Raw genomic sequence first — 144,179 nt, 5'->3', positions numbered from 1 at the left:
CCTCAGTTCAGATCTTTGGAGTTTGAGACATGGATAAGTCGCTGGGAATAACACATAAAAGAACCTCTCTTTTTCACCTGCAAAGAAATGGATGTGTTGAAAGGTTCAACAGGACCATTATGGATGGAGTATGAATGGCTGTCGCCAACAGTGAGAATTGGAAGTAGCAATTTGTATAGAGAGTATTTCAATACAGGGTCTCCCCTCATGGAACGATTGGGGTGACACCTTTTGAATTTTTCAGAGGTAGGAAGCCCAACACCTTTCTTACACCAGGTTGGCTGGGAAGGTCCAAGTTGGTGAGTGTGGACTCTAAGTCTGTGAGAGATTACTTATTAAGGAGTGGTGAGGCAGCCAAGGACAGATATGATCGGAAAGTGTCTGTCAGGTACATGAAGTTGGTGATAAAGTGAAGGTATTGTTGGCAAGGAGAGGGAGAAAGTGTGATGTAAGATTTTCTACTTTCAAGGTGGTGGAAGAAAGCTATTGGAATGTGATGAGAGTGTATGGTGTTGAGGTGCGAGACAAAGATAGGGTAGTGAAGTATGCATAATATGTTGATGTGAAAAAAATAAAGCTTCTAGGAGAGGAGGTGTGTTGTAAGGTTACTTACTTTTATGCAATATACTTTTATGTAATATTCACTGTACATAGTTAACATTGTTTTACCTGTATCATCATTTTTAGAATGTAATGGCATCAGCCAGTTAGAATTGTTATGGCTTGAGAGATAAGAGTTTCATGGTCAGTTATGAGAGAAGCCCTGGAAGGGTTGGGCCACAGGCTTACCTGCAAGCTTGAATACACTTCTTATTATCCTTACTGGAATCTCCTTCCATCATTTCAAACAGTATCCAACTTTACAATAATCCCCCCTTTCTTCTTCTGACTTTTTCTTTGGCTTAAGAAGTGTGGAACAGCCTGTAGACCATACAAATATTGCACTTCAACAAAAAAGTAATTAGTTGGTGAAGTAAAGGTTATTATCACTTTCCCAGTGGCTATGAAGGACATTCTGCAGATTTCTTTTTGTGCTTCTTGTTTGCAAGTTCTGGAGAATGCATTAGGCCTTTTGTCTGCAAGGACTCTGGTCTGTAAGTCACTACAAAATTGAACCATGCTCAAAACATCACTCATCTACAATGGTGTTGGTTCATGCTTCTGGCTGTTTTAAATAAGCCATATTCTTATGATGATAACTGATGTTCTGCACCATCCAAATAGTGTCACCATACCACAAAAGTAGCCTTCAGAATCAAAGATTCCTTTAAAAAAATGATGTATTGTTAATTTTCCAGAAATTACCTAAAATGGTATCTGATAGGTTGCATTACCCTTGTTCGTGGTTCCTTCTCTGAAAGTACTGCTCCGTAAGCAGAACTGGATGCACCTCCTTTCACTAGGACGGTATGTTTAGGATTAGGATGAGCCATCAATGGAACAAATTAAAGCAGTTGTTGCAACCTATGAAAGGACGCTTGCATATTTTTTGACCAATTTTTGAAATTACCCCCTTTCTTTACAAGGCCTGTTAAAGGCAAAAGAATCCCTGAATAGTTTGGAATAAAAGTCCTGTAAAAATGGACAAAACCAAAGAAACACTGCAAATCTTTAGAGTTAGAATACAACTGAAAAATTATACTGAAGACTGATGAAAATGACATTTGCTCAATTGAGCATAAAGTGTATGGGCCTCATTAGGACCCTGGCGGTAGCCGTGCCCTTATTAAGGGCCAGGCTGCCGCTGGTAATTAAATGTTACCGGGTCCATGGAATGGGCAATTATCGGGTCATGCGACCTTGGCGGACCCGGTAATTGCCCATTCCATGGACCCGGTAAAATTGAATCCCCATTCACAGTTAAGTCCCATAGGGGTCAATGGGAATGGGGAGGGAGCTAACAACGGGCCCGTTAATAGCGAGCCCATTGTTAGCTCCCTGGTCCCCTCGCGGGACCCAGAAAGGACGTCTGGTCTGACCAGGGTCCCGCGAGGGAACCTCGTAATAGGGCGGAGTGGGTTTAAGGTACCATTACCGGTGCCGTTAAACCCATTGCGCCCGCCTCATAATGAGGCCCCATGTTTCTTTACTGTGAAAGAACTTCATACACATATGTATAGGGAGTATATTGGAACAAAACCAAAATGTCATCTAGGTAGACTAGCACAAAATTATCCAAAATGTCTCTGAAAATATCATTCATGAATTATTGACAAGGGCATGACACAGCACTCAAAGTGACCATGATTTGTCTTCCATTCATCTCCCTCTTTGATTATGATTAGGGATCATGCACCTATGTGGCTGATTTCCCACATTTGTTTCTGTAACTCATCTGAATTCAAGGTACCCAAGTCCTTGTGAAGGATGTCCTACTTATTCTCCTCCATATGGGATGTGCCTACATTACTCATAAAGCTTAGGTGTCAGTAATGTATTTTCCATTGGTGCCATAAGTTTTCTTGAGTTTGCCATGCTCAGTGCTGTTAGAAATAGGTGCGCTGGTTGGTGTTCCTCCTGCTTCCTGAATTCCATCACCAATTGATGTTACAAGTACTGCAGCAAAGTATCCTTGCACATTTTTAGTGTCTACTCTTTGGGATGCTTCCTTGAGACATAGAAATTAAAAGTGGGAATTTTTTGGTTAAAATGTGGCTCCACAAAGCAAGTCAGCGGGTACTCCATGTTATCTTCAAAACCAGCAACCTGTGGATCACCACACATGGTTGAAAGCAGTCCCTCACCATCCGTGCTGCATAAGCATTAATTGCCACGGCACGGGTCCTATCCATGTTTGTGAGGTTGAACTCAAGCGGGTTCACAATTGCTGATAGAGCATATGGCCATGCAGTGAATGATATGCGCAAAGCCGGGGAGATGTTTTGTATTGATAATATGTAAGGCATCAAGGACATTTGATCCTTTGTCTACTGCAAAAGCAAATTATGACACCCCAGCCACTGTGCTCCCACCTTCTTCATCTTATCTCAGATTTCAACTCTCTTGTGGCGGCTTCTGCCTTGACACCCTTGCACGTACAACATTGTCTGGTGCCAAAATACATGCATCTGCTGCACCCTTGAATTACTCTGGGACTCCTCTTGGCTGTTTCAAAAGAAAAAGACCTCCCAATGTGCTGGGACAACCATGTAGTCTATGCTCTGACTGCTGGCCAAATTTCCCTGGTAATGTAGACTTTTTGGATCACAGACTACTGTATTGCTCGCCCAATGAAGCTATAACTTTGTTGCACAGTGATTGTTGGAGGGTAAGGAATGAGTAAGAAGGGACATATTGTTGGATTGGATAACAGGCTCTTAGTGAAAGCCTTTGAAGTGAAAATAATGCTGGGCAGAAAGTGTCTGCCATGGAAGCAGAGTAAGCAGAGGAAAACTCATTATCTTGTCTTAACAGGATAGGGCAATGTTGAAGTTGGAGTGGCCTACTACAGCCCTAAGGAATGACAGTGCTTGATATTACCATGTCTCTTTCCGTATCACCATTGGGTGGAAAGTGCTTGTTCGGAACTGCCTCTTTTGGTCCGGGCAATTAACTGTTAGGGCATAGATTGTGGTAATGAAGGAGAAGTGAGTCTCTATCATGCACACTTGTGGCGAGCTGTTGAAGAGAAAGTGCCAGATGTTTATCTTTCCCCAGAACACTAACCTAACCAAGTCACCTTGTTGAAACCTGAGCATGCCTGGTTGCACATAACAAAAATATACTGAGTGGCTGTGCCCTAGAAAAGAGCCCAAGAACCTGAAGGGGTTACTGTGCCCTGTGAAAGAGCCCAGGAACTTTAAACGGTGGCCGCACTGCGTGAAAAAACCCAGATAACCCCAAGGGGTTGATGAGCCCTGTAGGAGAACGTGAACATTTTTGACAAGTTTGTGATCAGGATTCCAAAATATTAACTGCAGTATAGTTAATGCATTGAAATATGTAAAACAACCTCTAGTCAGGACCTCTCAGTTAAAATAGAAACTATCTGGTTCCAAATCAAAAGAAAAGATAATCTAAGCTTGAGTTTAGGACAAGTCTCCCTCTTTCTATACTTTAGTGTTGGTTGGTTTTCTGACCCCCACCAAAGAGTTCTCCCAGCATCTTTCAGTTCTTGGTTCAGTATCAAAGTTCCAAAAGAAAAATGTCTCTTTGCTATCTTTCTTGGTTTCAACAAGATCCTCATCAGATAGCTCAAACAGTCTTTGCTTTATGCAGTCTCCTCTGAAATCTCCCCTGGACCTGAATGGGTCGGTATTCACAACAGTGACAAAATCCACGCTGTTTTTCCTGATTCATATGCCTTTTATTTATTCATTGGAAATGTGTAAGGCGTCTATATAACAAATGGTTTTTCAAACGCTATTGACCTTCTTAACCTCATGTAGGCTACAGGCTTAGTCAGCCCTGGTTGGTTTATCCTTTTGGTCGCCCACCCCCTCGTGGGTTAACTGGTTTCTCAGGCATGGTAGGCTACGAGCCTGTTCAGTACTACAGTGGTAGCCCTTCACTCAGCCCCTCCTGAGGTATTCCTACTCTCAGCCCACAATGGGCTACAGACTAGTTTGGCTCTGTTTGGTAGCTTGCCTCTCTCGCTACTTCCTGGGGTATTCGGGTACTCTGCCCAGCAAGGGCTAGATAATTTCTCAGCCTTTCTTTTCTCTTCTTTTCACCCCTTTTTGGTATATTTGGTCTTGCAGCAGTGTGCGTGCTTGTGCCTTGCTCAACCCATTTAACCCCCTTGTGGGCGATACAGGTTCTTATCCTGGTGTGGGCTTTGGTTAGGCCTCTCTGCAATCCGCCCGCTCTTGGTACAAGGTTGCGTCCGTCTCTTCCAGTGGTAGGGTCTGCCCAGGGCTTTGGTGTCTCTGGCCAGTACAGTTCTGCGTCTCAGACATGGCTTCCGTCTGCGCTGTGTTGTTTCTCTCGGTGGCTTCTACCTTTCGGGAACGATGAGTTCAGAACCTCGCTTCAGTGGGATGTCTCCCTACTGTTCCTGGTTTGTCTTTGCTTCCTTCTGCTTCGACTGTTCCGGCTCCCCGGGATCTCCGTGTTGCATCAAGTGGCAGCATTCCACAGGCTTTGAAAACCCTCCACCCACCACGTTAACGACATGGTCCCTCGTTCATCTCCTTTCTGCGACGGAGGGACTACCTCCTCTGTGTGGGTGCACAGGCCGTCATTTCTCGTTCTCTCGCTGCTTCTCTATACTGCTGCTGTTGTCAAGATGTATTTGGGTTCCTCCCTAGAAGGAAAGGGAAGATGCCATTAGTCCTAGTTTTCACAAGAAGGCGATAACAAATACAGATCAGAAACCAAACCATCTATTTAAAGGTGCCCTGTAACCAAGAAACATTCAGGATTTAGGGGGTAATTCATGGAATAAATGTGTGCCCAAATTTGTGCAAGCGTGAAAAAGCCAGCGCATGTGTGCGAATTGCACGCGTGCGATTCATGGAAGGCCCTGCGTGTGTTTTTCCCGGGATTTGCGCCAAATACGTGTGTGGCGCACATGGGCGCACATGTCACTGCAACATCCCGAACGCTGTGCGCAAAGCGCACAGCAAAAATGCCCAACTTTAGCGCACACTCCAAAAAGGGGGCAGAACATACGGAATGGGGAACAACGTGCGGAACGAAGGGCGTAACTGGGGAAGTACTGCTGGGAAGTACACGGAACGCTAGCACGCACACAAACTACACGTATTCATGGAATCTAATAAGGAAAACCTGCACATGTAAAAACACACGCACAATTATGTCCACCACACGAAAGCAGGCGGAAGGACCCCTGGGCAGCATAAAAGTGCGCGCAAACAACAAACAAGCATAAACAGCTACGATGAATGTCCCGTTCCTCGCAGCAGTGATCGTGCGACACCGCAGGAGGAGGAGAATAGCCAGGCCCCACATTTTTTTGCCCAGGACCAGCCTTTTTGGGATGCCTGATGACCAGGTCTATGGCAGGTATAGGTTTCCACCTCATATCATCCTAGAGCTGGTTAGGGAGTGGGAGGATGAACTCACATCACCCACCCTGTGCTCCCAAGCATTGAGCCCCTTGGAGAAGGTGCTGAATGTACTGCATTTTTGGGCCACTGGGTCATTTTAGCGGACAACTGCCATACTGGGGGACGTCTCACAGGCCACACAGTCACGTTGCCTACACCAGGTGTTGGCAATCATCACTGTGCGCTCCTCAGTCCGCAGGCACATATACATGCCCAGAACACCTGCAGAAAGGCAGGCCGTGGTCCTGGACTTCTACAGGGTGGCACACTTCCCTAACGTGCTTGGTACCATAGATTGCACCCATGTGGCCCTACGTCCACCTATGGCCACTGAGAACATCTATCGAAACTGCAAGCACTGGCATTCCATCAACATGCAGGTGGTATGTGATGTCAAGGGAATCATCACCTCTTTCTACGCAAACTATCCTGGGTCCACCCATGATAGTTTCATATTCAGAATGTCCGCCCTGAGCCGGGCCCTGGAAGCTGGGAAGCATGGCGACACATGGCTCCTAGGTGAGTACAAATGCCTGTGCACATGCATGCATGTCACACACAGACAAATACACAAGCCCAACTAATGACAACCAATATCACCTTACCAGGGCACAGTGCCTACCCTCTGACCACCTACATGATGACGCCAATACGGAACCCCACTACACCACCCCAGGTAAGATACAACGCAGCCCATATTGCAACCAGGGCCATAGTGGAGCGCACATTTGGAGTGCTCAAGTCACGCTTCCGCTCCCTTGACCGCTCTGGCGGACAGCTACTATATGCACCCCCAGTAGTGTGCAGGATCATTGTGGCAGCATGTGTCCTGCACAATCTTGTAACACGGCATGGCATACCGGTGGACATGGTGGTGCCCCCACACCCCAACCACATGCACAGCCGCTGTGCATGGGAGGGGAAAGGGCATGTGGCGAGGCAGCCCGTACCCAGCTTGTGACCACATTTTTCACCTAAACTCCAACCCCTGCGGAGTGCACACAGGCCTGGCACATACCAGGTCACAATCGATGATGAGAAAGGGACAGTTAACTGTCACAACCTTACCACCGTGTGAATGTGTCCAGGGAAGTGCCACATTGTGTGCATCCCTAACTAATTAAACACAACCAATCCCATGTGTCCAAAGGGAACACATGCAAGGTGCTTATTCTCCCCCTCCCTTGCTAAACAGGGCATAAAAGTACTGGTATGCCACCCAAACCCTCCCACCACCCATGAACCCCGTCTGCCACACCATACCATGGTATGCAACGGCAAAACATCAAACCATATGCACAACACATCACACAATAGTCATGAAGTGCCAATTGAGAAATGTAAATAGGCACCAGACAATTACACCTGACATGGAATCTGAAGAAATGACTGACCAAAAACTCACACCCTGAAAACGGTGGCACCAATGCATGCCACCAGTGCTGCAAGCAACAAAAGTCAGAATACCTGTTCCCATGCACATTGGACAATCAAAAATTAGCATTTCAAACACTGCTCACTGCACAGCACAGTGAGTGTGCATTGCAAGTGAGGAATCACCTTGAGCATCATTTGAAAAAAGGGCATTCAACCAAATAGTACCCTGTCATGCATGTACACGATCAATGACTCAAAAGTGAACATGGATTGTCGGGACACAGCATGCCTGATAAGGCAATCTGGGTGCATGTGTGTGCCTGGTGTCAATGTAGTTGGTGTGTGGGGGCCTTGCCTAAGTATTTGTGTCAGTAGGGACATGCATTGAATGAACATGTGAACATTGCACTCAAGGACCCCCGTGTGTTAAACCACACCCATCCCCTGACACCTCAAAATAAAGCACAACATAGCATCAGCCATTGACCAGCATAACATATCATGTACAGACTACCCCACATCGACAATGGCAGATAGTGACCCATCACTGAATCATAGAAATACATAATACGACCTACACACAAAGTTCAGTGAGGGAGGGAACAAGGGTGAAGAACAGTACATTCCTACAAGTCCTTCAAACAGTCCGCAATGTGAAAATGAACTATCAAATCAAAGTACATATTACAAGTGCTTGGAACAATAAGGGAGAGTCTAGGGAGGGAATGTTGGAAAACAAAACTAGCATCAACATTGCTATGCCTGACGACAATAGTTGCAGTGCAGGAGTCACATAAGGAGGGGAGTGAGGGAAGAGGAGGGAAGAGGTGAGGAAAGTAACAAAACAAGTGACAAACTGTGGAAGGTCGACAAAGAATCAAGATATTGCTGGGGAGGGGGAGAAGAAAGACAGAAGGGAATGGGGGAACAGACAGCCTGTAATCAGTGGTGGAGGGACCTATGATAAATAATAATAATAATTCTTTAATGTGATATAGTATTGAAAATAAATTCAAACTTTACACATGAAACAAATTGCATACATTAATATTAACTCATTAAAAGAAAACAAATCAGCAAATATCATATACAAAAGAGAAAATATATTGTGAAGCAAAATTTCTTTAAAAATATTTTCAAATATTTACAGCCTAAAGAACACAATACTCAGATAAAGACAATTGAGTGTAGCTTATTATCTTCACATCAGCACAGTCTTAGCCACATACGCAAGCATTAGACATCTCAACAAGAGACACCCTGTCTCAGAGTCGGATGAAGGTACAATAGGTATGAAACCTCCGCCTGATCAGAGTGTCACATGCAATCTTTAACCCACCATAATGGGATGTTTCAAATCAAGGAGCCCAGATCTTTTTCAATCAGCTGCCAAACATTATACAGTGCGATAAACAAATGCATGTTGCAGGTGTTAGTGCAATAAAGCCAGAATGAAGTTTCACAAATGGTTAGAGGATCGTGTACAAATTCCCCCAGGTATTTATAGATTGAACGACCCAAAGTTGCACACTCAGTCAACAAATGCTTGGCTGTCTCCAAACATTCAGGAGATTTGCATAAGCGACAAACTCGCTCCCTGGCAGGGATCTTTTCCCTGGCTCCTACGTTAGACAGGGTGGGTAGATGCTCCAAACGGAACAAAATAATAAAACGTCTGAGCCTTTTGGTGGGACAAAGATACAGATATGCTTGTGGTTGCATACAATTATAGAGTCTATATTTTACGAAATGAAAGGTCTTTAGGCTGCTCAGGTGTAAGAAATTCTCTAACCAGTCCCATAAATCCACCTTTTTACCAAGCGCATTTAGAACATCCTTAGAGGCAGTCACCCCTCTGTGCGTCCAGCCTATGTCCGTTAGAAATTTGGTCATGTCTTTCTGGAGGGGAGAAGTGGTGTGTTTTTTGCTCACTTCTTGATGGATCACAGCCAATAACGGATTGGGAGAGCTGTCCTTCATTCTAAGATAGAATCCTGCCCTCCTTTTGAGTACCAATGCTTTGAGTGAGAGAAGGCCCAATTCAAGCCTAATCAGGGCCACTGGGACAATTGGAGGTAATCCCAGTATCCGGCGCCAGAATTTACCCTCCATCACTTGCAGCCAGGCAAGATCAAAAGAAAGAAGAGACTCAAGGCCATAGGTAATCATGGGCACAAACACTTGGATGTATAAGTGTCTTGTCCCCTATAAGGTAAAGCCGCCCCGCTTGTTTGTGAACGAAGATATTAATGATATTACTTGCATTGCCCTGGTTATACGTCCTTGCCGGCACAAGGGATAATCTCCTAATGGCTCAATTTCCACTCCAAGATACCGATAAGATGGAGCGTAAAGTATATGGTTATTATGTACCAACAGGTTGACTCGGGATGCTCTTTTCCTGGTGAATCTGAGTACCTTTGTCTTATCTAAGTTTATAGTCAAGCCATTGTTCTTAGCGTAGTCCAATAGTGTGGCCGCAGAGCGCCTAAGTCCAGCTATGGTATCATCAAATACCACCAGATCGTCTGCATATGTTAGGACAGTGCAAGGTGCCTCACCTATTTTAGGAGGGCAGTTATTAGCCTCGGCAAGTGCTGCAGGGATGTTGTATACATAAAGATTGTAAATGAGGGGTGCAGTTACGCATCCCTGCTTTACCCCCCTATTCTGGATCACCAGTCTCGTCAGACTGCCCTCCTGGTTTAATCTGAGACACGCAGAGGTATTATGGTGCAACTGTCTTAGATAGTATAGAAGGCCAGGCGGGCAGCCCATTGTTTCCAACTTAGTCCATAGCCTTGCTCTAGGGATAGAATCAAAGGCTGCCTTGAAGTCAATATGTAGGGCATAAAGCGGGGGCTGCCCCTTGCTCAGCGCCCGTGTGCGAAGCATATTCATCACCAAAGATTGTGAGAGGTGGAAAAATCTTGCCGAAAATCACATTGGAATCTGCTAAGTATGTTGGTCTGTTCAACCCACTTCTGCAGCTCACTAAGCAGTATTGTGGCAAAGAGTTTGCCAGTGATGTCAAGCATAGAGAGGAGCCTGTAGTTTTTAGGATCTGTGCGGCTGCCTTTTTTGTACACAGGGACGAGAATAGCCGTTTGCCAGGAACGGGGAATATTCCCCTGAGCTAAAATCTTTTTGAAGAGAATAGAAAAGAGGTAAGCCCAAAATGCAGAATAGTGCTTAATTACTGCATTGGCCAGCCCGTTAGGGCCGGGGGCTCTAGAAGCCTTAAGAGTGACTATTTTGTTGTGGATGGCCTCCGCTGAAACATCAAAAGGCAGGGGGAAGGGAACCTTCACTTTAGGTATACTACGTGCCTCCGCCTCTCCAGAGTTACGACCTAATAGACATTTTACCCATACTTCTTCGTCAATAGGGTTGGCTAACGGGCTCTTTACCGTCTCTCTATTCTCATTTAAGAGTGACCATATACTACGAGAATTTCTGGAGCAGATAGTTTGTAGGAGCCTTTGGTATCTGTTGTTCCTCTCTGACATTTTTATGCTCTTAATACAGGCTCTATATCTGTATTTAGCTTTTCTGACTTTATCATAGTAGGCGGCTCCCACTAAGTTCATGTTCTTGAGACCGCGCATCTCAGCTCTGTACCCTCTCTTGGCGTCCCGGATTCCCTTGTTATAGGGGGAATTTCTGTCCCCAAGCTTTAGCATCTGCCTCATTTTTATAGTGGCATGTAGGCCAGAGAATCCCCGGATCCAATCTTCTATGTCATTTACATTCATGAGATCGAAGTGAGGAAAACCCCATGAAGCGGTGGGTTTAAGAGCTTCAGTGGCTGCTCTTATGTTCTTCTCCGACCAGACTATTCTAGTGCCGGAACAATTGGTTTGTATACTACCAATATTAGAATGAGCATATAGCGTCTCTTCCGCTATATGCACAGCGTCAGATGGTGTTGGTGTTTGTCAGAATACACCCTGACATTTGCAGAAGTATTTTAAACGCAAATTGAAGGGAGGCCACCGAAGATTGAAGCTTGGCTATAGCAGTTTGACTTGGATGCTGACCCGTTGTCATCCTCAGCCTCATTTTCAGGTCCATCCTCCATGGAAGCCATCGCTAGATTTGGAGAAGCAGACATGCGACCGCTGCTACCCTCAGGATTATGCACACCCAAAGGAGTGCTGATGTTTTCCTTAGGAGATGTTATGCTGCAAGGTACCCTCTGGGGAATCTGTGACGACATTCCTCTCTGTATGCTCTGTATGTTTAAGCAGAGGTCAAGCAATGAGTTGTTGTCTATGTCTTCAAAGTTTGTGGTACTTAAGGAAATATTACCACTAAGGCCTGGCACAGCCGTTTCCTCGTTGATGGTGGAATTTATTTCAGGGGGAGGATTCAATGCAAAGAAATCTGTGATAGCTCCTAGCTCCTTGAGCAACCGGCATAGAATTTTTAGCGTTCTTCTTGCATTTATCACCTTTCTTGTTATTCTCCTTACATTCCTTCACAGGTTTGGGCTTCATTTTCCGTAGATTGTAAATTGAATGGAGAGCTCTTTTCCCCCGCTGCATAACTGCAGAGTTGCTACACTAGCCGTTGAGAGTTAATTTATCGCGATCCTGCCTCTCTGGCAAAAGTGATAATCAGCACAGTGATTGGAGAGAAGGGGAGGTTGGCCCTAATAATCACCCCTATGAAGATTCTTTCCACTAGAGCGTCCTGGTATTACAGATACAGAGTTTAGGACCTACCAGCCTGGATCAAAGGCCAATGCCCACAGTCTCCGGGCCTATACACACTGTTTCGGTTCGCTGCTGGTGCCCCCTTAGTGCGAAGGTGTGCTGTGGGCGCCGTGCTATGAGGGGATATTCCTCTGGGTTGATTCCTGGGTAGGAACCTACGTGGTTACAGACACTTCGGCAGGTCCACCTCCAGATATGCAGCCGGAGACACTGGCAGTGTATACAGTTCTCCATCCACAACCAGTGCCTCCAGGCCCGGCCACTCAGGACCCCTCCTCTATCCTTCCCCTTGTTCCTATAGCTCAAACCCAAGGGGGAGCAAATACCAGAGAATGCAGGCCAGGCTAAACCTGCCATCTGTATTTGGAGTCTGCACTCCAGGCCCCTACTCCTAACGGGCGCTCCTAAGCACACCCACCTGTCAACCAGGGAGTAACCTCTCCCGGTAAATTCCGCGGGCAGATCGGCGGCCCCGTATGGCGAGCAAATGGGATGCAGGGTCCGGGGTCCCAGGGGCTGCTGCGGGGGGGGCGCTGTGCCAAAAGCAGGAGTAACGCGGGAATGCCGCTCTGGGTGCAAGGAGCAGGGAGCCTCCGTGCAGTGTTCGGGGGTCGCTCCTCCGCTCCTGGCTTCCCTGCTTCCTTGCTTCCTTGCTTCCCGGCAGCCCTGCTTCGCGTCGCTTCGTTCGCTTCGTATGCTTGTTCCCTCGCCTGCAACTGAACAAGGGATCAGAGGAAAGCACCTCCGTACGCGATCACACATAGGCCGACGTGTCAAGATAAAAGTAAGTGCCAAAACAATACTAAAAAAGGTGAAGGTGGGGGGAGGATGGACGGAGGCAGAACGGCAAATGTCTGCAAACACCAAGCGGCTATGTATCACCATGCCTGATGGCAATTGGGGTAGTGGTTGAAAATGACAGACAGAGGACAAGGAGGAGGGGAAAGGGTGGTGGAGAGGAAGAGGGAGGAGAGAAGGGAGGAGGGGGCCAAGGTCAAAATGCATGAAGGTGGAGATGGGGAAAGAAAGCACACACAGGGGACAGAGGGAAAGAAGACGGTGCAGAAGGGGTGGGGATGTGATGTTGAAGGGGCGAGACAGAGGGAGACATTCAGGGGCAGGGTAGACAGGGGGAAAATCAAGGGACCCAGAAGGCTGTTGGTCAGGGCTAGACAGGGCCTCCATTGTGGGCTTTTAGTAGTGGTGGCAGGCTCCAGCCTCCTCTTTGGCTGGATTGTCACAAGGGCCAAGTGCAAGCAATGGGAGGGGGGAGCATGTCCAGGACACAAACATGACAGTCAAGTCAAAAGCAATGCGGCCATACTTCAAAAGGCACATCAACGCACCAGCTAGGGCTGCAAGATGGCCAAAGTGGTGCAAGCAAGGAATGTGTGGTCGTTGAAATGCGTGGTGACATGGATAACTCAGCATGCAACCTTCATGTGCCATATCCAAATCACTGTGGGGAAAGTGTCCCAATTCAACATTTTCAGCACACGGACCCCTCCCACCATCAGTGTGTGTTACACAGCCTAAGGGTGTGTGGTACCACCTACAGCAGGAAGTGCATGAACATAGACAGTCAATACACAACAAATATAAGCAACATGATGAAATGCACAGTCAACAGAATACTCACCAAAGTGAAGTGCAGACATGCATTGGAGAATCCATCTGAAATACCCACTAGGGGTGTACACACAAGTAGGACTGCAGGCTGGCCACAGATATGACGCAAGCCCAATGCCCCTTTGTGAGATGCTGTTACACCGAGCCATCCTTGCGAGCCCATGGAAAGGGGAAGCAGGAGTAGCATAGGTGTCAGAACCCCAAGCAAAACGCATACATAAGACAAGCCTGAATGGGCCCAGCTGGAACACGCAGTGGATGCCTTCCAATGCCATAAAGCACCACACTGTCACATGTATGCACAATAGACAAAAGAAAATGCAATAAATCAAAATCTGCAGAAAATAAAAATCTAATTAAATAATTATTTGAATTAAACAAATAAAATGAATAATTAAAAAAATAAATTAAAAAAAATATAATGTCTTGTAAAAAAATGTAATAAATAAAGTAAATAAAAAAATAATTTTCAAAAAATTTGAAAAAAATAACATTCTTACCAGAAATTATACAATTTGGAGGAAAAAATGTTCATTTTTTTCATTTGTTTATTTGTATATAGTTTTAAAAAACACCTTTACAAAATTATACAAAAAAGAGAGGAAATAACAAAGAATAATAAACAATTTCACAGCTTAAAATTAGACAAAGATTTCCATACAACATTATTCTAAAATTGTATTAAAAGTTTTACAAATCTACTTAGGACAATACAACAACTAAAAAACATAATAAAATCAGCTCAATTACTACAATACATAGAGCTAAAACGTTCCATTAGCCTGATAACTGATTAAAATGGAAATTTTTAAGAAAGGCCGCACTTGCGAGCCCATGGAAAGGGGAAGCAGGAGTAGCATAGGTGTCAGGACCCCAAGCAAAACACATACACAAGACAAGCCTGAATGGGCCCAGCTGGAACACGCAATGGATGCCTTCAAATGCCACAAAGCACCACACTGTCACATGTATCCACAATAGACAAAAGCAAATGCAATAAATCAAAAATCTGCAGAAAATAAAAATCAAATTAAATAATTATTTGAATTTAAAAAATCAAATGAATAGTTAAAAAAATAAATTAAAAAATATATAATATCTTGTAAAAAAAGTAATAAAAAATAATTGAAAAAAAATGTGAAAAAAATAACATTCTTACCAGAAACTATATAATTTTGAGGAAAACAATATTCATTTTTTTTCATTTATTTATTTGTATATAGTTTTAAAAAACACCTTTACAAAATTGTACAAAAAAGAGAGGAAATAACAAAGAATAATAAACAATTTCACAGCTTAAAATTAGACAAAGATTTCCATACAACATTATTCTAAAATTGTATAACAAGTTTTACAAATCTACTTAGGACAATACAACAACTAAAAAACATAATAAAATCATCTCAAATACCACAATACATAGAGCTAAAACTGTTCCATTATCCTGATAACTGATTAAAAAGGAAATTTTTAAGAAAGGCCGCACTCTGCCTTGAGAAGTCTTACTACCGCTAGTTGCATCGAGACTTTCTTGTCAAATAACATGTGTTTCCACACTTGATCTGAATCCACATTAGACACATCAGGGACAAATCGGTAGGACAATCTCTTCGAGTTCAGAACAAGGCACTCAAGCAACAAGTGTCTCAATGTTTCTTTTACATCATGTACATTACAATATCTGCACAATATTGTGGCACATACAGATTTTGCTCTTACGGCTATTTTTTCTCCAGCGAGTAAAAGATTAAATCTAAACATCATATAGACATTTCTCCACCCTCTATTAGGAAAGATAAACATGTAAGGTTCCATTGAGCCCATATACCTATAGTGTGAAACCATATGTGCATAGAGCCTATGTTGAGACAATTGCTGAGTTGTTTTCGTCCAATCAACATTTTGTAAAAGCTGTTTCACTTTTTTAGGGTTAGCAATAAGAGTAGGCATTGGTACTCCAACACAGCCCAACAATTCTTTACACAGTTCCATTAATTTAATCAAGAAAATTGATTTGGGGACATCTTGTTTCAGCATGTCTGCCAGTTCATTATGCAGGTTATTTTCAGTTTGAGCTATGAGATTGTGAAATAACAATAAGTATTTCGATTCAACAATACTCTTAAATGATTGCAAACCAAATTCATAGCGAATAGCTGGTATTGGGACACATTTCGGTAGGCAGGAGATGGTTTTTCTAAGAATGTTTTCCTCTTATTTGTTCACATCCAGCTTACCCTATTCTTACCAGAAACTATAAAATTTGGAGGAAAAAAAATATTTTTGCAGGACAAAAAAAAACTGCTGGAAAAAAAATATTGCAGGAAAAAAAATGGCCATATATGACCCAGGGATTGGGGGGCACCAAGAAGGGGGGAGGTACAGGGTGCACCTCAAAACCCACATGTGTAGATGTTGAGATTAAAAAAAAAAACTCACTGGGCTCAGTGCCTGCACGGCCCGACCTATGTGGGAGATAGGTTGTCATCATCACCCTCTGGATAGAAATCAGAAGGTGGACGTGGCTCAGTTGACTCACCACGCCTAGCCGTGCCTTGCCCCTCAATGGCAATAAGCACGCAGGTTTGGTAAGCCAAGTCCTGGCTGGCAATGAGACTGAGGTCAGCATGCATTACCTCACGTGTCGCACATGCTTCCTCCTGCAAGGACTGATGTGTGAGGCGGAGTTCTGCCTGCATGACCTCACATGACAATGGGAGCGACTCCCAGCTTTCATGGAGTTCAGCTGAGATGGTTCCTTCAAGCTGCACCACCATGTCTTCTGCCCGCCTACTCTCGTTCATCAAGAGCGCAGCCAGAGTAGATCTGAGGGATTGGTGTTCCACCCTCAGGGCCTCATAGTGTGCCTCTGCTTGAGCATCAAGTGCTTGACGCAGTGCCACTATTTCAGCTCGGCGCGCCCTGTCAGATGCCGCCATGCCCAGCCTGGGTGAGTGGCATGTGGACTGCGTAGCCTGATGCTGGAGCACCATTTGCCTTACAGAGGGGAGGATGGAACAGGCCACACTTTCCATACCTTGAGCAATCATCTCAACTGCTCCGCCCTGTTGCTGTGCTATGGCAATCATGGAACGCTCCCACTCAGTTGACCCCGGTGGCACACGGCCACCGTGTTGCCTGACACCACACCTGCTGGGCCCAAGGAGCCATGGTCCTTGCTGGGTTGGTGCCGCCTGCGACTGCAGGACTGCATCCCTCCATCGACCTGATGCCCCAAGAAAAATGGCCAACTGGTGTTGAGTGTGACTGTGCACCCGTAACCACCACAGGCGGACATTCCAACCCTGCCTGGCTCCCTACTACAGGTGTCACGGACAGAAGATCTTCCAACACAGGATCACTTACCGGCGACGACACGTCATGATGCAGTTCTGGCTCAACATAATGGTCAGAGGATACATCAGAGCCTGACTCAGAGTCAACACTGGACACGATGGCCTGGAGCATCTGTCGGTTCTCGTGGGCTGCCTCCCCACGACCACCACTGGTGCCTGGTTGGTCATGTGAACTGACCACCATGTCTGGGATGACATCTTCATCCTCTGCCGCCAGTGCGGCATCACCTGCAACATAAAGAAAATAAACAAGGACATGCATGCCAGTAGCACATACCACACACATACAGTTCACAACATTAACAGCCAAATAATGAAACAGCCATGTCACAGGCAACTCAAACCCCAACACGCATCCAGTGGCATTGCAATGCAAGGGTATCCCAAAAGCAGAAAAGGATGTGTGCAAAATGTGAAGGCAACACATGTATTGCATTTTGCACATCACCTGCATCACACACAACCTCTAGCAGGAACATATCCAATGCAGAAATGAGAGATGGCAACAAAGAGATGGCACCTAGCATAAGCATGTGGGAACACACAAATAGCCACAGCTAGAAATCAAACCAAACACACCGTGATACATGTAACATGCATGTTCACGTGCAGCACTCAACTACCATCAACTATGCAGAGTACATGTGTCACAGGAGGCACGTACGCTAGTGCCTTTCTATACATTGAAAGGAGGGACATGGGTACATACAGGTCAGGTCACCATCACACCGCAGCATTGCGTTTGCAAGTTGAAGGGCTGAACTTGGCACAGGAGTGGGTGTGTGCGGTGCAGTGCATGTGAAGCCCCTCAAATTCCAACATCAACACATACGTATTGATGACAATCTCCAAACATGAAGGCAGAGTAAGGGCAATTGAAGCCATCATGTGCAAATGGCATGCACCATGTAGCATGGATTCCGTGAAACACCCACCCTCTGGGAAATAGCAGGGAGGCACTGCATGGCACTAAAATGTTCTCCACAGAACTGTGCATGGGCAGACAGTGTTGGCATGTGTCTATTGCATTTCATCATTCAAATGTCAATACAGCCAATGAGAAGTGGACATGATGGAGGACAGATGAGGAACCATCAACAGTACGCCCATGCATGTAGGAGACAACACCAGTTGAAAATAGGCAGTGGGCCTGTAACAGGGGGAGCCATGTGCATGATAGAGATGTGGACAGCCGGAAGTCCTGCGTGATGACACACAGACCTACAGTGAGCATGACATGGCTGTCCAAATGAGATGACACTTGGATCATCCTGGAAACATACTACAAAGAGCAGGTGGTCAAGGACACCTAGGGACATACACGGAATGCACATGGAACATGATTGTGCACAAATGTGCATGGGGAGCCACTGCCATCAGCACAGTCAGTGTGAGACACACTGCACCAAGATGAAGGATGTATATGACATGATATGACATCTCATCAAGATTGCACTCGTATACAAGTGGCTCAGAGCGCAAACAAGCTAAGGGAGTGGAACAAGGGAGAAAAGGAATTCGAAACAACTATCATACTGGGCACAGGGCCTCATTCCGAGTTTGGCGGTAAGGGATACCGGGCACCGGTAAGGAGACCGTGTCGGTAATTCCTTACCGCCCAATTCCGAGGTCCCTTAGTGGGAACCGCAAAGGACGTGTGATCGGACAACACGTTCTTTATGGGTCGCTCAGGGACCAGGGCACTAATTATGGGCCTGCTATTATCAGACACATAATTACCACCTTTCCCATTCCCATTGAGCCCAATCGGGGCTCAAATGGGAATGGGGAATGGCTGGTTGAATGGGGACTTACCGGGTCCTCCATGGTCGGAATGACCCGGTAAATCCCCATCCAACCAGACCGGACCTGGTATTGGAGTCAGCCAAGGCGCTAATAGCGCCATGGCTACCTCCAATCTCGGAATGAGGCCCACAGTCACATTGAGAACACACAAATGCATGGAGAAGGGATAAAAGGTTGAAGACCCCGGAAGGGGGAGAAGGGAAACGTGCCAAACAGAGGAGACCAAAGAAGAAAAATGTAGTACAATGATAGAATAGGCATTCAAAAGGTGGCAGTGCAGCCAGCAATTGGCAAGTTCAAGATAAGTTGGATAGGGCAAATCTGATCTAGGAGCCAAGGGCATGAGGCCAAGGACATGTCTCGCAGTCCTGTACTGGATTAGTAGTAGAGGGCGGATTGTGGAGGCAGGTCGAATTTTGGAAGAGCCTGTCACAGTACTCCAACCGTAAGTAAAACAGAGCATGAGAGACAATGAGCATGTAGGTGAACGATAGGAAAGGCACAGTACCCCTGAGGAGGTGAAGAAGTTAATCTATCTCAAGATACGTCAGAAATGTGTGTGTAAAAGGAATGTGTTGAGTCAAAGGTGACCATGAGGCTGTTGGCTCTGCAGGTGGAGGTAAGCAGAGGGCCAGGTGGGGCTGGCCAGAGAGTGAGGGGAAAGGATGGCGAAGGTGTACCGATGAGGAGGATGTCAGTCTTGCTGGCATATAGACAGAGATTGCTGGTAGTACACCAATAGCAAATGGAATTGAGGCTATCAGAAATAAGGGAGGGAGAAGAGGTGGCCAAGGGCAGCCTGGAAATAAGTTGGTTGTCATCAGCATAGCACTGGAAGTCGTAGAAGAAACTGAAAATGCAGTAGGCGAGAGCTGCCAGATGCTGTTTGTAAAATTAGGCCAAGGTGAACACCACAGGTAGAGAGGGAGATTGAAGAAAGGAAAGAGCCAACTTGTAGCCGGGCAGGTTACACATGCCAAACACACATGTCATTGAGTTACACGCATCAATACTCACCAGATGATGCATCATAATCCATCCTCTTTCCCACTCCACGGATTTGTTCTTCCGAGATGAACTCAGAAGCGATCTCCTCATGCTGAGTGAGTTCATCCTCATCTGGTGGTGGCCCACCACCAGTCACCAGAGACATGGAATAATTGGAGGCACGCTTTTGTTTTGCACTGCGTCAGAGGTCATTCCAACGCTTGTAGCATTCCTGAGCTGCGCGCACCTGGAATCCCATGGCTGTCACACCATCTGCAACATGCTGCCAGTGGACCCAATGCTGGTGATGCATTGTTTGGCACGGTGGGCCCACAAGCATATCGCGTTCGGACACGTAGTCCACAAGGAAGTCCAGTCCCTGCTTGCAGAAGGCTTCTTCCTTGATGTGCAGGAGGTTGGCGCGTGTCTTGGGTCCCAGCCTCTTGCGCAGGAGCACGCTTCCTCCTTTTGGCCGGTGGTACTGACCCTGAGTGGCCAATGTGGCCCTGATCAGTGGAGGCAGTGGCGCTGGTGGACTTGACCAAGGCAGTGGGTGTTGGTATGAGGACAGATGGTCTGGCTTGAGTCTGACTCACTGCTGGGGTGGTGTTGGCTGCATCTGCACATGCAGTTACCACCACCCGACTGCTTGGGGCAGCAGATCTCATAACTGCCCCAGATACGTGTGTCTCAGTCACAGCTACACTGGACACATGTGACCCGCACCTCCAGACAAGATGGAAATCATCCAGGGAGTCCTCATCATGCAACGCAACATGTGCTGCCTGAGCCTGTGCCCACAGCTGCACCTGCAGCTACCACCACCGGTGGGCCCGTGACGGCAGATGTAAATTGCTGTTGGGTCATATTGGCACCAGGTTGTGATGCAACAGCTGCATCACCAGGAGCCACAGGGGGTGGTGGCATATCTCCACCAGCACGTGGCTGGGCATCCTGCCCCAGTGGGTCCCCCCTGCATCTTCCCCCTCTGTAGCCACCCTGGCCACCCTGGACTCCCTGTCCCCCTTGGTCTCTGCACCCATGTGCCCGACCACGGCCAACCCTGGGAGGACGCCCAGCTTTGCCGCCCTTAGCCTTTGGCACAGATGTAAAGTAGCCGATGAGAGGGGCACTCAACAATTGTCTTGGGCAATTGGCTAGAAAGGGGCAGGGTACTGGATGGAATAGGTACCCCAGTGCTCCTGCAAGGCTGACTGTGACCCGTGGGGAAAAATGACGGGTCACGCAACGCTCAGGCACCGCCAAAAAAAACCCTAAAATTTGTAATTTCACAAAAGAAAAAAAGTGCACGCAGCCCGGTAGCCCACGTGGGTGGATTAAACCTCCAGCAGTACGGTGTGGCACCCAGGCACACAAAACACACATATGAACTACTATGACCTTGAAAACAGTGCGCGATGCACAGGGGGAACCCCAGTGGGAAAAATAGCGTGCGTGACTCACCGCCTGCCTTGCGTGAAAAAAAAAATCAAAAACACACGCACTTGTGCACGTAGCCAACACCCCACCAAAAGAAGAGGTAAGAACTTCAAACGCTGTGAAGTAATCCCGTGTGATTCCAGCAGAGTAAACACACGCGTCGGTCTCCCGAACAACACATACAGTGGACTGCTGGCCCGCGCTCACCTTTAACCCGTGCTGAGGGAAACGGCCACGCCTGTTAAGTCACATACAAACTTACACGCTAAGGGCCTTTCCTCGAATTTCATGGATTCACACGCTGACGTGCAGTTTTTGCACGTGCGGATGCACCCGTGCTGAGGGAAACGCCCGCGTGTGTTACATCACATAGGCGCTTACGCACTAAGGGCCTTTCCTCAAATTACACGCTGACGTGCTGTTATTTCATGTGCCAAATCACTCCGTATCAAGCTGTCCACGCAACAACACACGGAAGACTACGCTCCTGCCCAGAAGGCCATTTTCTTGCCCCCCAGACCACTGAGCCGACTCCCACCAGCCATCTTCTGCTACCTGCCTGCCTGCTGACCACGTGCCCTGCTATTTGGTGCCTGCATGTCAGCCATCTGCAGAGCTCCAGTTGCTGTGACCACCCCTGCTGGAGCAGAAGACTCCCGACTGCAGTTCCATCGCTCCGCAGTCCAGCACCAGGACCCAGTTGCCCACCCACACCTGCCTCAGGGGTTGCCATGTCGGGGGAAACACCATCGGAGACCACTGGGAACCCCCAGCCAGAGAGGCAGAGGGCTGCCAGCGTCACTGCAGGAGAGGTTGGCATCCTGGTGGAGCAAGTCCTGGTGCATTATGATGCCCTCTACGGAAGAAGACGCGCCAACAAGGATGGATGGGAGAGGATCTGGAAGGACATCGTGGTTGCCATCCACGTGGAGGGGGTGACAACCTGCGACCTACCACACGTCCGTAAGCGCAGGGAGTACTTCAGGTCCAGGACCCTCAGGAAGGCCTGGGGCCTCTTGGAAGCAGCGGGTACAGTAAGGCGCCGGGTCCACCTTACCACCGACGACATGAGGGTCCTGGAACGCATTAACCCGGTGCTTCACTGCCAGGTCCTCGAGAGGCAGACCGGTCCGGAGTCGAGCGATAAGTGTCCATGCGTACTTATTGTATGCAGTGCATGTTGAGGTGTGCCAGGAGTGTGCAGCTTGGACATATGTCTGAAATGGGCCATGTATGGATGTACATGTGCAGGGACATGACCGTGCTGCATGTGGGTCCAGTCATGTGTGATGCATATCAATGGTGTATGTGTTCCAAAGCATGATGCACAACTGAATGTGGAGACGCACACATGTTAGCATTTCTGTGTATGTACTATGGCATGGTTGGGGTGTGACACATGGATGCTGGTTCCACCTTCATGTACGTGCACGGCATACAGGTGCATGTGTGTTTTTGACATGTGTGCGACTGTGATACGCCATGGATGCATGTGACAGAGACATGTAGGAACCCGATTGGCAGATGTGACATAGTTGCCGATGATTGCACTGTGACAGGTGGTGGAGATGTACAGATGCATGTCTGTCTGTTGGTTTGTGTGCATGTGTTCGGCACTCCCCATGTTGCTTGTGACATCATGCCAACCTTCAGATGTTCATGCTGGTGTGTGTCTATGGATGCTGCTGCTTGCTGCACGATTCCTGTTAATTTGTGCATGTGTGTGGGTTCAAATGATATGAGTGTTGGGGAGTGTGATGCCATCTGTGAGGCTTGACACTGCCACTCATGTGCAACTGTCATGTGTGTATCAGACCAATGTACAGTGCCCTGATGCCTGTGTTCTGTCTTTCCCTGTCTGAAGCATCGACTGATGAAGAGGGCGGAGACAGTTCTGTGGAGCACAGCGGCAGGATCCCACCGCAAGCCGGAGATGCAATGCCCAGCTCCCCTCCCACGTAGTCATGTCTTCCGGGAGTGAGGAGTCTGGTGCCGCATCCATGGCCGCAGCTGCCGAGGGAAGATCCAAGAGGCAGAGGTTGGAGGTGCACTCCTCTGCAACAGTAGGAGCATCTGAGCCCACACAGGGTCCTATGGAGGAAGATGGCACAGAGTCATCCAGGTTGGTGGGGGGTTCGGTTGAGGAGGAGGCTGTGGAAGGCCCACGCATGGGGCCTGGAGGGGGGGATTCCACTGGTGCTAGTGGTGCAGTCCAGGGGCAGGGACAGGAGGCAGCACAGGTCACCGCAGAGGGGCCTGTGTGTAATCCTGTCCCCGATCCTGTGACTGCATCACCCTGCATCAGCAGGGATGCCTTCGTTCAGACCCGTTTTCAGGGAGGGGATGTGCAAACAACAACTGGCCTTTCTCTCCTTGCGGACGATGCAATCCATGACCATGTTGAGCATGTCCTACTTGGGATGGCGTTGCGTCAACGTGGTATTCGGGATGACGTGCAGGGTTCTTGTGAGGACAATGCACATCATTCCGAATATCTCATTGACCGCATCAGCATACTAGGACAGGTCACTGGCGCTGGGTTCTTCTGTGTGCTGGATCTTCTAGCGACCCCCTCCTAAACTGAACCCCAAATGCACCAGTCATCCACCGTGCCATCTTTCTGCCCAAGTATCACCTGGGCACCCTGTGTAGCTGCCCCTGAACCAGCGGCCAGGCTGGTGGAGGACACATCCCTGCCACAGTCGGCAGTCGGAGGTCCAGCAGGGGTGGCCACCCCACCAACTGGACTCCAGCAAGATGAGGACGTGCAGGCATCAACAGTCAGGGCAGATGCATGGCGGCAGCAGGCTCAAGGTGGGAGCGATGATGGCTCGGGGCCATCAACATCACAGGGGCAGGCATCGGCCGGAGGGCAGGAGGAACCTGGATAGGGACTGTCTTCCGTGTGGCAGCGGTTGGGCCAGCAGATAGATGCAGAGCGGTGGCGGGCGGAGGAGGCACGGCTCACTATGGTCATGGCGGAGAACTCCATGTGCAGGACATTGAGGCGGGCTGAGTGCCTTGAGGCAACTCGCAGGGAGTTGGAGGAGGCCATGGCTGCATGCCTGCGAGACCTCGAGGCCAGGGAAGAGGCCCGCCTCTGGAACATCGACGTGGAGTTCGATGATGCCCTGGCCCGGAACATCACAAAGTGAGCCGTAGGACTTGCCTGCTGCCTTTGTACATAGTTCTTTAGGGTTAGGTTTCCTTTGTTTTATCATTTTTTTTGGAGTTCATGGACTTTGCTCCACTTTATGTATACAGTTTTTTATTCATAGGACTTTTTTGTAGGTTTCCTTTTGTTTGGGGATCATGGACCCTTTGGACTTCCATTGTATATAGTTCGGGACTTGTACATACTTTCATTCTTTGGACATCCCATGGATCAATGTTTTTTTTAATTTTTTTATGTACTTATTTGGACATTGGCAATGGACCACTTCTCTTTTTACCTGTTGTGGATTTTTGTTTTACATTGGATTTTTATATTTTTATTTTTTTTGCTTTTATTATTTCTTAATTTGCAAGTTTGAATTTTCATTATGTTTTTTCATAACGTTTTTGAATACATTTCATATATCTTCATTATTGGTGTGTACTCTCATTGGTTTGTGCATGTCTCTATGAGCATTGCATCAGTCATGTGTTGCCACTGTGTGGCTCTGTTGTACATTTATGCATGGCTATGGTGGTTCTTTTAAGACTCTCATGGCATGGGTAATTTGGGAGTGGGTGCAGTGGATGGTTGCGTGCTTGTACTGGGTGGGCAGGGGGGATTTGGGTTGGCATTAGGGCCATGGGTATGTTTTGTTAGGACATGTTGTTTGGTGGGCCATGTGTCGGGGCCTGCTGGCAGCTGCCTGTCACTGGGGGTGGGGTGGGGGACATAAGTCGGGGCCTGCTGGCAGGTTCCTGTCTGGCAGTGGGGGACATGAGTCAGGGCCTGCTAGCAGGTGCACGTCAAATGGGGTGGGGACATGAGTCGGGGCTCCCAAGTGCATGGTGCCATGTGGCCTGCCTGCGGGGCATGGAATGGGGTGATGGGCCGCCTGCGCGGCATGCACAGGGGTGATGGGCTGCCTGCGGGGCATGGTATGGGGTGATGGGCTGTCTGCAGGGCATGCCCAGGGGTGATGGGCTGCCTGCAGGGCATGGTATGGGGTGATGGGCCTGGTATGGGGTTGGGGGCGTAACTGGCGCTGCTGCAGGGTTGCTGTGCCACCCTGCGCCACGGCTGATTTTGGATGTTGGTATCCATGAATACGCTGTGCGTCAAAATGGGTTTTGGTGCACGCGTGCGGCAGCCGCGTGCGCCACTTGTGCGCTTAATTCTATGAATTACCCCCTTAGAAGTAAAGGGAGGTGGGATGGTATCCTTACTTGGGCATTCCCTGTCCCCAGAGGGGGTCACCCCCAGTGGGATCCCACGTGCCCGGTCCCTTAGGGAGGGTATTGCATAGAAGGATCACCTCCCTAGTCCCAAAGGGGGTGGCTCCCCGATGGGGAGAAGGGATGAATTCGCTGGATTTGTCACAGTTCCTCTAATTAGCCTTTTAATATGATCCCAGTGTGCTGCCACAGTCCAAACACACATACATATATATAGATCAAATTACCAAAGAACTGGAAGGTTGAGCACCAGTCCAAGAGACAATCACAATGCTTTGAACACATAACCAATAAGTACTACAATGGAAGGGGTCAATGATGTGGACTTTCCACAAGACCACAGAAAAGTAAAACATCAAACTGTCAATGCCTGCCATGAGAAAGAGTTTGGACCGGGAAATATGTTGACATTGATTAAATAAATTCACATGTAAGGAGTGTGGTTTAGTGTCAAGCCTGCAGAGTTCCTATAACCAGTCACATCATAGTACGCAGGACCTGTTTGCAATACTCTCCCTTTACTCAATCAATCAATAACTGTTACCCCAATAAGAACAGTGGCTAAGATGGCAGTGAAGGCAGTGTGAGGGGCGTAAATAAGATATACAGAAGAAGCAACCTTTTTGGGCTGCAACACAGGCATTCATCAAGGGGGTGACAATCAAGCACATCCTACACCATCGGCCAAGTCACAGTCATAAACCTTCTCTGAGGTTTCCCCACAAATTACTTTCAACCGGATAAACAAGTCGATTTTCCCCTCAATCTGAACTCTTCATTCTTATGTATGTTTTAATGTATTGCTTTTATGCATGATCGTAAATAAGAAACAATGAGTTGTTTTATTTATTGATTGAATGAATTATGTGCATTTATGGATTGATTTTTAAAAGTTCATTTAAGAACTAAATAGAAAGAAAAAAAAAGAAAGAAAGAAAGAAAGAAAGAAAGAAAGAAAGAAAGAAAGAAAGAAAGAAAGAAAGAAAGAAAGAAAGAAAGAAAGAAAGAAAGAAAGTGTCAAAATGATGTCTCAGTGGGAACGGGGGCGGGAGTCAGAGGGGAACTGACGTGGGGAAGGGAAGTGACATGGGAGGGGGCGGGGGAGAGGAGTTCCTGTAAATTGGTGATTAAAGTTGGACATGTGTATGCAGAGGTCCGTGTCCCCATTTTCTTTACTGCGCCACAAGCAGTTTAGGCCTAGTGAGGCCCTCACAATGGCGACAAGGAGGGTGGACTAAGTCACATTCAGGGAGGCATTGAGTTAGACTTCAAAGTTTTTCCCGAAGTGTTATTCGAAACAATATTTTAACACACAAGAACACTTATTGGGGTACACCTTTTCAGTGTGGAGGCTGATCCTTATTTTGGTCCCATTTAATGGGTGACCTCAGAGGATAGGTTTCACAGAAGATTCCTCATAATATATGGGGGCTCCTGTCCTTAGGCATGAGGTGCATGGGGCTGTTGCCCATTTCAGAAACAGTTGTGTTGTTTCATAAGAACTTGGGGCCACATTTCAGTGAGGAACTATTTTTTCTTTTTATTCGACCTTCATAGGAAGTGTGTGGTCCCCGAATTATAAATCACTCGGTGAGTCTTCAAGAGTGAGGTTTTCGTAGAAAATTATTTTTAAAAAGCAATGAACTTCGTCCATAGAGTAAAATTATGTGGTGTTATTCACAGGGTATCCCGGGTTGGTTTTTGGGATATCCTTAGTTAAAAAATGGTCGACCGGTTTCGATGAATTTAATTGATCATCTTCTTCAGGACCTTGATTTTGGCTTGTCTCTATGAGATCAGGGGTATGGGAGGGGCATAGACACCATCATCCCTTTTACCTAAGAGAAATCAAACCAAAAATGGGTTTTAGATCTTGGGGTCACAGTGATTGTTAAAGTTTTTTTCTATAGTACTTTCTATTGATTTTATACAATTAAATTGATATGCTAAAATTTTTAACAGTCATTGGCAATTTGGGCTAAAGTTGACATAAAAGGCAGTTGGTGATTACCTTATATATATATAGACGCTGACAGCCGGGTCTTTTTTGTATCATGCGTGTCTCCAGTTCTGCAAGACATTAACAAGGTGTATTTTAGAAGACAAAAAAGCCTGCATGAGACCTCGTAGTGCTGTATCATAAGCGAATCGTAATACGACTATAGGGATGCCTGGTACCGTCTGTTTTGGGTTTGACAGACGGAGCGCTGGTGTGCGCTTATATCTCTATGTGTTTGCTTCCATTCGCACCTGCAGCCGTTAGTGTAGCTGTTCGCGACACAGTGCGGGGAAGCCATTTATTCTAAGGAACGCCACTTTTCATGAAGAGGGGCCATCCCAGTCACATGCGCGTGGGCCATATGGGAATGCATCTGTCCGCATTCATGCGCGGTGAACAAGTCTGCATACCTGTCCATCAGGCGTTGATGTGTGCCCGAGTGCTTGTAAAGATACCGATCGCGTGCGCGGCTGCTGTCCCAGTAACAGTTCGCGGTCGTGCACGAGGGATCTTAATTTTAAAAGGGGTCGTAGGTGTCGACGCATAAATCGCGTTCGACTAGGAGATCACTCACCGTGTGTCACGAATGCTTCCTGGTGTCTGTGAGACGCCGAAAAGCTGTTCTGTTTTTTGCAGTCGTTGCCCGGCAACGGCGGCATTTATACGTTGGCCGTTTTCGCTGTTGCTGATCCTCGTTTTTGGGGGCCATCTTAGAGTGACTAGAGTTACATTTAGGGAATATACATTTTTGCTGCAAGAATAGCTGGGGCAGCAGCCTTATTTACTTTTAACTCCTGTGTTCATTACGGCAATCCTTTTTAAGGTGCAGTGGTCTCGTTCCCTTATTTGGTTTTTGAAAAAGGGGGAAAGGGCAAAGATAATTTGTTATTCTAAGCAGTGTCCATATTTTGTTTATGCCACCTACATATGTATTCGCCTTCTGTCTTCATCGCGGGTGCTGGGCAGGGGACTTGGGCGTAATTGCGATTCCTTATTGGGGTACTTAATGATTGTGTTGTGTGTAAGGGGGTACCGGGCGGGGCCTCAGCACCGCTTGACTGCAGAGAGGAGGTTCCACATATGTAGGGGTGTACATTATCATTTTTACAGGTGTATCCCCAGTAGACGAAATCCCATGTGGAGTTTCTTGTCATGCTTCTTCATCTCTTTTTTGAACAATATCTTCATTTCATTAGAGCCAGGCTGTTCCACTGGATTTCTTCATTGAGTCCATTTTTCTCTGTATTGAGTCTAAAAATCCAGAGTTGTTCTCGTTTCAGAAGCATTTTTCCAAAATCCCCGCCCCTTCTGGGTGGGGTTAATTTTTCCAAGATGGTCCATGTGAAATCTTCTTGTTTATGACCTTTTTTCACGAAATGGTTCACAAGGGGGGCTGTCAATTTTTTTGTGCGAATACATGATTTGTGTTCAATAAGTCTTGTTTTCACTTCTCTCGTTGTCATGCCTATGTATCGTAAGGAACATGGGCACGTGATGAGATAAATTACCCCTTTGGATTTGCAATTGGTGAAACTCCTCTGTTGCCATGGTGTATGCCATCCGATCTCGATGGATGTGCTACGTGTAGTTTGGGCGCACATTGAGCACCCTCCACATGGTGTGTGTCCCGTTGGTTTGTTAGCTCCCCAGATTGTGTTCTCCGAATCATTGTTGCTTGGTTCTCTCATAGTGTGGACCAAACTATCCCTTAGGTTTCTGCGTCTTTTGATGGCAAAGGACGGTAGAGCCAAGGAGCTGGAGCCTGTGTTTAGGATGGGCCAAAGTTTTTTTATTTCTTTTTTGATGCGGTTGAACATGGGAGAATAACTCATTACTGCTGTTATTTCTTCTCTTTTTACATCTTTTTTGTGTTGTTGGAGAGTAATTTCTCTCGGTATATTTCTTGCCCTTTTGCATGTGTCATTAATGATTCTTTTTGGATAGCCTCTTTTTATCAGTTGTTTCTTGAGGGCTCCAGATTGTTCTTTGAAGTCTTCCAATCTTGTACATGTCCTGCGATATCGGAGAAATTGTCCAAATGGGAGATTGTCCCTCAGGGCTTTTGGGTGATAGCTGTTATATTGTAGTAATGAATTCCTATCAGTGTCTTTTTTATAGACCCGTGCCAACAGTTCATTTCCTTGGTTTGTGATGTGGAGGTCCAGGAAGTGTGTCTCTGTCCTGTTGGCCTCAATGGTGAATCTCAGATGCGCATTACAGTTGTTCAGCCACTGGTGGAAGGCTGTAAGTTCTTGTTCAGTCCCTTCAAATATCATAAGGACATCGTCGATGTACCTTTTCCAGACTTTTATTTTGTCCCGATAGGGGTTTGTGTCTTCATATATGAATTCCTTTTCGAAAAGATTCACCATTGAGGCCAACAGGACAGAGACACACTTCCTGGACCTCCACATCACAAACCAAGGAAATGAACTACCACCTCCTGAACACAAGGAGGGTGGTAGAGCCGCTCTCAGGAGAGAGCCGCCACAGCCTGCTCACTGCGACACGATGCAGAGGAGGAGCGGAACGCCCGAGGACGCGGGCCCGCTCAGCTGTTGGCTCACGTATTGCACAGCCCGGGCTGCAGCGGTGACTGCGCAGGAGGGGCCGCCGAGCACCCGGAAGAACGGGGTGGGGTGAGACTCCCTGGCGGCACCCAGTCCGCAGCAGTAACAAGAAGGCACAGCAAATGTGTTTGCTCACGGAAGAGAGAGCCTCCTTGTGGCACCCGGCCCACGCTTGGAGAGGGAAGCACACGGCACGTGCGCGCTGCTCGCAGGGGGGAGGCCCCCCCACTGGATACACATACACACACACGAGCTCAGAGACAAAGTGCTCCAGAACAGCTGATACCGCGAATACTCCCAGAAGGGATCTTGGACAAACTGATGGTGCTTGTGCCATTTTGGCAGCCATCCAACCCTAGTAGCAGATGAAGCCACTCCCTGCAAAAGAGGGAGAGGGATACAGAGGACCCTCATCCAAGCACCCAAAAGGAAACAAACGGATGGTGCTCGTGCCCCAGCGGCGGCCGTCAAGGAGAAGGAGAGTGCGGCAAGCATCCAGGAACGCCGGAAACCAGTAAGTGAAACCCCACTGGGCACAAATGTCGGAACAGGATGACGGTCAAGGAGCACAGGCTCAGGGTAATGGGGCCCCAGCGCCAGTGGGTCCAATACCAGATCACGTGCCTTATCACCTACCAGAAACCCTGGCAGCCCAGATGCCAGGTGCATTTGATGTGACTGACATCAGCAACATGGGTCCCAGGTGAGCCAAGTGGATCAGAGACTTTGATCTGTACATGGGAGCAACAGGGCCAATCGCTGACGCCAGGCAAATTTGCGCACTATAATTGGCCGTTGGGTCCACCACACTTGATATCATCTACAAAATGCCCCCAAACTCCATAGACTCGATCCAGGACCTCAAAGATGCGCTAGCAGCATACTTCGCTCCACACACAAATGTGGATTATGAAAGACACTTGTTCCACAGCACCAAACAAGCGAAAGGGGAAACCAGGGACGCATACGTAATGCGACTATACACCAAGCTAAAGCACTGCGACTTTGCAAATTATTCAAACACCAAAGCGCTGAGGTCACAAATCATCTCAGGATGCGAGTCCCAAGCTTTCCGCAGGAAGCTCCTTCAAAAATCCTGCACGCTGGAGGAAATACTGCCACTAGCAAGAGTCGAAAGAGCGATTGACTCCCAAATAGAGAGTTTTTGTAACACCAACCCAGTGGAAAGTGTGAACAGACTGCAATTAGATAGGGAAGCTAAAGAGCTTTTCTGCTACAAATGCGGATTTGAATATCCACACGATAGAACATGCCCCGCAATTGGACAACGATGTACCTCCTGTGGTGAAGAAAGGCACTTCAAGGCCGTATGCAGACTATTCTGAGACCGAGGGAGAGACCGACCCAGAGACAATCCTTCCCGTTCGAAAGGCCAGAACATGAGGTTGTAAAACAACATCCCAACCCCAAGCACACAAAGCACCCCGTGTAACCCCCTATTTGACCATAGGGACAGAGACTCAGGAGAAGACCAGCAGAAGAGAGAGAGGAAAGAAAGAAGAAGGTTTGTAATTCGCGCAATACCCGAGCGCAGATCGAGACGCTACATACGATATCTGGTGGAACAATCCCCCATAGACTCTGACCCCAGCTCGTCCGGGAGCGACCAGAAGAAAAAGGCCTACGTTTATGCCCTAAGAAACCCCACGTCAACGGCCCACAGCCCAACACTCATCAACAACTCAATGAGAGACCGACAGAGTTTCTCATAGACACGGAGGCCACGGTAAACGTGGTAAGTGAGAACGTCTATGCCGACTTACCTCAGAAACCCAAGCTACATGCAGCAACCATCGACATATATGCCTATGGGGTCAAGGCACCCCTAAAGTGTCTGGGACAATTCAGTGGGCTCTGCCGCTACAAGGGTCATGAAATGAAAATACCGATACATGTCCTGGCCACAGAGACAGACAGTGGTTGCGTCTTAAGCTTCAAGGTGGCCACCAACATGGGATTAATCCACATCCTCCATAACATAATGGTCCACAAATACATAGACCCGGTCGAAATGGTCAACAACCTATACCCTAGAATTTTCAAGGGAATTGGCAAACTCAAAAACAGGCAAGTCAAGCTCCACGTGGACAACTCCATACGCCCAGTCAACATCCAAAAGAAAGTCGAGGATGAGCTCCACAAACTGTTGGAACAGGACATTATTGAACATGCCACAGGCCCTACCACGTGGGTGTCCCCAATTGTCCCAGTCCCTGAAAAGGAATCCGAGGCCATAAGACTGTGCGTGGACATGCAGCGCCCGAACCAAGCCATCCGATGGGAGAGACACCCAGCGCCTGCATCACGAACATGATTCATTTTCTAAACGGGGCGAAGGTCTTTTCCAAACTTGACCTGCAGAAAGTGTATCCCCAACTGGTACTAAGCCCCGAGAGTAGGAACATCACAACATTTGTCACCCATATTGGCCTCTAATACAAGTGAAAGACGAGCTAGCGTTGTCGGAAGATCACTTACTACTGAAAGAGTGCAAATTAGTAATACCTGAAGCCATGAGAGCAAAAGTCATTGAGCTGGCACATGAGACCATAGGGGCATGGTATCCACCAAACGCATGCTCCGCCAAAAAATGTGGTTTCCCCACATGGACACCATGGTAGAGGCTGCACTGAAAACATGCCCCAAGTGCTGTCTAATCACACCCAGCCATCACCCCGAACCATTGGTCATGTCCGAGCTCCAGCAAGGAATATGGGAGGCTGTTGCAGCTGACTTCTTTGGACCTATTGAGGGAGGAAGATACGTCTTGGCCGGGATGGATGAATACTCACGGTACCCTGACGTCCAACTAATATCATCGATGGCAGCCCATCATGTCATCCCCGCTTTAGACCACATCTTCTCGGCCTATGGAGTGCCTAAGGTACTCAAGACTGACAATGGACCCCCGTTCTGTGGGCATTAGTTTGCCCAGTTCGCCAAATATCTCGGGTTTCACCATACGAAGATCACACCCTTATGGCCCCAAGCCAATGGGATGATTGAATGCTTCATGGCAAATCTCAAGAGAGCATTACAGATTGACCGGCTAACAGGACAGCCATATGAGCAGGTGCTAAACCAACTCATGAGAGACTACAGGGGTACACCCCATAGCACCACGGGAAAGACCCCGGTCGAACTAATGTTTGGACGGAATACCCAAATGCAAATTCCCCAGGCTGAGGTGATCAGCCCACCCCCTGCTATAGACCCGGAGGTGCGGGAGCGGGATGAGGCAGCGAAAGCCTGAATGAAGGAATATGCAGATGCTCGTCGGTGGACACAAGCCTCGCAAATAGAGATAGGGGATGTGGTGGCGGTCAAAAAACTTATGACGCACAAACACAAATCGCCGTTTCGCGAAGAACCTCTACTTGTTTGTTTGTTTGTTTGTTTGTTTGTTTTATTATTTGTAATGCGCGATCATACCCTCAGGTAACAGTGCGCAACATTTACATGAAATTGCGAAACTTAGATACAACAACAAAGAATATATACATATACAACGTAAAAGTAATATCAGGATTATATACATATATACAGATGGGCAGCCAAAAGTACAGGCAATAGGCAGTTCAATATGTACAGTTGGCAGGAGTATGAGAGACTAGGCGTCTGGATGTGTTTGGAGGCCTACGTTTTCAGCCATGAAATGACCTTAGCTCGGAAGTTCTGATAGGGCAGGTCCATTCTGAGAGTTGGCGGTAGAGAGTTCCACAGTTTAGCTGCTTTCACTGGGAAGCTGTTACCCCCTATAGTGGAATGTTTGAAGTTGGGGACAGAGAGACAGTCTTTGTAGGCTGTTCTTGTGGGACTCAGGGAGGTCTGTCTATGAAATCTGTTGATCAAATAGATTGGGGCAGCGTTATTGAGGGATTTGTGAGTGAGTGAGGCAGTTTTTAAGAGAATTTTGTCTTTGATAGAGAGCCAATTATTCTGTTGGCTCTATACTGTAATATGCTCTCTTCTGGATATGCCCAAAGCCGCTCTAAGAGCGTTATTCTGGAGAGTTTGAAGTTTGCTGGTGGTGGCTTTCGAGGACCCGAGATAGAGCACGTTGCAGTAGTCCAGGCGGGACAGTATGAGGGCTCTAGCAAGGGTCAAGCAGCTAGTGTCGGACAGAAAGGGTTTGGCCGCACGGACCGGTTTGCACGTGTAGGCCGTGGAAGAGGCTAGGGAGTTCACATGTCTGTTGAAGGAGAATATGGAGTCCAAGTAAAAACCTACTGTTTTGACCTCTTGTCCTACATTGATGCTATTGCCATTGATCATAAAAGAACAATAGTCAGTGCCTAATTTCTTTAAGCTGGTAGTAGTACCTAGGATAATAAATTCAGTTTTATCATCATTCAGGCATAGTCCATGTGTGGCCATCCATGCCTGGATGATGATGTACACGCTATTCACCAAGGCCAAATCCTTCCCCTAATCTCCAGAAAGCGGAGGAGGATCTGGGTATCATCTGCGTAGTTAGTGTAGGTGATACCGAGATGATCCAAATCATAGAAAAGGGGCTTGGTAAATATATTGTACAATGTGGGGGAAACACAAGGGCCTTGTAGCACACCGTAGGTGATAGGTATGGGGCCTGCTGCAGCTGCAGGTGAAAAGACCCTCATAGTTCTGCCATTGAGGAATGATCTAATCCATGTGATGGCATCAACGGAAAAGTGAGCTGATGTGTGGAGGTGTGTGCATAGGACAGAATGATCGACCAGGTTGAATGCTGCAGAGAGGTCTAGGAGGAGGAGTAAGGCAGCTTGGCCATTGTCTCTAAGCTTGTCGATCTGTGCTTTAAGGTCAATGAGAGCAGTCTCAGTCCCATGTTGAGGACGGAAGCCTGATTGTCTGGCTCCTAGAAGATGATGGTCTTCCAAGTACTTCTGTATTTGTACATATGCGACCTTATCCAAGATTTTTAGAAGGAATGGTACTGTCGTTATGGGTCGATAATTTGTAGGCGTGGCTGGGTCGAGTGTGGTTTTTTTTAGTAGTGGAAGTACCCAGGATTGTTTTAAGTTGGTGGGGATAGAACCGGTGGAGAAAGAGGCGTTGATTAATTTCGTGATGAACGGGGAGAGGTCACGGGCAGCATCTTTGATAAGTTGTGCGGGCACAGATCGTCCTGACAGTTGGACGGTTTCAGTGACAAGATGATTTTTTCTGCTTCAAGTGCTTTAAGGTTTCTGGATAATATAGTGTTAAAGTCCTCATCAAAAGTGCCTATTTGGCCTGGAGGGCGATAGATCAGGTGGATGTTGAGAGTTTGGGCATTAGTAAGAGGGAATTTGACAGAGCATAGTTCGCAAGAGAGGACGTTGGTAGTGGTTGCTAATCTCATGGTGAGACTACATTTGTGTATAATAGCAACACCCCCTCCTCTGGAGTTGGGTCGGTCTTGTCTCAAGATGGAACAATTATTTGGGACTGCAAGCATGAGCATAGGGCCTGCTGCCGGGTGTAACCAAGTCTCCGTAATAGCAAGGAGGTCAAGGTCTTCTTTGAGGATCAAGTCTGCAATTTCTGTTGCGTGAGCTACTAACGATCTGGCGTTGATCAGGGCTCCCTTGATTTGGGGGCTTGCGGTGGTTTTGGTAGTTGTAGTTTGAGGGTGGTCTTGTATTAATTCAGAATTGCCCTGTTTAGGGGGGCTATGGGGGTTCCATGGTCACCGCACAAGGGCCATATGGATCTGTCACTAGGAACTCCTCCTACTTCAAGGAACTTCCACAGACGGGGACCAGGCTCCTGAGTGGGAGGGTGCAAGCTCGTTTGGACTACAAATCGGATTATCCCTATCAGGGAGATCGGTGGGACTCTGACAAATCGGAGCAGGACGTGGTCAAGGAGAATGCCGAGAGTGGACAGTCTCCAGCGAGGAGTCACGCACGCCAGCAGAGGGCCCGAAACAGACCTTGCCGATGGATTGAGGAAATGGACTAGCGACCCACCAGACCGTCACCCGTTGCGAAGTCTGCTAACTGTTTAAAATGGGAGGAGATGTCATGTTGATGTCGCCGTGGGAACGGGGGGCGGGAGTCAGAGGGGAACTGACGTGGGGAAGGGAAGTGACGTGGGGGGGGAGTTCATATAAACTGGCGATTAAAGTTAGACGTGTGTATGCAGAGCTCCGTGTCCGCGTTTTCTTTATTGCGCCACAAGTAGAGTAGGCCTAGTGAGGGAAAGAAAGAAAGAAAGAAAGAAAGAAAGAAAGAAAGAAAGAAAGAAAGAAAGAAAGAAAGAAAGAAAGAAAGAAAGAAAGAAATCTCTTATGCTTGTGTTCAAACACAGAGCACATGATGCAATAAATATGTATCTTGTCCTTTTATTTGCAATTTTTGGTGTAATCAGTAACTTAAACATAGATCTCACATACACATCTTTATAAAAACCCTACATGCGTATGTATCATATGTACTCATTTATGCTCTCACTTCTTCCAAAACGACGCTGCTCAAGGCCGCTAATGATGAAACAGCCACCCGCAGCGCCATCACCTTGATGTTCCTCGGAGGCACTTTACCGGATTCCCGCCGCAGTGCGCCAATGGACATGTTGTCTTTAGCTTCTCTGGCGACTGCATAGATTAAATAACCCGCAGAAGTCACCTGTGGAAGGGAAGCAGCGGCCATGCTGCGTGAGTGTGGTTTGAAGTGCCTGCTTGATGCCTTGCCAGCAGCATTTGTGTTTGACTGTGCGCTGCTAATAAATGGCGCCATGCACAATTATCCGATTTCATGGCCTACACGATTGGTGCTTTGCATAATTTTACATCTTGTACATAATTTATAGTTCGGCGCATGGTGATGTTCTGCTGTTTTATCGCGCATCCATCGCAGAGCGGGCGAGGAGGAGTGAGGTGGAGAGAGGAGGACAGATGCCAGTAGCGTAATGACTGGACAAACAATCCTGGCCTAGAATTCTCTCCGGCATGGAGGAAAATGACTCTAAAGTTGCTACGTCCTAACCATACCCTACTTATTAACTATGACGCGTTCCCTTCAAATGCTGTGGATTCAATCTGTTTCAGAAAGAATGGAACTTTTTGTCTACATGTACCCAAGAGTCAATACATGCTAATGAACATTCGATTGCTTGTCAGTACACTCTCTCTTTTGCTGGAAGTATCTCTTCGGTAAATTTCAACCAGCTCACTGGGCCTGTTTCTTACAGTTTGAGAATCTCTTAATTTAATGCTCACCCTTGTCCCAGCGCTAAAGGCGAATCAAAATGATTCAGGAGGGCAGTGAGGTATGTTATATAGCCCTGTGGGAGATGGCAGCAGCCTGCCCTTCGTCGCACGGCTCTTTTCATTTACCACCGAGTGACCTTAAACTTTTGAGGAGAAATCTCCAAAAATGTTGCAAAATGTTGTGGGATCTCGAACCACCCATCACCCCTCCAATTTGTCCCAAGAACAGAAAAAGAGGGACGTGGTAGAACACAGGTTTGAATCAAAGCAAGGCTGACTTTGCACTTCATCCTACCAACGTCAGTAAATCGAGGACCATTGCATTGGGTATCTACGTCACCTACTGCCAAGCACTATAAATACCATTCAGTTTGTATTGTGCTATATATTTATTTGTTTCATTTCGTAGTGACAACAACATAAGCTGACGTGTTTCAATCATAGGGCCCTCATCAGGAACCTTTATACAATTCTATGACTATCGGATTAACATCCCGTGGCATGAACAGACTAATAGGCGGCCATTGTGCACTGAGTGGTGCATAATGCCTTTACGCATAGAATGGCAGCAAAAGGCTTGGAAGAGCACCCGGTTTTACACCTGCACGAGATGTTCATGCAGGAGTAAAAACAAAGGCTTTCTATGGAATACGCCTTGCAATTACAGCTGGAGAATAGCAGGTGGATTCTATAGGAATCCATCATAAAACGCGGCCTGCAAAGCATAACTGTGGCCAGCATTTCATTTCCCACTAAGCAGATTTACACAATTCTCACAATTACACTGCGCTTTGTGAGTGAGAAAACTGCGTGCAGGGGACGCAACAGCAAGTAAGTGCAAACTAAGATATCCCTTTGCATGTAATTTGCATCTTATTGAAAATTGCCCCACACAGTTTCTCACTGTGAATCCAGCGTCTCTCAAAAGCTGAAAAACATATTATACATTTCCCGAGATAGCCACCGTAAGCCTGTAGTTTTTGCCAATCTGTTTACCATGTATGTTTAACCACAACGCAGCTTGGCCACACACAGGGGAATATCTCATAACACCGGCGTGGGCAGCTATATCTCCTGCGCTCTTTTCAATTCAGCCATATGTGGTGTTTGTTGAGATCATTATTATTCTATGTATGCTTCTTGTCATTGTTCGTATAGTTGATCTCCAAACTGGGAAGATGTGTTCACACGTTGCTTATAATCCAGGGCGGTAGAGGGCGGTTAGAAGTTTCATAATAGCTGTGCATTGAAAAACGATTTCTGATCACTGTGGGCAAGCGCTGCGAACTTGGGCACCAAGGAAGCTCAAGGGACTCAGGCAAATAATCGGGGAGACCAGGGCAAAGGGAAGTGTAACAAATAGAAGGGCAGAAAAGCAGCCCTCCCATGAGAAACAAACAGAAGGAGGCAGCTTGATGCTGCTTCTCCTGACACCCACCCCCCCTCCCCCCAACACCTAACAAGCGGCAGGGGAGGGGAGTGCAACAATAGGTGAGCCATCAGGGCCAAGGGAAATGCAGGAAGGGAAGTAACAGGCCGCACCCACGTGTGAGGGACATCGGCGTCAGCCGGCCATGGGAGCAGGAAGCCCCCAAGAAGTAGTCATGCCTGAGGGCATGGCAAAAACATATATAAGGGAAGAACTGACCCTAGAAAATCAGTTCCCGCTGGTAATCCAAACGGAGCACCAGCTTTGCAGTCATTCTGCATACGCAGAAGATGCTCTACTTTCTTTCCCCAAAATCCCACCCATCCTAACGGAAAGAAGGAAGAGAAAAAACACAGAAGGGCAACGAACGGGGCCCACAAAGTCGTGGGAAGAAGAAGGATTGGTGGCACGGACCAGATAGATAACACTAGTCTGGTGCCCAAAAGATAACAGTTATTGTCATGATTATGATTATGTATAGTTTTGGAATATAATTGGCAAATGTGTAATGGCATGAATGTATGAAGTAGAAATCTTACAGCCTTTTTATTGCCAAACCACAAAATCCATCTCAGGTCATATTTTCAGTACACAAATAAGGTAACAGACCAGTCGGCTCTGGGCTACCCCGATTATGGATAGGGGGGAGGGGCATTGATTAGTGATGATATCATCCTGAGTGCAATTCAACAAATGTGCGGCTTGAATGTCAGGGTAAGGCAGTAGCTGTGAAAATCGAGGAAAATAAATGCTGTGAATAGAAGGTGACTGAAAGATCAAGAGTAGAAATTCTTGGCCATTCAAAGGAAAATTTGATATCAAGATCTTAAGATCGTTCACTGAATTAGCTGTGGAAGAATATTATTGCGCTTCAGTCAGAGGGGGCCTTGTGGGTCAAGAAAGAGCAATCCTGCTGAAATCAGGCATGATTTGTCATTCGTTTTTTCTAACGATGCTTGGAGCGCAGATCCCTTTATCCTGGCAAGCCCTGCATTCGCCTTGCAGCGTTCAGAGGGAGCAGACGGTAACTTGAGTCTCGACTAGAAATGTCACTTTTAAAGCATTTTGATAGTGCAATTTTTCTGTGGTATACACTAGGCTTAACACTACTCAGGCCCACCTCTCCCACTGCCCACCCACTTAGATCTGGATTGCTGCTCGGAAGAGCAGGTGACCGGAACACACCCAACTTAAGGACCATCCTTAGGGCAGTCTTGCCCAGGCAGCCAGCGAAGGGCACAGGACATGTTCAATTTTCCCTATTTGGCTATTCATCAGGTGCCTAGCCCTGTGCTACAGCCCCCCGGTCGATCCAGAGGACTGCAGACAAATAAAATAAGGAATGACGCAAAATAATCTCAAACGCTTCTATCCATCATTTGTCAACAGGTGGAAATCTACTATTTTGAATCATGCTATGTGAGATTTGCACCATGTAAGTTCTACTGTTTTGAATTTGAATTTGCCACCTTGATTTTGCTACTGCAGGGTTTCACCTACTTTGGGGTCTCACCATTTAGAATGTTGCTACTGTGGTATTTCACTGCATCTTTATTTGGTTTGCATTACATTGAGGTTTCACAACATTTCAATTTTGCTACTGCAGGGGTTCACCATATTTGAATGTTGCTGTATCAGCGTTTAATCACATTTAAACATGTTTTCTGGTTGTTTCGCTACTTTTTAAAGTTGTTGTCCGTGAGGTTTCACTGCATTTACATTTCTCTACTATGTGGTTTCACCACATATGAATCTCCTACTGTGGGGTAGCACCATTTTGAATTCCGCTACTATGGGGTTTATCAACAGCTGAATGTGATTTTTTTCACTGCATTTCAGGGCGCCTGGAGACCATGCAAATGGCAGTGGTGCGTGGCATAAATCGAAATAACTTAACATTTCAATTATTCTACTGCAGGGTTTTCACAACTTCTGAATTTTTGCTACTGAGGCACTTCACCACATTTCGAATTTAGCTTCTGGGAGGTTTCACAACATTGTAAGAGGATTCACTTCAACACTACAGCTAAGTCAATGCCTAGTCTGGGATACTGAATGGAAACCCTTCTTGATATATCTTTATGTCCAGTTCATGAGTTCTGGATGACTACCCCTATATAACACCCCTCTCTTGGAATCCCCCTGACCCCACTGAGCCAAGAAGTAGTTCTGTTTTGCAAGTTTAAAAGGTTTATTTGAGAATGTAAACAATATATATATATATATATATATATATATATATATATATATATATATATATATAATCACTTTTATAATGAATTAATAATTGAATATCACACTTAATCTGAGCAGTAATCAATAATGGATAGTCTGGCACTAGCACACTTCTTTATAATCAATGATGAGTGGGTATAGGATGGATAAGATAGCAACAATACTTTTATGGTTTCAAATAGATGCAATGTGGAATGAAAATGCAGTACAGAAAATAACTTGATAGGATTTCAGCAAAAGACAATGTAATCACTTTCTTGGACAATTCACCCCCCCTTTATGCAATGTAAGGAGATGAAGATGAGAGCACACAGTTCTTAGGAATGCAATCAAATAGAATTCAGTTCAATTCCCCCCCAGCAGCTTATACAACAGATAGGAGTTTTGAAACACTGGCAAAATGCTTTGAATATGGTGACAATGCAGTGAGAAATATGCTGAAAATGCTTTTAATTCCCTTTAGGAGGTTCAGGGGGAGTGGTAGCTACTTGGGATGAGTTCAGGCTCAATTTAGCAATGATTCAGGGATGGTTCTTAAGATGCAAACGAATTTTAGCAGTTCAGGCAAAAGCAGCTATCTTTTTACAAGTAAAGAAATCGGGCCAAATTGCAAATCTCAGCAAAATTCGTCCAAACGGTTCCAGAGATACGGACGATTAAATAAAGGTAGTTTTTCGGATTTTAAGTAAACTCAAAATTACAAGTGACAGCTATGCAGCTGCAGAATTGACAAGTGACAGTGGTGCAGCTTTACAAAAGGACAAGTGACGACTTCTAGGAGGCAGTTCTGGTTAGATTAAAATAGTTTGGATTAGATTATTTTAACTAAGAGATTGGTTCTGCACAGTTCTGCTAGGTACTCACAATATATTTTTGAAATAGGCCTCGCCACGGATCTGGTCAGGTTTTGGACTGGGCTCCAGTTGTGGTCTCGGCACTTCACAGCGATCTGGGTCAGCTCTCTGGTTCTGCTCACAGCGGTCTGGATCACTCTGGATCTCTGGCCTCTGGTTCTGGATACTGCTCTGCTTTCTCGGGGTAAAGCACTGCTTCTGGATCTTTCTGGCGCAGGGTTTCAGGCCATTATCAACAGCTCAGCCCGGCTGTGAATAGTCTGCAAATGATTTTTGGCCTGCTGACAAATACTTTTGCTTGCAGTGGGCCTTCTTTGTTAAAAGTTCTGTAGTCTCTGTTTAGCTTGGAAGTCTAAGTGTAGGATCTCTGGATGTGAAGTCGTCGGTCAGCATGCTCCGCAGCAAATGGAATTGAATGTCTCTACCTGTCCCAGCAGTCTCTTTTTTATGTGTTTTAAAAATGGGTGTGTGCCTGGGCCTACCTAAGCCTGCCCCTCTCTACTTGTCATTGGCCCAATTCTCCCCTCTCCCATGATTGGGGGAAGGAAATGTGAGTCAGAGTGATGCTGTAGGTTTTATGGGTCAGAGGATCCTCCCCTGGTCAGTTTGCCCACAAATCTATATTTGATTCAAATACATATTGCACAGATACACAGTTGTTTAAAATTACATGCACCCATCACATATCACATGAGGTATACTCTGTTCAAACTCTGCTCTTCCTGGGGGCTTGCATTCAGAAATGGCAACATTTTACACTTTTAACTGGTTTTGCAATATCGGACATTTACCCAAATTTACACACGTGTGCGCAAGGAGAATGGACATTAATTGATGAAGTATCAGATTTTTAACATGCAGACATTTGGAGTGAAACCCTATTTTCCGCCAGCAACCCCCCAGATCATACCACCGGGTCCGAAAACCTCTTAAAATGTGGGCAGAAAAATCACAAGAATTATGGTATCATTTAGATAATTTTGACAAGTCTGCACCATGAGTTATACATCTTTCTTAAAATCATATTCTGGCCAACAGAGGTGTGTCTTCCCAGGTCACATGGTGGAGAAACCAGTCTATCCACTTTCTTTAAGCTCAGCCTGTCCTCAGAGGGGGCTGCCCCTCCCCGTTTCTGCCAAGAGGAAGCCACTTTTACGACGCCCCCAATATAACTTCTGCCTGAGTCAAGGAAGGGCTTTGTTCAAAAGGAAGCCATTTCCGACCCCCCTAATAAACCATCTGCCTGGGTCAAGGAAGGGCTTTGTTCAACTCCCTGTAGCTGCTCCACCCCTAATCTAATCAGAGAGGTGACAACTCCTTTTGGCAAGGGGAAGAGTGGCTGAGCAGGTTTTAACTCCTGTGGGGGTAGATGTCAGGCAGAATTCAGTTTCATTAAGCCAGGTTTCAGCTAAATGTCACTTTTTGTCCCCCAGTTTAAGTCTATTATGATTTTTACATACACATTAAATAATTACTTCCTTCAAGTCATTTCAGAGTATAGTTTTACATTGTATCCACCTCTTAGCAAGTCTTTCCTTGGTCTGGTTTTGTTTCATTTGTTCAGTTTTACACAAAAGTCTGGTGGTTTTAAAACGCCGGCTTTCTGATAGTGGTGAGTACTGGTAATGCAACCATTTTTGGGATTTAAGAAAATGAATTCTCCACAGTTCTAGGTTGCTTTTGGCAATCAGCATTGCCATTCCCAATGGTTTCAGGCTACTGTGTGGGTAGCCCAATGGTGGTTTTAGGCAGTGCCCTCCTGTGCTCACAACCTAGGCAAAAATGGGTGGCAGCCTATTCTTCATGCATTTCCCTGTGCATTTCCTGGGAAGTTCTGGCCATCATGATGTTTTCCATGCCAGTACTGCACAGTTTTCCTATTCTGGCGTACATGTGGGCTTTTTGGCCATCTTGGATTTTCTAAGCCCACAGCACCAAATGTTGCAGCAAGATAGCTCAAACGTGGGTCAGGACACCCAACAACATCTGAATCCTGCTACTGTGGAATTTTACCACATTTTGAATTTTGCTGCAGTGGGGTTTCACCACTTTTGAACTTTGCTACAGTGAGGTTTTACCACATTTAAACTTGGCTACCATCAGGTTTCACCACTTGGAATTTTGCTGTTCAGTATATTACTGAATGCTCGCTACTGTGAGGTTTCACCACATTTCAATTTGTATTTCATTACGGTGAGGTTTCACCACATTCCAATTTGCCATTGCAGGGTTTCACCGAATTTGGACTTCCCCAAATTGTGAATTTTGCTGTGGTGGATTTTCACCACTTTCTTTTTATTGTACATGGTTAATTATTACCTTATACAGCAAGAACAAACAATTAGTAATCACTGATTAGTGATAAAGAATAAAAACATAAGTCAAAGTATTGAGACTAACAATCTAAAAAGGTTAAGGACAAAGCTAAGATTTAAATTAAAATTAAGAACAAGAGGATACAATAAACAAGACACAAAACAAAATGAGTCATTAATCACCATTTTACATTCACCACTTTTGAAGTTTATTACCATGAGGTTTCACCACATTCAGACTTTGCTACTGGGAGGTTTCACCACATTTGAGTTTCACTACTGTCAAGTTTCTCCACTTGGAAATGTGCGATTCAGAATGTTACCAGTTTGAATGTTTGCTATTGTGAGCTGTCACAACATTTGAATTGGAATTTTGTTACAGTGAGGTTTCACCACATTCCAATTTTGCCAACACAGGGTATCACCTCATTTGAATTTTGCTACTGTGGGATTTCACCATATTTGAATCTTCAGTACTGTCAAGTTTCACAACTTGGAACATGTTGCTCTGAATATTAACACTTTGACTGCTCGCTACTGTGAGATCTCACTACATTTGAATTTTTTTACTGTGTGGGGCTTCCTCACATTTGAAATTTGCCACTGTGTAGGGCTTCACCAGATTTCAATCTTGCTACTGTGAAGTGTTACCCCTTAAAATGTGGGTTTGCTGCTGCAAAGCTTCTCCACTTAGACTCTGCTACTCTGAGGGTTGCACCATTTTGAACTCTGCTGTTTAAAATCTTGCCGTTTTAAATTTTGATACTGAGAGGTTTCACCACATCAAAATGTTGCTACTCTGAGGTTTCACCACTTGGGACATTGCTGTTTGAAGTTGGCAGTGGGGGATTTGCACCACCTGGAATTTGTGCTGCCTTTGAACTATACTACAGTAAAGACCCACCACTTTGAACCTTAGTGACTTGAATTTTGCCACTTTGAATTTCACCACTGTGAGGTTTATGCAATTTTCCACACAAAAAGGAATATCAATCATGAAACAACCATCACAAGGAGGCTTCCACCCTGGGAAACCAACTTTAACCGCTACAGATTTAAATGGCATCGGACGACAGCCACCACTATGAATTTCTAAAGAATTACCACAACAAGGGCAAGTGGCTACAAGACCAGCACCATAGGGAAGCTTCCACACCTGGGAACCTAATGGTATCATAGTCATTTCAATCGCCCCAACTTGATCACTGAGAATCTCTGAAAACAAACCACGAAGGTAAGTATTTACGAGACAACCACCACAGTGAATCTTCTGGGAAGCTCAATTTATCACTGCGAGCACAGCTGCTTTGAATCCTTCCACTGAACATTTCGAAGAACTCCCCTACCATGGGGCTTGAGACCATGAAACAATGACCACAGGGAACCACCAACACCAGAGGCCTGACAATTACAGCCCCCTCCTCCCAACAGCAATCGTACAACCACAGTGAGGCATCTGCCACTGTGTAGTTTAGCTAACCTTGCATTCCACACCCCAACTACCCCAACAACCTTTCCCAACCAGAGAGGCTACCATTTGAAATAGTTTAACACACAGCGACACAATTAGAGGAATACGGACAGACAATAACAACAAAAATTCAAGTATGCCCACAATACAAAAAGGACAAAGAAACAAGAATGTAAAACAGAACAAGGAATACAAAAGAAACCACACAACGATCAAACAACAGGAGCCACCCACCAGAATTCACATCACCCCTAAATGTCCACCAATACCCACTAAACAAACTAAAGATCAGGACAAAGACAAGAACAAAGACAGCACACGTCTTGTACTACCTTTCCACCTCCAAGCAACGACACCAGAAATCAAACAATGTGCAAAAATGACCCAGAGAATAATAGACCAAACCCCCATATGACAAAATCACCCACCACAAACCACAGAACTTGGCAACAGAGAAAACAATCTTAGAAAGGTACCTATAAGAACCAGAGTCAAACTAGAATCGCCAGCTACCTACACCCCTTAGATAACCAGCGATTGGGAAAAGGGCCGCCTGTACAACTAAACACCCAATTATAACAACAAAGAACATAGAAACCCATTGTACAACCTAATGGAACTAGTCAATGAAGGGACAGATAATATAACTACACACATGGCAACAAACAAGTCACCCAGCAGAGAGCTGAAGGACTGATGGATACCACCCCCACGAAACACCAGAAAGAACACCCAGAAAAGTACAAGCCAAACCGCACACAGTACACTATAGCCTACTCAACATACACTCTATGGCAAAGCACAAAACAGAAATCTGATGTTACTCAGTTGTGTTGTTTCATATATATTCATTAGATAAAGTTGGTAAAAAAAACAAAACAAAAATCTGCGACGTCCCTAGCGAAGGTGGCATGGACACCCTTTTTTTAAAGAAACATGGCTCGCAGACGACTATAAAGCAATTGCTAATGAAGCTATACCCCACAACTATAAATTAATATAATCCAACGGAGAAACAGGAAGAGAAGGAGGAGTCACCCTAGCACACACATCACATCACATCACCTCCACATCCCTACCAATTACAGACATAGAAGACTGCAAACCACTCCTAGTCAACCACAATCCCAAAGACCAATTAAACATACTCTTACTTCTAATCTGCAGACAACCCACCTACAGCCCCAACTCCACCCAAAAGCGTACTAATGCCATAGCTAACCTTCCTACAAATCACGACAGCATCATTGTCCTGGGAGATTTTTACATCTGGTTCAAAAGAGATATTGAAACCTCAACAAACTCCCTCATCTCCCTACTGGAAATCCTTCATCTCAAACAAATAGAGTACAGACCCACTCACAGAGCTGGACAAACACACTAGATGCAATTTTCTGCAGTGATGAACTCTCAACCGCCGCCCTACCGGTAGTATAGTGTGACCATCACATGATCCCTTTCGCCATCAACATTCGGGGCTACATGATGCCCACAAACCAGAAACTATCTGCGACAAAGGAAAGCACCTGGAAAAAGCTTAACCTTGAAACATTAACACAACTATTAGAAACAACCAAATACAACACCTCCGAGCTAAAGGGAATGGCACCAAACTCAGTTAAAGAGAGACTCTAGACCTGGATCACAGATGCGTTAGACCAATTAACACCTTTAAAACTCTTCTAAGCCACACCAAAACAAAACACAACAGGATGGTTCTTACAGGAACTCTAAATAACAAACTGCAGACTGGAAAAACCATCGAAGAAGCACTACAGCCAATTGGACAAAACCAACTATTCACCTATATACATCAGCCTTCTTGAAAGCCAAGAAAGCATGTTATAACATACTATAACACAAGAATACAATTGGCAATAAACTCACAAAAAGAAATATTTAGAATCATCAAGAAAATAAAAGCTAAGTGCAAAATAGAAGCAATCCAACAAGCCATCAGCACATCCTGCAGGACTACAAACAACATTCTTCCAGACACCAACACACCAACAAGCAGCACAACACTCAACCGATTCAAACCTAAAAGTGAGGAAACTTTTGACTGACTACTTAAAGACACCAATTTAGGCAAATCTTCAACGACCCACTCTCAAAGCCAAACTACAAAATCAATTACCTCTGACACCCAACAACTCAAACACTGGATGCTGCCCTTACTGACACAACGAGCCACAGCTCACCAAACAAAGGCCACCCCGAAAGCTCACATGCACAGTCGCCAGTTCCTCCTGGTTCTGCACGCATCAACAGATGGTCACAACATCTATCCTATCCCTCCGTCCCCACTAACAAACCCAACCCATGTTACCTTACAGAGCCAAGTGAATGCCTGGAGACCATGAAAATGGCAAAGGTGCACAGTATAAATCAGCTTAACACATTCCCAATACATAATTAATGGGTCTTACCTCTTGCTCATTTTTCAGCAGCAGCCCGAGCGCAGGGAAGAGTCATGGTGTAGAACTTAAAAAAGCAATACAATTCAAACAGTTATGAATAAAATAAGCCCTGTCCAAACATATCAATTTTAATTCTCCTGAAAATTATTAAATGCTAAATGATTAATTACACAAGTAAATGTATTAGTATTTATCGTACACAGACTAAACACAAGCAGCAATAATAGAGAAAGAATGCTTGGAAATTGAGGATGAAGTTGCAGGTAACATGGATCAGTAATGAACAAATGTCCATGTGATGTGGTACCCATTTGAGAATGCGAAATGTTGAGCAGAATCATCCCTAGGGCTCCTCCACGTCCAAGCTGTACCTTGGGTGAACAGGTGGTTGAGTTTTACCACTGATGAGCAAGCCTTCATTTTCATTTGCGCATTGCCATGAGAGCTTTTCTGTTTCGCACAATGTTAGTGGCATTCACGTTTATGAAGTTCAGTCTTTTTTCTACTGTACAACATTCAATGTGCAGCATTTTGAGGAAAATCTTGTGACTTAGTACCTCATTATAAGTTTGGTGGTAACAGTAAAATCAGTATTATTTCTGAATACTGCATCTGATACTACTCCACACAATTTAGTGACCCAAACCGCATGCAGAAATACTGGGAGTAGAGAAGTTAAAGTTAATGCATGCGGTAACTGCTACATACCGCATGTGATAACTACTGGACACAGAGAACCAGGAAGACTGCATGCCATAATTAACACCTGATTTAGAGGGTATGAGGTAATAAAATTGCGTCAAAAATGTCGCCAGTAAAATAAATTGTGGCAAAAATGCTGTGGTTTCACCCGGTAAAGGTGTACCCCATTATACCATTTAAGGAGTGCGGGTGTTGGGGGGTTGTCCCACGCTCCACTTAAATGATATAATGGGTCCGGCGGTTGCGGGGGTGTCCCCCGCATGCTTACATGATTGTGGTGCAAAAAACGACAGCATTTTTGCTGCATTTAGAGTCCCTACACCACCAAAAATAACACCACAACACCTCTGACTCTTACCTCCTTCACAAAAAAAGGAGATCATTACTTTAATTTGAGATTAAATGATACACAGGCACAGGCCATCATCCCCAGAGGAAAGGAAAATGCCCACTCTAACATCACATAACCCACAGATCACCATTCCATTAGGGTAGGCACCCTATCACTTCACATTTGAGAAATGTCTATCCTTTTGGATGACAGGTGATTTGAAGAAATTGGGCAATAGAGGGCCCTATTCATTAGGATGCAATTAAAGATGCCCATCATTACCAGTGTCATATCATTCCCATGGGCACAAATGGAAATCCAAATCTTGGTGCTGTATTGCCCACATAGGACAACATTATGTATGCATTGCTGCTCATAGAGTGGGGTATAGAAAGTCAAATTAATATACACATAGCCTTTCTACTGAATTTGGATACCTGGCACTGGCACATATCACTCGGTTAGGCTATTGCATTGCTTGTCCCAGCACCCATTTTCGGATGTGGTTAGTCAGGTATCACATCCCATCCTTCAACATGAAGTGAGGGTTTGTCCACAGGGATATCTGGGTATTTGGAGGGGGTGGCGTGAGTGTCCAGTGGTAAGACTGGGGACATGATGCAGTGTTTGGATGTTCAGAAGGAAGTCTAGGCATATTAAAAGGGGGTGGGTGTTGTCCAGAGGGACGTTGTAGCATCATAGGCCCCTTCACACAATCACTATCCTGCACTGTATCCTGCTATTTACTTCCATAATTGTATTTCCTAGGAAACAAAATGTGTGTATGCAGCCATTGATATAACCACCAAATGTTAGGTGCAACACTAAAGTTCTTATCAGAACACGATGCACCATAGAGAGGGCTTTTGGACTCATGGGGGGCAGAATGCGATATCTACATTGAACTGGTTGAGCACATACATATGCACCACAAAATCCTGAGTACATTGTGATAGTTTGTGCTATATGTTACACAACATTTATATCGGGTGACATGTAGCCATGTTTGCCAATGGGAATATCCTTCAAAACAGTGATGAGGTTGAGAAAGAAAGTGAACATTCAAGACGTCTCCAGTGGGATGAGCGGAATGGGTGCATCAACATGTAGCAGTTGGTGGACAGTTGCTCTTCACTCCTTGTAGGAATAGCAGACTGGTGAGGTCATGAGGGGCGCCACCATCCTCTGCTCATTGGTGAGGCCATGAGGGGCACCACTATCATCTGGTCATTGGCGAGGTCATGAGGGGCACCACTATCATCTGGTCATTGGTGATGCCATGAGGGGCACCACTATCAACTGATCATTGGTGAGGCCATGAGCGGCACCAGTATCATCTGATCATTGGTGAGGCAATGAGGGGCACCACTATCAGCTAGTCATTGGTGAGGTCATGAGGGGCACCACTATCAGCTGATCATTGGTGAGGCAATGAGGGGCACCACTATCAGCTAGTCATTGGTGAGGTCATGAGGGGCACCACTATCATCTGGACATTGACGTGGTGTTGTTGTCTCTATGCCATATCCATTTTCGTTCGCGGTTTTTTCAATGGGACCTCTTTTACGGTTGAGGCAATAATGCCATTGGGAAATGTAGTTGTTTGAAAGAAACACCCTTTTCATGACATTTGTGGAATTCAGAGTGATAGGCAGAGTATTGAGGTCCTAGACATGATGTCTGGTATTTGGTGGGCATGAGCTACCTGGACAGGCACACGTGAAAATGTGGCCAGTGACATCTAATGCAACATGTCAGCAAAGTGATTTAATGTGCCAGTGGCACAGCTGTGTAGGGCAGAGTCCAGCTTTAGGATGGTGGGTGCAGCTGTATAGATATGACTCTTCCGTTTTGATTCCCTATCAAGCAGTACTACAAAACACATTATTTGGTACTTGTCTGGGCAACACTGGGTTACGCGTTGGTGGCCTCACCCTACCCATGTGGAAGTACTTGCTCTTTGAATGTGTTGCCCAATACTCTGATATTGTCAGGCAAGGGAGGCATCATGCGGAATGCAGACGGTGCTCTTGACTCTGACATTCTTTGTAAACCCCTTCAATGGTATGTACCCTACCTAATTATGAATCCAATCATCATACCGCGCCACCCCGAAACCCTCAAATATAATCAGCCGCAACACCCCTCCCCGTCACTACCACCCATTATAACAGTGTTGTGCATACCATCAACACAAAAGTGCCCTTTTTCCACTACCAGGTGGGCTGGGAGGTGCAGGGGCGTGGTGATTGCCATGATAGACTCCCGAGTACAGATCCCTCTGTAGGTATGGCTTGTATTGATGGGATTAGGTCCTGGACGACTGTAGGTCTTGCGTGGATTTGCAACTACTCCACTCTCTCCAGTATGTCAGGCAGAATCTGGAAGCTGTGAAGTTATGCTGAAGCCGAGGGTGCAGTGATGGCTGTGGTGATGGTCAGGGCACTGCTGCTTGAAGATGGTATGCTGGTTACAGGTTGTTGAGTGGTACACATTTTCTTCTAATCGCTGGAGGTCTCCTCTGATAGGAATAAAAGTGACATGTGGTCAGTCCCATCAGGCCAAACGTTTGAGCAGGTGCATACAGTACATTGGTCTTCATGAATGATAGTAGCGAACTGCTTATTTGTCCATCCATACAAATCTGTGCAACGTTATCTTGTAGGTATGATGCGTATGTGTGCCTATAGCCGGCTATCATGTACACAATTGCATCCTGATGATCGTGCTTGGACGTGGCTTATGTAATAGAGGATTGATACATGTGTGTCACAGAAAGGTAGCAAATCCTGTGTCTACTTTCATGGCTTCAACAAATCTTGCAGTGACACAACCTCTTTCAGTAGTCTATCTAGAGGCATGTAATGCATACATTTGCAGTAAATATGTGTGGCATCACTTGCCATGTGGTTAATGTATTCACCATTCATGTACATGTGTCCATTCAAAAATGCTGTGTTGTTTGCACAAAGATGGCATTTTATAGACAGTTAGAAATGAGTATCCTCATGATAAATACCAGACTTCCCCTACGTACACATTGCATTAGTGTTAGAGAGATTAAAATCAGGTTCTACACACCAGCGGCGATCTGTGAGTTGGCTCCAACCCTCATATCACCTGAGCTTGTCAAAGCAGTAGTGTCTACCATACTTGCAGCCATAAGCTCTCATGCATGAAGGGGTCAGGAGCTCTGCCACCTCCTAAGGCCATACATTTCTATCTGTGGGCAGGAAGGATGGTGTGGATCTGGTACTTGAAATCCTCACACTTTGAGTCGTTGGTGGTTCAGGGAGGGAGGGGTGCTACCATTACCTTCTACTGCAACCTATCCCAGCTGATCAAACCTTCAGGGTGCAATTTTGGTCATCAAGTAGCCCACCAGCTTAAAAGTCTCCTTGGTGACCTCCCCTTCCAGCACAGTGATCTCCTGCTCTGTAGAATGTGACTTTTGCAAGCACCCACACCTGCCTTTTCCACATGCTGTGTTCTCTGAATTATGTCTAGCACTCATTCTAGAGATATGGTAAACTGATGTTGCAATTAATGCTGGATCTAGGTGAACTGTGTTCCTTAGTCTACTCTTGCATCTAGGCGAATGGTATTGCTTAGCCATTTCTCACATCTAGGCAAACTGTGTTGCTTAGTCTACTAGCACATCTAGGCGAATTGTATTGCTTGGCCATTTCTCACATCTAGGTGAACTGTGTTGCTTAGTAGGCTCTCACATCTAGTTGAATCATATTGCTTAGCCACTTCTCAAATCTAGGTGAACTGTGTTGCTTAGTCTACTCTCACATCTAGATGAATTGTATTGCTTAGCCTTTTCTCACATCTAGGTGAATTGTATTGCTTAGCCATTTCTCACATCTAGGGGAACTGTGTTGTTTAGTGTACTCTCACATCTAGGTGAACTGTATTGCTTAGACTACTCCCATATCTAGGCACATTATATTACTTAGCCATTTCTCACATCTACATGATCTGTGTTACTTAGCCTTTTCTCACATCTAGGTGACTTGTATTGGTTAGCCATTTCTCACATTTAGGTGATCTGTGTTGCTTAGCCTACTCTAACATCTAGGTGAATTGTGCTGCCTAGTCTGCCCTCACATCTAGGGGAATTGTATTGCTTATTCACTTCTCACATACAGGTGAATGGCCTTGCTTTGACTACTCTTACATCTAGGTAAACCGAGTGGCTTGGACTACCCTCACATCTAGGCAAACTGTATTGCTTGTCCACTTCTGACATCTAGGTGAACGGCCTCACTGAGACTAGTCTCACATCTAGGTGAACTGTGGTGTTTGGACTGCTCTCACACCTAGTCAAATTGTTTGGTTAGCCATTTCTCAAATCATGATGAACTGTGTTGCTTAAACTACTCTCACATCTAGGTGAACTGTGGTGCTTAGCCATTCCCCACACCTAGGAAAACTGTCCCGCTCAACCTAGGCTCACAGCTAGGTGTACTGTTTCCTCAGCCAATTCTCACACCCCACCCCAATCACGCCAAAAAAACGAGAAGACATAAACCACTTATAGTCTAGTGGACAACTACTCAAATGAAAGAATCCGGCCTCCCCTCCACATCCAGTCTAGCCCACACCCATCACCATCCCAGCAAACCGAAGGGCCCAGTGAACCATTGGACCCAGCTCACCTAGACCCTAACAAACACTGAGACTACTGCCAACCAACAACCACGTCCGATAACCCACAACCGGACCACTAAATTAAATCATGCAATTTCAAACGAACCTAACTCCAAGCCATAGAGGAGACTAATCACAGAGCAGACAGAAACCTAAAACAACAACTCAGGAGGGCAATCGCTCCTGCAACCCCTGCAGTCACCAACAATGGGAAGCAATTTGCAACAGTGAGGCAAACAACCGCTAACCACGGGAAGCACACGCAACCGTGAGGCAAGCAAACAACCATGGGAAGCCATTTGCAACCGTGAGGCAGACAACCCCTAAATCACGGGAAGCCACTTTCAACCGTGAGACAATCTGACAGATACCTGAAGAACAGAGAATGCAATGCCAAAGAACCAGCAGACTCAAGAGATAGCAAGATGAAGAGACACTGTAAGGGAACCATGCCAGAACTCCATGCTGTCCAACTACAGAACACCGACAGAATGCACACCTATAAACAGCACTAGAATAGGAGCAGCTCCCCAAAAAAGACTACAATTGCTCTACCTTACATCCTACCTCGCAACGGATAGTCCACCAGAACAAACGACCATACACACAAGCGGGATATCAGAACCTCAAAGAAAAAATGATGACGTGACTAGAAGTTTGGGGAACCACACCCTCACTGTGTACATCACCAAACACCAAAGCAACCTCTGCCAACACTGTCCTGAATCTGAGGAAGAACCAGAGCAGGCCACAAACCCAATAAGAAACCTAACCAATCTGTTCAATGATGAAACTAGATTTGAGCTCACTTAACAACCCACACACAACAGGGAGCAACACCAACAAAACCACCCAAAACACAAGCCATAACAAAAATAAGAACCTTAAAGAGGAAACTACACTGCAGGCTAATCAATGCCAGATCAATGTCCAAACACGCAACCGAAGATCTATGACCAACTCTGTGACAGTGGAATTGTCATCCTATTCATCACAGAAACCTGGCTAGCTGAAAAGAAACTACAAAGGCATCCTTCACAGCTGCCCACCCAACAACTTTGAATGCAAACAGGCGAACAGGAAAGGGAAAAGAGGAGGAGGACTTGCAGCAGCCTATAAAGAACACCTAATAATAAAAACAGTTGACCCTTTAAAAATCCGTAACTGTGAGTCCCTTGTCCTTCAATTTACCACAGACCCACAATCAAACCTCACATTCATTCTCATCTATACGACACCAACCTACGATGTGACCTTCGCAGACACCTTCATAGAAGCAGTCACAAATCTAGCCATACAGCATGAACATTTGATCATTCTCTGTGACTTCAACATATGTTTTGACAATGAGAACCATAACTCACAGAGAACGTTAATCAAGCAACTCAAGACCATGAACCACCGACAGATGGTGAAAGAAGCGACACACAGAGCAGGGCACACCCTGGATGCAATCTTTGCCAATAAAAACCTGGTCACATCACCACCCATCCAAATACTATGGACCGACCACCTCATTATCCCTTAAATGATCCAAATTCCATCAAAGCCACCTAAAAAAACAAAGAAATAACCACCTATTTGGAAGAGAAACTGGAGAACCATCAAGAACAGCAACTTAGAGAAGTGACTAGAAACCTTGAAGCCAGCGACCACATCATTGGATACAACAGACATAGATGAAAAAAGAGCAAATCATAACAGAAATGGATTGCAAAAACAATAAATGCCATCTGTCTTGGAAAACTGTGTTGTCACATCGATAAAGAAAGCAGTGGAAAAAAGGCACACACCCCAACTAAAAGTGATTAAAAGAAAAAACAGAAAACAAGAAAAGTATGGAGGAACAAGCGCGAACAAGAAGAAAAATTATAAAATACCTACTACAAATCTGAGCATATACATCCGAAATTCTAAAAGCAAAAAAGAAATACTATAACGAGCGGATCGAAAAAAATATCAAACATCAAAAAGAATTATTCAATATCATAAATGAGATGAGAAACCCACTGAGAGGTAGCAAGGCACTGACACCCTCCCAAAAACTATGCAATGATTTTTGAGACAATTTTAAGAACAAAATCACCAGCATACACTGAATCATACAAAGCAGACTAATCGACCAGACAATCCACCAGCTACCACCAACCCCGGGACCAGCTAACAAAATGTACTGCTTCCAACATTTGTTGAGAGGAAAACTACTAATTTTGGTGAAAAAGAGCAACAAGGCAGGTTCTCTGATGGGCCCTTGCCCTCCAGAAATCTATAAATCGATCCTCTATACCTAAACCTCATCAATCAATCCCTTATAATAGGGAAGGTACAAAGAGCGTTCAAAGCAGCCTACATCAAGGACACAACAGGCGATGTGGAAGACCTCTAAAACTACATACCAATCTCTAACATACCATAACCGGCAAAAATACTAGAGACCTATGTCTACCAACAACTACTGTTACACCTTGAAAATTACCAACTACTGGATCAAGTGCAAATAGGATTCAGACCCCTGAGAGGAACTGAAACAGCACCAGTCTCAATAGGTGATGACCTAAAGATGAACACAGATTCCAACACCAAATCAGCACTGATATTGCTCGATCTCTTAGCTGCCTTTGACACAGCCAACCACAACATCCTAATACAAATAATGGAAGATGTAGGGTTCACTGACACAGCAATGCTTTGAATCAAATCATTCCATATGTAAAGGACAGAAACAATCTGGTAAATCCCTTACAAATCCATGCCACAGGATTCCTCATGTGCAGTACCACAAGGGTCCTCTCTATTCCCACTTCTTTTCAACATCTACATGACACTGCTCATCAACCTCATCAAAAGGCACAAACTGACATTCTATAACTACACAGATGATACAAAAATCATCTTCAGCGTCGGGGACATACAAGAAGAGAACACATCCTAGGAGAGTGTCTCAAGGAGCTCTACCAATGGATGAACATTACAAAACTCAAAATCAATCATGTCAAAACTGAAATCATGATTAAATCGGAAGAAAGAGGGAAAAGTCATCACATATCATGGCCAATACAGCTGGGAAACCAACCAACGACATCCAAAGCTGCAAAAACCTTTGAATCCTCATAGACAATGAGTTAACACTTGAACCCCAAGACAATGCAATAATCCGGAAATTCTACATCCTCCTAACAAATGATAAAAATGATCCTACCACAAAACTCTGGCCATCAGATACCTCATTATGTGCAGGATTGATTTGGCTAAAAGCATATACCTTGGAATGCCAAAATACCTGATGAGGAAACTACAAATAATGCAAAACGTAGCAGCCAGACTCCTCCTAAAACTCAGCAGAATAGATCACATCAGACCAGCGCTCAGGATACTACATTGGCTCCCCGTCAAAAAGAGAATCTACTTCAAAGCACTGTGCATAACACAGAGAGCAATACACGTCCAGGGAGCAGACTTTATACAAAAGAAGTTCTCCGTCTCCAAACCAGCTAGAACTCTAAGATCCTGCAACAACATCTGTCTTGAACACAAATGGTATCGGAAGAAAAAGCTGGGCAGCTCAGCAGTCTCCTGCTTAGCTACGAATTTATGGAACTCCATTCTGGGGGAAATTCGAACCGTGGAGGACCAAACAAAATTCAGGAAACAGCTGAAAACCTGGCTCTTCAACTTTGAATACAACAAAGCCAACTGAAAGACATCCACACACCTCCTGATCAACCAAGCATGGGGAAAAAAGAGAGGTTATAGGAAAAACAAGATTGAGCAATAGGACCAGAAAGAGAAGCACCCCACCCGTTCACTGATCCTCCACAGCCAACATAGAGCACCAGAAAAGAGAAAGTGATAAGCCAGAAACACTAGGGCAAGGGAAGTAGGTCAAGGAAAACCCAGGGATGGAAATGGGAAAGGGAGGGTCAGCCCCAGGCATTCTATGAGTAAAGGCAACAAGAGAGAACTGGACCAAACACTATCTATGCCCCTACTAGAACGTATCCCCTCAAGGGAATCCAGATAAAGACCTGCCCGTCCTGCTGATCACTCTCTGGACTAGGAACAGCCATTTAGTCAGAAATAGGGACTGTACTCAGAATTCAGGCAACAGACAGAGTAGCAAAGTAGCACAAGAACCCTTCACCCAGAGGCAACATTACTGATACAACTGTAAAGGGCACATGAAAGAAGAGAAGATACAACTTTCAAACTGGAAAAGCTGAAGAAGATCATCCACGGCCACAACCAACACAAACTGTTACTAACAATCAACCCTCCCCTTACACCTCCCACATACTGCACTTAAACAACCAGAACTCCTCAGCACAGCAAACCGCACACACTTCACAACACTGTAACTACAAGACATTGCACACAGAACCTTGCACATCACCAAATGACGTCTGCCTCTCGAATCTCGCACCCAAGCTCAGTGAACGGTGCATCCGAACTGAAGCTGGCAACCGCACATCACAGCTACCTTGCTCTTTCTCCTGCTCCTCCCACTAACCTACCCACCCTTCTTTTTTTCACAGAACCACCAGAGCACAGAGAGACCACGCAAGTGGCACCTTTGCGTGGTATAAACACATTTAACATTAACATTAACATTAGCATTAACATTAACATAAGGCATCTTGATTTTATAGCATCTGGTAATGAATGTCAAGGCAAGCATTGCAGTAAAAGCTACATTTTGCGGTGTTCCTCAGATTAAAACATGCTGTAATGGTGATTATGGCATACAAAGTTGTGGATCAATTTCCCAAAACCCATTAATGAGGCACTTTATGTGATTTGACCTGCTAGCCCTAGCGATTGCTCCTACTGAAGCTCAGAATCTCACACACGTTTTCTACCTGATTTAGTCTAAATGCAAATGAACAATGGATCTGGAGCATCTCCTTTATGCTGAACACTGTATGGGCAGTGCGGAACGATTTGTTCAATTCTATATCACCCAAGCTCAGGAAGCCATATTCCACTGGACGTCAAAGGTCAACCATCATCAGGTAAGACCTACAAAGCAGAGATCTTTTAAGCCAACAGATGAGGGCAAAAGAAAAGTTGTTTTCCTCCAAATATTCCAATGTAATTGCTGCCTCAGGTCTTCAGGAGCTGTAGGAATCATCAACACCATGTCACATAAAGTCTTTGGCACGTAGAAGAGCCCTATGTGGACGCAATGAGCTTTTCAGGCATTTGCAGTAGGTGGATCCTGTTCCTTTAGGGTCTGGCGAAGCAGAAAGAAACATTGAATAGTGCCCTCCAGCATGTTCAGGAAAGGGTACTATTTCCTACAGATCTACAGAGTTGAGGGATAGCTTCCTACACTTGTATGTGGGAGTGTTTAGGCCTTTTTGCAGAAAGGATACGTTTACCTGATTGAAAGCCCAGGGTAGATTCAGGGTTGCCTTCAAACATGTTCTCATTCTGGCCTCCCTCGATTTCATAATAGGATATAGAACATTAACCATTTAGTGATTAGCTGTTATAAAATACAATGCTGTTCTAACACAATCAAGGAGATTAGCATGTTGTGAATTCCAAATGGTTAAATTAATATTGAAGTGTGAACAGCATATATGTAAAACAAAACATGTATTTGTAAATTGAACATTGTCCATACAAGTGTTTTAATTCAAATTGTGAAATTCCATAATATTGGCAAATCAAGTGTCATTGATAGCCTGAATAATTCACCAAGTCCCAATGTAAGTTCAAGGATTTGTTTGAAAATGTCAACAGTTATAAACTGTTCTTGGGATTAACGTTGAAAGAAAGGCAGTTGGGAAGTGGTGCTAGGGATGTCCCTCCCTCATTCGTCTTCTGTGAGATCCCGACACAAGCACATGTGTCAACAACCCCTGGTTAGCACTACCAACCTCTAACCCCTAATGCCTAATTGCTGGCTTTCACTACTGATGATTGCCTAATTTTCTGGCTACCTAATCTCAATTTGGGACTTCCTAACTGACCATACAATAGCAATGGTTAGTTCTCAAGGGGTGTTGTATCTGTGCTGTTAGATCCTCAGCTCTCCTATTCTACACTCTACTACCCTCTCCACACGACTAATACTCTCTCTTCCTCCACACTACTATTACTCTTCTGCATCAAACTCAGGGATATGGGGGTCGGATTACCCATCCACTACACTCACATTAACTATTTGCATCCCTCCTTGTTCTCTCTCTCTCACACGTAATACACAGCTCTCACCCCACTTCCTGCACTACAATACATTATACTACAAACAACTGATACCACTCTACCTCACAAAGAGGGCATCTGTCCTAAGCTCTGCCACCAACTCTACAGTACTCTTCACCACCGTCTATCCTCCGCCTGGTCTCTCCATCCTATGAACTCACTCAAACAACGCACACTCTCCTTCTGTCTGCCTTTATGGTGTGGGGCTAGTGGTTCCATCCATTAACCATTGGCTGTAGTGCCCACCTGACAATCTGCACCAATCAGTGCATATGCTTTCCCCATAACCCAGGAGAAAGGATTTTAAACCCCCTCTAAGCCGTTCCCCCTTTTCTAGAACAGCTCTCACAACAGCCTCTGGTGTTTGACTGGCCTGCTGTGTCTTTAAAGGTTTGTTTGTTTATAGTTGGGGTGAATTTGCTGGTGTTCTGGGGTGCTGGTCGCTGTTGTGGTATGGTGAAGGTTCCTGGGTCTCCTTGCGGGCCATGTTGAGATTTCTCCCTTTTTCCAAATCCGGTCTGGGCCTTCTAGGCTGCTCCCTGTGAGATTTTGAGATTGGCCGTTCTGAAATAAAAAAGAGAGAACTGTGGCCAGCAACTGCATTGGGAGGCACTCGGGGGCAGAGACTGGTATCGTTGTTGTCATTTGTGGCACATGGGGGTTTTTGGGAACTGAGTACCCCCCAACTCCCACTTCACATATCTGGGGCACAGCATGTTCTAGCTTTCATCTTAGTGGGCCTTCTGTCCTAGGTTGAGAAGCAGCCCCCGTCCCACTGAAAGGGTCATGACCCTGTCGCAAAAGCTACAGGTGTGTCTGTGTGTGTGTGTGGTTGTACATGCCACAATGTAACAATCTAAAACAGAGTAGAACAGAGTATGCTGCATTTGATCACCTGTTTTTATTAACCCAATAGCAACATGCTTGGTCTACGGTGTAAGCCGTTCCAACTCTGCATTTATCATCAGGTTTCTTCCAATACACATTTTTCCATTGCTGATGAGATGATAACACAAGTGTTTTTATGCAGACGCCCCAGATAAATTCCAAGAAGAACCATCTGTCAAGGGCACAGATACAGATGGTTCCCTGACACTAGTAAGGACTACCATGGAAGGCCACAGCTCAACAAGATCATTTCCCCCAATGTGAAATGTTTCATAGACTAAACACACAGAACACAGTCCACCTCCAGCAACAAAGCACCTCTGCATATAAAGAGGAACCTGGAACACGCCCTAAGTCTTCAGGTATTGTGTGATTCCATACACTTCTTTCTGTATATCGTAGGCAAGTATTCCTAGGGCCAGATTCCCAAAACATCACTTAGGCCAGAAAAAAGAGCAGTTTAAGTCACAGAGGGCATCGAATGAGTGCACCTTGAATACGTTCATTCATTCATTCATATGCCCTTTTCTCCGCCTTTGCGCAGTTGCGCAAAAAAGAAGGTTGTTTCTGCCCATTTGAAAGCACCAATCGAATTCACAAATGGGATGCACTTTTAAATGAGCAGAAATGAGGGGCATACCCATGCGCCTTTTGGGAACAGGTGCAGGGGAGGGGAGGGTGGCACAAATCATGACAGGGTCATTTTCCGACCCTTCCATGATTTTTCTTTAAGTGTGAGAGAGGCGGTTTAAACCATGTGTCGCACTTGCATTTCCAACCCCAAACAAGGATATACATGCTTGTTTATTTTACAAGCATTTCGCAATGAACTGCCCTTTATAAGCCCTTCTCTGTGAAATGCACTCCCAACACTAAAGTGTGCAACGGCTGGAGAGTGCATCTTTGTGCTATTGTCTAATGCAATGCACAGGTCACCTTTGAGAATGAAGAGACCTGTGCGTTTCATCAATGCGCACAAGTGAAAAAAGTGCATTCTCTGCACTTTTTTCTTTAGCACTCATTTTTGAGAGGATACCTCATGGTGGGCATATAATTCTAGTGCTCATGAACAGTGTGGTCTCAGAGAATTAATGGCAGAATAGAAATGAGGGTGTGAGGTTACACATAGAATGTTTTCATGATTGGGCAGAGGACAGTCTGCCACCAAAGAAATGGCATCCAGGTCCGGAGGTGCAGGTGAAAACCCAATGCTAGCAGAGCTATTTTCAAACCCTTGGTATCATTGATCTGCCCAGAACAGGAACACATATGCTTGAGATGCACACTTTTATTTTACTGTCATATTTCCTCCTCCAATTTGGAGGTGCAAATATGAAAACTACATTTACAGTGATGGGCTATGTAAGGCCTGTCATTATAAATGCACTAATTGACCCCAAAGCTGATAAGAAAGGCTGATACCAGTGGGGTAGGTAATCCTCTATATGTTTAGGTTGTGATAAACTGCCTGGCATTGGAATGTGTATGGTGCGGACTCCCATTTGGTTGCAAGTCACTTTAAAGACACTAGAACTTGCTAGATGACATCTGTAGGCCTTCACTGCTTCCCAAGATTTTTGTAAATAAGGCCTAGAGTACGACTGGGGCCCCAAATTGGCTCAGGCACCAAGGAAAGTGGCCAATAGTCGCAAACAGCGAGCCACTTCTTTTGTGACATACTCGTTATGTAGTACCCTGGGAAAGTTTTGGGGTAGAATGTGTTGCAAGTTGTGAATTTTAAAGAATATGTGTTAATTACATTGTACCCAAGGAGGATACATCTTGTGTCGAGTCCACTAATTCGCCACAGAGGTGTGGCCCAACCACGCTCAGTGTAGTGAAGAAGTGGGTAGTCCAAAGGGTGGTTATACCACCTACATCTACAAAAATACTTAACAGTCAAACAAAACTAAAACAAAAAGATTTTTATCTGATTGCTAGTGTGGGTACAAGGATGGATTTAAGACCTACAAGTAAAACAAGAGTAGGGGAACACAATTTTATCAACGCTCCGAGGTTATTGGAAATGGACCTCGTGGCTGAGCAGGCAGCACCTGAACAGACAGATATGTCCGCGGGGGGGGGGGGGGAGGGTGAATGCATAGATCTAAATGCTCCTGTGGAATTGAAACCATTACTATTGCTTTATAACAGAACATCCATCTTCTATTAACAGCTCTTTGAGTGTATCAAGTGTATGAAGGGCATCAGGAACTTTAACTCTGAATCCTGGTGTACACCACACCGTGAGAGAGTTAGACAGCAATGTGAGCTGGCTTACAGCCCTGGAGATATCAGCACTGATTATGGTCCTGAGTTCCTTTGTTACATTATATGACAACATTAAGCTCGAGCTTACTGCTCACATTAAGCAACTGCGCGTGATAGAAATCAATTTGGAAAACGTTCATGCCTCTACCAAAGAACTTGCAACTGAAGGACCTGCTCCTACCAATTTATTGGAGATTCATAACATCTCCCCTGCTGCTATCCTATCCCATTGGGGGCTTTGGGGTCAAAAACAATAAAAGAAAATGGGATTAAAGAAAAAGGACAGAAGGCCAGATGGAGGACATTTTTCAAGAACTTCCATCTAACGGAAGAACCAGCTTCCTTTACTCGTGCCAATGAGGGCATGGCAAAAAAGTCCAACACAGCTGGGATATTCCCAACATCGTCAGTGAGCAAATGGACCCATAAAGTACCAGCACAAATGGAGCTTCAGATCCCTACCGATCTAATATAAGAGTGGTTCAGGATGCGCCATCCTCCACCAATTTATGTACTGTGCTAAGTGATTGTGTCCCAGATAACTCTGGAGTGAGATCGTAGGCCAAGCCTGTGGATCCCACTGGCACATTAAGAATGAGAATGGAGAAGGGGGTCCAGAGTGGCATTGTGCACCCCTAGGTCTTCAACTAGAGACATTTTGTATATGATAAATACTCCCCACAACATATCTTTGGTGACAAATCTATGTAAGTCTGTTGGTTCATCAAGTTCAACAATATTAAGACTGGAGAGAGGGGACCAGATAGCTCCTACAGTGACAAGGGAACTCAGCTCTTTGCCCTCAGCCGCATCGGAGAGGATTAGCACTCCTGATGCTGAGTCTCTTGTGCACATCACACAGGAGCCACGGACAAGGTTTATACTAGAATGGATAGTACTATCAGATAATGAAGTTTTGCTGAACTGTTCAAATGCTCTTAAGCTTTTCCATGAGATTCCTTATTTGTGTCTACTTACTCCCAATTATATTGAGTGAGTGTTCTTTTTTGATGACAGCAGGACAGATATTGGGCTTTGTGTCAAAGGTTATAATCAATATGTTATGAGAAATAGATTAATTATGATGAATTGGTTACAATCTAATCCCAAATTATAATGTTTGTACTAAGGAGACCAAAGACCTGAGGATTAATCTGAATGGGGCGATGCAATGGTTTACGTGAATTAATGATAATAACTTGTCCTAAGGACTTGGCAAAGAAACAAATATTGGAAATGTTGAATGCCGAAAGGGCCGCAGATGAGAAGGAATGTAATGATTGGCTGTTGTCATCACAGTCTCTTGCAGGTAATTTCAGAAAACTGGGGAATAGAGGGACAGGGCTTTAGTGGACCCCCAGGAAAATCCTCTGATGTCCTTTCTGAGTTGGAACACAAGAGTTCACAATAGTTACACAGGTCCTAATGACAGGAGTAAAATTCTAAGGCAACACAATATGATTCAACTGCAGGAGGTGTGGTTAACTATGTGATCCAACAGCTGGCCATCTCTGGATTTGGGGGCCATCCATTGGAGGGATTGATCACAACAATTACCAAAACATTGCTGAAGAAATATGAAATAGTTTCAGATAAAATCTATGTGCTTCTTGCAATAAAATGTTTTTAAAAAACAACATCTTTTTACTACCAGTTTACCTGTTGATCATACATTGCCAATTGGAATCCTCTGTTCCAGCCTGGAGTTGGTTTGGGGCAAATTGTCTGAGCTTTGTGAAGTATTCTTGGCTGTGCAAGTGGGGCAGCATATTCTCTGTTCAGGAAATGTGAATGCTGAGTGCCGGTCCAACCTATTGTATGGCCTTACTGACAGAAAAAAATAGTCCAAACTTAAGAAAGGAACATAAGTTGATTGGTCAAGGGTGGGCTCACTTTTTTGAATCAGGGTTGAAAGCCCGAGATCCAAATGTTTGAGGGAGAATAGACCAAAGAATATTTTCCCAAAATAACCTTCGGTCTTTTCTTCCCTGAACATTTCTGACTTGGCCATTGCCCTACACTGACATGATTTCCATAATAAGACTGCAAGACAAGTTACACATCTCTATGATGTAGTGGTCAATTCCTTGAAAAAGGTGCTGCGAAGAGAACTTTGGGTCCTAGCTAATGGACAAAAAGGGGAAGTCATTATTAAGAACCGGTGAGACATTTAAGACAATCTCATAAACATTGGATTAAATGCTACAGACACACTCAGCTACAAATGGAGGATGAAGAAATGCTACAGGCAGTTCTGTTCAAATGTTCTGCTCATTTTAGGGCTGTAAATAAATGAGGTAAGCCCCCAGGACTCCCTCCAAAATAATCTGATTGTGGAAGAGGGTCTGGCAATCACATTTTAGCAATTTATATAAAGAGTCTGAGAATGTGATCTCCATTTTGGTTTCTGAAAGTACTTAGTCTCTGAACTTCACCATTGAAGATGTTGAGGCAATTATTAGAAAGGCTTCTAATTATAGCGCTCCTGGGCCCAACGGTTTGAGTAATGCAGTCTTAAAGAATCAACTGTTTTTATGAGCTAACATCCCTATCCTCCTCTTTTCCTCTGTGATTGAGTCTAAAACTACTCCTGTGACTTGGAAACAGTCAATAGTTATCCCAATGTACAAGAAGGGAGATAGGATCGATCCATCAAATTATCGACCTGTATCTCTCTTGGATTGCGATAGTAAAATCTTTGCAACATTAGTCTTAAGGGAAGTTGAGTCTTGGGCCCTTTCTGTGGGGTGCTTACAAAAGTATTAAACATGCTTTAGAATGAGATTGTCTTCAGCATTCAATGGATTTGCTCTTAGTTTTTTGCAGGAAAAAGCCTGGTGCTCTGACTCCACCCTGGTTTACATAGCTGCAGTTGATTTTACCAAGCTTTTTAGTCAGTTAATTGATCGATATTGGAGTAAAGCTTAGGGACTATAAATTACCAAGCCCCTTGCTATCAATGTTGGTCTCTCTACATGAAGGGAGTTCATTGCATGTTAGATTGAACAAGAATGGAGCTTTAAAAGATACATTTACAACCTTTAGAGTGCTCAGGCAGGGTTGTGTCCTCGTCCCATCCCTGTTCAATCTATACCTGTCAGACTTGGGTGATACCCTGCAGCAGGTCATTTCTGCTCCACCTAGATTATTTACACTGCTGTGTCATGGCTCACATATGCAGATGATGTATTACTTCTTGATCAAACTCAGATTGATCTAAAGCGCCATATACCTTCTATCAGGTTGTGTGCACTAAAGAATGAATTGGTGATGAACAGCAACAAAACTAACATAATAGTTTTCTGTTATTTTTTATTGATGCTACCCCTAATAAAAGGGATACCCTTTCAAGAGTCTTGGATAGGGCGGATCAGCTTGCTGCGCAGATGAAAAAGATTAATACTAAATCCTGCCGATTCTCCATCATTCCATTAACACACTTTTATAAAAACGAAAGTTAACCCAGCATTATTGTATGGTATAGAGATACATTCAACAATCAGAGCCATACATTGGAAGAGGGTTGAGTCAAGAATATGGAAAAGAGCCTTAGGCCTACCAGATTGTTTACCAATTGCAGCCCTTCGTTTTGAATTGGGTATTGTGTCAATGGACTGCTGTCTTAAATGGAAGATTTTGTTTTTGTATAGACTTTTATTGGAGCCGCTGGAGAAATCATTATTTGTGGATCTTTTTAATATTTTGATGCTCAGGGCCTATGGTCTGATGAGTAATTTTAAGCAATGTGCTGATTCTATCCTCTTCGATAGTGCCCAATCCATGGACAGTCTCTTTGGTAGTCTAGGTTGAGTGAAAAAGGTACTGTTTGAAAGGGACTCGATGAAGACCATGGGGAGAGTTAGAACCTGTAAATTGTATAAGAGCCTGTCCATCCTGGACACACCTTTGGGAACTGTGCCGTTATATTTAAAAAGGTTCCTGAATGCCTACTGGCGCAATCAATTTCTTCGGCATAGATTGAATCTCCACCCCACAGGGGAGATATGCCAAATTAGGTTAAGGGCACAAAATGGTGATGCAGGGATCTGTGAAATTTGTAAAACGGAGGGCCTGGTCAAACAAGAGAACATATATCAATCCATTGTTTTACTCTAGAGAGCTATAGATTTATACTATTTGTAAAATATGTTCATCATAGTTTGTTTTGAAATTCATTAGACTTTTATGACAGACCTTCGAAATGCTACGGATACAGGTTTGACTATAGCAATAGTAAAACCTCTGAGCAATGTTGGACTCTTAAAAATCAATTGGTGAAAATTCTCTGTTGTTGCATACTTTGAATTGATTATGCAATTGATGCATTTTATGTCTTACTTATGGCATTTTTAGCTTTTATCAATGTTCACATGAATGTTGTATGTTGTGTGGTGGATGTTTAAACTGTATGAATTCATGATTTCATCATGTGCTTATGTATCTTGTTGACTTTGTGGACGGTTGTCTAGTACAACCAGTATCAGATCGCCCTATTGTCTTGTGGGCCAGTCAGAGCCTGATCAGGCGCATGGATCTTTGGCTTGGTTCATGTTCTTTCTTTCATTCTACTTTTCTCTACACAGTTAACCATGTGTCTTTGTTTTTATTGATCACTCCTTGTACTTGTGTTCACCTTTTAGGTAGTAGGAGGGCAGTGCTGGGCAATATGAAAGTTCTTGGTAGTAATGTATATTGTAAAGCACGACTATTTCCGATTGTTTTTACTACGAAATGGAGATGTTGGCCTATTAAGTGTACAAACTGTCCTGTGCAAGCTACACAGATTTGCAATGGTTCTTTCCAGAGTAACAAGCATTGTACAAAATCAGTGACCACAGAAAAGTTGTCCAATAGCTAACACAACCTCAAAATGCATTCACTGATTTCATTGGTAAATGTTTCGCACCTATGTATTTTTCATTGTTATATGTGGATTAACTTGCCTGGGGCTATCCAACACATCAAGGTTCATGAACCTAGTAAAACAATAAATAACATTACAATAATTTCCATAGGTTGATATCCACCAAAAAGTTCCTCATTACAAGAATATTACAATAATTTAGGTTGCAAGCAGGCATTCTTTTTAATAAAACGTTTTTTAACATTCTAGCTTAACATACTGTAAAACAGTACATACCTGCCCAGGACCCCTTCAACTGTCCCCTGTCCCCTGCCTCTAACAACCAGAAACCAAGTTATTCAGCCCATCTTATCATAGAAAGACTGAGCATCTATGCTGCCTTTGCCCAACCCTACGACTAACACAGACCTTACATTCCCAGTTATACATGTGCTTCACTCATTTCCTCCAGATCTTATTTTGTTTAGCAGTCACCACTACTTGCATGTTCATTTTCCTGTTTCATTGCCATATCCAGTGGCCATTATTATTCCCATTGCAATTGAGAGGTACTCGTATGTGGAGTAGGCAATCTACCCCATTCCAGTAGCAACGCCCATTTGGGGTCTTTATCTAATTGCCCATCAAATACCTTGTTCATCCTCTCAGAACCTACCCCACTATATCTGCAGCTGTGACCATGAGCATATCACATGTATGACAGTAATTCTTTCCCATTGCATTTCGGGTATTATGTATCTTCTCTCTGTCTTATTTCAACAGAGGTAGGATGCAGCAGGGTATGCACATGGAGCAACACGTTTCTTCAGGATTGTGTTTCATCCTGCTCTCTTCAGTTTAAACAGCTTAGGGTTCTTCAAGTATTTCAAGGATGTTCGCCTGCATGTTCTAGATCTTCGAGAACAATTGCTGGGGAGGGCATTTAGACTTTTCGTTCATTGCCAACTCTGATATTTTGTTTTTGAGTTGTTGTACAACAGTACCTTCCTCTTTCAATGTGCAAAAGTCCAAGGTCAAACACGACTAGTGCTACTGTGACATTTATGCTAACCAAAAGATTGGACTTAATTGGGAAAATTCTGGCATTCCAATCAGGCAGGCCAATTTTAGCGAATTGTGCAACTCCACTCTGCAATCGGTGAGATGTTGTTTGAGATGCTGATAATGAAAGTAGTCCAGGAATGTATGTATGTATTGTTTGCTTGTTAAGCACTTATACAGCAAGTAAAATAAAGTTTCAAAGTGCCGACAGTGCGAGGGAAGGGAGCAAGGGAGTGAAATACATTACTAAACACAATAATGAATAAAAGCAGTGGATGGAAAAGGAGGAAGAGAGTATTCAGAACGTGCACGCGCAGCAAGGAAAAGGGCATAGGGCATAAATGCTGGGGAGTCCGGGCTCATGGGTGAGCCACAGATGAAGTGCTTGGGTTGATGAGTGCTACAATGGCGGGGCCACGTTAGGAGTAAGTGCAAACCTCTGAGACTGATAGTGTGTCAAGGCAAGTGCTGAGGGTAGACAGGAGCTGGGGAGATTGGGTTCGGGAAGTCAGGGGCCACGAGGATGCATAAGGGCCCCAGACACCAATCACAGCAACTGTGGCATAAGCAGAGAAGAGAAGAAGGGAAGGAGGAGGTGAAGAGGTAGGTCTTGAGTAGCTTCTGGAATTTAAGAAAGTCCTGATCGATGCGCAGAGGCAGGGGGAGGCTGTTCCATAGGAGGGAGCCAGCTGACGAAAGCTATCAACCACCTACCCTCTGCTTAGCAAAGCGCTTTACACACAAAGTGCTGATGCCAGAGGAACAAAGTGGTCTAGAGGGAGAGTATTTAGTAACATAAAGTTGGAAATAGTGTGGAAATAGGTTTGCGTACCAAAAATGGAAAGGAGCCAAACGTATGCATAAACCAAAAGGTCAAACTAGTTGTGTTTGGCATTGATTGTTTCTAAAATGAAAGAGGGGGGTATTTTTGTACAACAAAATATATAGCTCCTAGGAAATAGGTACTTGCTTTGGCCAGAAACATTATGTAAAGACGAGAACAACACAATGGATGCCAAAATTAATGAATATGCATCTTGTGGGGGTAAATTCTCTAATTCAATGCCAGACCTGCAATTCAGTGGTATGTTAAGATGGCGGTAATTCCATTACCACCTCAGAAATTGGTGGCACCAGACATGCCCACCACTGTTATACTGCACTGCAAAACTTCTAATTGAGCCCATAATACTGAGTAAACACGCATTCACTTTGTTTTTGTTATTGGGGCGTCTACAATGTACTTGAAAATATAGACTCATATTCATGGAATGTTTGCATAGTTCAAAGTGACCTTGCACTGCTGAAAAGTGACTTTACACTGCCGACACAAACCCTGATTCATGGAACTGTGCAAAGTGTAGTTTTGCAGGGCAGAGTCAGTGCAAGGTTAATTCTGCACTCCAAAAATGACTTTGCACTAACTTTGCACTGCACAAATACACTTTGCACAGTTCCATGAATCAAGGGTTGTGTTGGCAGTGCAAAGTCACTTTTCAGCAGTGCAAAGTCACTCTGAAACGTGTAAAAAATTCCATGAATCGGGCCCATAATGTACCAATGACTTTTTCGTTGTACTTGATGGACAAGGTGACATTGCTCGGGTTCATGTTAAATTTCACTGTTCGGTTCCCTTTTTATGGAGATATAGCTCCTGCTCACTGGGAGCAGCCCCACACGCGGTGGGACTTCAGGTTCTGCTAATCAACCCCTTATGTACAATGGCACTGTAATTCAGATTCTGCTGATTAAGTGAGAAGGGCGCTTCGCAGTATCCAAGTTTAGTCCATTTGGCAGTGCCTTCACTCCCCAGTCATGCCCTTTCAGAGGGCCATAGTTGCTTCACTGTCGGTCATTTGATTTAAACTACATGTTTGAAAAGCTCTTCTAAAACAGGGTTGAAAGCACACACTTTGAATCCAGTCAGCAAATGCCCATGGCCAAACAAACACAATCGTCTGTACTATTTCATTGTTCAAAAAGCACTGATTTCTTCTCGGTCTGCAAGTAATGACCCAGAAAAATGTACTTTATAAAGAAAGCACAAATACACAGTAGGTTATAATTGTGTGAAGAGGATTCAATTTGACTTTTTGATTTGAAAACAGATTAGTGCAAAGAATCCTTTGAACACATTATTATATTTGTATCCAGTCTACAATATCGTTGACTTTCATAACTAAGAAAATATAAAAAGTGCAGAACATCATTTCAAGCTAAATTTAACAACATAATATGTCAAGAACTTCTCTGGTAGAAATTCCTTTAAAATGACTGATTAAATAATAATACGTTTTCCAAAGTATATCCGAGTGATTCATTGATATAATTAGTATACAATAGGGTTTCTGAAGTAATACTGTATCTTAAATATACATTAATTTTGGTATATGTTGACATTTGCCAAAGGTCATACGCAGTGAGCAAAATATGTATTAAAGAATAGGTTTATGTGGGAAAACACTGCGAAATATGATGCAGGAGAGAAGCTTTCAATGTTCAATAGTGCTCCTTTCTTAATCTCTCTGGAAGCGTGCATTGTGCTGGACGATGGATCCACGTGAATGATAGCGTCGTCAATCATCTGCTCACGCGACCAGATTTTAGCAGGGACGTCATTTCACCAAAATGCCAGGGGTAGCTGAAGTGAAATTACATGACCTTTGACCTCTGATGACATCACAGGAAGTGATGTTATTTGACCCCCCACCCCAAAGTTACATCACAGGAAGCAATGGAACACAACCTTTCACCCCTTGACAAAACAAGAAGGGACATCACATATTGTTCTTAAGTACACTTCGAAACATATGGTTGCAATATCACTATAAAGTTATATACATTTCATACAAGAATGGATCAACATATGTATCGTTAATATCAGTGTATATAGGACCATACTACCAAATTACTGTGAATGCAAGCAGACGTCCAAGGCCAACTGATAATAATATGTTATTATATAGCACTTACGCTTCAGCTTTTTATATAGATCAAATATACATACAATATCACCCAACCTGGGTTGGTACTCATTTATCGACCTCAGAAGGGTGAAAGGCTGAGTTGAGGTGTTTAAGAACAGGCTAAGTCAGAGACTCAATCCCCTAAATTGTGCCTGGAAATAAACCTTTATGAGTCAAGCAATTATTCGATAGAATTCCAGAAAGACAAATTATGTGTTATTCCTATTATTTCTTATTTAGGGTCACTGCTCAAAGTGATACACTTGTGGATCCCCAGTTTTGTTTAAGAGGCCTGAACAAGAAAGTCTGACACTCCAAAAATAAAAAGCCACTTGACACTGACCACAGCCCAGGAGCATACATAAAAAAAAAAAAAGTTAAAAAAAAGTTTTTTTAAAAAAGTTTTTTTTTTTCTAGGGGTAGCAAGGGAGACCGCAGGGGTCGCAACTGCGACCCCTGGCATCCCCCAAAGGATGTCCCCAATGACGCCCAATGACGATTTTAGTCCCCAACAGCAACTTCAGTGGCGGGCTGGGATCAAACCTTCAGCAACCTGGGTGCTCGTTGTGGCTTGCCAGTGACAGCCCTTACAGACCCTTCACTGTAAATGGGGTTTACACATTTCCACCACTGTTTCTAAGGTGAACCGTTACTTGGGGGTGGCTGAGGGGGCTATAGCCCCGGATCTTTTGGTCGTAGCCCCGGATAGAAGCTCAGGGGCAACACCCAAAAGGCTAGCTAGCCCCGAGTCCCAACAGTCCCAATTATAGCGTAGCCCCGATCCTTTCCAGACCTACCAACACCCCTGGCAAGGCTCATGCTTTGCATGCATATTTCGATCTGGAATATATGAATGTAACAACAGGTTTGAATATTATAAATGTTTGTGCGTGAACTAAAGCCTGATCTCAGGAGAACATTATTGATGGCGCCACCATTCTGTTTGCACTGCATTTTTTCCTTTAACGGAGCAGGCCGGGAGCACGGACACCGGTTTTGGGGAGTGGGCATGCTAAATGGTATCGCTTTGAGAATGACGGATGCACTCTGGAATGATCTACCGCTCCCGAGCAAGACAGAGTAGGATACCTCTGGAATGCACTCAAGAAGAGTTTTCCTTCCGGGAAACGGAAGAAATGCAAAATGGCTGTTTTTATTTGCTTGTGTGTGCAGTTGAGGAAGGTGGAGGAGTGTGCAGTGGTTTTGTGGGGATGACAAATCCGTGGATTAGTTTGGTGCTGGTTGGATATGTTAGTCCATATTGTCACAGTTTGTGCGAGTTGGTTAAATCAATGATCACGTCTAATGTTTTGTCATTACAAACGTTATTTATTTCTTGGTTGGTTGGCACCAAAAAGAACATCATTGTATTAATGAATGACAATTTTTTGACATGGTGAAAAACAACACAGCCGATGCGTGTTTCAACCTTAGTCTTTTTCAAGGCCAATTAAGTTTGAAAGGTGAATTCCGGAGAGTTGTGGGCTGATCCTCCCAGGTAAGGGCATCAGGGGGGCTGGATAGCCAGACGTGCCGAGTTCGGCCGAAGCTTCTGAGACGGGGTTCTCGAGAAGCGCGTCTCAGAAGCTTCGGCCGAACTCGGCTATAGCCCCCTCAGCCCCCCCCCTAAGTAACGGCTCTGAGAGTGTGTTACGGGGCCCCTTTGGGGGGGACCCAATTTAAATCAAAATAATTTGAAGCATTGAGGAACCATGCATGAGTACAGTGCAAACGAATAAACGTAGGCGACAATAACACATAGAACTATTTAATCCGCTTTAGTGAAACAACTACATCAATTCATAGGGCCTTATTACGACCCAGGAGGTAAGGGGTTAATGGCGCTGTGAAAGGTGTTGGCGCCGTTAAACCCTTCCCGCCTAATTACGAGGTCCCTTTGCGGGTCCCGACCTTAACGGCTGGTTTTACTAGCCGTTGATGAAGGAACCCACAAAGGGACTATCGAGGTAATAACGGTACCGCAATTTGCGGTACCGTAATTACCGCCTTCCCCATTCCCATTGAGCCCTATGGGGGCAAAAATGGGAATGGGGAAGGGCCAATAGTGAATGGGGAATTACCGCCCCGCCAACCTTGGAATGGGGCGATAATTCTGCCATTCACCATGGCGGAGTTGGTAAAATACTGGCGGCAACCATGGCTCTACTAGCGCCATGGTTACCGCCTGGGTCGTAATGAGGCCCATAATCTTTCGTATCCTTTGGCAAACCTCCATATTCTTAACGAACTAAATACAACCTTAAAAACTGTCAGGGTGCAAATAAATACTCGTCAGTCTCCTCTTAAACCCAACTATAAAAGAGCGCATTCCGCATCCTTTCCAGCAACATGGTCCTAGCAGTTTAAGTTTTTAAACCGTGTAACATTAGAAAGAACACCAGTGGGACTTCTGCTGTAAATCTCATGAAGTCCCTTCAGCAGAAAACTCCGCGTAAAGACAGTCAACTGTCTCTCAGGAAGCTGCCAACATTGTGAAATCATTGTCCAGTACTGAGAATATACTTTTTTGTTTTTTTGAATGTGTTCAACATATAAATAGCTGTACTCATGCATGTACGCAGAAAAAAAGAGAACATTACAATTCACTACTAAGTTATACTCTCAGTAATTAAAATATACATTCATTAATTCCCTTTAAATAACATTATAAAACAAACCCTTCAGATAAAAACAATACCTATAAACCCACTAAAACGCATGACTACAAATGCCATACTATATTCCGCTTTTTAACAGTGTCTCTGTCAGCTTCCAAATGTTACGTTGGGAAATATACAATGACTTGTTCTCGCTATTTAAACAATATAACCAGAAATCATCATTTTTTACACTTTCATAGTTATCAACAAACCCACCTAGCTGTCCCTTATAAAGAGGCCAATTTTCCTTGCATTCTGTTGAAACATGCTTAACCGACTCCATCATTGTTCTTACTGTACATATTCAACATGTTCTTTCAAAAGCAGTGAGTCCTACTTCCGGTCATGTGACCATTAACACAGGTAGTCTGTACGCAGACATAATATAAATCTAGGAAGTTTGGGATCGGGACAAAGAAGCCAATACTTCCATTAAAAAAAAAAGTATGATTATTTATAACAGGATTATGAGTGCATAAAATCATCTGAATTTTATTTTGGACCAATTGTGTGCACAGAGAGTGTGGATCAACTCATATAGGTCTGTACAGAGTTTGGTGTCAGGTTAGAACACATTTTGAATAAATATCAAATTAATTATGAAAGGAATAATGATATTGCTGTAAACTGCGAATATTCTCAAACATTCTCAAAAATCTCAAAGAATGTTTTAAATAGCTAAACGTTTTATAAATCTTATAAATGTTAAAACTAAAAACCAAATGAAATGTTAAGGTAATGAAGTGACGATATGTGAATTTAGTCATGTCTGTTACATCATTGTATTGCATATGAAATTATTGATATTGGTTTGGTTTGAATGTGTGTTTGATTGATTTTGTAAAAGTTCAGTCATGAGCTGATTACAAATAAATAAAATAAAAATAAATGAATAACAACTTATGGCATACCCCAGCAATTGATCTGTAAAGCTTCAGCGTAGCCATGTGATAATAATTATTTGTCCAATCCCATTTTTCCAATTTCTAAGACATATACACAAACAGTTATTATTGTTACCAGCTGTACTTGGCATATCATATGTTGAGATAGTGCCTCTCTCTGTCACACTCTCTCTTTTGCTCTTTTTAACTTTCTCTTTGTCGTTCTCTCAATCACTCTTTCTCTGTGCTCTCCTTTTCTCACTGTTTATCTCTATCTCACCATATGTCTCCCTCTTTCTATGTGGGTGAGAGTCACATTGCTGGGTGTGAGTTCACTAAAGCCACCCCAGATGTTGCTGAAAGCTGTGTGATCAGTGTCTTTCCCCAAAAGCATCTATTGAAGGAGGACATTATTTAATTGGAGGGGAATAGAGGTCACTCTATATACTAAAGCATGCCTACATCCTTGTGGTGCTAATTGTGGGTTGCAGCGATTTAGGGTCTAGGTAGCTGCATGGTTAAAACACAACATATTGTCTGGCAGGAAGACTTAAAAATAATCAGTGCCAGGTCATTCCAGAGTTATCTTTACTTCCTTCCAGAATTTGAGATTTAGGAGCTGGGACATGAAGCAGTGAAAGGAGACAAACCACAGGTAGAAGCAGAAGAGGCATTGAGAAGGGTCAAGTCTAGTAAGAGGTCGAGAGAGAAGGGGAGGAGAGTGGTCTCCTGCAGGTGTCCCAAGAGGGATCCGATAATAGCCTTCAACATACATTTAACATCTGAGGGCTGTGCTTGTAGCACATTTCTTCCAACCATTTCAATAGCACGAATGTTTAAAAAATGCTGGACATGGCACTCTCTGATATGCTGATGCGTTGATTGATTTGTTCCATTATGCACTCTGAGGATGTCATGCGACCCTTCTATGTGCGCCTATGGGATCGAGGGAGACGTGGCCGCCAAATGTTCCATCACGTTAGCCTCACGGTACTCTGCAGTCTAGTGTTTCTTTCCAACATGGCCACCGTCCGCTTTTCTGGTGCTAGCAACTGACGGCGCTCGTGTTGCAACTGTGCTTCTCCCTTCGCTTTGTTGCCAGCGCTCCCAGTGTTTTCCCTTGGCTCCGCTGAGCCCTGCTTTCCTTCGCCACTTCTGGGCGCTCTATTCAGTTACTGTTTTCTGTTTCCCCTCTCCTCGCTTCGCCTCGCGTTCCTTGCCTGATCTACTAGGATTTCTCCCTGCTCGCTCCCGCTCTCGCTTTCTCTTGATCTTTTCCCCATTTTTTCCCTTCCTTACCTGCTACATACTCACCTTCAGGATTCCTGCAGTTGACTTCGCCGTGCACTGCCCTGAGAAATTATTCTCGACTATTGGTTCCCTTATCTGCACGTCGGAAAGAACAGAGCATCCATCCAGCGGAAGGTGCTTGTTTTTTTTTTGCCTTGGAGGCTTTTTCCCCTTTCGGCGGCTGCGGACCCGGTGTCCCTGGTAACCGGGGTTTTATCCGGAAACGAAGGTGGCGTCGTTCCGCGGTCGGCCATATCTACATAAAAAGAAATCTGCCATCCGGGAGAGAAAGAAGACGGGAACACTCAAGCCTGATCCTTCAGGTGAGGAGGTTGGAGTGGGGTCTGAGTCTGAGATTGATATAGAAAGCCTTGACAGCTTGCAACGCCATACAATTCCCACCATGGCTACAACAGAACAAGTTCAAGAGCTTGTGCAGCCGTGCAGTCACTCAGCATAGAAGTAAGGAATTTGAATCAAGAAATGCAGAATATCAAGGCTGAGAATACGGTACTCAGGCAGTTGGTGGCGGACCGGGAACCACGCAGCTCTGACCTCCCGCCCATGCCTCTGTCTTCGGAAGATTTGATGGTTCTTCAAAACATTTGAAGGAGTTTATAGATGCCTGCAACATGCACTTTACCTTTCGTCCCTCCACCTTTGCTACCGATCTTAGTAAGGTTGGTTTTGTGGTCTCCAACTTAACGGAAAACACCTTGGCTTGGGCAAACCCCTTAGTGACGATGGATGACCCCGTTCTACATGATTGGAAGGCATTCCTTGAAAGGTTTAAGTAAGCGTTTGAAAGGCCAGAAATCGGATACCTGGCCTGTGAAGAATTACTTGAGGTCCATCAGGGACAGATGGATCTCTTGTCATACATCACCAAATGTAAACAATTAGCCACAGAGGCAAACTGGCAGGAACAAGCCCAATATACGATTTTCTGAATAGGATTGAAAGAGGAAATAAAGGACGAGCTCGCCAGAATCCCAAGCCCTGCATCCTTCGCAGAGTTGTTGTCGATATCTCTGCAGATAGAGCATCGCCTTAATGAACGTAAGCTGGAAAGGAGGAAAGGGAGAAGTACCCCTTTCTCTCCTAATCCCCCTCCCAGTTTGTTTACTCCCTCAGGAGCTTCAAAGGAGGAACCCATGCAAATCGGTACCATGAGATAGTCTCTTACCCAGGAAGAAAGGACGAGGCGCCGGGACTCAGGACTCTGCATGCATTGCGGTTCAGCAGCTCACTTACTCCGCAACTGTCCAGATGTTCCACCCAGGCATTCGGGAAATGCCGGACCTCGAACTTAGGTGGGACCGCGGTTCGAGGAGTCACAAAAGGTCCTTATGCCACTCTTTCCATTTCTCCCGCTCACCAGAAAAAGGATGCACGATTTATGGTTCTCTCCCTTCATCTGTCCTGGAGATATAAGGAAGTAGACACAATGGCCCTGCTTGACTGCGGCGCGGCGGGCAACTTTATGGACACAATATGGGCTCACAAGATGGGTATCCAGAGAGTTCAAAATAAGGAGGATCTTAAGGTTGAAGGAGTAGACGGGACTCCCCTCTCCTCTGGACCCATCACCTATTCCACTGAGATCCTCCAGGTCCCCATCCAACACCATCAAGAAGAAATTCTCTTTGATATCATCAGGGCGGCTCACTTTCCCATTATTTTGGGTATAGCTTGGCTGCGTCGTCATAACCCCACCATAGATTGGACATCTAATACTCTCAGCTTCCTCTCCTCCTTTTGCAATCAGTCCTGCATGAAATCCCGAAAGTATCAAACTGCAGTATTGCAATCTCTCGAAACTCCCACTAAGACCATACAATCAATTCCATCCCAGTTTATCGACTATGCTTCTTTTTTTTTGGAGAAAGAGAACCACAAATTACCCTCTCACCGCCCCGAAGATTGTTCAATAGACCTCGTTCCTGAAGCACTGGTACCATTCAGTAGAATGTTCTCTTTGTCTCTTAAGGAAAAGGTGGTTCTTCGTCAATACCTGGATGCCAACCTTAAGAACGGTCTGATCCAACCCTCCAGATCCCCAGCAGGGGCTTCTCTGTTTTTCATTTCCAAAAACGATCCAGCTGAACTCAGACCTTGCATTGACTATCGGGGGCTCAACAAGGTCACCATTCGGGATAGATATCCCATGCCCCTCATCTCGGATATTCTTGAGGCAGTCAAGGGGGCGGTCATCTTTACTAAACTGGATCTCCACAATACATACCATCTTCTGTGCATCCGAGCAGGAGATGAATGGAAGACCACCTTTAGAACACCATATGGTCTCTTCAAATACAAGGTGATGCATTTCGGTTTAGTCAATGCCCCAGCTGTTTTTCAGCGTTTTATGGATCGTACCTTCTCCGATTTACTGTTTCATTCAGTCATCATATACCTGGATGATATATTAGTATTCTCAAAGTCCTTTCAAGAGCATTCTACCCACTTACATGAGGTCTTTAGATGTCTTCAAGAAAATCATCTCTTGGTCAAACCCAGCAAAATGCATGTTTCAAGTTAACTCAGTACCCTATCTGGGTTCATCCTTTCCCAAGATCGTATAAAGATGGACCCCAAGAAGATTTCCGCTATCCTAGATTGGCCATCCCCTTCCTCAGTCAAAGAAGTACAAAGGTTTTTGGGATTCGCCAATTTCTATCGAAAGTTTATCCAGAACCTCTCTGCGATAGTGGTTCCCATCACTTCTCTTCTCAAGAAAAATAGTTTACCATTCAAATGGTCTACTGAAGCGGAACAAGCACTCCGTAATCTCAAAGAAATATTCAGCTCCGCACCCATTCTAAAACAACCAGAATTGTCAAAAGAAGTTCATCATTGAAGCAGACGCATCTGCCAACGCGGTGGGGGGGGTTCTCCTTCAGGAACACGAAGGCATCAAACAACCTGTAGCCTACCTCTCCAAGACTCTCTCGTCCTGTCAACTGAATTACTCGGTTATCGAGAACGAACTTCTGGCAATCAAAGTAGCATGCGAGGAATGGAGACATCTCCTTCAATGATGAGCGTATCCCTTTACCATCAGGACAGACCATCGGAATCTCAGATCTCTACAGAAAATGGAGTGTACTAATTCCAGGCAAGCCAGGTGGGCCCACCTCTTCTCGCAATATGACTTTGAGATAACCTACCTCCTGGTAACCAGAATGTGGTGGAAAATGCTCTATCCCGCCGGTAGACTATGGAAGATCCCTATCCCCATTACAAGGATAAGATATTTCCCGAGAAGGTATTTATTGCTACTGCAGCATCATTCCTCTCCTAAGTTAGGACAGCCACTGCCCACTCAACTCTTCCAGAATCCACCTCTCCAGGGGGTAAGGTTGACATGAAGGAAGGCCACTGCTTTGTTAACAAGAAACTGTATATACCATCTCCTGAATTACGTCTCAAAGTTCTATCATGGTGTCATGACCATAACACTGCAGGTCATAGAGGTACCAGGAACACGGAAGAATTTATCAGAAGATCTTTTTATTGGCCAGAAATATCTTCGGACGTTAAGAAGTATGTCAAAGCCTGTGATCAATGTTCCGTAATAAACATCACTATCAAAGACCCCTAGGACTTTTGGAACAGATTCTGTTACCCAAGATCCCATGGGAACAGATATCTACTGATTTTATAGTCAAATTACCGCCTTCTCGAGGTCATACCTGCATCATGGTAACCATAGATTCTCTCACCAAGTTAGCTCATTTTTCTCCGTTCCCAGGGTTGCCTTCGGCATCTGAAATGGTAGAGGTCTTTATCCGGGATATTTTTCACTTCCATGGTCTACCTTCAAAGATCATTTCAGACAGCGGGAGCCAATTCACGTCCAAATTTTGGAAAGCCCTATGTCACAGACTGGGTATAGAACGTGCACTGTCTTCAGGTTTCCACCCTCAAACCAACGGGAAGACGGAGAGACTAAATGGTACATTAGAGCAGTACCTCCGGTGCAATGTCAATCAGTCTCAAGACAATTGGTTTGACTTGCTACCCACAGCTGAGTTTGCCTATAATAACTCTAAGCACTTGGCCACATGTCTTAGTCCTTTCTTTTGCACCTTTGGCCAACACCCTAGGGGTAACCTACCTATTTTGTCCACTCTTTCCATCTGCCCATCCATTGAGGGCCTACTACAGCAAATCTTAGAAGCCCAAAGAACCGCCAAGCAAGCTCTAGAAGAGGCCCGGGCGGAATACAAGAAGGTGGCAGATCGGAAACGCTCTGAGGTTCAAGCTATTTATCCAGGCTCTAAAAGCTGGTTGTCTACCAAGTACTTACCCAGATGGATCCATCCTTCTAAATTATCTCCACGATTTATAGGTCCTTTCACTGTGATTTCCCAGATAAACCCAGTGACATTCCGTCCTCGGCTGCCTAGGAGTATGATGAGGATTCATCCAGTTTTTCACTCATCCTTACTGTACCCAGCCGCTGAGGAGATTCCCTCCATTCCAGTCAAGCCGCATACCTATGGCCAGGCTTCTACCGAAGACGAAGAATATGAAGTGGGGGAGTTCAAGGATTCTCGTTATCAGAAGGGGAGACTGGAATTTCTAGAATCCTGGAAGGAGTATCCTTCATAAGAGGATTCATGGGAACCCGGTTCCAACGTCTCTGCCCCTCGATTAGTAAGAGGATTCTACTGTACTCACCCAGGTAAGCCCGGGTTTTCTCATACTGGAGGGGGGCATACTGTCATGCGACCCTTCTATGTGCGCCTATGGGATCGATGGAGACGTAGCCGCCATAGAAATGTTCCATCACGTTAGCCTCAACATACCCTGTAGTCTAGTGTTTCTTTCCAACATGGCTGCCGCCGGCTTTTCTGGTGCTAGCAACCGACGGCGCTCGCGTTGCAACTGTGCTTCTTCCTTCGCTTTGTTGCCAGCACTCCCAGTGTTTTCCCTTGGCTCTGCTGAGCCCTGCTTTCCTTTGCCACCTCTGGGCGCTCTCTTCAGTTACTGTTTTCTGTTTCCCCTTTCCTCGCTTCGGCTCATGTTCCTTGGCTGCTCTACCAGGATTTCTCCCTGCTCGCTCCCGCACTTGCTTTCTCTTGATCTTTTCCCGTTTTTTCCCTTCCTTACCTGCTACATACTCGCCTTCAGGATTCCTGCAGTTGACTTCGCCGTGCACTGCCCTGAGAAATTATTCTCGACTATTTGGTTCCCTTATCTACACGTCGGAAAGAACAGAGCATCCATCCAGCGGAAGGTGTTCGGTTTTTTTTTGCCTTGGAGGCTTTTTCCCCTTTTGGCGGCTGCGGACCCGGCGGCCCTGGTAACCAGGGTTTTATCCGGAAACCAAGGTGGCGTCATTCCGCGGTCGGCCATATCTACATAAAAAGAAATCTGCCATCCAGGAGAGAAAGAAGACGCAAACACTCAAGCCTGATCCTTCAGATGAGGAGGTTGGAGTGGGGTCTGTGTCTGAGATTGATATAGAAGGCCTTGACAGAGGATGACATATAATTAAAGCTACTGCATACATTGACTTTATTCTGGGCACTGAGGCTACTTGCATGCCAGTTAAACATCGGAGTGAATTCATAGATGCGCAGCCACGTTGGGCTTGCATTTCTTGGTACGTTTGTGATTACAAGCTCTGTCCAGCTAAATTGTTTCCCTATTTGTAAAATCACTGGGTTGCATTTTTGGTCTCAATTTCCCACACATGTTGGACACACTTTTCAGAGGCTTGGACGGTCATTTGAAGGCTTGTTGTAGGAAGTGATAATTTAAGAGCAGATCCGTGGCAACCAAAAATCGAGTCGGATGACACTGGGAAGTTCTGGAGACAGCCAATGCTATGGTGTGAAGTGTATAAAGCTTGTGGTTAGGGGAGTAACAAACTGTGGTGCGCCTAGCTTCCTTAGATCGATGTGGTTAACCACAGCAGATGCAACACACAGGGCTACCCTAGGTCCCGGAGTAAAATAGTAACCAATTGCGATGATTGTGTTGCTAAACAGCGCAGAGAAAACTGTAGTGCAGTATCCAATGGTCAAAAGATTCAGATTCTATAGGTGTGATGGAAACCAACTGAAGTACATCCATTCAATTATATGTAAGAAGATTTATTCTTGTAACAGCCGACACGTGTTTCGACCATTCGGTCGTCCTCAAGGCAAGAATTTCTTGTATAGTGCCCCTGGCAGGTATGGTATTGCAGTCCTACTAGAGGCAATGCTGCACGTATGGATCTTCAATGACGAATGTATCCATTAAAGGCGGAAAATAAATAAAACCTGTTATATGATCTTAAGTGATTCTTGACAGTCTAGCCCATGATTGAGCATCCATGTTAATGTAGGACTATTAGTATGAGGTCCAAAATACCCGAAAGCCTATCTAGTCTGACTAGACACACGCTTGGGATTCATCCCTTTTACGTTTCTGTTTTCGGGTATTTTGGACCTGATACTAATAGTCTTTAATGGATACATTTGTCATTGAAGATCTATACGTGCAGCATTTCCTCTACTAGGACTGCAATACCATACCTGCCAGGGGCACTATCCAAGAAATTCTTGCCTTGAGGACAACCAAATGGTCGAAACACGTGTCGGCTGTTATAAGAATAAATCTTCTTACATATAAGTGAATGAATGTACTTCAGTTGGTTTCCATCACACCTATAGGATCTGAAACTTTTGACCATTGAATACTGTACTACAGTTTTCTGTGCGCTGTTTAGCAACACAATCATTGCAATTGGTTACTATGGTGTGAAGTGCGCTGCAAGTCCTAAGGACCTGTGTGCGCCTGGTGTTAGGGAAAATTCTCATTTATGATTCATTTCCCTCACCTAGTGAGTCCCTCAGCAGCTTTACTGGATTTCTGGAGTTTATATTTTCCACCTGGTAAGAGTGTGAACCTTTTTCCCACTCTTACATGTGTTTTGCCATGTGTGGTTCTAGTGTTTGTGTGATCTTGGGCTCTGGAGCACACCACTCCATGAGCCCCACTTGTTGTGTGTGTTACACAGCACCTTCAGTGCAGTGACACAGGGTTGTCTTCTAGACTTCCCACTGACTCAATTTTTCTGGGGCTGACTACTGTCCCCCAGAAACCTGTAAAGTTGTCATTAACTTTATGTAGTCACTTTTAAACTACGGATCCAGTACACCCCATCTTATGTGGAGTATTGGAAAGGGTTAATTCCTACCCCTTTTTGGCTGTGCCTCTCTGAGCTTTGTTTTGCTCTTTAAATATTTAGACTTGGCTGGTGGCAGTGGTATCTACCCTAATTCTTCTACCGCGATTATACTACACAAACGTGGTATTGTTCCAAGCTATTGTGGTAGCCTTGAACTTAAACCCGCTTGCCCAAATACTTTTTATTTCGGCTCCGTTCGGGTTTAGTCGCCATTTATTTTTGATAAAGTCCTTCTTGTGTCTTACTTTGCGCGGCAAACCATGCTTGCCTTCTTTTTTCACTGTCTTTTGGTGGGCTTTTACAGAGAAGCCCTCCTCTTGGCACCTGGGTGTCTAGGTGGGCTGAATGTTAGGAAGGGGTGTAGTCACCCTCTGCACAGGATCTCCATGGAGACCCAAGTTGCACTTTGTGATGATTGGCTGAGGTAGGTGGTTGTCCAGGCCGGAAACCCCCCTGCTGAGTGATTGACAGCCAGGCTGTGTGAAAGGGGATTTTCACATAAAAGGCCGGACTCTTGAGCTGGAAGTCAGAGTCGCCACTGGAACTGCAAGGAACCGAAGAGAAGCAGAGAATAAGACGGCTGCTACAATCCCGAGTCCCGGTGAAGCCCTGCTGCAGTCCTGAGCCATCTTCTCTTCAACGACCAGAGGAGATCCAGTCCGGAGTCTTCTTCCCTTGAGACTGGTGGGGTCAACCAGCTCATCTTCCACAGCCAGAGGAACCTCTTCGTGGTCGAAATTGCTGCACACTGCTGTAGTCGTCCGGATAGCCATATGAACAGCCTCTCCTGTTTTAAAAGAGCACATCTTTTATTCACCGTCGCTGCTGCTGGCCTCATCCCTGGGCAGTGCAGATCCCTCCAGATGTCCTCCTTCTTGTCCCCACGACTGAAGCTCCAGGAACCGTGAGTCTGCAGGAAACTACCAGGAACAACTGCTGTGGCACCAGCTTCTTCAAAGATTAAGGTACTGTGTCCGACTTCGAGGAACTAGGGTGAACCCCTTTTTCCTCACTTAAGGCTTGCCCTTTTCTTCCTTCCCTCTTATAACTTTTGCCTCCTCTTCTGACAATATCCAAGTACTCCTGGCAACCTTGAATCGTGAACTGTCTGACTGTGTGATCCTCAACAACAGGAACCCTGTTCCACTTGACACTGGCGCAGGCCTATTGACTTTATCTTCTTGTTAGAAAGTGTTCTATGATTCTGTCTGCCTTGACAAAAGTATTGCCTATGATTTTTATCCCCAACTCTCTTGTGTTAACTCAGGTGCTAAGTGTGTTTTAACTCTAGTAACGTTTCTTCCCGCGGGTACGCGTATCTTTAGTAAGACCGAACTGTCATTACTGTCAAAAAAGTGATCACATATGTATTGCCGGTAACGTCTTTGTTTCATAACATCGGTCTGTCAAATCCTAAGGTACTTACCTTGAGTTGTTCTGCACAAGGGGAATTGGTTGTGTGTAGTGTATTTGAAGTGTGGTTTTATTTTTCTAGAAGTGGTGTTTTGTGAACAGATGGTTTAAAAATAAATGTAGTTATATTTTTTAACCAGAAATCTCGAGTCAGTGTTTGCTTGAGTCACAGTAATTGTAGCCCTTTGAGTAATCTCTACTACTGCTCATTTGCTCTTGAGATAAGTCTGGCTGCTCAGTCACTGCTACCACTCTCTCTGTGTAGAACAGGCTTGTACCAAAGGTGAACTTTTATTACCACTTGTGGTCTTAACGCTGTGCAGTGATCCCTAAGGGCACTGCATAGGATTCTGCCTAACACCTGGCCAGCCTTTCTGCCTTCAGGTCTGTGGGCCAACCCCTGGACAAACAGCTAAACCAGCTACCAGCTGAGGGCGCAGATAAGCTTCATTGGGAAAAGGCCACAGTCTGCATCTCTTCCATGCAAGTGAGCAATATAACATGAACAAGTGCCAATGCAGGCCTACTAACAGTTGTGCTCACCATCCAATAATCATCTATTTCACATCATCACCCCCACATATTGATCCCCAGAGCAAAGAGGTCCGGTGTTAGGGGAGTGTGGCGAGCAGGAGTACAGGAAGCGGCTTGTCTTTGCAGGGTGAACTCTTTTCCCCATGTAGCCTGCACTCAATGTTATGTGATGGCAGGGGTGCGGGGAGCATTATGAAGCAGATCCGCGGGCATATGTGGACACGCGGGAATCTGTATCAATCCTTTACTTGCAAATGAAACTTGCATTTGACTCTGTCCATGCTGCAACATTTGGCTCGATGAGGGAATCTTGCTGTGACTTTGTGCAGGTTGCCTGTACGTGTACCCATTTGTGAGAATAGTTTGCAATTCGTGGCTCTGCCCATGCTGTATGTGTGCCTGTGTGGGTGGGAAATGTGCACTGACCTTGGCCAGGCAGTGTCGCAGTTTATTCTTTAAAAAAACGTTGTGATCAGCATTTTCTTTTTGCTTTATGCCACAATTATATATGGTACCAAATATGGATGTGACTCTGTTCACCTATTTTTCTTTGTGATCAAATGTGTATGAATTGAATACCACTGTGATCAGAAATGCCCTGAAGCTATATGTCTAACCTATATAAGGTATTAGAACCCCACAAATGTGTTATTCAACCTAAATGTGCTATCCAAAAGACAGATGTTTGTATGCTAATACAAGTATATATTTATTTACCTTGCCTTAAGTTTTTATTTACCTTTTTGGGGTTGTCAAATGACTGACTCAAATCACATACCATGACTGTGGTGTAACAATTGTCTCACAAATGTTGTTAGAGCGCAGTCTGTGAGGTTAGTACCCTCAAGCTCATGTTTATAATACAGGTGATAGTGGAAGATCACCTAACTTACCACACGGCTGCAGCCATTTCATAATTACCTTATATATTAGACCCAATATCTTCCCAGGCGTGAACGTTCACGGTTTTGTTTTGTTTTTCCACAAAGACTCATGAGTCACCTTGTGTTACCACCATCGCTGTCTAGTCATCAGTGTCCATGATGCAGTCAGGTCCACCTCCGCCTACACGTGCACACTCATTTCAGCCTGCAGACCATTCCTCACCACCCACAATAGCGTCACACTAGTGAGAACACTTATCATGGCAAAAATAGATTACTGCAGTGCTCTATATTTAGGCACCAGCTAAGAAAACCTGTCCAAACTCCAAACCACCCAGAACAATGCAATTCGAGCGGCCCTGAACATCCCTCGTAACCACCACATCTCAGAAGCCAGAACTAGCCTAAAGTGGTTACCCGTGAAGCAGAGAATTTCCCTAAAAACGATTGCCCTCACGCACAAATGCCTAGCCAACAAGGCTCCGATCTATCTCTGCAGTCGGCTTTCGCGCCACTCCACTGCCCGTCCACTAAGAATTGCTCAGACACTGCCTTACTATCCCTAGGTTTAAGATCCAAAAAGCGGGAGGCACTAGCTTCCCTGTCCTAGCCTCCAAACTTTGGAACACCCTCCCCGCTGCCATCAGAGCTGAAGACTCCTTCAACACCTTCAAGAATAAAACCAAATCTTGGCTCTTTGACCAGCAATAGTTGTGTTAGACATCTGTCCTACTTACCCAGCCCGCCTGTTCCCCTGCACGATTTCCAGTCTGCTACCTTCCCAATTACCTCAGGGATACTTCCTCTGCGGAGCCTAGGGACACTGTACCATGTGTAATATTTGTAATTATTAAGATTGTTATTATGCTGTATTGGTATACTTTTATTGTAATCTATCTCCCTGTATGTTCTTTTCTTGCAACCCTGTACAAATTGCGTCCTGATGCCCCCGGGCCTGATGGTCTGCGCGTTATAAATAAACAAATACAAATGATGTAGTCCTGGAATCGGGCGAGGCGACGCCTCAACTCCTGGTTCGGGTACATCCGGCTGTCGTCAGTGGCCAGACATGGCAAGTCTATCGGTAGAGGATCCCCTCCACCGTCATTCCCTTCAGTTGTCGGGGTGGCACCTACATTCTCAGGCTCATGTACATCTTGGGTCCCTTCAGGTGTGTTGCCTTCGACATTTTTGAAGTAGGACACGTTCCGGGTCACAGTTCCTCTTCCATCCGCGACCGTTATCATTAAACCCTTCACATGTGTCACCGCGAGAGGTTGAGGTTCGTACGTGAAGGACATTTTCCCTTCCGGATGTCTATTTCGGATCAGCACTGTGTCTCCTACGGCGATGACCTTTCCTTGTAGATTTCTTCGGCTGCTTTCTTTCTCATTCCGGGCCTGCCTCTCTTATCGTACGCGGTCATTGTCAATAACGCCAGGTTCTCTTCCCTCCACTTCCGGTATCAGACCTCTGGGGCAGCATTTAAACAGTGCCTCTGCCGGTGCTACCCCTGTGGACTGGTGAGGGGTCGCCCTATACTTCCTTAGGAACTCGAACAAATGTTGTCGTAGCTCCCCTACTCCATTCAGAGAGATGCAGAAGATTTTATTTAACGTACGCATGAACCTTTCAACTTCCCCATTGGCTCTTGGCCAGAGAGGTGTCACCTTTCGATGTCTGATGCCGCGATCCTCCTTGTACTTGGCAAACTGTTGCCCCTGGAATGGCGGGCCATTGTCTGAGCAAAGTTCGTATGGAAACCCATGTTTGGCGAAGGTCTTCTCTAGGGCTAAGATTGTATGATCGCACGGCATAGACTCCACCAACTCGATCTCCGGGTATCGGGACCACTGGTCCACTACCACTAGAAAGTACATGCCTCGGCCCGTGGACCCAAAATCAGCGTGCACTGTTTCCCATGGCTACTTGCTTCTTTCCATCAATTGTATGGCAGGTCCCCTCTCCACAGGGCTCGCAGCTTGACACAGAATACACAGGCGCACATACTCATCCACACGCCTCTCCAGGTCTGGAAACCATACCTTGGCCCTCAACCATGCTTTTGTTTTCGCCGCACCTTGGTGCCCTTTGTGGGCCAGTTCCAATACGGTCGCTACCAGAGTGCGAGGTATGACAATTTGTCGTCCCCTTAGCATCAGTCCCTCATATGACAACGAGAGCTCATTGCAGGCTTTCCACAGCGCCTGCAAGTTCTGTTGGGCCCCCGCCTCTCTTCTGGTGTTGTTTGTCAGAGTTTCTTTCCACTCTCCACTGTCCATTGCTGCCTGAATAATCTCACACACCTCATCATTTTTCAAAGCCGTCACAATGTCTTCAATTGATAAAGCCACCAGCATGGCTGCTTCCACAACTGTGCGGTTCATTTCAATGCACTCCACTACTTCCAACTTGTCTTGTGTACGGCCGGCCCATAGGTGGCGAGACAAGTAATCCGCAGGATTGTTGGTGCCTGGGCGGTATTGTAGTTTTACTCCATATTCAATTAGTGACAACATCCACCGCTCAATCCGAGGGAGCGGCTTTGAGGATCCACTTGCCATAATTGGTATTAGCGGCTTGTGGTCAGTGATGACCACCACAGGTTTCCCCAAAATGTAAAGTCTGAAGTGCGTACACCCCCACAGGATGGCCAGCGCCTCTCTTTCAATTTGTGAATATCTTCTTTCAGTGTCTTACAGGCCTTGCTGGCATACGCGATGGGATACATCTGTCCTTGGGCATCTGCTTGTAGTTGCACCGCGCCCAGTCCCACCGGGCTAGCGTCTACCACGATCTCAGACTCCCTCTCGGGATTAAAGTAGACCATCGTTTCACTGCCTTGTTAGTGCAGTTTTAATGTCAGCGAAGGCTTTCTGTTCTCGGGCGGTCCATGCCCAGAAAACATTGTTCTTGGTAAGTGCCCTCAGCGGCTCAGACAATGATGCCAGATCCCGGATTAATCTGCTGCAGTAGTTCACCATACCTAGGAAACTCCTGACCTCCGTGGGTGTTTCTGGGGCTGCTGCTTCTTGGATGTCTCTCACTTTCTCCAGGTCTGGGAATATGCCCCATGTGTAAAAAATGAACCCAAAAAACTCAATTTGGTCTTTGAAAAACTCACATTAGTCCTTCTGTAACATGAGGCCTAAGGATTTGATCCTGTCTAATGTTTTTTCAAGTCTTTTCGAGTGTTCTGCTTCTGAAGAAGCAAAAACCAGGATATTGTCACTTAACTTTATGACACCTATGAGTCCGGCCAGGGCACCACGAATGACGTTTTAAAAAAACTTTGGCCGCTGACGATTCGCCAAAACGTAGTCTTTTAAACTGACAGAGTCCTTCGTGTGTAGTGAAGGTAGTGATATAGCGGGACTCTGGGTGTAGTTCTAACTGATGATATCCAGACCGGAGGTCCTATTTGGAGAACACCTTGGCCCCTTGGAGTTTGCCCACTATATCGTCCAATGCCAGTGTAAGGTGCTTCTCTCGTTTAATTGCCATGTTCGGTAGTCGCATATCAACACAAATGCGCACAGCGTCTGGCTGCTTGGGCTTCGGTGCCACCACAATCAGGGACACCCATGGGGTGGCACCTTCCACTTTTTCAATAATGTCCATGTTCACCAATACCTGTAGTTCCTTCTCAACTTGCGCCCTTAGGTGAAACGGTATTCTCCTGCGCTTCAGTGCCATCGGTCTCACCAATTCGTCGATGTGGAGACGAATGGGGTCTCCCTTGAGCTTGCCCACACCCTCAAAAATGTCTGCATTTCATGCCAGGAGATGATCAACGTCTATTTTGTATACTGCCATGGCGAAATGGACAATGTCCAGCGCTTCTGAGGCCGCACAACTCAGTAGTGAGTGGGAGCTTATTTCAGTGACAAAGGATCTGGCTTTTATAGTGTTCTGTCCATAGGTGACGGATGACACAAATGCCCCTTTTATGGGTAGTGGCGTTTCTCCCCCAAATGTGTAGAATTCTTGCTTTTGTGTCCTCAAGCCCCAGAGGGTCAGCTAGAGCCTCATAATGTTCTTCCGTCAAAACACAGACATAAGCTCTTGTGTCAATCAATACTGGGCTGGAGATGTCCCCATTGTTAACCATGCCGGTAGGTTGCCTCTGCTTCCTTGCGTCTGACGCTATATCAGAAATGAAAAATACTTCCTCTTCATCTTCCTCCTCTTCTGCAATGTCTAGGTCTTGTAGACCTTGTTCGAATGCTGCAACACTTTATGTTTTTCTAGGGTTCCCGCTGCCAACCCTCGCTGGGCCCCTGGATGTGGCCACTGGTGTCGCCGCCCTAAAGACTCTTGCGTAATGTCCTGTTACGCTACACCTGCCACATACTCTCATCTTTGCTGTACATTCGCCCACATGTAGGAGGTCATATCCACAGAACTGGCATGCATGCGGGCTGTTGGCGCTTTGAGAGCCTTCCGGTTTTTTCTGTCCCCACCTCGGCTTATTAGGGGCTGATCGCCCTATGCCGAAAGCTTCTTCACTTTTCCCTGGTCGGGCACCTGCTTCCATCCGAGCTCCCCGGCTCTCCGCGAGCTCATAAGCACGACCAATGTCTAAAATGTGGGATAATGTTATGCCAGGTTCCCAAAGAATCTGTCTTCTCTACTTCCCTGAGCTACACCCTTGATTAAGTTGGTTGCAAATCATGCCTTCCTCATTTTCCCACCTGCATGTGCTGGCCAATTGTCTCAACCTTCCACAGAAATGGTCTAATGTCTCATCCCCCAACTGCTTCTCCACACACACACGACAAACCTGTCATAATCCATGTTTGCTAGAGGTAGGACATTATTTTGTAGGGCTGTTTTGACAGCTGCATACATCGTCGCCTGCGAGTTCCGCGATTCAAAAATTCGGTGCACCTCTGATCCCGCCGAATACAGCATTGTTGCCACTTTTGCATCATCCCCCTTCTTCTCTGTGGCTCTGAGAAACATTTATAGCTTCTTTATCCAAAACAACCACTTGGGGCCAAGTTTGGATATGGGACCGGAGAGGTCAAATTCTGGCATTGGTGCCAAAACATCTTGTTGTCTGCGTGGCACTGGCACAGGCTTGACAGCAGCACCATCCTGTTCTCCCATGTTGTCAGACTGCACGAGCACCCCACTTTATTATGCAAGGCCGCAAGTCTGTCTCCTTCTGGTGATGGCGCGCTCCTCACTCACTGTATTCCTTGGTGTGCACTGCTTAGCGATCACCTTCTGCTAGGTTTCACCACAATGGCAGGTTCAGCATGTGTTGCTGGTGTCTTCACAGCACCTTCTGCTGGAGCTCCTCACAATAGCAGATTCATCACATGATGTCTTGGTCTTCACAGTTGTGGGAAAATGGTGTAGTGAGATACCAAATATCCCTCTAGAAGTCATAAATCATGGCCATCAGGGGTCTGACAGCCATGAAAGTTTCAAAAACTGAGTTTTTAATCAACACGAGCGGCGCACAAGCACCCTTTCGGGCCGCAACCGTTGTGATGAATGAGCCAAAATGGTGGCGAACTTGCCGCATAGGAAACACGCTTCGTGATCGTGTCAGATCACCTCATCCCAGGTTGATGAAGTCCTCTGGATGATTCCCCCCACCCCATGCAACGTTCTCCTCATCGCCAATGTTGGTGTTGTGATTGCCCCAGGCCGCCCCTCACTTCACACATGCACCTGTACAAAGAATACTAGGACATGTCTGATCCGTTCGGGGTCCCGACGGTGAATGCCTCGCTCCGGTGCCTCTTTATTGTAACTCGCATGCACGAGCCGGAACGAATCTCGCACATGCGCATAAGCATTTACTACGCATCATAATAATACATACACTTGTTCTCAAGAAAGCTTACCCTGTCCTTTTTATACCGTTTATGATAGCATATTGGACCAATCCTGCGCATGCTTGGGCCTGTTTGTGAAGGGAGCTTCCAATCACCCCGCCAATGGTTTACCTGTACTGATTGATAGGGAACTGTGCAGGCATCATTCCTATGATGTGTGAAAGAAACCTTCACTAGCTCTGACCATGTTTTCCCTGTTCCTGGAGAAAGCTTACACTGACCTTTCCTTGTTCTACCTATTAGCGAGGGAACCTTTTACGGATGCTACACATGAGGTTCTTGCACCTCTAAGGGCTGGGAGCTTGCACTCACACTTTCCATGATACAACGTGTGTGAGGACCTAGCCATGCTCTGCCTGTCTTATTTGAGAGGGCACTATGTGATGCTCACCCTGTGTTTGTGCCTGTTCTATTTCATGTGGAAGACTCTGATGGTCATTCTCGTGTAGGTCTAGCACTTGTGTTTGGACGATTATACTGTTGTTGACTGACACCCCCCCATGCCTTACTGTTCTATGTGTGCAATAAAAGATGTAGGTCTGCTTACCTTGCTTTTAGTGTCCAGTGTGTGTACTGAAAACCTTTTATAATATTACGTATGCGGTGCCAGTCCTTTATTTGGGAGAACCTTACGTTGCCGCTGCGCATACTATACTTTTCCTGATTACGGTTGACATAATAATAATAATTATGAGTTATTATAGTCCAGACTAGAGAGAACCAGAACTCTGGAGACAGTGAGCTTCTGTGGGAAAGTGAGAAAAGGATGAATACCTCTGAGGAGGTGGAGCTGATAGTTGGACTTCTTAGAGACATCAGTGATGTGAGGAGAGAAGGAGAGCATGAAGTCAAAGGTGACACCAAGGTTCTTAGCCTCACAGGAACATGTAGGAAGAGGGTCCAGAGTGGGTTGCCAGAGAGAGATAGGAAAACAGTGAGTTGGTATCCCAATGAGGAGGATCTCAGTCTTATAGGCATTAAGGCAGAGATCATTGGTGGCACACCATTCCTGAATTGCGGCCAGACAGTCTGGTATGAGAGAAGAAGCAGAGGTGGCTGAGGGGAGCCTGAAAGAGAGCTCAGTGTCATCCGCATAACATTGAAAATTGGAGCAGAAAGTAGTGATGCAGTGTGCAAGAGGTGTCAGGTAGTGGTTGAACAGCCAGGGAGAGAGGTTAGACCCCTGGGGAACACTACAGGTATAGAGAGAGAGATAGAAGGGAGGAAAGACCCCAGTTGGACACGAGAGGGTTGGTGAGTGAGAAAGGAGAGGCCAGGGCCGAATCAGTAATACAAAGGTTGTAGCACAGGCGATTGAGCAGGATGGCATTGTTAACCATGTCAAAAGCAGAAGATAGATCGAGGAGAAAAAGAACAGAAGGGAGATTAGAGTAAATATTGGAGAGCAAGTCTTCACGGGTGTTCAGGAGAGCAGTTTCCGTGCTTCTGACAGGTCTGAAGCCACACTGGTGCTCATGGAGGCAACCAACAGATTCAGTATGTAGATTAAGCTGGGAGATGGCAGCTTTTCTAATAGTTTGCCCAGGAAAGGACAGATGGAGATTGGGAAATAGTTAGCCGGAGAGGACGGATCGGCTGAGATCTTCTTCAGAAGGGGGTGCACAAGGGAGTGCTTAAGGGGGAGGGGATGTTCCAGTGGCAAAGGAGTGATTGCAGAAACCGACCAAGGCTGGATCAAGGGTGCTGATGTGGTCCTTGATGGTTCTGGATGAGCAGGGGAGAACCTGCTTTGACAAGACTTTCATAGATTGGACTTGTCTAGAAACATTGCCTGGGGTGAACAGGGGAAAGGAGGAGAAAGGAGAGAGGGCCTCAGACAGACCAGGAGTGGTAGAGAAGGAGGAAGAGGAGGTAGTCCAGTTTGTCAGGGGGTGCGCCCAATACCCTCCACTTCTGCTCCGCTGCCCTACACTTGCGTTTAAGGGTGGCAAGGTCGGAATTGTACCAAGAGTTGCACTTGGATTTGGGCTTCAAGCAGATCCTCATGACAGGGGCAAAGACATCCAGCATGTTAGAGATAGAAAGATGAATGTTAGAGAGGGCTGTGCCAGGGTGTGGGTCAGCCTAAGGTACAGGAGCAGGAGAGAAAGTAGCGGCAAAAGCCTCAATTGACACATGCTTCATGTGTCATATGACCGAGAAGGTAGGTGGCAGTGCTGGAATCGGCTTGACCTGTGGGGAAGAGATAGAGAGGTAGGAAGAAAGGATAGAGTGATCACTCCAAGAGAGAGGAGTGGTGAGAGGTTTAGAGAAGGGGAGATCTGAGGAGATCAGAACATCGAGGGTGTGCCCTGCAGAGTGAGTCAGACCAGAGGGGATAATAGAGAGCGAGAGAGAGAGAGAGAATTGCAGAGTCATGAAGAAGGGCAGGTTGCATCCAGGTGGATGTGGGTCACATCCAGGTGAATGTTCAAGTCTCTGAGTAGGAGAAGTTGAGAGGTAGAGGCAAGGAGCAAGAAGGCGAGGTCAGCCCACTCAGAGAGGAAGAGGGTGACCTGGCCAGGTGGCCAGTTGATAGTGGCCAAAATGAGAGAGTGGCCAGGAGAGATAGAGATCCTGCAGACCAGGCATTCAAAGGAGGAGTAACCCTGCATTGACATGATAGAAGCAGGGATCCACTCTGGGAAAACCAAGGCTACACCCCTACCGTGATGGTTGGTTCTGTGTTTGGAGAGAATCTTGTAGCCTTCAGGAAGGAGAGTGTCAAAACTCATGACAAAGTTGGCAGTGAACCAAGTCTCAGTGAGACCAAGTACATCCAAGTCAAGCTCTTCCAGGAGATGGCAGATGGCAGAGGAGTACTTGACAGCTGAATGAGAGTTGGGACTAGTGATGTGGAGCAGATTGCCACTTTTGAAGGACTTCCAGGGAGGGGTACAGGCCAGAGGTACACCCTGCAGAAGTGTTAGAGGTGGAAGGACGAGAAGGCAGGGTGGTCAGAGAGGGAGAGGAGCGTGTCAGAGGTGTGGCGGAGGAGGGAGGCAACACGGTGCCCAGAGAATCAGCAAGTGGTTTCATAGAAGAGGCAGAGGAAGGAGGCGGCAGAAGAGCCAGAGAAGGGTAAGACAGGATATCGGGAGAGGAAAGGAAGTTGATAAGGTGAGGTAAACGTCTATCAAAGAGGAGGAGATTGGCCTGAGGGCCCTGGACCAAGTCGGTGCCATTTAAGAAGATATTAATGATGGATTTATAGGACTGGAAAGGAGCCAGGAGGGCCTCTCACCGGGTGCCACCATTAATGGGAGAAGAGGAAAAAGGAGAGAGAACAGGGACTATATGGGTGGTCCGTAGGCCTCGAAGGGAACGACAAAGAGTATGTCAGTAAGGGTCTGTCTGGAGGAAGCACTGGTGTAGGTATCAGCGATAGAGAGTCCTGCTAGACTTAGTGAGAGGGATAGTATAGTTGATAGAAAAGCAGTTAGAAAAGATAGGTAAGACAGGAAGCACCATAGGGCACGCGGGGAGGTCAGAGTGGAGAGGGGGAGCCCAGGCAGTAGAGGGAGGGGGGGAGGTTGTACAGGGGGGGGCAGACAGGAGGGAGGCACAGGGGTGACACAAAGGGGGGGCACAACAAAGAACAAGAACAACAGACCTACGAATCATATGCAGTACAGAACCATCAGCAAAAAACAGAGCACAACAGGGAACCTAGAAGTAGAAAATGCAGATATAGTAGAGAACCAAGGCAAAGCACAATGCACAACAGGGAACCTGGAAGTAAAGAATGCAGATGTAATACAGGACCAAAATCAAAACACAGAGTTCAGAAGGGAACCTAGAAGAGAAGAATGCAGGTAAGTGTAATGTGATGCCACAAACCGTGGATAGCAACACAATGGGCCTCATTACAACTCAGGCGTTAAGGGTTAACGCCGTCGTTAACCCTTAACGCCTGATTCCGATTTTAACGGCTGCTTTTAGCAGCCATTAAAATCCATGGCGCTAAACCGCCTTGGTGCTAATTACGCCACCGTAATTTACGGTGGCGTAATTAGCGCCTTCCCCACTCCCATTATGCCCTATGGTGCAAAAATGGGAATGGGGAAGGGTAAAATGGGAAATGGGGATTTACCGCCCCACCCACCTTGGAATGTGGCGGTAAATCCGCCATCCACCATGGTGTAAACGTAGTTTACACCATGGTGGTAAAGTTGGCGTACTTACCGCCTGGGTCGTAATGATCAAGAACCGTTGAGAGCAAACACAAAGTCAATACAGTCAAAAAGGCACAGAACACAACAGGAACCTAGAAGAAGAATGCAGGCAATACAAAGTAATGCCAAAAAAAACGGTGAAGCAGGAGACAGTGTTAGAATAGTACACAATAGTTCGAAGAGGGAAGGGCTGAGATGCGAGAGGAAGGATGGGAAACGCAGGAGGGCAGAACAGGATGTGGCGACTTACAATGCAAGGGAGAGCACAGAGCTAGATAAGCAAGCGAGCACACACGGCAAAGTTGTGAGGGATCACACGCAAGTGAACAGGAGAAGGGGACCTATGATGCGAGGGAGCGCACATTGTTAGGGAAGCAAGGGAGCACACACGGCCATGGTGCGCAGGAGTTCACGCACGCAAACAGGATAAGGGAACCACCAATACAAGGGAGTGCATGCGGCTAGAGAAACAAGGAAATGCCCGCAGTGCGAGTTGAAGGAAGCGCACACAGAGGAGAGATGCAAGCGCGTGGGGCTGGTAGTATCAGTTGCCGGGGGAGCAATGAGTATGCAAGAGGGGGAAGGGGCAAATGGTCAGGTGGGCTGTGTGGATTGAAGCAGAGCTAACACTCCCCAAATCTTCTTACATTTCGGCCGCAGACAGGAGGGTGAGGTTGTCTGCGCTCACAGTCTACACCACTACCCCATCGCCACCAAACACCTGCATCACTGAACACTGTGGCCTTGTCCTGTGAGGGCTTTGCAGCAGATGGTCTGTACCTTGGTTCTAATAGGCACAGAAGTGTGGACGAAGCGAAGCATGCTATGCATAATCGGGCAGCATCTCCTGCGCACCTATTTCACTCAACACTGAGGCCTTATCCTGCAAGGGCTTTGCTGCAGAGGGTGTGAAAACACCCAGATTCAACATTTCTAGAAGGGGAAAAAAGGCAGGTTTTTGAGCACAGCACAATACAACACACCAAGAGTCGACTTGATTCCTGATCAGTTGCAGCAGATTGTCAGCTGCAGGCTGCTTGCTACCACAGCGGACACCGGACACCGGCAGTCACAACTGGAGCTGTCCTTAGCTTCTGGGTCCTTGGCCGAGAGGGCTGCCATGGCAGGTGGTGCATTGGGTGGCCAAATTAAATGGCCCACCAACCAATGGGAGCACAGTGGAAGGGAGGAAGGGGGGAGGGCCAACAAACAAGAAAGCAACTGGGACAAAGGGAGGGGGGAGCGGGCACAACTGCGATGAGGCACGAGAATACAACATTTAAAAATGCACAATTTACTGTGCCATGGAGCACGTATCCTCACCCCAGCACTAGAGAAGTTGGCATTGCCTGATGATGGTGGGAATGGCCTGCGGGACAGAGGGAGAAAACACATGATGGTGCATGTTTACCTGCTGTCTGAGCAGGAGTTCCGGCCCTGGGTCCTCCCGGGCCTAACAGGTGCAAACAGCAATTGCCCTTTTCTTCACCTGCCCTTTGCTTCAGATGACAAGGTGAGGGACACCCTTGATCTAAGAGTTAAGAGCAGAAAGGAAGAGGCAGGGATAAGAAGGTGGGTGGTGCTTAGGCCATTGGACCTAGGTCCACTTGCACCTGCTCACCAACTGCAAAGGAAAAGAGGCTGGAGGGCTGCTTAAGTAGGGAAAAAGAGCAGCAAACCAGGAATGCACCAACAGCTTCAAGTGATTGACAGGTGGGCGAGGCTTAGGCCAGGTGACCTAGATCCACTTGCAACTCCTCAGCATCTGCAAAGGAAAAGAGGCTGGAGGGCTGCTTAAGTAGGGAAAAAGAGTGGCAAACCAGGAAGGCTGATCCAAAATGTAATTCCAAAATGGACAGTCGGGTACACACTGCTAGCACTCCTTCAAAATACCCTAATTATAATTAAATTAATTCTGCTGTGCATGACGGCAAGACTGAATAGTGGCTAAACCGCCTACTAAGCCGCCACACTTCTACAAAGCAACAGCAACCGTAATCATAAAGCTAAAGTTTGCACAGCTAAGGGGTTTAACTTTAATTAAACAAATCAGTTATACACCTATCAAAAACCCACCCCTGTAAAAGAAGACAGGAGATGCTGAACAGGAATATATAAGCACTGTGGATCTTTGTCATGGAGGCAAACAGGCAAGAAATGCAACAATGTGTTCAAAAGGATATGTGTTGCTTAAAAAAGGTTCAAATGGCTATCTAGGGCCCCTGAAGGTGGTATGGGGGACAGGGTTTCTTGAAAATACCTAACTCTAATATTAGCTGGTTCAACAGTGTAGAACCAGGCTTTGCACTGCTGTGCTTGTGGTTCGAACCAGGTTTGAAGATGTCAAGTCACATTGATCCCAGGCATCGAGTCTGATTCAACCATGTGCTTCTTGCTGTTCGAGGCAACACTGCCTGATCACGGTGTGATGGATCACCAGGAGTGGTCCGATAATTGAGTGTGTTCAAAACAATGAGTACCATTATTTTGGGTCAACAAGTGACATGACGGTCTAGCAGTTCAAGTAAAGCCTTCAGGCACATTCCTGGTTGTTCAATTGTTTGTTCAATTCAGCAGTTTGAAGTTCTCTGCTTGAGACACTGGTGATCAAGCTGGACATGCGATGAAGCTCTGCTGGACTGATGTGTCATCGAGTCGGTTTACTGAGCAAACACGGTGGTTCAAAGTTTGAGTGAGTACCAGAGGCAGCCCTGGCAGGTCCAATTGGTTCCAATCTGTAGATCATGGTTGGAATGTGGCTTGAATTGGTTTGAACTGTTAAAACAGGGTTCCTGACTGTTCTAGCTCTCAGGATTCTGTGCAGCCCACTGCATGGGTCTCTAGTGCAAGGAGAGCCTTATTCAGTCTCTGCTCTCCCAGCCTATGGAGGATTGCAAGTAGGGCAGCAGGCATTGGTCATCAGCAAAAGTGCCATGCAATGTGCCCTGGGATTGGGTATGGGACAGAGCCTGCCTCTGCCTTGGAGCACTCCTTCTTCACCATAATGGCTGAGTGCTTTGAAAAGATCAAATCTCCCAAAAGAATTCCAAATTATTTCTACCTTAAGTCCTGAATGGTCCAAGAGTGAATCAAATAAGGAGTTTAAGACCTTGCCTTTTATAGGCAAAATACCTCACAAGGTTTGAGGAAAGCAAGTCTGTTTTAAGGGTTCCAATCCCTGTTCTTGAGACAAGGGGCATTGCCTTCTGATGTCATAAGCTGAGTGCCTTTTTCTTTAGGAAGGTGTGGGGACAGGAACGAGAGGAAAACCCACATGCAAGTAAGATGGAGGACCCCTTCATCCGGTTCCATGTAATAATGTCGCCACAAAAATCTCGGCATGCAAAAATATCGCCGAAAAATTGCTGTTTTGTGTGGCAACATTATTGCATGGAACATGCGGGGGACACCCCCGCAGCCCCCACACTTTTTTTTCTTTTTTTTTTTTTTTTAAATTTCTCGTTTTTTTGCCCCTTTCCCCATATATATGGTCACCCATATAATATCGCCGCAACCTTTTCCCGGCGATATTATTTACGGCGACCATATATATGGGGATAATATCACCTGATACCCTTCATCCAGACCACATGCATTCACTGACTGTCCCAACTCTGCTTCTTTCCCAGCCTGCAGCTATAAAGACTCTCTGGTGTGCAGCCCTCTAGTGTGAAGTGGGCCTTTTTTATGGACTTTGCTTTTTGAAGCCATGCTCAAAGGGTGTCCACAGCTGGGCAATTCCAGGCCTGGCATTATCTTTCCTCCCCAAGGTTTAATAGACGCATACATCCAGCCTTTTGTCTCATTCACTGGAATGCATGCCCGACATCCACACAAACTCCCATAACTGTATGTCCTCACTGGGTCGAAAAGATTAAAGAATATCGAGGCTTAATACCATATTTTAAAAAATATGCCAGTCACAAGGTCAAAGTATAATGTACATTTATTAACAGGCAGCAGTCTGGCTCTCAACACCCGACAATGTGTGCAAGCAGACACCGTGAGATGTGAGAGTGCTGGACATTTCAAAAACAGTAGTATTAATACATATTTTCCACAATCCCAGACACATCGTCCAGCCCCTCTTTATGTAATATATTTACCTAGAGTTCATGCCCTATCCATATAACTAAGTCATGCTTAAACATCTTTAAATAGTTTGTTGTTTTCTTTTAAACATTTCACATGTTTTCCAAATATAAGAATCAAAGGTAAAATTCCTTATTTTGCTCGCTTATATTTGTCTATCATTTGTTCTTGAGTTTAAAGACAGCTTAGTTTCAAGCAGCGAAAACAAAGATTTCTGCAAGAAGAGCACGTTGAACTATTCATCATTCTACTTTGCTGTTTGAACAGAGCAGGCACTATTTGAACAGGTGGTATCTAAATTACTGAGTAGTAAGGCTTTTGTTTATCTCCAAGGTTTCTCAGTGTAGGACAAACAATCCACTTTAGCATGTTCAACATTCTTATCTTCTCTTCCATCTACATCATGGAAACAGTGCAAAGTTCATTTTCCTCTGCTGGAGCCAAAAACACAATTTTAAACATGGGACAGATAGCAAGAGGCAATCAAAATGACAGATAACTCATAATGGCGGCGTAGTCAGTCTGTTTCAGGTTCATTCAATGCAATTTATAGTGAGATGCAAATTTGCTTAGGCCAATTGTTTATTATCAGGCTGTATTCATGCAAAATATACTTTTACAAACCCTCCTTTTGGTCTAAGCCAAGAGCATTACTCAAACATTCGCATCATCCAAAAAACACATATCATCATCAGAGCATCCTGAATCGTTATCTTCAAATACATTGATCGCCATTAATTCCTTTATGGCGATATCCTGCATTTCCAAGGTATTAGTCATTTTTCCGGGCATATGTGTTTTAGGTTCTAGTTTACTACCGCTTGTGCACAAATTCCCCCTATCATGGAACAAATGACAGGAAGACACTGTATGCAACAGCAGCAAAACAGTACAATGCCAAGGATCACCATCAGAACTGCAAAGATTTTCCAGCCCCAGAACCATGTGCCAATATCCCAGTTTCCCTCTGGAAAGTGTACTTCAGTACTCAAGGAGTGCAATTTCTTAATTGCCTTAAATATGATGGGGGAGGAATCGGGTACAAAAACACAACACGCGGATCCCACCATTTTGCATACACCACCATGCTCAGCTACAATGATGTCTAGCCCCATCCTATTTTGGAGAGCCACTAATCTAATAGCCTTTTGCTCTAATGTCATCTTATATAGGATGTCAGGGTTTCATTGATGCTTTTCTCTAAACCCCTTGCCAATTTTCTAATATCTTGTAATGTTCATTATCTGTCCCCAAAATGGTACAAAGGATTTAGCAATGTCACCCAGAATCTGTGACGGAGTGTCGCCATCCTCATCCCACCTGGGACGAGTTCTAGAAACTTCAGCAGTGGTGGCAACATATACACCTGGTAACAGTGTTCCTAAATAACAAGTACCCTCCCAGTCTCTTGGCAACCATGGATACGCTTCATTACTGCAAACAAAGTAAACAGGATCTCCTACATACAGAGGTCTATCCTCACTGGTTAGTACTGCAGTATTCATACATCCCTCAAATGTACCCATTGGCTGTGAACCCTCTCTTTGTATGCAAAATGGAACAGAGTGTGGACTATGGTTAATGGTATAGGAAGGAGGCATGGCATACCTATTACCTACGGGAGCCATTTTAAAGGTAATCATAGATTGGAAAGGTCTGGAGAGTCTATCAGAAGGCCTAATAGAAGCAATGTTTAGCTTGCTCCTATTTGCAAACAGAGAACATCCTAAAGGTGCTAAAACTCGTTTTTCAAACTCGTCGAGATTAGTCCCATCAAAATTCCCAGTGACACTGTTGTTCCACCTGCCAAAGAATAATGCCGTAAGTGAAGCATAACAAGCAGTAGTTAGAGAGAGAGGATGTATATACCAGTGCAATCCTTTTCCCCCATGTTGTGGCAGATGTGAAGATATCCAACAATTGGTCTTATTTAAAATGGCATGTGTGGCGTTCATAATCATCCAGAGGGCGTTGTTATGATAACCCCCTCTGTGTTGGAGGTCTCGAGGACGAAGAGTGTGCGAATGTACATAAGGTGGAGACACAGTGGAGACACTTGCAGTTGGCAATAAAATATCAAGCGGATGTGCACTCTCCAGATACCAAAATACGAGTGCCAATGTAATTTCAATACAAGCTGTTGTTGTGATCAGTATTCATTTGTTCCTAGGGAACCATGGCCCTCGATGGGTGGACTCATTATCAGCAAAACTATCAGTATCCTTATTAGTACGAGTGGCCCCAAAAACAGGCATAGTTTCTCAATGTCCGTTAAGAAGCCTCACTGTTAGGCTCTTTTAGTTCATCCGTGGGTGGCACTTGACCACATGGCCTATCTTGATTGAAGGTAACTTTGCCGGTCCCTGCCTCTTATCGTATGCAGCAGAGGAATGACGAGGGACTGGCTCAACATTGGTTTCTTGTGGGTTTCTTGTGGGTACAGAATCCTAGCTGCACTTTCCTATTAAATTTACATTAATGTAAAATAAGCAGGCCCTAAATCTAAATCCTGTTCTGTGGTTGCAGATTGTACCTTAAAACTCCAGGTACAGAATGATCAGGGAACAAAGCGTCGGCATTTCCTGAAGAAGATAAAGAAGCAGAAACAAGATCAATTGACAGTGAAGAAGAAATGGAAGAAGAAGAAGCAATACCACAGGCCTCACGGGCTGAGGAAGAATTTTTGTGGCACCCCTGGCGTTACTCAAGGCAGGCTCATTATGAGCGTCAGGCTCATCGATTCCCTTCTCCTCCCCTTCGTCATAGAGCAGAGGAAAATGAATCCTCTTCACATGTGTGCATGGAACCAGTTTGCGTAGCCAAAAGGATCTGATGGGGTCCCTTCCAATGAGGTGGAAGGCAGGTGCCCCTATTGAAATGTTTCACCAAGACCCACTGACCAGGTCGGAGTCAGTGACCTGGACCCTGTATTTTACAGGGAGGGCTGTTCGTACCTGTTGGTGAATCAAACGCAAGTTTTGAGTCAACTGGTCACAATAATCAGACAAAAGCGGATACTCAATATCTATCAACTGCTTGGGCCTCGGTACATTCCTTACGTTGGCTGCTCTCCCCGTGACAATCTCATAGGGGAGAGCCCTGTCTTTGACTGTGCAGTTGTCTGCATTGATAGTAAGGCTATTGGCAAAGCGTCCCACCATTTCAGATTGCTGTGTGCACAGACTTTAGAAATTTTATTCTTTAAGATACCGTTATGGCGTTCCACAAGGCCGGCACTCTGAGCATGTCTGGCCGAGTGGAACCGTTTATCGATCTGTAATCCCGCACATACTTGCAGGATGACAGCAGTGATAAAATGTGGGCCATTATCGGACCAAATTACCCTCGGCAAGCCAAACCTAGGGAAATATACCCTAAACATGGTATTTGCCGTTGACATTGCTGTGGGGTCTTTTAGTGGGAAAGCCTCAACCCATTTGCTAAAGGCACAGATCACAACTATATACATATTTATAGTTTTGGCAACGTTCCATCTCAATGAAATCAAAATGGATCACCTCAAAAGGCATGGAGGGGGAGCAAAACTGCACTTAGGTGTTGGTGTTCCCTTCCCAATGTTATGTTGCAAACATATCATGCAACTCTGGACCAAAAGTTCAGGAGTTTTCTGGATATTAGTGTTATACCAGATGGGATCTAATTGTTGACAAAACTAGCAGTGACATAGGCATTGGGTAACATCCATCTTTACTTCTCATTATCCACCCGACAAACCTAATCATCTAGACCTGCTGCACCCACAGCCCACTGTCCTGTTTGATTTCTTCTGGAGTAGCTTCAGCCTGAATTTCTTTTACACTGCTAACCTCTTCGTCCATCTTGCTGAATCGAGCATGGACATTTTTGAGTGCAAATCAATAGCAGTCTGTTTGGCTATTCTGTCAGCAAAAGCGTTTCCTTTTCCTACATTGTCCGTCACTTTCTGATGTGCGGCGCACTTCATTATTGCTAGTTGTGTAGGAAGCGCAAGTGCTGATAGCAACCGGACTATCAGAGTGCCATGTTCAATTTCTGTTCCATGTGAGGTCAAGAGTCCTCTCTCAGCCCATAGTCGGCCAAAATTATGAACCACTCCAAATGTGTATTGGCTATATGCATATATGTTTACACTAAGCTCTTCAGAAATTTCACAAGCTCTGGTTAATGCAATAATCTTTGCAGCTTGCGCAGAGTTATGCGTAATTCGTTTACTCTCCACAACAGTGCTTAATGTGGTGATTGCATAAGCAGCGGTAGATGTACCATCGCGTAGTTTAAAACAGGAGCCATCACAGAATAACTCCCCTTAGGGATTCTTTAAAGGCGTATCAATTAAATCATTTCTGCCCTTTGTTTCTTGTTCTGTAATAAAGTGGCAATCATGTGATATTTCGTCACTGCATTCCTTCTTTTGTAGAGAAGGCAGTAGTTGAGCCGAATTCAATGAACAGCATCTCTTAATTTGAATAAGCAGAGCAAATAGAATCAGCTCGTACCTTGTTAGTCGAGCTGATGTGAGATGGTGCGTCTGCGCTCTGTTTAATAGAACGTCTACGGAGTGGGGTACCATCACGGTTAAAGAGCGACCTAAATCACTTTGTTTCACGGATGCAGCAGTTGCAGCTACAGCTCTCAAACATCTCAGCAAAGCACATGCAACAGGGTCTAACATGGAGGAAAAATAGCAGCACAGCCTATTTTGCCATCATGTTCCTGTGTCAAAACAGCCAAAGCACATCCATCACGTTCATGCACATACAAAACAAAGCCTTTTTTGTAATATGTTGTGACCAAAACTGGTGCTGAACACAACGCAGCCTTAAGCAAATCAAAAGCATTCTGGCAATCCATGCTCCACGGTAAAGGCAAAGAAATGTCCTTCTTTGTCCGTTCCAACTTAGGTTTTATCCACTGTCTACAAATGATATGATATGATATGATAGGGCATTTATAACACACCTATACACAAGTGTTTCAAGGCGCGACGAGGCAAGGGAGGGGAACACACCTTGCCTATTAAAGCTCTGACCTCTTTCTGTGTATTTGGAATAGACATATCAGAGATGCTTTGTATGCGTTCAGGTGTCAGTCTTCTTCCCTCCTTTGACAGGAGATAGCCCAAATAGGCGACCTCCTGTCGACAAAACGGAAACTTCTTCAATGAAGCCTTATGCCCATGTTCTGCTAAATGAATTAGCAGCAACACAGTACCCTCTTTGCAGGCATCTTCAGAATCAGCCGCTAGAAGTAGATCATCAACATATTGCAACAATGTGCAAGTGGAAGGCAACTTGAGCATATTAAGCTGCTCTTTCAATGCTCTACTATAGATACTTGGACTCTCAGTGTACCCTTGCGGCACAAAAGTAAACGTGAATGACCATCCCCCTAGGGTGAATACAAACAAATATCTGTTATCAACATGCATAGGAATTCTAAAGAAAGCGTTTTTCAAATCCACAACACTAAAATGTGGGAATCGTAGTTAGGATTGTGGTGACATCGGGACAATCGGAAACTGTGGAGCAACCACCTTATTAAGTGCATACAAATCAATAATAAAACGAAAAGGAATCGCATTATCCCTTTTCTTATAGACTGGTAAAATCGTACTATTACACACACTACCCGCAATTTCTTCAATTACACCTTTGTGTACGAAATCAGAAATAATACTTTTCAAAGGCTGTTCACCTTCAACCAAAATCTTATACTGCGGAATACAAGGCATTTTAACACCTGGTTTCAACACAATTTGAACTGGTTCAACCTGTAAAATTCCAACATCATTGTCATTAACTGCTCATAAACATGTTGGAACCTGATTCAATTCAGTTGGTAAAGGCGTAGACAAAAATTGTGCAACAGAAGTTTGTTGGGGCAAAATCGTTAAGTACACTCCATCTGGAGAACAGTAAATCACAACATTCAATTTCTTTAATCAATTCAATCCCAACACATTTTTGCCACAGTTTGTCGTCAATAGAAATGGACAAGAATCAGTAAATAGTCCCAATGAAACTGGCACTGCAGAGGGACCGGACTAACCACTGGCGTACCAGAGAACCCTACAGAAATGTTGTTCTGCCCTGACAGTGGAATATGTGGAACCCATGAATGATCAATAGAACACTTCTGTGCTCCTGTGTCTATCAAAAAGAGATGCTCCCTATTCCCCACCTTCATTTCAACATAGGGCCCTTTCTGATTGATGGGAATACTTATCGGTTCCAGACCATGCTTCGGGCTGTCCTAACGGAATAATATATCATCAGACATTATGTGGCCGATTCATGGAACAAATGTGCGACGAAAAATGTGGCGCAAGCGTAAAAAGCAAGCGCACATGCACGCGTGTGATTCATGGAAGGCCCTGCGCGTGTTTACCCAGGGACGTCTGCCAAATCCGCATGTGGCGCACATGGGTGCACATGTCATTGCAACACCCCGAACGTCGTGCGCGGAGGCGCACAGCTAAAGCGCACAACGTGTAGCGCACACACCAAAAGGGGGCGGAACACGCGGAATGGGGAACAATGCGTGAAAATGAGGGCGTAACTGGGGAAGTACTGCTGGGAAATACATGGAACGCCCGCATGCAAGCGAACTACACGTATTCATGGAATCAAATACGGGAAACCCGCGCACATTAAAAGACACGCACAGGTGTCAACACGTCTGCCACACAAAGGCAGGCAGAAGCGTCCCCGTACAGTATAAAAGTGCACGCAAACAACAAACACGTATATACAGCTACGATGAATGCCCCATTTGTCGCAGCACTGTTCGTGGGACACCGCAGGAGGAGAAGAATAGCCAGGCCACACATTTTTTCCCCCAGACCAGCCTTTTTGGGATGCCTGATGACCAAGTCTATGGCAGGTATAGGTTTCCACCTCGTATCATCCTAGACCTGGTCAGGGAGTGGGAAGATGACCTTACATCACCCATCCTGCACTCCCAAGTATTGAGCCCCTTGGAGATGGTGCTCAATGTCCTGCATTATTTGGCCACTGGGGCTTTTCAGCGGACAGCTGCCATAATTGGGGGTGTCTCACAGGCCACACAGTCACGCTGCCTACACCAGGTGTTGGCAATAATGACTGCGTGCCCCTCAGTCCGCAGGCACACATGCATTCCCAGAACACCCGCAGACAGGCAGGTCATGGTCCAGGACTTTTACAGGGTGGCACACTTCCCCAAAGTGCTTGGTGCCATAGATTGCACCCATGTGGCCCTACGCCCACCTAGGGCCACTGAGCACATCTATTGAAACCGCAAGCACTGGCATTCCATCAACGTGCAGGTTGTATGCGATGCCAAGGGAATCATCACTTCTGTCTATGCAAACTACCCTGGGTCTACCCATAACAGTTTCATATACAGAATGTCCCCCCTGAGCCGTGGCCTGGAAGCTGGGAAGCATGGCGAAACATGGCTCCTAGGTGAGTACAAATGCCTGTGCACATGCATGCATGTCACACACAGACAAATACATAAATCCAACTAATTACAACCATTATCACCTCCCCAGGGGACAGTGCCTACCCTCTGAGCAACCACATGATGATGCCAATACGGAACCCCACCCCACCACCCTAGGTAAGATACAATGCTGCCCATATTGCAACCAGGGGCATAGTGGAGCGCACATTCAGAGAGCTCAAGTCACACTTCCGCTCCCTTGACCGCTCTGGCGGGCAGCTACTATATGCACCCCCAGTAGTGTGCAGGATCATTGTGGCAGCATGTGTCCTGCACAATGTTGCAACACAGCGGGACATACAGGGTGACAATCAATGATAACAAAGAGACAGTCAACTGTCACAAGCTTACCACCCTGAGAATGTTGCCACGGAAGTGCTACATTGTGTGCATCCCTAGCTACTTAAACATAGGCAATCCTGTGTGACCAAAAGGAACACATGCAAGGTGTGTATCACACCACCCCCCTGCAAAACACACATCACCCTTGTCAGCCACACCATGACATGGCATGCAACAGCAAAAGCCCAAAGCATGACCAATTAGATACGATGTGACATGTGATAAATGGAAAGAGCAGGGCATGGTGAACACAATTGTGGTTTTCATAAATGGAAAGAGGCCCGAGACAATCACACCTGACATGGAATCAGATGAAATGACTGACCAACAACCTCCCACACATACAAAGTCATACACAAATGCATGCCACTAGTGGTACCATCAACAAAACACTGAATGCCTGTTGTCATGCATATTGGCCAAGCCAAATTTGCTAATCCCTAACCCGTGTGCTGTGTGTGTCTCCTGCAACACGCTGCTCAGCACACAGCACAGTGAGTAGGCATTGTGTTGGAGATACACCTTGAGCATCATATAAAAAGGACAAGCAACAACAATAACCTACTGACGCATTTACACAATCCCCAAATGGTAAGTGATCATGTGCTGGAGGGACACAGCATGCCAGAGAAGGCAATCTGTGTGCACGTGTGGGCATGGAAGGGTGGTTGTATGTGTCATGGAGAATTGTGTAAGTGTGTGTGTCAGTAGGGACATGCACTTAATACATGCATGCGAAATCAAGTGACCCTCAGTGTCCTGTACACATCACATGTGAACATTGCCCATGTGTACACCCCAGCATGTCAAACCACAACAATCCCCTGACACCTGAAAAGTAAACACAACACAGGAACAGCAATTGACCAGCAGAACAAATCATGCATATAGTACCCCACAATTAGGATGTCAGAGAGTGCCCAAACAATGTAGCCCAAGCGTACTGTCCCACAACAAAAGGCCCTCCCTCATTGACACATCACCATGACCTTCTGAAGAACTGTGTCTGGGGTCCGTTGCCTTCTTCCTTCTAGTCTACCTGGCTTCAGGATCCCCCACCCCTTGGTTTCCATGTTCTACCTTGTGTGTAAATAGGTTCCAGCCCCCTCAGAGGCCACCTTGACTGGTAAAAATACAAAATTGCAGAGAACTCCAAGGAGCCAAACCCCCAAACCAGGGAAGAAGCCTGTAGCCACAAAATAACCCTGGAAGAGTCTTCAGTAGATGAATAGAATTCGCTGAAAATTGCCAAGTACAAGTCCAAGCAGAATGATAGAAGTACAGCACAACCCAGGTAGCACAGTTCAACAATGCTTCAACAGGATGGGTAGCATTTTCAGTACACAATAATCAATGAGGATGCAAAAACTGATGGGTAGTGTCACAGCTCTGGTTTCTAGGTGCAGGAGTGGCACAAACCAACCACCCCACCATGGTCTGAGTGCCTGCAAGGTAAAACTTACACAGGCCTCTGAGACCCTGGCGGGGAAAGAGGGTTAGGGATCCGCTCTTTGGATAGGCATCGGTATTCAGGATAACCGGAAAGAGGGTCAGGAGAGGGGAGATAGATGGGCAAGGGAAAGTAGGCCAAAGACAAAATATAACTATTGACAATAACACATACTCAATCAGAGAAACCATGTTCTTCATGCACATTGTACAAAATGGGTCAAATGCAAGCCAAAGAGAGACTTATCTCTGGGGTGAGTGCTGGCCTCCTGCCTGCGCGCTCTCAAGTCCGGTAACAGGAGCAGTTCAATGCTACAAAGAGAGTGTGAGTTACTATTCTATGTGTGTTTTCACCACACACACAACAGCATTCATGCCTCAAACTTAGTGACTCCTCCCCAAAGAAACACTCTTGTCTTCTGCTTTGTTCGTATACTGCTTGTCCCCATGATGGGTCATACACTGTCAATGCGGTAAGGCAGCCGCATGTGGCCCCACGGTAAATGGAAGAGCAATGTGTCAAGGATCACACATGATACAATGGTCCTTTGGTGAGCTGCTAGACGCATGTGGCGAGGTGCGACTTCAGTACAAGTCATGTTCTGGCAGCCGCAGATTTCCATAGGTAGCGCATGTGGCAATTTGCATATGCAAATGATATGCACTGCACTTAAGTCTGTGCGTTGCTGGGTGCCACCCATGCGCTGAATTAGTTTCTGGCTAGGAACGCTACTGCTCTAATAATTTAGCTTCTATGGAGCAGGGGGGCTCGAGGATATGGGCGACGCCGCCTGTATGTGCCCCTCACAACTTTGAAAGCTACTTGCCATTTGGTCCTCAACACGGTTTAGCTGCACTGTGTGCATCTTCCCCAATGTCTGGCCAAGCTCCCCAGCACTGGCACTACTTAGCATGCATGTGTGAGGGGCCTGGTGGAAGGTTGTCTGGGGTGTGGCCCCTCATGCTGCTCACCTTGCTTGGAGCTCCTGGAAACACGTCCGCTTCTGTTGGACGTCTGAGCAAAAGTCTTGTGCTTCTGCTTGTACACGCACGCATGCGCACGTGTGCATCACCCGACGTGGCCAGGTTTTTGTAATTCTTGGCCCCGTGTCTGCTGGGAAAGGCAGTCTGGAGGCTCAATTTCCTGCAGAAAGGACATAAAAGCTTTTAATAAAGCTGGACATTTCCCTGTGTGTGTGTCTTCATGCTGGTTGTCACTGGGCCATGTCTGAGACCTACATCCGACCTCCTCACACCATCAGTGTGACTTTGACAGCCAAAGGGTGCAGGCTACTGTCTACAGCATGAAGTGCATCAAGCACATATACAGGCAAGAAAAGAACATACACCAACATCAATAAATGGACATATCAATAATCTACTCACTAAAATTGATTGCATACATGCTGTGGAGAAAGCATACAAAATCCCCACTAGGGATGTTTACACAAGTAGTACAGCAGCAGACAGCCCACAGATATGACGAAAGTCCAATGCCCTTGTGTAAATGGTTGTAACACAAACCATCCTTGCGAGCCCATGGATAGGAGAAGCAGGAGTGGCATATGTGAGTCAGGACCCCAAGCTACAAACACATACACGAGACAAGCTTGAAGGGCCCAGATGGAACAGACAGTGGATGCTTTCAAAAGCCACAAAGTACCACACCGTCACATAAATGCACAATAGACAAGCAATTTTAAACTATATTAACTAATTAAACTAACTATAAAAATCAAAAATGGCCACATACGACCCGGGGTGGGGGAAGTACTCAGGAGGGGGGAGATACAGGGTGCACCTCAACACCCACATGCGATGATGTCGAGATAAAAAAAAAATCTCCATAGGCTCAACACCTTCATGGCCTGACCTGTGTGGGAGATAAGTCGTTGTCTTCCTCACCCTCTGACTCAAAAGGTGGACGTGACACAGTACCCGGATCACACCCATGAGCAGCTTGCCCCTCGTCGGCAGCAAGTCTGCGGGACCGGTGAGCCTGGTTCTGTGCAGCGATGACACGTAGGTCAGCATGCAGAACCTTGCGTGATACGCGGGCTTCCCCTTGCAAGGTATCACGTGTAACACAGAGTTCTTCCTGCATGGCCTGGCATGACATCTGGAACACCTCCGGGGAAACACGTAGCTCAGCCGAGATGGTATTCTCAAGCTGTTCCAACCTCCCCTCTGTCTGCTGCCTCTGGGAAATCAAGAGCACACCCACAGTTGATCGGAGGGATTTATTGTCATCCCTCAGGGCCTCCCTGTGTGCCTCTGCATGAGCAGCAATTGCTTGATGCAGAGAAACTATTTCAGCCCGGTGTGCCCTGTCTGAGGCCACCATGCCCATCCTGAGCGAGCGGGCCGTGGACTGTGCCGCCCGCTGCTGGAGATTCACCTGCCTGGCAGGGGGGAGCACGGATTGGGCCACACGTTCCATGCTCTGAGCGATATTATCAATAGCTGCCCCCTGGTGTTTGGAATTGGCAAACATGGCAACCATGGCTTGCTCCCACTCAGTATACCTCGGTGGTGCACGGCCACCGTGTTGCTGGGCTTGATACCCATACCTGCGGCTGAAGGACTACATTCCTCCGTTGACGTGATGCCCCAGGCACATCAGCAACTGGTGTGGAGTGTGACCATGCGTCCCGATCCACCACAGGTGGAGGTCCCACCACCGTCTGGCCCCTCAGTGCAGGTGTCGTGGACAGAAGATCGTCCACATCAGAATCACTCACCGTTGACGAATGGACATGACGTGCATCCAACTTGACATTGTCATCAGAGTGATCATCCGGACTAGACTCATTGCCAGCCCTAGACACGATGGTCTGGAGCACAAGTGGGTTCTCGTGGCCTACCACCCCACGACCCCCACTTGTGCTGGATTGCTGGTGTGATAGCAACCCTGTGTCTGCTATGACATCACCATCCTCTGCCTCCATTGCGTCATCATCTGAAAAGTGGAAAAAACAAACATGAGTTTACATGTCAGAAGCACATAACCCACACACACATAGATATCACATCAATAGCCAACACATGAAGCAGACATGTCACACACAAATGAGAACCTGACATGCATCCAGTGACATTGATATGCAAACACATCCCAAAAGCAGAAATGGAAGTTTCTAAATAGCAAAGCCTACACAAGTACAAAATGTAGTATATAACCTCCATCAGACACCACCTCGGTCAGGCACATGTCACAGGCAGAAAAGACAAATGGCAACAAAGAGAACTGCAAATTGACCACAGCTGAAAGTGGATCCAAACACACAATGACACACGTAATATGCATGTACACATGCATCACTAAACCATCATCACCAATATAGCTTCATCCATCTGCAGCTCGGTCGGTACCGGGTGTCATGGGCCATGTAGATATAGTGAATGTCCCGAGCAAAGCAAGTGAGGGACTATAACGGCTAGTACGATCCGAGCTGCAGGCAATGAAGCCTCCTGAACACCCCTCAGGGCCTGATTGAGCACATTGTGCTATGAATGTGCCCTATTCCATTATTCCGTGTGTATATACTGCACGGCCAGGCCCCACCATATTAGCTAAGTGGGCCTGGGCGTACACATACAGCACAACCGTGCACCTTAAGCATTATACAAGTTGAACATAATGTGCGCAATGCTGAAATCTCACCAGCATTAATATCAATCAACTACATATCAGTCAATCAACAAAAAAGCTGCGGAAGACACATGTGTAAATGAACACTTTTACACACACATAAGTGAGTAGCCGCAATGTTGCACTACACAACATTGAAGCTGCTTGCCTATGTACATGTGAAAGCATTCCAAAACACCCCTTTCCCTGTACACCTGTATTGTGAACATGAACAGCATCCAAACAGCAAAGCAAGCAGCTACAACGCTGCTTGCTTTGATGTATGTGAAAGTCTACACATACACACATACACACGTGAAGGCAGCGCCACAGTCATTACAACAGTGCATTCAATCTGCGCCCCATACCAGTTGGTATAGGCCGCACATTGACCTATCAACTTAGCTAAACACACACTAGGGAGTTCCAATACTGAGTACATGTGTCAAAGTATGCACCTGTGCCCGTGACATACATGACAGAGAAGGGATGAAAATCTGACCATACATGGCGGGTCACTTTGACATTGCAGCAGTGAGTAGTCATGTAGAATGGTGTAATACGGCTCAGAAGTGGCTTGATGCAGTGCAGAACATGTGTACCTTACCCACTATCTACATGAACAAGTACTTTATAATGTAAATAAATAAATATGAAGGCAGTGTAAGGGCAAGTTCAGGCATCACGTGCATTGTGCATGCAATGGGTTGCATGCCTACAGGCAAACCTCCCCCCCCCTTAAGTGAAAATGCAGGGAGGCATTGCATGGCAGTGAAAGTGTGACCAGAGAACTGTGTATTGGCAGACAGTGTTGACTAGCGTCAATTGCATCATCTGAGTCAACTGACAACACAGCAGATGAGAATGGGACAGTAAGCAGGACACATGATGAACCCTCAGTAGTACACCCATGTGTGCAGAAGCCACTACACCAGTTGAACAGAGTCAGGGGGCCTGAAACAGGGGGAGGCCTGTGTCCCACACAGACTGTGACACCCTAAACATGTGCGTGATGCAGGATTTAGCCAGAGTGGGCATGGAATGGATGATGAAATGCCATTAAATGTATGTCATCCTGGACACGTACTACAATGATCATCCGGGCAAGAACACATAGGGGCATGCATGAAATGCACATGGAGCATGAATGGGCACTCATGTCCCTGCGGAGCATCTGCCATCTGCAAAGTCCCAGTAAGAGACCCTACATCAAGTACAAAGTATGTAGCCCACAGTATGCGTCTGGCATGTTGGCAGGGAGAAGTGTGCATGTACACAGGAGCGTTGAACAGGCCATTGCAGTACTCCAACATGACACCCACCAATGCCATGGTGAAATTGGGGTGCAGTGGGGTGGAGGGGCAAGGGAGCATGCCTACGTGGAGTACCTGCATGCAGGCAGAACACACATGCACGTCAGTCATGCAATGACATAGTCCCAGTGCTGAGTGCAAAGACACGCCAGGCTACATGCAGAAGGGCCAGTGAGCTGTAACATGGACCAGAGGGGCAGCCGGGTGACTAGCATGTGAGCAGGGTGCAGGTGTGGTGATGAGGACAGTCCCCGTCTGCTCTACATGTCCAGCATCCTGCACAGCAGGTACGCATCAATGAAGCATTGCATGACTCGCACATGAGACCATGTACACATAGCATGCAGTGGCAGTCAAGCACAACACATCACACAAGCAAACCACACATGGTGTGGACAAACACGCGACAGCACTCACTGGACGGGGCATCAAAGTCCAGCATCTCTCCCACTCCTTCATACAATTCTGTCGGTATGAACTCCGCAGCGACTGCCTCGTGCGGAGTGAGCTCTTCCTCCTAAGTTGGTGGCGCACTGCCAGTCACCAGAGTCATGTTATAATTAGAGGCACGCTTTTGCTTAGCAGAGCATCGGAGGCCTTCCCAATGCTTTTTGCACTCCAGATCTGTGCGCACCTCATGTCCGATTGCACTGACACCCTCCGCAACATGCTTCCAGTGGGTCAAACGCTGGGCAGCCGTAGTGTGACAATTCGGGCCCACTAGCATATCACGGTCGTGTCCCGACACATAGTCCACAAGGAAGTCCAGTTCCTGCTTGCCAAAAGGCTTCTTCCTCGATGTGCCGGAGGCTGGAGCTGTGTCTGGGGTCCCAGCCTCTGCTGCAGATGCAACATTCCTCCTCTTGAGCAGTGCTCCGGACCCTGGCTGGCAAATGCCGCCCTGATCAGTATGGGCAGTGGCGCTGGTGGATTGAACAGAGGGAGTGGCAGGTGGAACAAGGACGGAAGCCCTGACTTGCGTCAGTGGCTGCTGGGTGCCCTGGAATGGACCCTGTGCAGCAACATTCGCTGTGCCAGGGTCATTGACCGGGACTGTCCTGGATGGTAGACTCACAGCCCATTGCCCATGCACTTGCCAACACTTGGCTGCTCGGGGCAGCAGATGACAATCCTGCCCCAGGGACACGTGCCTCGGTTAGGGCAGCCCTGCGTGCACTTACGGCGTGCCTCCTGACCTCCTGAAAAGCATCCTGGGACTCTTCAGGTGCCAACGCAGCATGCCTGGGTGGTAGTGTCCCAAAGCTTCACCTGCAGCTACCACTACCCTTGGGCCCGTGGCAGTCGATGAAACAGACTGCCAGGTCACATGGGCACAAGTGCCAGATGCAAGAGCTGCATCTCCAACATGTGGTACAACATCGTGCCGAAGTGGTGCACCCCTGCCTCTTCCCCCTCTGCAGCCACTCTGGACACTCTGGAGTCCTCCTACTCCCTGGTCACCCCGCCACGTCCCTGACCACGCCCACCACGTGGAGTATGCCCAGCTGAGGCGCCCCTCACCTTTCATGGCCTCCGAACCATGGCACAGATGTAGTAGTGCCAGCAGAGATGTAGTGTTGCCAATGGGAGGTGTACACGACAATTGTCCTGGGCAATTGAGGTGAAGGGGGTGGGGTACTAGATGCTAACAGCACCCCTGCACCTGCAAGGCTGTATGTGACCCCGGTGATAAAGTGACAGGTAACGCAACGCTCAGGCACCCCAAAACTGCAGTAAAACCATGCACTCAACCCCCAGTAGCCCACGTGTGTGGAATTAACCTCCCGCAGTACGCGGTGGCACCCAAGGACACGAAAAACACATACGCATGGGACACACAGGCTACTGCGACCTTTCGAAAACGGGTACCCGATACACAGGGGCACCCGCAGCGGGAAAAATAGCGTGCGTGACTCACCGCCTGACTAGCGTGATAATGAAAAACATGCATAGCCAATACCCCCGCCAAAAGAAGAGATACATCCTTGATCCGCTGTGAAGTTGTGATGGCACGCGAAACAACCAGAAGTAGCAACACGCGTCGGTCTCCACGAAAGGCACGTACAGCGAACTGCTGGCCCCGCTCACCTTTAACCCGTGCTGAGGGAAACACCTACGCGCATCACGTCACTTACGCACTTAGGCCCTTTCCTCGATTTACATGCATTGACACACGGACGTGCTGTTTATTCACGTGCTGAATCACTATGCACCCGTGATGAGGGGAACACCCGCGCGTGTTATGTCACAGACGCGCTTATGCACTAAGGGCCTTTCCTAGAATTACATGTTGACATGCTGTTTTTTCATATGCCAATTCACTCCGTATCAAGCTGGCCACGCGACAACACACGGAAGACCACGCTCCTGCCCAGAAGGCCAAATTACTGCTCCCCAGAACCCCGAGCTGACTCCCACCAGCCATCTGCCTGCCTGCCTGCCTGCTGGCCACGTGCCCTGCTATTTGGTGTCTGCACGTCAGCCATCTGCAGGGGTCCAGTTGCTGTGACCACCCCTGCTGGAACAGAAGACTCCCGACTGAAGTTCCATCGCTCCACAGCCCAGCACCAGGACCCAGTTGCACACCCACACCTGCCTCGAGGGTTGCCATGTCGGGGGAAACAACATCAGAGACCACTGGCAACCGCCAGCCAGAGAGGCAGAGGGCTACCAGCCTCAGTGCCGCAGAAGTTGGTATCCTGGTGGAGCAAGTCCTGGTGCATTATGATGTCCTCTTCGGAAGACCATGCACCGACAATGAAGGATGGAAGAGGAGCTGGAAGGACATTGTGGCTGCCATCAACGTGGAGGGGGTGGCAGCCCGCGACATAGCACACATCCAGAAGCGCTGGGAGGACTTCAGGTCCAGGACCCTCAGCAAGGCCTGGCACCTCTTGGAGGCAGAGGTGTGAGTCCAGTCATGTGTGAAGCACATCAATGGTATATGTGTCCAAATGCATGATGCATGAATGTGGGGATGCACACATGTTAGCATTTCTGTGTATGTACTGTGGCATGGTTGTGGTGTGACACATGGATGCTGCTTCCACCTTCATGTACGTGCATGGCATACATGTGCGTGTGTGTGTTTGACATGTGTGCAAATGTGATACGCCATGGATGCATGTGACACAGACATGTGGGAACCCGATTGGCAGATGTGACATAGTTGCCGATGATGACACTGTGACAGGTGGTGGAGATGTACAGATGCATGTGTGTCTGGTGGCCTGTGTGCATGTGTTCGGCACTGCTCGTGTTGCATGTGACGTCTGGCTAACCTTCGGATGTTCATGATGTTGCATGTGTATGGATGCTGCTGCCTGCTGCAACATTCCTGTTAATTTGGCGATGTGTGTGGGTTCAAATGATATGTGTGTTGGGGAGTGTGATGCCATCTGTGAAGTTTGACACTGCCACTCATGTGCAAATGTCATGTGTGTATCAGACCATTCTACAGTGCCCTGATGCCTGTGTTCTGTCTCTCCCTGTCTACAGCGTCAACTGATGAAGAGGCGGAGCAGGTGCTGTGGAGCACAGCAGCAGGGATCGCACTGCCAGCCGGAGACGCAAGGCCCAGCTCCCCTCCCGGGTTGTCATCTCTTCAGGGAGTGAGGAGTCTGGTGCCGCGTCCGTGACCGAAGCTGCCGAGGGAAGGTCCAAGAGGCGGAGGTCGGAGGTGGACTCCTCGGCAGCAGAAGGGCCAGCTGAGCCCCCACAGGGGGCTATGGAGGTAGATGGCACGGAGTCATCCAGGTTGGTGGGGGGTTTGGTTGAGTAGGAGGCCGTGGAAGGCCCACGGATGGGGCCTGGAGGAAGGATTCCACTGGTGCTAGTGGTGCAGTCCAGGGACAGGGACAGGAGGCAGCACAGGCTGCCGTGGAGGTGCCTGTGTATAATCCTGTCCCCGATCCTGTGACTGCATCATCCCGCACCAGCAGGGATGCCTTCATCCAGACCCGTTCTCAGGGAGGGGATGCGCAAACAACAAATGGTCTTCCTCTCCCTGTGGACGTGGCAATCCGTGACCAGGTTGAGCCTGTCCTAGCTGGGGTGGCGTTGCTTCAATGTGGTATTTGGGATGATGTGCAGACTTCTCGTGAGGAGAATGCACGTCATTTTGGAATACCTCATTGACTGCGTCGACCTACTAGGACGGGTCACCGTCGCTGGGTTCGTCCGTGTTCTGGATCTTCTACCGACCCCCTCCTCAACTGCACGCCCTATGCGCCAGTCGTCCTCTGTGCCATCTACCTGCCCAAGAATCACCTGGGCACCCTGTGGAGCTGCCCCGGATCCAGCGGTCAGGCTGGTGGAGGACATATCCCTGGCCCAGTCGGGAGTCGGAGGTCGGAGGCCACCCCAACAACTGGACCCCAGCAGGAGGAGGACATGCAGACATCGACAGGCAGGGCACATGCACGACAGCAGCAGGCTCAAGGTGGGAGCGATGATGGCTCAGGGCCATCAACATCACAGGGGCAGGAATCGGCCGGAGGGCAAGAAGACCCTGGATTGGAAGTATCTTCCGTGTGGCAGCGGTTGGGCCAGCGGATAGATGCAGAGCAGCGGCGGGCAGAGGAGGCAAGGCTCACTATGGTCAGGGCGGAGAACTCCATACGCAGGGCGTTGAGGTGGGCTGAATGCCTCGAGGCAACTCACAGGGAGTTGGAGGCCGCCATGACTGCATCCCTGCAAGACCTCGAGGCCAGGGAAGAGGCCCACCTCTGGGACATTGAAAAGGAGTTTGATGATGCCCTGGCCCGGAACTTCAAAGAGTGAGCCGTAGGACTTGCCCGCCGCCTTTGTACATAGTTCTTTAGTGTTAGGTTTCCTTTGTTTTTTCTTTTGTTTTGGAGTTAATGGACTTTGCTCCAATTCATGTATATAATTTTTTGTTTCCTAGGACTTTTTGGTAGGTTTCATTTATTTTTGGGATCATGGACCCTTTGGGCTTCGTTTGTATATAGTTGAAGACTTGTACATACTTTCTTTATGGACAATTCCCATGGATCAATAGTTTCATTTTTTTTTTTGATTATTTTATTCTGATTCACATTCCCGATGGACAACTTTTCTTTTTTCATGCTGTGGATTTTGTTTTTCATTACTTTTTGTTAATATCTGTCATTGTTTATTGAATTTCAAATTTTATTTTCTTTCTGTAATTTCATTGGGTTTTTAATACATTCATTCTCAGTTAATGATTGGTGTTGTGTTCTATCATTGCTTTTGTGCATGTCTCAAGTAACATTGCCTCAGTCATGTGTTGCCACTGTGTGGCTCTGTTGTGCATGTATGCATGGGCATGGTGGTTCTTATAAGAGTGTCATGCCATGGGTCATTTGGGAATGGGTGCTGTGGAAGGTTGCATGCTTGTACTGGGGGGCAAGGGGGATTTGGGTGGCATTAGGGCCATGGGTCTGTTTTGTTAGGACATGTTGTTTGGTGGCCCATGTGTCGGGGCCTGCTGGCAGGTGTCCGTCAATGGGGGTGGGTTGGGTGGATTGGGGTACATGAGTAGAGGCCTGCTGGCAGGTGCCCCTCATTGGGGATGGGAGGGGGTTAGGGGGACATGAGTCGGGGCCTGCTGGCAGGTGCCCGTCAATGTGGATGGGTGTGGTGGGTGGGGGGACATGGGTAGGGGCCTGCTGGCAGGTGCCCATCAATGGGGGTGGGTGGGGGGTGGGGGAACATGAGTCGGGGCCTGCTGGCAGGTGCCCGTCAATGGGGGAGGGTGGGGGCCTGGAGGGACATGAGTCGGGCCTGCTGGCAGGTGCCCATCAATGGGGTTGGGGTGACATGAGTAGAGGCCTTCTGGCAGGTGCCCGGCAATGGGGGTGGGTGGGGTAGGTGGGGGTACATGAGTCAGGGCCTGCTTACAGGTGCCTGTCAATGGGGGTGGGTGGGGTGTGGGGGGGACATGAGTCGGGACCTGCTGGCAGGTGCCCGTCAATGGAGGTGGGTGGGGGGTGGGGGGACATGAGTCGGGGCCTGCTGGCAGGTGCCCGTCAATGGGGGTGGGTGGGGTGGTAAGGTTACATGAGTAAGGGCCTACTGGCAGGTGCCCATCAATGGTGGTTGGTGGGCGGACATGAGTCGGGGTCTGCTAGCAGGTGTCCGTCCATGGGGTGGGTCGGGGACATGAGTTGGGCCTCCCATGTGCATGGTGCCATGTGGCCTGCCTGTAGAGCATGGGCAGGGGCGATGGCCTGTCTGCGGGGCATGCCCAGGGGTGATGGACTGCCTGCGGGGCATGGACTGGGGTGTGGCCTGGTCCCCTGTGGTGTGGGCTGCCAGCAGGGCATGAGGAGGGGGGGCACACCCGGGAGGGCACACACTGCCAGATTGCATGTGAAACTCCCCGCGCTCCCCCGAAATACACGCACCCCGCTCGCGCCTGGCCTATCGCATGTGAAACTCCCTGCGCACCCCCGAAATACACATACCCCGCTCACGCCAGCCCTATCGCGTGTAAAACTCCAGGCGCACCCCTGAAAAACACATACCCCGCTCGCGCCAGCCTGATCGCGTGTGAAACTCCAGGCGCACACCCGAAATACACGTACCCCGCTCGCGCCAGCACTATCTTGTGTGAAACTCCAAGCGCACCCCCGAAATACACGTACCCTGTTCGCGCCGTGCCTATCGCGTGTGAAACTCCACGCGCACCCCCAAAATACACGTACCCTGCTCGCGCCAGCCCTATCACGTGTGAAACTCCATGCGCACCCCTGAAATACACGTACCCCACTCACGCCAGCCCTATCGCATGTGAAACTCCATGCGCACCCCCAAAATACACGTACCCCGCTCGCGCCAGGCCTATTGCATGTAAAACTTCCCATGTACCCCCAGAATATGCGCAGGCAGCCCATCCACCCTGGCCATGCCCCACAGGCAGCCCATCCACCCTGGGCATGTCCCACAGACAGTCCACACCACAGGGGGGACTTTTTCCATGCAATTTACCTGGCACGAGCAGGGTGCGTGTATTCCGGGGATGTGCCTGGAGTTTTACATGCGATTTCGCTAGCGCAAGCGGGGTACATGGATTCCTGGGGTGCACCTGGAGTTTTACATGCGATTTCACTAGTGTGAACTGGGTATGTGGATTCCGGGGGTGCGTGGGGACTTTTACACGCGATAGGCCTGGCGCGAGTGGGGTATGTGTATTTCGAGGGGTGCGCTGGGAGTTTTACACGCGTTTTTGTGGTTGGGTGGGCTGTATGCTGGTCCACTGGCCTTTGCGCCATGTACTGGATTTGTGTGATGTTTTTGGCGCACAGGGCGGGGTTGGGGGCGTAACTAGCGCTGCTGCAGGGTCGCTGCGCCACTCTGCGCCACGGCTGCTTATGGATGTATAAATCCATGAGTACGCTGTGCACCTAAATAGGTTTTGGTGCACACGGCTGGCGCAGACTGCCGCACACACACTCTATGCGCCAGCCGCGTGTGCCACTTGTGTGCCGAATTCTATTAATTACCCCCAAAATCTGCAGAAAAATAGGCATTCGAAGGATTATCAAAAATATTCCCACTGTTAACATTCTGTTGCTGATAATCTTGTGATGGTGTCTGTTGGTTCTGTGCAAACTGATTTCTACCAGGACCCCCTATCCCAGGACGGCCTCTGGATACCCATGGCACCATATGTACTATTTGATCGCTGCTTTAGGATCGGGCATTGTGCTCGTCAATGACCCTCCTGTCTACAATATGCACACTGGTTTATGTTATGTTATGTTATGTTAAAGGTACTTATATAGCTCACTGTCACCAACGGAATTGGTCCCCAGGCACTCTGGCGGTTCTGTAAACAAGAAGGAGGGTGGGTAGGGTTAGTCAGGACGAGGGGAGTAGGAGAGTGGTAGAGGTGGTGTGCTGTTGGCAGCTTCAGCTTGGTGTACACCGGCTGCTGGGCTTTGGTGCAAGTAACGGATCGGGCGAGACCTTGTGTGCTGTAGGTGCTGTTTATGTGTTGTTGATGCGGTGTGGTAAAGTGTGTGCAGATTGCTGGGAGAAATATGGTTGTGTGTGTTTGTATGGGTAGAGTGTGCAGAAAATTGAGGGTTGGGTTAGTGGGTTCTGTATCCTGATTCTGGTACTTCTGTTCCGTTTGAGCTCTATCTCCATGGGTGGTGATTTTGCTAGTTCCTTGTGGGTGCCGTCTTGCTGTGCTGGTGCTGCATGGATCCAGCTGTGTCATAGTGAGTATTGTATTGAACGTTTCCTTCGGGTGTAGAGCTGGGTTGGTACTATCTGTTCTCTTGTTATCTAATGTGACGTTGGTCTGTTGATCCTTTGAATGGTTTGGGGTCTGAGTGCTGTTGATGCGGCGTCCTTGTGCATTCGTCTTGGTCAGCCTGTGTACTGTCATTCATTTCCTCCTATCATGACTATCCTTCAGTTAATTCTTCGGTTTCCATGGGGTGATTTCCTCAGGGCTATTGTTTAGTTGCAGTTTATGTGTGATGTCGCATTGCACTTCCCACTGTATCTTCATAAGCATTGTGTACTGTGGGTGCTTATTCTGTTTCTCAGCCTCTGGATTGGAGCTAATGCTACCGGTTTCCTATTCCTTGCTGTCTGCCGTGATTAGATGTTTTGGGAAATGGCTATAGTTAGGTCAGGGACCTATTGGTGAGTCGTCCTGGTGTTTCTGTCTTCGTCTTGCTATGTATTCGGTCTTTGGTCCTATTACGGCTGTTTCTCGATTAGTGTTTTGGTATGTCGTGGGGTATGATCCTTTGCAATTATTCCGTTGATTGCTTTGTGTGGATCAGGTTCTGCCTCATCGTTCATCGATGTATTAGTTGTCTGTGTGATCGGGTGGCTGGTTTTTCTAGTTATGACTTGAAGAGCCAAGTTTTTAGTAGTTTCCTGAATAGTAGGTGGTTTCTTGTGTTACATTGTACTTTGGAAGGTCGTTCTAAGTTTTCGGCGCTTGGTGAGAGAAGGAAGATCCTTCGAGTTTTCTTTTGTAGTAGGGTTTCAGTTCCAGGCGGACGTCAATGCTTGATCTGAGCGTTCTTGTTGGTTGATGCAGACGCAGTTTGTCTCTCAGGAACTCAGCGCCTTGGTTGTGTACTGCTCTATGCGTGATGCACATTGTTTTGAATTTTATTAGTTGTTTTATTGGTAGCCAATGTAGTGTTTTCAGTGCTGGTTTGGTGTGTTCTCTTTATGTGTACGGGACCCAGTTGTGCGCCACCCTGTGGTGTAAATTGGCCTCTGAACTGTGTATTCCCATTTCTGGCTACTCTAGCTATTTGCCGCAATAACACTCTATTCTTCAGGTCTCCTTTCTTCTTTTACACCTTCTCTTTCTCTGTATTCACCCTATTTTCATAGTACTGAGCCATATGTAACACTTCAGATTGTGATTACGCTTGCCAAGCAGTCTCAGAAGTCATAGGCCCTCATTACAACACAGGCGCTAAACCATGGCGCTATTAGCAACATGGTTGGTGCCTGTGTTGTAACGGGTCCGCCATGGTTTAATGGGGAATTACTACCCCATTCCAAGGTTGGCGGGGCGGTAATTCCCCATTGAACCATGGCCCTTCCCCATTCCCATTTTCGCCCAATAGGGCTCTATGGGAATAGGGAAGGCGCTAGGTACGGTACCTCAAATTGCGGTACCGTACTTAGCACCATGGTCCCTTTGCGGGTCCCTACTTTAACGGCAGCCTTTTACAGCGCCGTTAAACACTTAGCGGCAGGGTCCTAATGAGGCCCATAATCTGTGATTGGATTTCAGGAAATAATCCATGCAAAGACCTATCAACGAACAGCTTCTTTTCTGGCTCCATACTTAAATCTTGACCACTAAAATCTGAAAATACTTGCTCAAATCTGTTAAAATACTCAGTTGCAACCTCTGACTTCCCTTTCATGCAAGCCATAAGCTTATCACATACGATTCGTTTTTTCAGGAACCAGAGTTTTTAATTTAGTCACTATTCTATCTGGCAACATCAGTATCACCTGTGGCGGTGTCTCACCGGAATTCCTTTCCCCATCTACTCGTACTAAGGCATCACATGTATCACCCATCCCTGCCTGATCATCTACAGTTCTAACCTGCTTCCATAAATCAGAAGGAAAGATCACGGGAAACAACAAATCTATATCACCCAGCGTGAAAACTGACGAATGCAAGAAAGATTCAATTTCTTTATAAAATCCTGTTGGATTCTTCCTAATATCTGGAATTGATTGCCTAATGGTATCCACTTCCTGTCTAGAAAGCAGGACATGGACAAACTGTGAGACATAATGTGCTTCAATAGTGGTGGCAGGTGTTCCTGTCACGCGCTGTGCTCCTTGGTGCTTGTGGACCGCGTGGAAGCGGTTCCGCCATTAGAATGTTCCATGCTGCAGTTTTACTTCCTCATTCCCTGTTCTAGTCTTTCTGTCCACTTACTGTTTACTTCCCTATTTAGCCCCGCCTCACTGTTTCTGCCTTGCGTTGCAACCCTACGTTTTTTCCTCGGGTGAATGCGCTAGTGCTTTTCTCTTGTGTTTGCTAGTTTTGTGACATCCGCCTTCCTCTGACTTTCCGCACCTTCCCTTTTTGGCCTTCCTCTTCGTGTACTATCCTACCTTAGTACTTTTTTCCCTTCTTCCGGGTCTCGTCCCCATTTGTTCTTCCGTCTATAGCTTCCTGGTGCATTTTCTCTCTACTGGCTTAACTTTCTTTTCTCCGCCTCTGCCCTTCTTGTTCCTTTCTGTGTCTTTTCTGCTCCGGCTTTCCTTTTCGGACAGCGTACCTTTTCAGTATCCTTCCGCCTCAGTTCCAGTCTTTCTTTTCTGTTTCTGCCTTTACTCCTTTCTCTGTACTTTCGGTCTGTCTTCCTTTTTTATCATTTGCCGGTCTTTGTGTTTTTCCGGTCTGCCCATTACTAAGGATGCTTCCTATCTCGCCCAACTGGCCTTGAGTTTGCCGGTATTGAGAGTCCATTCTCTGATACCAATACTTACCTCATTCCTGCGGTTCCGACAGGATCTTCCGCATGGACAAACATCGCCTTTCTTTTCCATCTGGGATTCATAACTATGTTATTATTAGAGCTCTGCTCTGGACATCGGAGAGAGAGGTTTTTTCTGCCACAGGCTTTTTCCTCTCTTGGGATCTTACATAGGGGGGCTTCCTTTGCTTGCCTCTACCAATAAGGTGGCAGAATGGCTTCTTCCGAGGGAGACCCTATCTCTTCAAGAAGAGTCATCAAGACCGTAAGAAGAAGAAAGGGAGACAACAAGACCCTTCATCAGACGAGACACGTGAGGAAAGGGGGTTACCAGATCAAGGAACGTAGTTAAACCTGATCAACTTGACAGTTCCTGCTGCAGCATTAGCAGGAATCTCTACTTTCGGAACAAATGTCAGAGGAACCTCCCTCATCGGCAATTGTAAAGAATGCAAATATGAAAGGCTAAATCAAGTGACAAAGAAGTCAATGCAGTATTGGGCGAAAATGCTCTTTTATAAATAACCATAAAATCTACGGGACAACATACCCTTTTCTTCATAAATTAATCTTGTAAATACTCAACCATCACCTGTAACACTTTTCTTTGCATTGCCAGAGCATATTTACTAAACGTGTCATGCACTTCAATTGGAGAAATTGAAACATCCGCAATCCATCTAAGAGCGTCTCTTGTGCAAATGCGCATTTCTTCACCCATTGTTTTCAATGGAGGAAGAAATCGCTTCTGCACACATGAAGCTTGCCGTTCATTACCATCCATCTCATCTTTCTGTAACCTGTCTAGTTCCCTTTTAAACTCAAATCCCTTCTCTACATGCTCAGATACTTTCTCCACAGTGTCCCTTTAGTGGGCAAGGATATTCACATCCCTCAACCCCTGTGGGACATTCATGTCCGTCAAATCAATCCATAAATCAACTAAATATGTTCCCATCCATTTTATCAAATTATTCTGTTCACAAATACCCCCTTCATTAGAAATTGCAACTAAAACAGCCAATTCATCACCCTCTTCTATGTACTTTTTAGCTCACGTATACAATTCTCTCTTTATGTCTTTAGGTACTGTGCCACGAGTCACTATTCTTGGATCAGCTCCTGCCCCTTCAACCACTACAGGTGGAGCAGAACCACCTTGCAAAGAGGGTCCATACAATTCTTGTTCAATAGGTAGCAGAGGCAATACTGCTGCCGGTGCAGACAGAATTATGGGGATGGCAACTGTTGCCATGGGTGGAGGTGCAGAAGAGGTACAACAATGGGAGGAGGCACATAAGGAGGTGGTACAGTTGAAACAGTCCTACGTTCAATCAATAATTTGCTAATTAATTTGTCTGATGTATGAAAATCCTGAGAGAGATATTTGTTTTGCATTTAGTTGGAAAGCCCTGTCCATACCTCTAATGGATTCTGACTGTTTCTGTTGATCATGCAACAATGCTTTCTCAGCATTCGTCATGTGTCTACGTGCATGCTTTTCTCCACTTTTGAGTTGCTGCATAGCGTCCTTCCTCCAATCTCTAACTGCATCAAATGCTGCAGGCCTGAATTATTTTCTCAACAATACAGATTCTAAGGGCCTCATTACGAGTCAGGCGTTAAGGGGTTAACGGCGCCGTAAACGGCGCCGACCCTTAACGCCTGATTACAAGGTCCCTTAGCGCCATGGTGATTTTAACGCCTGCTTTTTGCAGGCGTTAAAATCCATGGCGCTAAGGGACCATAGTGCTAATTACACCACCGTAATTTACGGTGGCGTAATTAGCGCCTTCCCCACTCCCATTATGCCCTATGGGGCAAAAATGGGAATGGGGAAGGGTAAAATGGGAAATGGGGATTTACCGCCCCACTCACCTTGGAATGGGGCGGTAAATCCGCCATCCACCATGGTGTAAACATAGTTTACACCATGGTGGTAAGGGTACGACCCAGGCGGTAACTTACCGCCTGGGTCGTAATGAGGCCCTAAATATTCTAGGCGGGCAATTTCAAAACTACCATAAACTGGTCACTGAAGTTTGGAAACGTGTCTGGTGTATCTGTGCCAAATTTCATTAAATACGATAGCTCCCAGGCCATACTTACAAAACATTAAATAAGCTGGCGAACCTTCGGGTGGTAAATCTTGATCTTACCTGGCTACATTTGTTTCTGCAGAGAAAACACTTGCAGCAAATATCAGGATTTTTTAGGGTCTGATCGGATATTAAATCGTCATGGCTGGCGTTTTCAACAAACAGGCCTCGATACGGGGACCCTTGTCGTGATACCCTTCTAAACGCTGCTGACCATACAGGGATCGGGCGTGCAGGCGTGCAGTACTGCTGAGGAATCGCGTCTCACTTTGCATGGCACCCGTCACTCTCCAATCCCGCTCTGGTAGCCTCGTCTTCGTCTAGCCTGTTTCAGGTACATTCAATGCAGTTCATAGTGCGATGTGAATGTGCCTAGGCCAATCGTTTACTATCAGGCGTATTCATGCAAAATATACTTTTACAGGGCTAGCCTGGTATGCTACAAATCAGAGGTGGCTTAAATCATGTTGTGAACTCCCTACCACCATACCCAAAGAGCTATGTCTTAAAAGATTCAGATTATCCTAACACCAGGTTGAATAGTTTGTCATAATTATATTTATTTTGGTAAAGAGGTGTAGATTGAAATGCAACCTCTGTGCCTGTACTGCAGTACTTTGGAAGTAGGGATTGTACATAATCAGTTTGACAAGTGCAACAGCTTCATAATTATGATGGATGTTTATTTTATCCAAATTCCATTCACTACTTGACATTAAGAGTCCTTCATTCTTATTCTTTCTCTGCATTCATGTGATGGTTCAATGTTCACTTTCTTTTAAAAAAAACAACCAGCAAATGCATGGTTTTAGCCTCAAATTAAAAGGTTGTTTGTATTGTCGGCCATACAGAAATAATTTCCTTTAAAGAGATAACTTTCCTTGTGAGCGGAGGATAGCACAGGGCAACGCATTAGTATTGGAAGCAAGGCAACAGAGGTTTGAATCCTGGATCTACGCTTAGAAATCGAACTCAGGTATGGTCTTAAGCACATTATCAAAAAGCAATTACATAAATTAATTAATACATTTTCAGGCAATTGGAGAGTTGGAGCCGCCTCATTCCCTGCAGAATATTACAATGATTTTGGTTAGAATTTATGATGTCATCTTTTGTCATTATTTGTGATGTCATCTTTGATGTCCTGGGTGTTAGTCTTAGCAGTGCACGGTGGTGGCGCGAGTTATGGTTGCTTAGCTTACCATAACTGGTGAATTTCAAGGGTTTTTCGGTTTTACTTGGAACCATAACGTCCCTTTAACAAAGTTTTTTCACTGAATTTCATAGGTTTTTAGTAGCACAACTTAACCATAACGTCCCTTTAACAAAGTTTTTTTCACTGAATTTCATAGGTTTTTAGTAGCGCAACTTAACCATAACGTCCCTTTAACAAAGTTTTTTCACTGAATTTCATAGTTTTTTAGTAGCACAACTTAACAATAATGACTTTGACTTTATATACATGTCATATTGAACTGACTAGATCTCTTCTTATGAACTTGATGTCCGCGAACTTATTTAATGTTCGCGGACATATTCGGAGAACAGTACCACTACCTAAAAACTGTGGGGGGGGGTGGTGGGGTATGTTTGATTGTTATATCATAATATAGGAACATTTAACAAATTCAAAAAGCAGCACACAAACACATTATATATATAGTAATACATAAGAAATGTAACCCATATATGTAACCCACTAACCATTCATTTAAATACAATATGTTCTGAAATGGAATATACCACAAGAAGATAAATTGGCTTCCAACATAATTACCTCACATACACAACAGAACTGAGAACAAGACCAGACCCACTGAATACATAGGACTTATCTTACCAGAAATAGTAAGTGTACTTCATTTTACTCATATATTTATAAACTTTCTGTATTAGATTAAAAAATATATTATCTTTTTTTTTTTCTCACAGAAATGTCTAGTACTTTGGAATGGCTAGAGGACAATTTCCCACATGAAGAAATGTCACAAGATAGTGAAAATAATGGTAAACACTTTATAATATAAACCAATTATTTATTATTTTTTTTATATACATTTAACATATATATTATTTTTTTGTACAGAGCATACCAAAATAGAAAAAACTTCAGAAAACCCTGTTATGGATAGAAGAAAAAATGGATGTATTGTTGGCTAATTTTAATAATTTAAAAACACCCCCATTTTGTTTATTTGCGAACATTTCAGGACACCGCGGGTGTTCTTAGAACACATTCAACTTGACAGAGAACAATACGGACAGCGTCCTCAGGACACCCCCTACGAACACTCCCCGGACACCGCGAGTGTTCTTAGAAGCGTCTTCAGAACACCACCATCTTGTTTATTTGCGAACATTTCAGGACACCACGAGTGTTCTTAGGCACATTCAACTTGACAGAGAACAATATGGAGAGCGTCCTCAGGACACCCCCTACGAACATTCCAGGACACCGCGAGTGTTCTTAGAAGTTTCTTCAGAACACCACCATCTTGTTTATTTGCGAACATTTCAGGTCACCGCGAGTGTTCTTAGGACACATTCAACTTGACAGAGAACAATACGGACAGCGTCCTCAGGACACCCCCTACGAACACTCCCCGGACACCGCGAGTGTTCTTAGAAGCGTCTTCAGAACACCACCATCTTGTTTATTCGCGAACATTTCAGGACACAGCGAGTGCTCTTAGGACATATTCAACTTGACAGAGAACCATACATTTGTTTTTCACCCAAAGTTATAAGCAAATATGAATGTGATATGCTGCGGTGGTTGTTGCCAGGGCATAGAGTCTTGGGTGCATGGCCATTCTTGGGTGCATGGCCAAATGGCCATGCACCCAAGACTCTATGCCCTGGCAACAACCACCGCAGCATATCACATCCATAGAGTGAAACATTTCAACTATGATCTATGGGAAACATTTAATGTCCGCGAACAATGTGAGTGTTCTTAGAACACTTTGAACTTGCCAGCGAACAATACGGACACCGTTTTCAGGACACCCCCTACGAACATTTCAGAACAACGCGATAGTTCTTAGAACACTTTCAACTTAACAACGAACAATATGGACAGCGTCCTAAGGACACCCCCTACGAACATTCCAGGACACCGGGAGTGTTCTCAAAAACGTCTTCAGAACACCCCCATTTTGTTTATTTGCGAACATTTCAGGACACCGCGGGTGTTCTTAGAACACATTCAACTTGACAGAGAACAATACGGACAGCGTCCTCAGGACACCCCGTACAAACACTCGCCGGACACCGCGAGTGTTCTTAGAAGCGTCTTCAGAACACCACCATCTTGTTTATTTGCGAACATTTCAGGACACCGCGAGTGTTCTTAGGACACATTCAGCTTGACAGAGAACAATACGGACAGCGTCCTCAGGACACCCCCTACGAACATTCCAGGACATCGGGAGTGTTCTTAGAAGCTTCTTCAGAACACCACCATCTTGTTTATTTGCAAACATTTCAGGACACTGCGAGTGTTCTTAGGACACATTCAACTTGACAGAGAACAATACGGACAGCGTCCTCAGGACACCCCCTACGAACATTCCAGGACACCGGGAGTGTTCTCCGAAGCGTCTTCAGAACACCACCATCTTGTTTATTTGCGAACATTTCAGGACACCGCGAGTGTTCTTAGGACACATTCAACTTGAAAGAGAACAATACGGACAGCGTCCTCAGGACACCCCCTACGAAAACTCCCCGGACACCGCGAGTGTTCTTAGAAGCGTCTTCAGAACACCACCATCTTGTTTATTTGCGAACATTTCAGGACACCGCGAGTGTTCTTAGGACACATTCAACTTGACAGAGAACAATACGGACAGCGTCCTCAGGACACCCCCTATGAACACTCCCCGGACACCGTGAGTGTTCTTAGAAGCATCTTCAGAACACCCCCATTTTGTTTATTTGCGAACATTTCAGGACACCGCAAGTGTTCTTAGGACATATTCAACTTGACAGAGAACAATACGGACAGCGTCCTCAGGACACCCCCTACGAACTCTCCCCGGACACCGCGAGTGTTCTTAGAAGCGTCTTCAGAACACCCCCATTTTGTTTATTTGCGAACATTTCAGGACACCACGGGTGTTCTTAGAACACATTCAGCTTGACAGAGAACAATACGGACAGCGTCCTCAGGACACCCCTACGAACATTCCAGGACACCGGGAGTGTTCTTAGAAGCGTCTTCAGAACACCACCATCTTGTTTATTTGCGAACATTTCAGGACACCGCGAGTGTTGTTAGGACACATTCAACTTGACAGAGAACAATAGGGACAGCGTCCTCAGGACACCCCCTACGAACACTCCCCGGACACCGCGAGTGTTCTTAGAAGCGTCTTCAGAACACCCCCATTTTGTTTATTTGCGAACATTTCAGGACACCGCGAGTGTTCTTAGGACACATTCAACTTGACAGAGAACAATACGGACAGCGTCCTCAGGACACCCCCTACAAACACTCCCCGGACACCTCGAGTGTTCTTAGAAGCGTCTTCAGAACACCACCATCTTGTTTATTTGCAAACATTTCAGGACACCGCGAGTGTTCTTAGAAGCGTCTTCAGAACACCACCATCTTGTTTATTTGTGAACATTTCAGAACACCGCTAGTGTTCTTAGGACACATTCAACTTGACAGAGAACAATACGGACAGCGTCCTCAGGACACCCCCTACGAACACTCCCCGGACACGACGAGTGTTCTTAGAAGCGTCTTCAGAACACCACCAACTTGTTTATTTGCTAACATTTCAGGACACCATGGGTGTTCTTAGAACACATTCAACTTGACAGAGAACAATACGGACAGCGTCCTCAGGACACCCCCTACGAACATTCCAGGACACCGGGAGTGTTCTTAGAAGCGTCTTCAGAACACCACCATCTTGTTTATTTGCGAACATTTCAGGACACCGCGAGTGTTCTTAGGACACATTCAACTTGACAGAGAACAATACGGACAGCGTCCTCAGGACACCCCCTACGAACACTCCCCGGACACCGCAAGTGTTCTTAGAAGCGTCTTCAGAACACCCCCATTTTGTTTATTTGCGAACATTTCAGGACACCGCGAGTGTTCTTAGGACATATTCAACTTGACAGAGAACAATACGGACAGCATCCTCAGGACACCCCCTACGAACACTCCCCGGACACTGCGAGTGTTCTTAGAAGCGTCTTCAGAACACCACCATCTTGTTTATTCGCGAACATTTCAGGACACCGCGAGTGTTCTTAGGACACATTCAACTTGACAGAGAACAATACGGACAGCGTCCTCAAGACACCCCCTACGAACACTCCCCAGACACCGCGAGTGTTCTTAGAAGCGTCTTCAGAACACCCCCATTTTGTTTATTTGCAAACATTTCAGGACACCACAGGTGTTCTTAGAACACATTCAGCTTGACAGAGAACAATACGGACAGCGTCCTCAGGACACCCCCTACGAACATTCCAGGACACCGGGAGTGTTCTTAGAAGCGTCTTCAGAACACCACTATCTTATTTATTTGCGAACATTTCAGGACACCGCGAGTGTTGTTAGGACACATTCAACTTGACAGAGAACAATACGGACAGCGTCCTCAGGACACCCCCTACGAACACTCCCCGGACACCGCGAGTGTTCTTAGAAGCGTCTTCAGAACACCCCCATTTTGTTTATTTGCGAACATTTCAGGACACCATGAGTGTTCTTAGGACACATTCAACTTGACAGAGAACAATACGGACAGCGTCCTCAGGACACCCCCTACGAACATTTCAGGACACCGGGAGTTTTCTCAAAAACGTCTTCAGAACACCCCCATTTTGTTTATTTGCAAACATTTCAGTACACCGCGGGTGTTCTTAGAACACATTCAACTTGACAGAGAACAATACGGACAGCGTCCTCAGGACACCCCCTACGAACACTCCCCAACACCGCGAGTGTTCTTAGAACAGTTTCACTTTGCTTGCGAACAAAACGGACACATATTGAGTCCTTAGAACACCCCCTAGTCAGTTTATTTAGAACATTTCAGAACACCAGTGATGTCCGCAAACAAATCGAACACAAAAAGAACGTCTAACACATAAAAAACACAACTTTCATCCTATCTCATACACTCCCACCCTCCCCAAACACTCCTACACACCAACACACTCTACAAAATACACATTTTGAACAAAGTTTCACTGCGCCGTCCGCGGACAAATCCAAGATGGCGGGCGCTACCGAAAAATCTGACGCGCTTCACGCTCCACGCCTTCCAATCAGCGAACACATTGCATGTCCGCGAACATCACGCAAGACGATTGGCCAATTAGGACACTGTCCGCGGAGTGAACAGGGATGTGTGTCCGCGAACCGAACACAGATATCACAAATATTTTTTTTACCTACTTTTTGGTCATTTTAAAAAAAACTACTGGACGGATTTTCACCAAATTTGCAAAAGCACACTTTTGGGATCAAGCTGCTGCTCCAGGTCCAAATTTGGTGGAAATCCGTCCAGCGGTTTGGGCTGTAGGCGCAAGCAACATTTTTTTCCTATTCAGTCTATGGGAAAAAAAAAAGTTTTCGGACCCCCCCTATAACTTTGCCCCCCTGGACGAATCCTCACCAAACTTTGCAAATAAATTCAGAGTGACCCAAATACGTTTTTTTCAAAGTTTGGTGAGGATCCGTCCAGGGAGAGCGAAGTTATAAGCCACCCAAAAAGTGCTCTTCCTATGGAAACAGCAACTTAACCATAACTACATATATATATTACATGGCCACGGTAGCGGCAATGTAGTTATGGTTAAGTTGGTGTTTCCATAGGAAGAGCACTTTTTGGGCGGCTTATAACTTCGCTCTCCCTGGACGAATCCTCACCAAACTTTGTGCATATGGCCCACTCTACATTTTTTTGCAAAGTTTGCTGAGGATTCGTCCAGGTGGGGAAAAGTTATAGGGGGGGTCCCAAAACTTTTTTTTTCCCATAGACTGAATGGGAAAAAACTTTGCGCACGGCTACAGCCCGAACCGCTGGACGGATTTACACCAAATTTGCGGCAGGAGCGGCGGCCTGGTCCCGAAAGCGTGCCTTTGCAAATTTGGTGTAAATCCGTCCAGTAGTGTTTTTAAAAATGACCAAAATGTAAGGCAAAAAAATTAGTGATATCTGTGTTCGCTTCGCGGACGGACTTCCCTGTTCGCTCCGCGGACAGCACCCCAATTGGCCCAGCGGCTTGCATCATGCCCGCGGACATGCGACGTGTTCGCTGATTGGGCGGCGTGGTGCGTGATGCGCGTCAGATTTTCTGTCACGCCCGCCATCTTGCATTTGCGGACGTCCGCGGACAGCGCGGTGAAAGTTTGTTCAAAATGTGTATTTAGTAGAGTGTGTTGGTGTGTAGAAGTCTTTGGGGAGGATGGGGGAGTATGAGATTGGTTCAAAGTTGTATTTTATTTATGTGCTAGACGCTTTTGTTGTGTTCGATTTTTCATGCGAACAACACGGCTGTTCTGGAATGTTCGTAAATAAACAGAATGGATTCGGTGTCAACTTGAAAGTATTCTAAGAACACTCGTTGGGTCTTGGAATGTTTGCAGGGGGTGTGCTGGAGACGTTTGTCCTCATTACGACCCAGGCGGTAAGGGGTTTACGGCGGCGTAAACAGCGCCGACCCTTACCACCTGATTCCGAGGTCCCTTAGCGCCATGGAGGATTTAACACCTGCTTTTAGCAGGTGTTAAAATCCATGGCGCTAAGGGACCTTGTTGTTAATTACGCCACCGTAATTTACGGTGGCGTAATTAACGCCTTCCCCACTCCCATTATGCCCTATGGGGCAAAAATGGGAATGGGGAAGGGTAAATGGGTTAATGGGGACTTACCGCCCGCCAACCTCGGAATGGGGGGGTAAGTCCGCCAACCACCATGGCGTAAATGTAGTTTACGCCATGGTGGTAAAGGTACGACCCAGGCGGTAACTTACCGCCTGGGTCGTAATGAGGCCCGTTGTCTGTATTGTTCGTTGGCAAGGTGAAAATGTTTTCGCAACAATCGCGGTGTCCAGAAATGTTCGTACATAAAGAAAATGGGAGTGTCCTGAGGACGCTGTTTGTATTGTCCTCTGGCAAGTTGAATGTGTCCTAGGACCTTCCCCCTGTCCGCGGACATAAAAATGGTTGCAATGCTTGCATCCATGGGTGTGATATGCTGCGGTGGTTGTGGCCAGGGTATAGAATGTTGGGTGCATGGCCATTTGGCCATGAACCCAAGAGTGTATGGCCTGGCCACAACCACCGCAGCATATCACACCAATAGTGGCTTTTAACATTGGGTCAAAAACTAATTTATAAGGAACAATGTTATAAGCTTGTATGGGTGTGATATGCTGCGATGGTTGTATTTATCTTGTTATACATACTATTTGGTTTAGTAACGGGAGTCCATGTTTTTCTTGTTCATTTCTGTAATAAAAGAAAATAGCATGTTAGTATTAGTATTTTATAATGACTTATTACATTGTACAATCAACATTTTCTTCTGTTTATTGACCCTCATATTTAGTAGATTACAAACCAGAGTACTGTGCAATGTGCAAAGGTTCTGTGTTTGTTGCTAAAATCATTGGGACTGTGGGAGAAAAAAAATCCATGTTGGATTAAAAAAAAATCCTTTTTCTGTTATGCTACAGTTTATTTATTTGTTTGTTTTCCACGTTTACTTGTTCTTTCTGCCTAATGCTTTATTCATTGGATTGTTCCAGTTTTTGTGAGCAGTAAGATATTAGGTATTTGTTTGGATATTGTAAAATTTTGGCCCAGTTAGATACCAGTAGGCGTATTCTAACTGTTTATGTTTTGATATAATTTCGTTGTATTTATTTATCTGTTTGCATATTTGTAAATTTTGGGACAGTTAGATACCAATTGGCGTATTCTAACTGTCTATTTTTTGCTCTATTTGAGTGGTATTAATGTATCTGATTATTTGTTGTAGAATCTTTGGGCAGTTAGATAGGTTTTGAAATATTGTGACAGTTTATATTTTTTTACCACAAGTGTACTTAAGGTTTAAGTACAGTTCAGTTATCAAATTTTGGTTTTAAGAACATTAAATACGCGTTTGTAAGATTAGATGGTAATCTCTGCTTTAGAGTAACGGTACTATCATTACATTCAAACCATCCACATTTTTTTTTTATCTATGCAGTGTAGTGCCCTGAGTTGGTTGTGGCTCCTGCGTGGTAGATTATACCTATTGTTGTGAAAGTTTTCCTACCAAGTGATATTTGACCATGTGTGAATCCAGTCAGCTTTCAGTTGTTTTTCGTACCATCTGCATTGTAACGTGAAGCATTAGTATTACGTATTTACTATGTATTTGTATTAGTAACGTGGAGCGATTATCCGAATTGCAGGTAGAACATAATCTACCGTGGTTTGCATTTTGTACAAGTTGCTGAAATGGGACTGGACAAGTTGCTGAAATGGACTATTAGAAATAGACTGTCACAATTAGGTATTGATATATAGACAAAGCGCTCATTGGGGATTTGTTCTTGTGTCACATTGTTGCAGAGAGTGCATGTATGTTTCCACATGTATGAAATCTGGAAGATTTCATTTATAGGTATGTTTTTGTTTTCCAGTACTAATAGTAAGTACATTAGAAATTCTTGTGGATCTTCCTGTGAGTTTATAGTGAATTTCACCATTCCAGCACAGCAGTCCAATTGTTGTCTTATTCCAAAAACACTATACGTGTTGTCAGGATTGTTTGCTGCATTTCTGTGAAGTACTAACATTTGCAAACACAATGGGTTTGTACTGTGTAAGTAAATGTTGTCAACAATTGGTGGTAATTGAAATAGAATATTCATTTCTACATTTGCGTAGCAACTTACACCAACTATATTTGAGAATTTAAATGGTCCAGGTAGTTCTATATCTAACTGCTTTTTTTGGAGTTTGTCTTCCTTCTTTAAAGAAGTACCTGGTTTACTTTCCCTAATTGGTTCTTTTTTGCTTGTGGCACTTGATGAAGTTTTAGTTCTTTTAGTCTCTTTGGAGGATTTGCAGTGACATCCTGTTGCATTTCTGTTTGATTAGGTTTTCTTTTAGAACATTTTCCTTTTTGTGGAACAGGTTATGTTTGTAGATGGGGGGTGTATAGTGAACGAAGTCTATTGTATTCTGAAATGCAAAGAATATCAGCGTTTACTTTACTTGCATCAAAGTTTATTAGAAATAGACTGTCAATTGTACGTAGGCGTGACAGTGCTACGTAGCTCATGCCTTCTTTAAAGACTGGGTTACCAATGTCTATCATTGCTTTGTCTAGAGTAAGACCTTGTGATTTATGAATGGTGACTGCGTATGCAAGAGTTAGAGAAAATTGTTCTCTGCGTACATACATGTCTTTGAAGAGAAGGAATCGAGCTGTTGAGCGTCCTATTCTTTTTACTTCTGAAAGTTTGTCAAAGAGAATATTGACAAACTGAATTTTGTTGTCACGTGGGTATGTTTGAAAGCCAACAACTGTACCCAGTGCTCCATTAACTAGTCCTTGGTCCACGTCAAGGTTACGTTTAAGCATTACTCTGCAATTTAAGGATAATTTTAATATCTTTTCCAAGCCTGCTGTGTTTGAGATTGATTTTTCTAAACTACTGTGGCTTGGTCACACATGGGTAGTGTCATTCCACGTACATCTAGTTTGTCTGTGGCGCTAATTTCCATAATTGGTTGCATTTCTTTGCTTAACATTATTTCATTGAATTTGAAACAGCTTGCAAGAGTTGGCATTAAGGCCATACAATTGACATTTTTGTGGGCTAATTGTTCCATAACATCTGTAGCACATGCATTATCACCATAAAGTGCATGAATGTGCCGGGTTTTCAATATTGCTTCTGCTTCTCTAGAAAGTATACCAACTCTGATACTTTTTAAGATGTTGGCATAAGTGAGATCTGCAGATTGGCGCATGTTTTCTGTTAATTCTCTGTATTTTTTTTTAATTATTTGTATCTATCCAAAATCTGGATTTAACAAAAGATCTCAGTTTCTTCTAGTTATATGATTGCAGTCGGTGGCGTACTCTGTGTGCACTGCAGTAGGGCGTTCTGTAGAATTTTTGCAGTTGCCATCGACCAGTTTGTTTTTTGTCCACTGATTAGGCGGTTCCACCATGTTTCCTCTTCGCTATCAGTGTATAGTTCGAGGAGCGGGTGAAGATATACTAAACGAAACTGGTGCATCGCTGGGCATACCATTAACAAATGTCTTACTGTTTCAGAGTCAGCTTTGCACAGACGGCAGCTTTTAGAGGTCGAATATCCTCTTGCAAACAGAATCTCGTTTGTGTGTAGCAGGTTTAAACAAGCTCTTAGAAGAAAGTGTCTCATTGATTTGTTTGGGAATCTTCTGAGTAGCTGGGTTGTCTCGTTTAGCTTCTTTGGTACTTGAGGGAAAGTGGACAAGGTCTTGTTTCTTTTGGCTGTCTCTTCGGTGTTGATCCAGTCAGCCTCTTCCAATTTTATTTGGATTCGTGATGAGGTCTTCTTTTGTGCACGCAATTTGGGTCAGCTTTGATTTTATATGTTCAGCCCAGTTCCGAATCATACTGCACGCGCCTGTCTTGATCTCCAAGTCAATTAGTTTGTAAAGAGGAGGCGCGTCGGGAAGGATTATTTTTCTGAACAAGGATACACTTGCCAATTCCACTGTCGTGCTAAGTGAGACAAGGCTTAGTTCTCGTTTTATTGCCTCCATCTGGGTTGATTTTGGCAGATTTAGTACTGATTTCCAAAAGTAACCCTCGAGTTTTTTCCATATTGTGTTTGGAACCGATGGCATCGCAGCTGCTCCGTATGTCAGGGCCGGGACAACTTTGGCTTTATAGAAAGTTATTGTCGGAATCAGCGACCAAATTTCTTGTCCAGCACTCTGGCTTGGGAGGTCAGGGATCGCACTTTTTTCCAGAGTTCTGTTTGCATCGCTGAGTCTGTGGGAGTGCTGTCTATTATTACACCCAGGTATCTGAAGTTTTTTACTGTTTCCACTTTGACTTTTTCAAGGTTCCAGGTGAAATCTTTCGCACTTTTGTTTTTTTTTCCCAGTATAAGCACTTTTGTTTTTGCTTTGTTTATGATTAAGTTGGCCTGGTTGATGAACTCTGCTCGATCGTTCATTTGTCTCTGGAGGCCAATTTCTGTTCTATCCAGCAGGGTGATGTCATCGGCGTATAGCATTCTCGAGACTGGTGTGTTGCCAATTTTCGGAGGAAACGATCGAGTCTTCTTGCTTGCTTCTTTTATGTCCCCCAGAAAAGCAATGAATAATTCGGGGGCCAACGGGCACCCCTGTTTCACTCCTCGGTTGGTTGGGATCTCTTCCGAGAGTAGGCCCTGTTGGTCTAGTTTGACCCTCATGGTTGTTCCTTTGTGGAGAGCTTTTATTGGAGCCAGGATGTTCGGGGGACAGTCCCATGTTTTTAACTTCTCCCATAGCATTTCTCTGTCCACTTTGTCGAATGCTTGCGATAGGTCGATGAAAGCGAGAAAAGTTCTCGAGGATCCTTGCAGAGACTTACTTTTGGTTATGCTAAGTAGCATGATGTTAACTGTGGCCATTAGGTTTTTTTTTTAATCCTGCTTGAAATGGATCGGCGCAGGGGGCGCTCTTTGCCCAGTTTTGAAATCTCTTTAGGAGCAGGGAGCCGTATATTTTCCCGATTGTGTCCAACAGGGCAATTGGCCTATAGTTGCGTGGATCCGACTTTGCGCCTTTTTTATAGATGGGTACCACTATAGCTGAGGTCCAGGACCTCGGGGTGGATCTGGTATTTGAACATTTGCTGAGCACCTGGCTTATATGTCTTCATGGATGTCTTCTTTATCGGACACGTCAATCCACTCTGTTTCGGTTTCCTCATGGTTTGTAGGGTTCACATTTGATGGTGCTCGAAACAGATCAGTGAAGTGCGTTATCCAATTTTCTTCGCTTACTGTGTTACAAGGGGTGTTTGAGTTAGTCGTGCACACTTGGTTTAGCAGTTTCCAAAAGTCTCTGGCATCTTTTCCCGCCCCTTTTTTCAGCATTGTTTCAGAGTCTTTTTGATACAGATTTATTCGATGGTTTTTTATCCAGGCTTTATATTTTTTCGTTTCTGCTTTCAGTTCTTCCTGCAGTGCTGTCGAGTTGTTTCTTTTCGTCCACCTTTTTAGCTTTCGTATTATGGCCCTTCTGGCCACCACCTGTTTGTCAAATTGGTGCGATTTGGCCGAGTCCGTCACCCGATTCTTGTTCAGGATGATTTTGAAGGGGCTTAGCAGGGGTTGGTAATCTATTGTTGAATTGCAGAAAGAGTATTTCGAAGTTAGTTGGTCGATTCTTTCTTCGGTTAGCCTTAGGTGGGTTCCTTGGTTGTTACTTTCGACCGTATGCCTCATCCTCCTTTTGTCATTACAGCTTGAGTTCCACGTCGCTTGTAATAAGTTATGGTCGCTTGCTTCTGTTTTAATCACCTCGAATGAGGACATCACTTTCTGCATTTCTGCAGATGTGAAGATGTAGTCTATTGTCGCAGACTTTTTCATTCTTTTCCACGTCGGAGGTCTATTTGTAGCAGGAAAGTCCTTAGCCATGTTGCTGAATCCTCTGGAAGCCATAAGGTCGTTCCATTGGGCTCCTCTTTCTTCTTTTGTGCTCTTCCTTATAGACTCTCTCGACCACTCCCTTCGGGTCAGACAGTTGGCGTTTAAGTCTCCACAGATTATTATGTGAACTGTGTTTTCCTCCACAAATAGGGTGTCTATTGATTTTTCAATCAGTTTGAGGAACTTTGCGTCAGAGATTACTAGGGAATTCCAGTATACAACAATCACTGCGAGCTTGGCCTTCTGGGGGTCTTCTTTTGGTTGTGTATTTGACGCACGGGGTCTTGCCCATTCCAAGGATGCTACCAGGTGGTGTTTGGATGATTCCAAGACTTTCGTAATGCTGATTCCTCTCCCTGCACGAACCGCTAATAGAATTCCAGATGAAGGCCTGCCCAAGCGGCTTTTCACTGCCGGGGAGAGAACAATTTCAAAGCCGTCCAAAGACGGTACCTCCGTGAGCCAAGTTTCTTGTAGGGCCAAGATGTCAAACTGCCCTAAGCTGATTCCTCCTTTTTGTGTTAAGTGTTTGAATCCGCACGTATTCCAAGAGCCCAGCTTTAGGGTGATTTCGTTAGCTATGCCCATGATGTCTCGAGGCAGCTGTTTTGGCCCTGCTAGTTGCTATTTTTGTGATGGTTTAAGAAGGGCTTTCGGTAGCCAGGACCACAGTTGATTCCTTATGCTTTGGCTGTCCTGGAATTCCAGAGGCGCGCTGGTTCTTTGTTGGATGGAATTCTGAGTCGTCGGTTTCTCTGACGCATTCGAGTCGCAGGGAGGAGTAGGAGAGGTTATCTGCCACTTTTGCTCCTTCATCTTTTCTGTTCCCTCTCTTGTTTCGGTTTCTCTTCTCTCCGCATGGGAAGTGGGTTCGCGGTCTCGTTCTCTCCTCAGATTTTGCCTAGGTGTTTCGTGCGATGCGTACTCCCTTCGGTTTTCCAAGTTGGTTCTTTCGTAGTTTGAAGTTTGGTGTCGGTTTAGCAGAGACACTCGTTTCTGTTTTCTCCAACGCGGGGTGCGAGTCGAAGTCTCGTGGTCCCGTCTCTTTGGTTCTAAGCGGTCTCGGGATTTCGGATGCGGGCTTCTAATTGTTTCTCTCTCCCTTAATGCTTCACTGTTGGACTCCGACCAGTTTAGTATCCTGATTCTAGATTTATGTAGTTCTCGCCGGGTGTCTTCAAGGTCTTTAATCATGAATGACGCTTTTAGATGCAGGTAGGCTTTTGCTGTCGATTTTTTGTGATACGGTTCAACCAGTGCCAGGTCATCTGACCTCAAACTTTTTAACGTGGTAGTTTTGCCAAAGATTCTGAGTATCATGTTTCTGTTCAAGGTTATGTGCTCAGTTCTCTGTATTGGAAATGTTGCCAAAGGTTGACATTTCCAATGCTGCCAACAGTTTTACGGCAGAGTTTGTGTCCTAATGTTTTAAAAATAGGCTCACCTTTTACAGGTGACAATTGAAGATCTCTGAAAACAATGATGTGTTTTCCTACAAAGAGCTCTTCATTGTTTGTTTTGAGTACTTCTTGTAATCTGAGGTGAATCAAAGCCAACATTAGGTTGGACACCATGCTCACTTCATCTATTAGTAGAATTTCATTTGTTTCAATATTCTGCGTACTTCCATTGCAGCTTCTGCAGAAAGTTTGTAATAATCTAACTTGTTTTGGTGTTCTACTGGCAGGAGTAGTAATCGGTGTAAAGTGACACCACCTATGTTGTAGGCAGCTAAACCTGTGGGGGCAGTGACAACAGCTGACAATTTGTTGTTTGTCAATTGTTGAAGGAACTTACTGATGATTTTGATTAGGAATGTTTTGCCAGAACCAGCTTCACCACTGACATACAATAGTATAGGTTTGTAATTTTGGCAGGCGCATTCTTTGTTTTCATGTTGCACACTATGTGCAATTTCTTTTGTTATTTCTTGAAAAATGCTACGTTGCTCTTTGTTTAGTTTTGATTGTAGTGTAGTTAAGTCTTCTTTATCTTCATAGTGACACATGGTGTTTTCTACTTCTATCATAGCTAAATCTGCCTCATTTGTTATTACTGGTTCTCCCAGTGGTTCTTGGCT

This window comes from Ambystoma mexicanum, chromosome 14, assembly GCF_040938575.1.
Source record: "Ambystoma mexicanum isolate Mex_15411 chromosome 14, UKY_AmexF1_1, whole genome shotgun sequence".
NCBI classification, from domain to species: Eukaryota; Metazoa; Chordata; class Amphibia; order Caudata; family Ambystomatidae; genus Ambystoma; species Ambystoma mexicanum.
This window is presented reverse-complemented; position numbering follows the sequence as displayed.